We start from the raw sequence: 144,179 nt of genomic DNA, 5'->3' as shown, positions 1-144,179 counted from the left end.
CTTGAGAATTTAACAGTCTTCTTCCAAATTGCTCCATGTGCATGTACTACTCCAAAAGCATATTTTGAGTCAGTATAAATGTTCACAACTTTACCTTGGCCCAATTCCAGGGCACGAGTTAGGGCAATTAACTTTTGTGCAGAAGTGTTCATAGGCAAAGCTCCGGATTCTATTATCTCTTCGCTGGTAGTGATGGTGTATCCCGCATGTCGGTTACTGTTTAGCACATAGCTGCTTCTGTCTGTGAACCAGTTTTCCTCCTTTTCAATAGGGCTGTCCTTCAGATCTGGACTGCTTGCATATGTTGCTTCGATGGTTTCTAGGCAGTTGTGGTGTACTGGTTCTCCTGTATTTCCGCTGAGAAAAGAGGCTGGGTTGACAATATTAGTGACTACAATTTCCACATCATCCTGTTCTACTATCATAGTTTGATATCTCAAGAAACTTTGTGGAGAGAGCCAATGTCCACCTTTTGCCTCCAATACTGCCGATACTGTATGTGAAACCATAACAGTCATCTTTTGGCCTAGAGTAAACTTTCGGGCTTCCTGGATGTTTAATATCACTGCTGCAACCGCCCGCAGGCATCCAGGCCAACCTTTGGCAGTTGTATCTAACTGTTTAGAAAGATAAGCAACTGCCCATCGATATGGGCCTAGATTTTGTGCTAATATTCCTAGGGCAATACCCTGCTTCTCATAAGAGAAAAGAAGAAACGGCTTACATCTGGGAGCCCCAAAGCCGGAGCTGACATCAATGCCTTTTTCAGTGATTCAAAGGCTTGTTCAGTTTCCTTGTTCCATTCAAGATGTTTCTGCTCAGTGGCAGTTAGGGCATACAGTGGTTTAACGAGTAATCCATAGTTATAGATCCACAACCGGCACCACCCCGTCATTCCCAGAAAGGTTGTCAAATCTTTTACTGTCTGTGGTCTCTGAATCTGGCAAATTGCTTCTTTACAGGCTTGTCCCAAAGTTTGTTGTGTTCGCTGTCCCACACTAATTTCGTATCCCAAATAATTTACTTTGTGCTGTATTATCTGTGCTTTCTTCTTAGATACCTGATACCCCTTGGAGTCCCAAGAAATTTAGTAAACTCACCGTCCACATCATCCAACCTTCTTCTGTCTTGGTAGTGATTAGGATATCGTCCACATACTGCAACAATTTTCCCTCTTCGGACGGGGTTTCCCAGGATTCTAAGTCCTTTGCAAGTTGGTTGCCGAAAATAGTATGACTGTTCTTGAATCCTTGCGGCAACACTGTCCAAGTGAGCTGGGTCTTTCGACCACTCTTAAGATTTTCCCATTCAAACGCAAATAATATTTGGCTGGTCTCGTGGAGAGGGAGGCAAAAGAAAGTGTCTTTCAAGTCTAAGACAGTAAACCAAATCAATTCAGGTGTTAGTGTGGTTAGCAATGTATATGGGTTTGCCACTACTGGGTAAAGGTCTTCAGTTATTTTGTTTACTGCCCGTAAGTCTTGGACCACTTGATATGATCTGTCGGGCTTCTGGACAGGTAATATAGGGGTATTAAATTCAGACTCACACTCTTTTAATAATCCTAACTGCAAAAATGTCTCCTATTACTGGCCGGATTCCTTCTCTATCTTCTTTCTTTAGGGGATACTATTTAATTCTTACTGGTTTTCGGCCTTCTTTAATTTTTACTTCAATAGGTAAAGCATTTTTTGCTCTTCCAGGTGTATCAGTAGCCCATACCCCTGGGTACATTTGGTTTACAACTTCATCATTCATTTTTATTTCTAAGGAAGGACTGGTTAATGTTAGGCTTAATATTTGAATATATTGTTGATCTTTTACTTCTAAAGTAATTTTTCCCTTTTCAAATACAATTTTTGCTCCCAATTGTTCCAACAAATCTCTCCCCAAAAGCGCCTTCAGAGAGATAGGCATATATAAAAAATTATGGATGCCCCATTGCTTGCCCATTTTATGTTTTATTGGCTTACAAAAGTATGCCTTTTCACTTTGGCCAGTTGCCCCTTTTACCATAACATAATCATTTCCCAGAGGCATTAGAGCTTGATTCAGAACTGAGTATGTTGCCCCTGTGTCTACTAAAAATTCTACCTCTTGTTGTGTTTTCCCTAGCTTAAGTGGGATCCGCTAGGGTAGATTCCCCAGGTTTCCATCAGTCTTCTTTTATATGAGCTATTATTTTCTGCGACTGTCGGTTCCTGTTCCTCGGGTATTCTTTTTTCCAATGTCCAAACTTTTTACACAATGCACATAGATTTTTTCCTAATCGAGCTGATTGTTGCAGTCACTTTTTCTCCTCTCCTTGTACCACCGCTATTATTCTCCTCTGTCCCTGCCTGTTATTATCTTCCCGACTGCTGAAAACTCGCCAGGCCTCATCCAATAATATCTCCAAGTCCCTACTTTCTGTGGTTCGTAACTTCTGAAGTTTTCTTCTAATATCAGCTGTAGACTGATCCAAGAATAGTGAGACCAACTGTTGTATCCTCACCTCTGACCCTGGATCTAGTGGTGTGCTGTGACGCATTGTATCTCTCAGTCGATCTAAAAATTTGGATGGGGACTCAGTGGGACCCTGTTTAATAGCATACAACGCTGACTAGTTTATAGTTTTAGGGATAGCCCTTTCCATTCCTTTCAAAATCCATTCCTGATATTCTTGTAACATTGTAGGACAAGGCCTCAAGGACAAGAGTCCAAGTACTGATAGCCTGATGAATAGAGACTTGTTAGAACTTGTAGGGCACAAGCCCTGGGAGCAAAGGAACAAGCTAACTGCAGGCCCCTGAGCCGGCACAGTTGAGGAGGCAACCGGACGGACAGAGAAACAAGTAGCCAGATAAGGGAACGGATGGCGCCAATATGTAATCAAGAAAGCCGCGTAGAAAGAAACTCCCTAACCTTGGAATAGAAATTATTGCTAGGTCAAGATAAACTAGTAAGCTCCTATTGTTCTAATGGTGTGCCTTAAATATCAACCAATCAGTGTTTTTTACGCTTAAGATTTAACCAATCAGTGTGTAATATGTAGAAGGTAGAAACGTATATATTTGTAAGAAAATCACTAATAAATGGACAACTTGCTTGCATCAAGCGGCGTCCCGTCTCTTCATTCGCCGCATAACATCTCCATATGGACTGATTTTGGATCTTGGAGGGGAAAATATTCCTTAACATCTCCCCCCGTAATTTTATCATGGTCTTCAGCTAAGTTCCCTGGCGTTTTTAAAATCAGATGATTTTCGGTCTCTGTCATATATTCTAATAACAATTGTATGTCCTTCCAGTCAGGATTACGCTGTTTTATAATAAACTTGAAATGTTTAGTTACACTTATCAGGTCATTTCTATAATCTTTTGCTACCTTTTTCCACTCCCCCAGGTCTTTAGTGGAGAAAGGTACTTTGAGTATCACTGCCCCACTATCAGGCCCCACCGCCTCTCGGAGTGGCGCTTGGACCACAGCCAAGGTCGTCTTTTTCCCAGTGCGGGAAGATATGGGGCTGTCAGGGGGAGTGAGCGTTCCATCCGAGTCCACATCCTGCCCCTGTAGTCGAGGGGGAGGCTTAAATAGGTCAGTCAAATCTTGTTCTGATGCCTGGTGAATTTTACCTGTTTTAGTACACATTTGACCAATGCTGCAAGCTGAACAACACCGTTCAATTTGCCTTTAAACTCTTTGTTATTCTCTCACTTGAGTGTGAGTACCATGGGATCTTGTGGGGGTACCATTCCACAGTCCCTTTGCCACTCCGGATGGTTCTGGAGGGTGAAAAACATATCTGCATATGAGACCTCATCCCATTTTCCTTCTCTCCTTAGAAATAACATTAGTTGTAACAGAGTATTATAATCTATGGTCCCATTGAATGGCCACTTAGCATCACCTTCTAGTTTATATAGCAGCCACCATTGATTGCAATATTTGATAAGAACCTTTTTACTTTCTGTTCCTCCAGACCCAATGATATCTTTCCAATGAGGGGCTCTTTTTTAATATTCCTCCCCCTTGGTTATTTCCCATCTCTTATTAGTTTAGATCTTGGTTATTCCTTTTTGCAAATTGCTTTTTACACTTTTTTATAGTTCTTTCCCAGTTTTCTTCCCACACGTCCCAAATTTCTGGAACTAAATTTTTCTTTCCACACACTAGTTTCACTATTTATGTTTCTTGGTGATATCTCTCCTGATCATAAAAGTGTGATATTTGGGGAAAACACTTTGGACAATCAGGCTTTCGTCTACTAGATGTACAGTACCATCGCTTTCCACAAGATCTACGCCTTAGTAGGACCCAAGCAGGGTGCCAGTTTTCATATAATCTAATTACAAATCCACATATAAAGCAGGGGATTATCCCTATCTGTCCATTAATTCTTGAATTCTGAGGTGTTTCCCCAAGAGGCTGTTCCTAGCCCAAAGCCACTTGCTACCCTTCGGGTGTTATATATGCTCCTCTTAAATAAAACCGTTGTTTGTTTTCCCTTCTTATCCAATGTCCACTGTCATTCAAATATTCCCAAGACTCAAGCCCAAACCACTGAAGGAGTGACTCTCTATCCTCCTCCACTTTGGTATATTTCACCCCTCAGATATCACAATTATATCAATCCAATTACGAGTTCAATTCCTTCCAAATTGGACAACACTTAGGGTCCGATTCCTTAATCATCCAAAAAGTTACTACTAACACACATAAGCCAATAATTGTTATTAACAAATATAACTTGGTTTCCATGCACGCAATTGTATATTTTAGATTTCTTACCACCTTTCCTTATGTTTTTTTATGCCAATTTCCGCTTCGATCTAGTCGTTCTACTTGGCAGCTGCAAACAGAAATTATCCAAGCGCAACTGCAAGTAGGTCCCGCCTACCCTTCACCTGTCACTTATATACCAATCATTGACAGGTCCATCCTGGTTCTTAATAATAAGATGTGGTGGCAACCCTGGATTTGCTCGATCTACCCTCAAGATCGCTAGAGGCCACTCTACTGGTCAGCAAATCCTTTACCCAATTCTCAGAATACTTCTTTTGCACTTGTTTTGCGCTGCACGCCAGACATCTCTGTGCGATTTACCAGCCACCCCCACTAGCCACGCGTACAGCTTATAGGCTTCTATTTTAAAAACATACCATTTCATTCCGTGGCTTCAGGAGGTCTTTGTCTGCTCCCACAGTAATCGGCCAGCAGCAGAGGCTCCACCGAGGAAGTTACTCGGGGTGTGCCCAAGAGCGTCTGTTCCACAGCAAGTTCTGCGGTCGAGCAGAGAGTCCTCCTGGCTGGCTCGCCAAAACTGACATGCAGAAAACAGACTTCACAATGGTTAGATTGTAAAGTAGGTATATTTATTCAGCGCTGGGCGGCACGGGGGGTAGTCCCACCAAAATCATGCACGCCTTTTTAACATTTTCAGACCTATTTATACATGTTACATTTCTTTATCTAAAAACACACGTAATTTTGGATACATTGATTATATTCAATCTCCAGGCCACACCTCCACTGCAAAGCATTGATTAGAAGTAATCAGCAAACATGCTAAAACAGTAAACATATCTAAGTAACACCAAGCGACTTTTATGCGGACTCATCATGACATATAACTCTTAGCAACTTAGAAGCATTATATGTGCAGTTTTGATTAAGTATGTGCTTGTTTATCAGGCTAGGATGCCTTGGCTCAACTGTTCCACCTAATGTGCATGCCAAACTATTTTGTGGGTCCCATTTTATGTTACACAGCTATACATATTCATTACATTTCTTGGAATTATTTGCCTATGTAGGAGTCTTCCCTGGAGGGACCTTCATTAATATTATAATGTCCTTTTAAACCTGGGCAGTTAGGCCTCCAGGTGGTCATCCAGATGGTTTGACGGTCCTTGTCTCCTCTTCACTCCTTTTCATCCCATTGTTTGCTCCATGACTCTCCCACAAGTATTTGCACATATCCTCTAATTAGCACTCCTTCACAAACCACAGAACCATCTCGGCCTGCTTTTTCTGCTGCAGACCCTCTCTTATCACTTAACACATTCCTTGACAAAGATAAACAATTGTACATACAACAACTACAAAGCCTAAACAATAGCTGGCCACAAGTGTCACCGAAATCGGGAATCAAACCTCTTAACACCAATGGAGTATTAAGCAGGCACTCCTTTATTGCAGCGCTGGGTGCTCAGTGGCATCTCCACAAATCAAGCACACCTGTGTAGATTTTACTGTTACATTTATACACAAAATGAAAAGGTCGTACACTCCCAGTTACAATGATTGGTTAGTAATTTGCATATAATTGTAATAGTTGCTGTGTCATCCTTTTCTGTTACTATGATTGTGCAGAGGAAGGGTCTTCACCTGGGCAAGGGTCTTCTTGACCTGTGGGTGTGATTTTTAGTATTATAATGAAGGTAGTGATGTGCGGAATCAGACTCCACAATCTTAATTAGATTTTAAAGTGGGTATGTTTATTCAGCGCTGGGCAGCACGGGGGTGTGGGTGGGGGTGGGGGTGTGGGGGGGGTGGAGGGTAGTCCCACCAAAGCCGTGCACGCCTGGGGCAACAACTTGCCTCAATTTATACAATCAAAATTGCATATACATAAGATTTCCAAATACGCCTATACATATTCATAACCTAGCCCGCTTCATATTAAAATTAGTTCCAAGAAGTCATTTCCATAAGTCCCTCCCAACTGTGCTTGCATAGTGCCTCTTGGTGGTGGTCATGGGGATGAAGGCTTGGTAGTCTCCCTCGCTCTGAACTTTTTACCTTCTCTCTTTGTGCAGACTCAGTTGTTCCTTGGTCTTTTTCCAAACTATAGAGTTGGTTTTAGCTAGTTCTCATCACTCCTTCAGGAGGAACTGTAAATTCCTTGATTCAGTTAATTTACACAATAGTTAGTAAAACAAAGCATTATTTATCAACAACAATCTAGGTAATCGTTAAGCAATTAGATCTACTAAAATTTCTTTAACCTCTTCCCTCAGTAGTTCACTTCAGGACACCTTAAAATTAAGTTTTGTTGCCAAGTTGGATGGCTGAATATCGGCCTTGCCAAGTTGTCCAATAACTCATCCTATACACCATAGAACCTAGGTGCTCTGGTTATGGACTTGATATAGTGAAAAACCTAGAACTCTGCTGCAGACAGAAGCTACATAGATAACAGAAACATTAACACCCGAGAAAGAGTGAAGGGCGGGAACTTAGCACTTTGAGAAGGGACAATTAGTACCGATGTAAATGAGCTCAACAAGAATGTAAATAAGGAGCCTTCTGATGAGGACGTGCTAACTGCTCAAAGAAAATAAGCCAAGGTAAAATAATTGTGGTAGTAATAGATCAGCGACCTCCTACTCAAATGGCCCCCACCCCAAAGAAGGTGGATCCCCCCCTCTCCCCCCCCCCCGGAGATCATGCTGATATAGATTAAAAGCAGCCCAGTGGGCATGTATTAGCTGTATTGTTTAGAGTGGACAATAAGGAAGGACTAATCGTTAACTAGCAGATGTTTTAAGATTACAGAAACTAATTAACAAAGACTGCTAATGTGTGCAAAGATAAACAAGAACTTCAGGTAACTGCCCAAGAAGATGTAAAGTACATCTTGAAGAGGTGCCAGAGGGAGAAGATTCTGGATGTTTGGAAACCTTATGTATATGCATGACTTTGTATAATAAATATCCATCGGCTTGTTGAAACGGTGTGCAAGTTAGGAGGAACGATCCCCCTTGCACCCAGTACCACAATAAACATACCTGCTTTATAACTCTCCTCGAGTTGTAAGGTTCGGTTCCGCACGTCACTCTAGAGAATAAGGACTAAGGTTATTATGGTCTATAGCATAGGGACTTCAAGTAACAGTCTCGGATAACAAGCAGCACAGCAATTGAAACGTCATTGGTTAATCAGTGCTAACATAATTCTAACATGGAGGTTAACTCCTGAAAATCAAGATGCTCCTATAGCTATCTATTTCACAAACACAAAATATAGAAGGATTCAGTAAAACTTTAAGATAATCTGCAACATAAGGACACAGTCGACCTGCAACTAAAATATTGTTTTTTTATACACTAGAACAAAGGTTCATGAAGCAACTACAGCATTGTATCATCTTTCCACCTTTTTTTCTTGAGACTTTGGGCCCTTCAAACCCAAAGCCTCAATATTTACCTCCAATATATTCTTCTGTCGTTAGAACATAATCAGATAAAACAATTACAACACTGAGATATAACACATGATATAGATTAAAATCAGCCCAGTGGGCATGTATTAGCTTGATGTGTTTAGAGTGGGAAATAAGGAAGGACTAATCGTTAGTTAGCAGATGTTTTACACTTGAACAAAAGGTTAGATAATGGATGACATGTAAAGAACTCTAGTAGATAACAGAAACTATACAACAATAGGCTGCTAATGTATGCAAAGATAAGCAGAAACTTTAGGTAACTGCCCAAGAAGGTGAAAAGTACATTTTAAAGAGGCACCAGAGGGAGGAGATTATGATAATGAATTTTTGGAAACCTTATGTATATGCATGACTTTGTATAATAAAATATCTGTCGGCTTGTTGAAAAGGTGTGCAAGTTAGGAGGAGAGATTCTCCTTGCACCCGGCGCCTGCTTTATAACTCTCCTCGAGTTGTAGAGTTCGATTCTGCATGTCACACAAGCAAGGATACATACAGCTACTATAGCTATTACAAGTGCAAGCAATTGTTTCAACCAGTTCAAATTTGGTAACCAGGAGGTCAATCTATCAAAGATTTCTTTGAACCCAAGGGAGGTGTTGTCTTCTGTCACCTGATGCATTAATTTAGTTTGGTTTTGAATTTTATTCAGGTCTGTCTGTATTCTTCCTAATTGGTCAATATACACGCAACAGCTGGTGTTTAGCACTGCACAGTTTCCCCCTTGTGATGCTAAAAACATATCCAGTACCATTCTATTTTGAAGGACTTCAAAATTCAGAAAGACCTGACACTTCTATTTGCAGAGCCTTTATAACATCCATAGTGTGACCTTCTATTTTTTCAATCACAGCTGAAATGTTAACTATTGTTTTCTCTAATTTTCTAACTCCTAACCCTGGGATGAACCATCTAATGAAGCTGTGAAATGAGGTTGGTCTCTTAGCGATAGTGAAATGGTTAAGGCTCGGAACCCAAGGAAGATGTTGTAAGTACCTTAGATATTTAGTTGAACAAAAGAGGCTCCAGATGGTTGTAAGATAAGGGTTGGGTGTAAAGTAAGGGGGCACCCAGATAATCTCATGGTAGACAACTCAGTTTTGAGAACAGATACACAGGACAAGAGAATGGCAACAATAGCCTCAAAGGATATGATCTATTGATCCCATACTGAATTTGCCCAGAAGTAAAGGTTGATCAGTGGGTGAAGTGAAGAAGACTACAAGCCTTCATCTGAAGACCCCGGCGACCACCCAAAGACCACCAGAGAAGATGACTGCGCATGCGGACCAGACATTTGCATATGCTAATGAGTTCCAGGAAATCTCATGTAAATGTGAATGAGTTCTCAGAAATCTTATGAACATGTATAATTTCATGATATATAGTCTAAAAGTTTGCCAGATGGGGGGGGGGGGGGGGGGGGGGGGCACTTATGGTAGAGTTATCCCCAGTGCTACCCCAGCACTGCAATAAAGAATACCTTGCTTAATAACAGTCTGCTGTTATTGAGTTTAATTATATCGGACTCCTTACCCAGCTGCACCTAGCCTCCCACTTCGGCATGTTTAGAAAGCAAGGGGGTTTGGATGATGCCGATCTTTGTGTTTTGGCGACCCAGATGGGACCCTCTCTGCTTGGCTGCAGGACCCGGTGAGAACAGGACTCTCTCGGGTACCCCCAGAGATTTCTCCAGAGAGACTTCTTGCCTAAATCAGATCACTGCAGGAATAGAAAAGGACCATCTGATGAAGGTATTATTTTTCTTCTTTTTTTTTGGTTTTTTTTTTTTGTTTTGGGGGACCGGTCATTTGGGAGCTATCTGTGATCCGCAAGACAAGATCTTCCATTGGATAGCATATACCGAGTTGCCAAATTGTTATAAACGATAACAATTAAAACAATTTTATTTTGGGTTCAATCAATTTACGTTGAGAAACAATAAGCAAAAACAGCGCTGGGTGCGCGGAGAACTCAATTAGTTCCACCACACGCACACCTGAGTCCTAAAAGCAGCGTCTTTTATCCCCAGATCTTGACCAATCTCTTCTCGCCGGATGTTCGTCCTGCTCTTTCCCCATTGGGTCGTTAGGGTACACCTTCTCCTCCTATTGGTTCTCCTTTGGCGCGCTTTTTCAAATCTCAAGGTCTTTGTCTCCTTTGGCGGGCCTTCTCTGGCTGGTTCACTTTCCTTATCTCCTTCGGTGGGCTTTTCCAGGCAGCGATTGCCTCAGGGGAAGGGGAAGCCATCACATTGTCTTAAAGGACAACCACACGTGCCCACTCACCACAACTGTGATACAGGTCCCAGATTTACACAGGGTACAACAATTACACTTATCACAGTACATTCTATTTTTGACCTGAATCATGACTGCGTTTATCACACTAGCACCTTACTGGTATACATTTGGGTATACTTCAGTATTTGTTTGGGTATACTTCGGTATGCAATTGGAATTTTAGTATTTTTGGCTTTGGACATGTCCTTGGTATTCGGTTGATCTGTGGAATTTTGTGATTTGAATATTGATGACTTTGGCAAGACATGGAACATTTGGATTTGAAACCATGCATTTGGTAACTTTGTAATTTGTGTACCTTTGTTCACCCCCCTGAGGTTTTGGTTGTATAGAGGTTTTTAAGGGGGCAAATGAATGTTTAAAGGAACGTTTGGATTTGGAATTTGTTTATTGTAACTTGACTCGGTATCTAAATCTTTATGATTGTGTGATATATGATTGTGTGAGTGAGGCGTACAAATACGTACAAAGTGAGTGCGGAGTCCAGATCCACAGTTCTGTTATCCCGTGAGGGAAATGGCCAGAGAAGGATGAAGTGATTGATAAGCATGGGAACCTGAAAAGTATTCACTACATCCAGAAAATAATTGCAGACCTCTGTTCATTTTGGAATGCATGTGGTGTGATCAGAGGCTGTGGGTCAGGTTTTAGCTGTTGTGTTTATAATAATTGTCAGCTGTGTGTGTAAGTGTTTGAGTCTTAGTCCCTGTCCTTGTGTTGTATAAATTCCAGAATGGGAAACCAACAGAGTGAGGTTTTGAAAAAGAGTCCTTTGGGCTGTGTTCTGGCTCACTGGAAAGATATTGGGGGACCACCTGGAGGGAGTGTGAACCGTAAAACTCTGATAAAATATTGCAATTAGTGGTGGCCTTTATATAAGTTAGATGATGGAGAAAAATGGATTTTAAATGGAACTCTGAATTATAATATTCTGTTACAGCTTATGTTATTTCTGAGATAAGGTAAATGGGATGAAGTGGTTTATGCAGATATGTTCTTTACTCTGTAAAATCACCCAGAGTGGCAAAAGGAATGTGGAATTACTTTAGCACCCCAGGACCTCGTGGTCCTGGCGATAGAAAAAGAGAAAAATAAGAATGGGAAGTTAAAAAGATGTTGCTTGGCTTGTAGCATTGGGCAAAGATGTTTAAAGGTTGGTTTAGGCAATGTTGGATGTGGTGTTTAGTGAGTTAGAAAAGCAGATGGTTGTGAGAGCAGACAGAAATGATATCAGAAGAAAGTTACAGAAAGTGCAAGGAGTAGATGCAAAAGATTTAGAAAAATTGCTGGAGGTTGCGTGGCAAGTATCCCAAAACAGAGATAGTCAGAAAGAGAGCAATGGGCAAAATGATTGCTAATGCTACTGTGGCTGCTTTATGTACCATGGGAGGCCAGGTACTCTCTTGAAACCCATCAGAAAACAACACTAAATGGAGGGAGAGAGGCCGCGAGATGTGGTATAAATGCTCCACCTAAGAGAAATCAAACACACCTGATAGATCAGTGTGCTTATTGTAAGCAAATGGGGCACTGGAAAAAGGGTTGCCTGAGACTGGGCAAGTTGGTGATGGTTACTGATGTGGAAGCTGATTGATGGGAACCAGAGGGAATCTTCCCTAGCAGAGCCCTTGGTAAAAATTCAGCTAGGGAAGGAAGGGAAACCTGTAGAATTTCTAGTAGATACGGGTGCCACATTTTCAGTACTAAATCAGACCTTATTGCCCATTAGTGAACAAAATGTTAATATCACAGGAGCAACTGTACAAGTTGAGAAAGCTTTCTTTTGGAAATAATTAAAATTCAAAATTGGGAAGAGTATGGGGATTCATAAGTTTCTCTATCTGCCTGAGGCTCCAAGACCACTATTAAGAAGGGATTTATTAGAGCAATTGAATGATGAAATGCAGGAGCAAAATCACGGACTCAATGACATATCAATATGATCCTAGTTGAAGCCACTTTACTTAAGTTTCTGCAAACTTATATACAATTTTCATATTCATACAGACGTCACACCTTAATTCTATTGGTTACATACACTGTTCACACACTGCTATACAGATACTAATTGGTTAAAAGCATACAAGCGGTTAGTCCCATCATTAAAATTGTTGACATTCTTGCGGTCATCAGTTCCCAGCTCAGCTCCTGTTTTTCTGCCCGCTTAACTGCCAAAGATCCTGTTTTCTTTGTTCCAGGTGTCTTTCTCACACAACCTTGCGGCCTTGCTGAGCAGATAAAACTTTTAATCATATCAAGCTGCTAAAGCAAGAGTGACTTTTGGTAGGCCAGGTGTCCCTTTTCTTCCAAATACATTGCCACAATGAAATAAAGTTTAAAGATAGGGAAATTGAATTTAAAATACCAGAAAAGAACCACATTGAAAGTTTGACTCTTATTGAACCCCAAATTAGGGAAGAAGAATTTATATAAGATATAAAAGACCAAGTATACCCAGGAGTATGAGCCTCAGGAATACCTGAAAAAGCTAAAAATGCAGAATGGGTTGTTATTAAAATTAAAGGAGGGGCATGACCTGTTAGGGTAAAGCAATATCCCTTGAAATTGGAGGACAGGCAAAGAGTGAAAGGTATTACAGAAGAATTTATAAAATATGGACTATTGATGGAGTGCCCTTCAGAATATAACACTCCTATTCTGCCTATCAAAAAGCCTGATGGCAAAACGGCATATGGCATTAGTGTAGGATTTGTGGGTGTGGGAAAATCACCTTGGGGGGGGGGATTAGAGAAAACTAGGACCTAATAGAAGTGTAGTAATCCAGAAGGCTTTTTAGGGTAAAATAAAGCTATCACCTTCAGGATGGTTGGCATGCATGGAATCTACCATGGCTCCCTAAGCAACACATCCTGCCAGCTCAGTACCTGCTGATAGGAGTAATGGAAGGTGAAGAGGAGTGGAGACACCGTGGCCAGGCTCTGTTGTACTCCCTGCAGGAAGAGGAACTTGATGGTACCACACAGCTGATAAACCGCATACCAGTTGTCTCATGAAGAATCCATGAGGTGTCTGTGGCTGAGCCAACCACTGTGGTGAAATTACTTCCCTCAGATGAAATAATCCCATTGTAATACTAACGTACACCTCCATCCCAAAGTTACCTGCCTCCAAGGTACTACTACACCTCACTGGGCACATGATACCAGTTAGTAACAACAATATGTATGAATAGAGTCACTCAAGCTCCACCTAAATGTGATGGAAATGGACTAGTCCTGGACTGAAATAAATCCAGAGGGGGGGAATTGTTGTCTAAACTCCCAGATTAACCAATTTGGATTCAGTGTTCACAAAGTTAGGTCAAGATGACCCACTCTCTAAAGTTGTTATGAATGAAGGGACTTCTAATCAAGGTAGTCAGCCTTGGGAAGGATGAGAAACAAAGAACAGATAGTGAAAAGAACACCATTATCTAAGTTATGCAGAAAGAAGCCTTCAAGTGAGGGAAGTTCTGACTATGAGAGGAAACAGGCTGATAAGGTGTTGCAACCCCCATACATCAACAGAAAATTGGCTGAAAATAGGACAATGTTAATTGTGGTAGTGGGCAATCACGACCTTCAACTCAAATAGTCCCCCCAAAAGAGGGCAAAACCCTGCTTGAGGAGCATGCATAGTTAGTAGAGAACTTCAGTAGTGCTATCTGAGGATGTATACTAATTTGTATTAGAAGCAAGAAACTTGTATCCTGTGTATGATGACTGAATATGCAATGTACTATAAAGTATAAAAAGTGGATAGATGAGGGGAGAAGATAAGGAAGGCTTCATCATAACTTCTGGGATCAGTCGATGGGCTGAACCTGTCTTCTTTTCTAACCACATTCAAAAGGAAAGGAAGAAAGGAACACGTGGTGCACAATGCAACTGCTCACCACCTGCTCACCGATGCCCAGACAGTCCCCCAGAAATGATCTGCCTGCCCCAGCCAACCCCCCAGGTTTATATATCAAGCATGACGCCTCATGGCATACCATGAGGTATTCCATAGAATACCTCTTTGGCTAGTTCGGGTCCACTGACCTGACTGTCCCCCCTCCCAATTCCTTGTGCCCCTCCAGCCTTTTTCACTAACAAGGCCTGAGGAACTGAAAAGTCTCACATCAAAGCCAAAACACAGCACCATACTAGCTCCTAAGGAGATAATGAACTCCATCCCAGCTGAAACCAGGACAATGAAATAAGCAAAGGATGGCCAGGATGTATTTGGGCAGTGGTTGCTGTTTTTCTGATCATTCAGGAAGCTCGAAAATTTATTCTGGGTCAGAAGATGATTGTACACACTTCCACACTGTAACCTTAGTTTTGGAGCAGAAAGGGGGATACTGGCTCTTGCCATCAAGATTCTTGAAATACCAAGCAGTGTTAATGGAACAGGATGATATAGAAATTGTCACATCTACCCTTCTAAACCCTGCTTCCTTTTTGAGTGATAAACAGGAATTGGAGACATGGAGACAGGAATAGAGTACATGATTGCATAGAAACTATTGAGACTGTGTGTGCAAGCAGACCAGACTTGAAGGAGGAGCTGTTGGAGGAAGCTGACCACACATGGTATACTGATGGGAATAGTTTTGTAAAGAATGGAGTTCCAATGGAAGGATATGCTGTGACAACCACAGACCAGCGGGTGGAAGCAAAGTCTCTTCCTAAGGGCACACCTGCAAAACGAGCTGAAATAATTGCCCTGGTAAGAGCTTTGGAGCTTGCCAAAGGACTGCGAGTGAATATTTGGACAGATTCAAAGTATGCCTTTGGTATAGTCCATGCCCATGGAGCAATTTGAAAAAAATGAGGACTCTTAACTACTCAAGGGAAAGGTATGAAACATGCTGATATAATTTTGTGACTTTTAGATGCTGTACAACTTCCATCAGCAGTGGCGATTATGCACTGCAAAGGACAACAGAAAGGTAACACTGTCAGGGAAGCAGGAAATAAATTGGCTGATCATGAGGCAAGACAAGCTGTGGAACAAGGTGAGGTATTAAGTTTAATTGCAAACTTGTTGGACTGCCTAGTCAAATTGAAGATGACACTGCTCACTATTGGTGGGATTACTTCTCAGGATACTCGCCCTCTGAACAGAAAATTTTAGATATTTTAGTTTTGATTATTTATTTTGTTTTATTGGTGCGACAGGGAAAAGCTTTGGGCTGTCCCAAAAGAGTATCAACTAATACCAGAAGGTACCCTTGCTGTCGAGGTAATTCTGAAAAATCAATTTGCCAATAATCTCTTGGGGAATTTCCTGTTTCAATTATACCTGAGGGCAGGTGCCTTATATTCAGGGGATTATTTTTCAAACACATTGGACATTTTTCAGTAATTGACTTTACTATTTTAGTCATTCTTGCACTAATTACTTGAGGTCTTAGACTAGCTAGCATTGATTCTATTCCCCAATGAGTTTGCTGATGTTTTTCTTTTACTATTTGTATCATTAAATGCAGCAGAATTATTACTTGATGTTGTGCAGTTACAAGCCAACCATAATCATTTTCTTTTGCCTTTAAATAAGAAGCCAATTTAAGATCAGCCTGGCTATAACTTGGCCTAGTATTTGGGATTAAACCAGTTTCTCTGGAATCAATGCTAAGATACTTTGTTGTGCAACCTCTTTTGCTGTTTTATCTGCCAATTTGTTTCCTTGATGAATCAAGAAACCCCCCTTCTGGTGCACCTGGCAATGTAAGATGGCAACTTCTTCAGGCTTCATAACAGCTTCTAGCAATTTCAGTATCTCTTCTTTGTGTTTTATTGTGGAGCCTTGCGCAGACAGCAGGCCCCTCTCCTTCCAGATGGCTCCATGAGCATGCACTACGCTAAAGGCATACTTAGAGTCAGTCCATATATTTACTCTTTTTTCCTTCCACTAAGTCCAGTGCTCGTTGTAGAGCTATAAATTCTGCCTCCTGCGCTGAAGTATTTACTGGCAGGGCTTTGGCTTCTATCACAGTCATCATTGTCACCACTGTGTATCCAGCTTGATGTTTTCTATCCTGGGCAAAACTACTTCCATCAGTAAAAAAATCATAGTCAGGATTCTCCAGGGGCTCAACCCGCAAATACGGACGACTGGCATATACTTGTTCTATGGTTTCCAGACAGTCATGAATCAAAGGTTCATCTGATGTAGATGTCAGAAATAGGGCTGAGTTGGTGGAGCTAGTTGTCTTTAATTTGACGTCATCTTGTTCCACTAAGATGGTCTTGCACTAGTCTATACTTATTTGTCCCAGGCTACCTTCCGTTTCCTGAGTACATGAAGTTGTGGTAAAAAAAAAATTCCTAGGAAATAATACAGGTTCTGATTCCTCCATCGAGATACCCCTTTGCACTCCTTTAGGATGCATCCTGAAAAATTGGAACTATTTTGGTGGGGATCTCTTAACTAAGAGAAAATTACACAGATACTGTAATCAATTGTGGCTAAAGTATAAGCTGGACAACAGCGAGAAATGGCCAGAAAATGGGACTTTGAAATATAATACTATTGTTACTGAAAGATCAGTCGAAGGAACTTTCTAAGACTTGTTTTGAAGTTTAGAAAGCAGGCATTCTTTATTACAGTGCTGGGAGCACAGGGGATATCTCCTCCTAATGTGCTCACCTTGTCCTCAAATACATGTCCCTTATATTCTGTATAATCATACATAGGCATTAAATTCCCCCAAATGCCATACATATTCGATTGTCTTCCCAGGATTCGTTTACATTAGTCCCTCCTTCTTTTGCACATACGTAGTCTCTTCTGAATTGAGTTGAAAGGCTGCTTTTGTGACCACCGACCCAAATCCATTTCTAGATACTTCATGACCTGATCATCTTAGTCCTCTTATGATGTTTTCTTGGCAAAACCTGCTAGGTTTCCATGAGATTCAATTAGTTGTTCTCTTTCATCCCAGGTGTTCCTTTCAAATTGGATCATACATCTCATCCACATTGATGTGAGAAAATATAGTGAAAAAACTAAAACTGCTGCAGACAGGAGCTGTATAGAAAACAGAAACATCAACATGTGAGAAAGAGCCTCGCTGTCTTCGATAGAAGAAGGTCGGGAGCTCAGCCCACTCAGCACTTCAAGAAGGGACAGTTAGTACAGATGTAGATGAGCTCAACAAGAATGTAAATAAGGAGCCTTCTGACAAGGACATGCTAACTGCTAAAAGAAAACAAACTGCTGAAGAGATAAGACTCAAGGATAGGAGGGTAAAATAACTGTGGTAGTGGGAGATTGGGACCTCCTACTCAAATGGTCCCCCTGAAGAGGGTGGATCCCCCGCTCAGGGAGCATGCGTAGTGAATTTAAAATAAACTGTACCTTTAAATTGAGGCGAGAAAGCAACTAACCAATAATTAGTTAGTAGGTATAGACTTTGGGAGGAACTAACCAACTTCTCTGTATAAATATGTATAAATACATAAGTGTGCAAGTTAGGAGGCGCGATCCCCCTTGCACCCGGCACCACAATAAATATACCTGCTTTATAACTCTCCTTGAGTTGGAGAGTACGATTCCGCATGTCAATACAACACCTGGTCGCTTTGATCACTATCTTAACAATTACACTATTATAAGGACTTCTCGATTACAATCTGATAATTTTAATAATGTTGTACATATACTAAAATTATACATTAAACCTAAGGTTATACATTAAACCTCTGGCATCACTGGTATCACTATATTGCAGTTAATGCTTTTCTGTAGAAGAGCAGGTAAATGGGATGAAGTACCATATGCTGATTTGTTCTTTGCCTTGCATGATAATCATGAAATGAGGAAGAAATGTGCATTGTTAGACAGTGATCTGAATGGTATCTATGGATTGGTTGAAAGTGGATTAAAGAAGACTCAGAGGTGCTGTTTGGCTTGTGATATTGGGAAGGGGTGTATATTAAGGGAAATGAGGAGCTGGAGGATGTGCAATTGTTGGTAACACCGATCAGAGGAGAAGAGGCTGGTAGCAATTCTGATGAATAATCTCCTCAAATGGAAGAGAAATTTCTCTCCCATTTCAGGAGGAACTCAGGCTCAGCACCCAGTTATACGGGTACCACTCTGGCAGGCAGTGGGAGTTGAAGGTTTGTCAGTGTTTACGCATGTCCCGTTTAGCAGCTCAGACTTATTAAATTGGAAACAGTCAGTGGGATCATATAGAGATAATCCAGATAAAATATGTCAGTTAGGTTTTCTGGCAGGACTCGTGACCCCATGGGGGACCCACGCTGAAGCAGTTAATGAAGAACTGGAGCCCATGGGAAGGACCCACACTGGAGAAGTTCATGAAGGACTGTCTTCTGTGGGTGGAACCACACGCTGGAGCAGGGGAAGAGTGTGAGGAGTCCTCCCCCTGAAGAGAAAGAAGCAGCAGAGACATGTGATGAACTGAGTGCAACCCCCATTCCCCTGCATTGCTCAGGGGGAGGAAGTAGAGAATTTAGGAGTGAAGTTGAACCCAGGAAGAAGGAAGGGGTGGGGGGGAAGGTGTTTTTAAGTTTTGGGTTTATTTCCTATTATTCTACTGTGATTTCAATGGTAATAAGTTAAACTAATGTCCCCAAGTTGAGTCTTTTTTGCCTATGACAGTAATTAGCAAGTGATTTGCCTGTCCTTATACTGACCCATGAGCTTTTCACTATATTTTCTTTTCCCCCCCTGTCAAGTTGAGGAGAGTGATAGAGCAGCTTTGGTAGACACTTGGCATCCAGCCAAGGTCAATCCACCACAACATGTAAACAGATAAGCATAAACCTAGCATTACTTCACCATCTCCCAGAGTTAATCCACAAGCTTTTCCACTTGGACATAATATTTGCTTCTAATGGACCCTTAACAGTTTTTTGAGTTGAATCCTGTCACAGCACAAACAAACTAGTAGGCTGTAATAAGGCTTTTACCACTGGTCAGATTTTACTGTCTGTACTGTTTCACCTTCCTCCAGAGACAAGACCACACCACTCAGCCACCACTTCCTATCCTTAGGGCTATTTAACTACTTAGCAGGAACAAACTACAGCTGCACATTGTCCATGTCAATCAACCCACTGCCTTGGAGGCAAGGCCACAGCTGCATATTATCAATGCTGATCAACCCACTGCCTTCATTCCTCTACAGTATCCTTCACTATCCATTTCTAATTTTCTTGTATGCATTATTGCAATCATAGTATGCAAGTTACTGGTATTACTAAGACTATAAGGAAAGGGATTTCAGAACCCCAGAGCTAAGAGGCAAAACAAATCACAGGATATCCTTTAGTTTGGACCCAAATTGCACAAAACAAGCCTATTAAATTCTCAGTATCAGTTATCCTAGCCGTGAGGCACTGATAGTTGGGCTAAAACCTCCAGCTGACAGACTACTAAACTAGAGGACATGCTACACCATTCCTGCTCAGTCAATTCAGAACTTCCTCCCTTAAGTCAGAATTACTTCACGTGCACTGGAATCTTTCTGGAAAGCTATTAGTTAACTGGACTGACACACACCCCCCATCCCACCCCGGGGACACAGCAGTAAGCAAACTAATTTTACTTTAGGACCAGGAACCAAAGTCAGATATTGCAAATCAAGGCAAGCAATCAAAAGGAGACATAAGAAATAGCAGTTTTTCTGGATTAAATATGAAGAAACAAAAGCCCCTGAGAGCATAAAAATAATCCCCCTTTGCCATTCATATAAACACTTGCTCTCAACACTCAGAAGACCCAAAACAAAGCTTGAAGGCTGCATAGTAAAACTAAAACCACCAGGAATCCATGTAATGAGAAGAGCAGAGACTCGAGACAGGTTGAAAAGAGGCAAAGGTTATAAAATGAGTGGCGGTGTTGTGAAGAAATTTGTAACTACAGTTGGCAGCCAATGCGGCGAATGAAGAGACGGGACGCTGTTTGATGCAAACAAATGTCGATTTATTGTACAGAAGCACGAGTTTATATATACTTTCAGAAGCTGCGCGTTTTAAACAGATTGGTTCTTTAAGCTAAGCATTGCATACTAGGCAATCCCCGATTGGTGGTTAACTACCAGCAATTAACAGCAAGGTGTTACCTCTCCTTGGCGCCATAGGTCCCCCACTCCCCTATGCTCTCTCAGCATAACTCATCATGTTAATTGTTGTGTCTATTCACACTCCTTGTCCTCCCAGGTTTCGTGACCTACAAGCTCGAGCACATTCCCCTCAGCTAACTGATTGCCACGCATGGTCCTAATTTCCAGCCCGCTCCTGCATCTCCCCCTTCCTGTTGCACAAAAAGAACCTTTGAAACCGAACGAGTCATTAGTTTTCGTAAGCATTGTAAAAAACAAGGTATAAGTAATAGAACAAATTAAAAAAGCTACTAAGACATATATAATTGTCTTTACTAAACTTCTTAACCATCCCAAAATGCCCCAGCCACTAAACAGTTTATCTAACCAATTCCAAGAATCACTCTGGGATGGGAAACTTCATCCTTCAATTGTTGGATGCTAGCATGAATCGACTCTGAATGATCTGAAATGCTCATGCAACACATCCCTTCAAACTCCTCACAGCTGTGACCTTGTGCCAAAAGTAAAAAATCTATGTCCATGATCGACAGATTGGTCCATGTTCATAACAATATAACTGTAGAAATTGAGACGTTGTCCAATCTGGTCCACAGCAGCGGTGTTGAAGGGCAGATTCTTATTTCATTCTGTAGGGTTGGTGTCGGTGTCATCTGTCTGTGGTAAAGGTTCACGGAAAGGTCGTACATTCTTCGCTGGGATCCACCTGGGTCCCTTTTCTGTGGAGACACAAGCATAGCCTTTTCCCCATGTAACAAGAGGATACGGTCCCATAATTTTACCTGTTTCTGGATCTCAAACCAATACTGGGCTTTAACCTGTGCCTCGAAGGAGCCATTTGCAGCAAAATGTCGAACTATCAGTGGGTTGTTATCTATTAAAGAACAATTTAAAAAATTAAAAACATACAATGCTTTCTGTAAGCGTTCTTCAGGAATAGCCATTCCCATTCCCCCTTTTTGTTGTTGTAATAAACATTTTAGAGATTGATGAGACCGTTCAATGAGAGATTGACCGGTGGGGGAATGAGGAATGCCAGTAACATGAGTTATTCCCCATAGGGCAAAAAAGGTTTTTATAGTTGTTGAAATATAAGCTGGGCCATTATCTGTCTTTATTTTAGAGGGGATACCCAAAGTGGCAAAAGCACGCATTAAATATCTACGAACATCTCGTGCCTTTTCTCCTGTATGACAAGAGGCGAACAAGGCACCTGAGAACGTATCAATGGAGGAGTGGATATATTTAAGGTTACCAAATTCTGAATAACGTGTAACTTCTGTTTGCCATAGCTGCAAGCTTTGTAATCCTCTAGGATTAACTCCTGCAGCAATTGCTGGGAAAGAATGTTTTTGACAATCAGGACAGACAGCAATAATACTTGAAGCTTGTTGAGAAGTAAGGTCAAATTGTTGTTTAAGAGCTCCAGCATTTTGATGGAAAAAAGAGTGGCTTAGTTTAGCTTGTGCAATGCAGTCTGGCAATACTTGAACTGATAAAGTCAACAGATCAGCTCGCTGATTACCTTCTGTAAGAAAACCAGGTAGTGAGGTGGGAGACCTAATATGCATAACAAAATAAGGCGCAGATTGAGAGTCCAAAAGGAAAATAAGTTCCTGTAACAGGGTAAAAAGTTGTGAATGTGAAACATTCCGCAGCACAGAAGCTTCAGCTCGTGTAACAATACCTGCAACATAAGTGGAATCAGTAACAAGATTAAGCGGTACATTCCATTTTCGGAAAACGCAAACAACTGCATTCAGTTCTACTATTTGAGGTGAACCGGAGACTGTCTCTATGTCCGAGTCCCATCGTCTCCGTTGATCGTCCCACCATAGAAGAACAGATTTATGTGATTTGCCTGATCCATCTGTAAACACAGTAAGTGCCTGTAAGGGTTGTTCGCTTCTTTTGGGTTTTAACATCAGACGAAAGTCAATGTTAAACAGTTTGTGTGAAGGTGGATGGGAAGTTATTTGACCTGTATAGTCGACAAGTGCCCTAACAAAGGTGTCTGATTGCTGATAAAGCCATTGTAAGTATACTGTTGTTATTGGTAGACAAATACAGACAAAATCCTTCCCTGATAAGGTTAACAGGCGTGATCTAGCTTTAACAATCAGAGAGGCAAACATTTCATGTTGTGTCAAAATAGTTTTTGTAGACTGGTTAGGTAAAAAGATCCATTCAATAATTAACAAGGGGTCTGAGTTCTGAAGGTCCCATTGAAATATCAGGGCATGAGGCTGTCGAGCAGGGTTTAAAATAATCAAGTAAAAAGGTAGTTCAGGAGCCCATGGATGGGCTTGTCGAGAAGCGATAGCTGAGGCAACCTTTTGTAAAGATGTGTCTGCCTCAGGGTTAAGGTTACGTGGAGAACAAAGATTAGTGTCTCCTTTTAGTAGTTCAAACAGAGGATTCAGGTCCGTATTAGAAATTCCCAATAGTGGTCGAACCCAATTTATTGTTCCCAGTAATTTTTGTGCATCATGCAGGTTTCTTACATTGGTATTGATCTGCAAGGGTTGAGGAACAATAGTTTGTGCCCTTATTCGCCAGCCCAGATATTTCCAAGGGGGAAACTTTTGGATCTTTTCTGGTGCTATACAGAGACCTGCCGAATTCACAGCATCTGTGACAAGGGCTACAGCTTTCTCCATGACTTCGTGATGTTGTGCTGCCACCAAAAGATCATCCATATAATGATACAATAACACAGTAGGCATAGCATTTTGGACAGGACTAAGTATTTTCGCAACATACCATTGACACATTGTAGGACTATTTTTCACACCTTGTGGCAGTACAACCCGCTGGTATCTCTGCAACGGGGCTTGCATGTTGACGCTTGGAATTGAGAAAGCAAATTTTGGGGCATCATCTGGATGCAATGGGATACTGAAAAAACAATCTTTAAGATCTATGACAGTCAGATGCCAATGTCGAGGGATCATAGTGTTACCGAAATCTCGGAATGAAGAACTTATCGACACCAATGTGATGTAGATAAGCAGACACTTCTTTATTGACGGCCGGGTGCTGCAATCATACACTTTTTCACATTTCCACCATGGTACTATTTTATTTTCCTTTTCTCTCAATGAAGTTGCTTTATCATTGACTGAGGGTAATACTGCAAAAACTTTTCCATCCCAGGTGAAATACCAAGAAGTTCTGGCCATGTACCGGAATTGGGAAAATATGGACATAGACCATATAGAGTCCCATTGTTCTACTAATTGTGTACCTTGGCCAGTTTTGTTACACTTCCATTCCATGATACTTCTGCTCACATTGGTTTTAAGTTGTTCATCATAAGAACACCATCCTAACCGGGGATTTGGAACCCCAGGAAAAAGAACTCGAGCTATGGCACTAGGTCGGGATCCTGTTACAAAATCATAATTCAGTAGTTTTTTACAATCTGTTTCTTTACCTGGTGACTTCCACTGTTTTCTAATAACCTTTACTTGTTCATACCATTGAGTTACTGGCCTTTGTTCACAATAGGTGGTCTCATTTTTATATTCCAGATTGGTCAGATTCATGGTTAAAATTCCCCATGGAATAGATTCACCTACTGCCCTCGGTATTGGTAAGCAAGCAGTAAACTAGGTAACATTTTGCAAATTGGCAAACCTTTTAATCAATCCCAACATCAGATTTTCCTCAACCATTTGTTTGGGAATGTCAATTACTTGTTCTGTTTCTAGTTGTCTTTTGTTCCTATCCACCAAGTCAGCCCATGATCCTACCAACACTACCGACCAAAATAAAATACAAAAAAAACCCCAATCAAAACCTGATATAAAAAAATTAGACATGTTTCAGTGTCAGTTTTAAAGTCTCTGGGTCACGATTGACAATCTTCCATGGAGTAGGTGCTTTCTTCACTCGAGTATAATGTATCCAAGCATCTGATTCTGCTATCTTGATAGCTGTAAAAGTGGTTAACAGTACTTAAAAAGGTCCTTTCCAATGTTCCTGTAAAGGTTCGGAGGTCCAGGTTTTCACATAGACATAGTCTCCCGGTTGGAAATCATGCACTGAATTTTCCAGGGATAAAGGTCTATTCCAAATTACTGCACTCCGAATTGCAGCCAAAGTTTTCCTTAGAGAAAGCAAATAGTTATACACATCTTGTTTTCCTTTTACATGTATGTTTAGATTTGGTTCTGGAGACTCATATGGTTTTCCATATAATAATTCATAAGGACTGACTGAGGTTCCACTCTTTGGCTGTACCCTGATTCATAATAATGCCAATGAAAGTGCCTGAGGCCACTTTAGACTGGTTTCTTGACAAATTTTACTTATTTGTCGTTTCAAAGTTTGATTCATCCTTTCCACTTTCCCACCAGATTGTGGTCTCCAAGACGCATGTAAATCCCAATTAATACCCAATACTTTGCTAACACTTTGGGCTACTTCAGCAACAAAGTGTGGACCTCTGTCAGAAGAAATTCCAATAGGTACTCCAAATCTTGGAATTATTTCTTGTAATAACCACTTCACTAATTCTTTTGCTTGTGTGGTATGACAGGGAAGGTCTTCTGGCCATCCTGTAAAAGTATCAACCCCTACCAGGATGTACCGATACCCATTTTGTCTAGGTAACTCTAAAATATCTACTTGCCAATAATCTCCAGGTTCTGTACCAGATTTCAGTCTACCCATTTGAACCTTTTTCTTAATCACTGGATTGTTTTTCAAACATACTTCACATTTTGCAGTTACCATTTTAGCTATTCCCAACATTTTAACTGATACTACTTGTTTTCGTAAAGAAGTTACTAAGGCTTCTGCCCCCCAGTGACATTCCTGATGTCTTGTTTGAATTATCTCTCTCATCAGAAGAGGTGGAATTACTACTTGTCCATTAGGAGTTATCCACCACCCAGCTAGGTTTTTCTTAGCATTTAATAACTGACCCAATTTGTCATCTTCTTCTAAATATTTTGGTTTTTCCCTGGGAAGGGTTACTGTTTTAGAAGGAAGTATTTCCATCTGTAATGCTTGTTTCTTTGCTACCTTTCTTGCCATTTTATCAGCCAAATTATTTCCAGCTATTATTTTTGTATTCCCAATTTGATGTGCCTTACAGTGCATGATTGCTACTTGATCTGGCTTTTGAACTGCTTGCAATAATTGTATAATTTCCTTTTGATGTTTAATGTTAGATCCTTGAGAGGACAATAGCCCCCTTTCTTTCCACAAGGCCCCATGGACATGCACTACCCCAAAGGCATATTTTGAATCTGTCCAGATATTTACTTTCTTGTCTTTACTTAATTCCAGGGCTTGAATCAAGGCAATAAGTTCCGCTTTCTGGGCTGATGTGGTACTCACCAATGCTCCTGCTTCTATAACTGTAGTATCTGTTGTTACCACATATCCAGCGTATCGGACTCCTTGTTCCATAAATCTGCTTCCATCAGTAATACAATTCCCAGTCTGATCGCTCCAATGGTACATCCTTCAAGTCTTCACAACTGGAGTAAACATACTCGATGGTAGCCAAGCAGTCATGTTCCAGTTGTCCTTCTTCCTGTATGGAACTTAAAAACACTGCAGGGTTTACCAGGTTAGTTGTCTTTAGAATCACATCATCCTGTTCAGTCAATACCACCTGGTACTTCATCATTCGGCTTGGAGACAGCCAGTGTCCCCCCTTTTGTTCTAAAACAGTTATCACCATGTGTGGAACATAGACTGTTGTTGTTCTTCCCAAAGTCAATTTCCAAGCCTCTTGTATGAGCATCACTGTTGCTGCCACTGCTCGAAGGCAGTTTGGCCACCCTTTACTCACTGTGTCCAGTTGTTTGGAGAAGTATCCGACTGGTCCTTTCCAGCTTCCTATCTTCTGACTTAACACTCCCAGTGCAAGGTGTTGCCTTACATGAACAAACAACTGAAAATCTTTGGTTAAATCCAGAAGTCCCAAAGCAGGTGCGGACATTAAGGCACGTTTTAACTCTACAAAAGCCTTTTGCTGTTGTGGGCCCCATGCCAAGGGAGAATTCTTTTGGGCCTCATATAGCGGTTTAGCTATTAGTCCATAGTTCATAATCCAAAGGCGACACCACCCAGTCATTCCCAGAAATGCTCTGAGTTCATGAATATTTCTTGGCTCAGGTATACCACAAATAGCTTCTTTGCGATCTTTTCCCAACTGCCGTTGTCCTTTTGAAATCTCAAAGCCCAGATATATCACAGTCTGGCAGGCTATCTGGGCTTTCTTCCTGGACACTTTGTACCCATTTAGTCCCAGGAAATTCAAGAGGTCAATAGTCACCTGTATACAAGTAAATCTTTCTTCTGTAGCAATCAGTATGTCATCCACATATTGTAAAAGTAAATGTCCAGGTCTTGATTTATCCTGTTTCCAGATTTCAAGTTCCTTTGCTAACTGATTTCCAAAAATAGTTGGACTGTTTTTAAATCCTTGGGGTAATCTAGTCCATGTCAGTTGCATCCTTCGCCCGGTTTGAGGATTTTCCCATTCAAAAGCAAACAGTTTTCTACTTTCCTTTTCCAAAGGTATACAAAAGAAAGCATCTTTTAAATCAAGCACTGTAAACCACTGATAAGTCTCCCTTAACGCTGTTAACAGTGTATAAGGGTTTGCTACTACAGGATAAATATCCTTAACTATTTAATTTACTGTTCTCAAGTCTTGCACCAGCCTATATTCACCCGAGGGTTTTCTGACTGGTAAAACAGGAGTATTATAGTCAGATTCACATTCTTCCAAAATTTTGTACTCCAAAAATTTATCAATCAATTTCTTCAATTCCTGTCTCACTTCTGGTTTGATTGGATATTGTTTAATTTTCACTGTCCCTGCACCTTCTTTCAAATCTATTTTAATAGGCTCTGCTAGTTTCGATTTACCAGGAATATCTGTTTCCCATACAGTAGGGATCACTGCCAAATCCACCTCTGATGGAATTTCTTGTTCCTTTACTCTTTCTTGTATCATCAAGATTTCTCCCGTTTTTGACTCAGGTATTTTCAAGAAAAGTTCTCCTTCATCAAAAACAATTTGTGCATTTAATTTGGATAACAAATCTCTTCCTAAGAAGGGTATCGGACATTCTGGTACATACAAAAATTCATGTATAATTATCTTATTTTCAAATTTCAAATCTAGGGGTTGCAGGAATGGCCTGTTTTTGTTCCAGTTTTTCCTTTACAGGTATTTAATACCAAAAATGTCGCTCCTGTATCCACTCCCAATCTCACAGGTTGAGCAACATTTTTTTTTCCTTTCCTATTATCAGAAATTATAGCCATTGCCAAATTATCTCTAATAGTTAGCTTACATTCATCCTGCCAATCCTTTCTTTGTCTTAAGTAAAAAGAACAAATCCACATCTGGCATTTCACTCCATTTCCCTTCTCTTTTACAGTACAGCATTAACTGCAGAATAGTGTTATAATTCAGCGTCCCATTCATGGGCCACTTTTCCTGATCATCCAATATATACAAAGGCCACCAATTATTACAATACTCAAATTATTACAATACTCAATCATCTGGCTCTTTTGCAGATCATCCTGTAAATTTCCCCAATGTGCCAATAAACATCCCAACAAAGAATTTTTCGGGATTTTGTCATTTACAGCAAGATTACCCATGCTTTTACTTTTAAACAACAGAGTTAACTTAGATGCCATGGTATAATCACTCACAGTACAATACACAATTATCCAACTCTGTCACTCCGATCTGCGGATCCACACTCCACACTCGCTTTTGTGCTCAATTGCACGTCTCACCCTTGCAGCCACACTCACACTTTTCCACAATTATTACTTTAAACAAAGATATGAAACACAATATTATACACTTCTAATTTTCTTCTCAATACACAAACACAATAAACAATTCCGTATCAAAGAAAACCTTCTAACTTCTTGTTAGAGGCACTACCTTAGAGAACACTATAGCATATAGGCTTTCTTGTTTCCACTTTTGTCCAACCCTGCAATAGCTTTTGCTTATGTCTTACGGGCAGACTCTTAGTCCTACCCTGCGCAGCTTTCACCGCGTCTGACAGGCAGACTTACTCAGTGGGACTCGAACCCACTGGTGGGACTCTAACCCACTCCTTAACTTACTCAGTGGGACTCGAACCCACTGGTGGGACTCTAACCCACTTCTTACAATACACTTCTTATAGTGGGACTCTAACCCACTTGCTTTAGTGGGACTCCAACCCACTTCCTCCGGTGCACTTACTTTAGTGGACTCTAACCCACTTACTACAATTACAAAAAGAAGTGTCTTACCAAAATCCAGGGAACGTCGCGAAGAGCCTTATGGATCGGGGATCGATGGGTATCCCCGAGAAATCCTCGGTGCCGGCTGGAACCGATCAGGTCCCCGACTCCTCCGGTCTCCTTCAGCGAGGTCCCATCTGGGTCGCCAAAAACTGTTATCGAAATCTTGGAATGAAAAACTTATCGACACCAATGTGATGTAGATAAGCAGACACTTCTTTATTGACGGCCGGGTGCGTGAGTGAGTCCTCTCACGATCAACGCACACCAAGTCTCAAAATCAGACACCATATATAGAACTTATTCATACATATTCATTAAATATTCATGCATAATCATAATATTTCCCAAAAATCATTAACATATTCTCCTCCCATATCCGATTCTGAGCAGTGGAGCTTAGAAAAGTCCAGAAATGGGTCTGGGGTACGATTTGGGTAGGTGGTATATGAGTCGGTGGTCGCGATCTCCCCCTGCCGGAATTACCTTTTACTAAAGTTCACGGTTTCTTGGCAGGTAACTACAAGCTGTTCCAGTCGACTCTCCCCAGTTCCCATTAATCCTATATTCTGACATTTCAATACACTTTCTACATACAGAAGACTAGTTAACTACAAAGAAACCTTTCAAACCCTAAATTTTTTACCTAAGTTTTAACAATGATTCTAGCCCATTCATCTGGCCTCGGTACGAGACTATACAGAGGATCTCATAGCAGCTTTTACTATATAAGTTTCATTAAAATATATTTCTTATCCTTCTATATTTCTATTTTATAAAATGATTTTATAAAATCAAATAATCAATCAAATAAAGTCAATCAATCTTAACTTATTAGCAAATCTGTAACAATAGTGGGGGACGGGAGCCCGGGTTGGAGGGCTCCCATATCTTCCATAGCGTCATTAATTTTTCTGAGATCATGGAGCAAGCGCCACTTGCCAGTTTGTTTTTTAATAACAAAAACAGGTGAATTCCAGGGGCTAGTAGAGGGTACAATATGTCCTTTGGACAGTTGCTCTGAGACTAAATTTTGGAGTGCGCAAAGTTTCTCCAGAGGGAGGGGCCATTGATCCACCCAAATGGGAGCATCAGTTTTCCAGGTTATTTTTAGGGTGTCGTGCACTTCATTTGCCCCATCTAAAAATGGGTTCGGATAGACATTCCCCATTGTGCCAATACATCACGTCCCCACAAAACCATAGGGAGTGGTAACACAAAAGGTTTAACAGAAGCCACATGTCCCTCTGGTCCCCGAATTCGAATTAGTCCCAAACTTTGACGGCTGTTACCGGTCCCCCCAATCCCAGCCAGCATCTGAGAGACATCAGTCAGTGGCCATTGTGGAGGCCATTTAGCTTGAGAAATTACTGTGACGTCAGCTCCAGTGTCAATGATTCCATTTAGTGCTATTTGTTGGTCATGACAAATAAGGGTACACTGATACATAGGTCGCTGTAGAGAAATGGATTGTACCCACAAAATGTGGGGCAACCTTGTGGACCCAAAACCTCCTTTCCTCTGTGGAGGATGGTCAGCAATAAGGGAGCTTACCCTTGCTGGGATCAGAATCAATTGTGCTATTTGACTACCCTGAGGTGTCGTACAAGGCGGAAATGGAGTCCATGCCATAATTTTGGTTTTGTCAACACTGTCAGAGTCAACAACACCTGGCAAAACAAAGAGACCGGACAGTGTTGTGGAGGACCTGCCAATTAATAAAGCTTGTGTATCGGGGGGTAAGTGTCCTTTGACATCTGTTGGTAATAAATGAACCGAGGAATCGAGCAACGTTACTGTGTGGGAGGTTGCCAGGTCCAATCCGGCACTGCCTGAGGTTGCTGGACAGAGACTTGAGGCATCGGTACGTCTCTCCGAGGTTGTTGAAATGTCAGCTGTGGCACTTGTGTCTGCGCGCGTTGCTGCCCTGCGCTCCGCGGTCGGTTTCCCTGTATCAGTTGTCCCTGAAAGTCATACTTAGATTGACATTGATTAGCAAAGTGATGCCCTTTCTGACATTTCAGACAAACTACAGGGCCAGGGGATTGTTGTTTATTCCCTGCAACCCAATCAAGACAATTTCTCTTCAGATGACCAGGTTTACCACAACCATAGCAATTCCCCACACCACGCATCGCTGCGAAAGCAGCAGCCATAGCCTCAAACTTGTGGTCAACCGTACCGATTCAGTTACATGCTTCCACCATTTCCACCAGTGTGGGGTTTTGGTTAGGAAGAGACTTCAGTAGCCTTTTACAGTCAGTATTAGCATTTTCAACAGCTAGTTTTGACAACTATATTTCCTGAGCTACCGCATTATCTACTTGATGTTCCAGAGCCTGTTTTAGCCTGTCAATAAATTGCATATAAGTTTCCCGAGGCTCTTGAGTGATCGTAGTAAAAGCTTTTTGTGGCCTTTGTGAGTCAGGGACCTGGAAAAAAGCCTTTTTTGCCTCTTCCCTAGTTGCTTCGAGAGCCTCACGGGGGCAGTTTCGAGCTTGTGCTACCGGATCAGTATGTGCACCGGTGCCCATAAGATGTTCTATTGTTAATGCAGCTAATGCAGCATTATTATGATTAACATACGTGAGTAGGAGTGTTTGAAGTCCTCCTCTCCAATGTGACTCCCATAACGAGTACTGAGTCGGGGTTAGCAATAATCGTGCTAAAGATTTCAAATCATGAGGGGTCATGACATAAGTATCAAACACAGAAGATAACAAACTTGTAAAATAGGGAGAGGAAAGACCATGCTCCGTAACCGTGCGGTGCAGTTCCTTAACAACCGAAAAAGAAAGAGCCTCCCATCGTGCTCTCCCCGCCCGGCCCTGAGTGTACAAGACCGGAGCAACTATAGTTTTAGTCACTTCTAATTCCCCCTCCCTTAAGGCCTGTTTCTTTATATTTGCCCATACATCGTGTGGATCAGGAGGATACAAATCAGGTCCTTTTTCAGGGTCTATCGGTCCTGGGTCAAAGGGATCTTCTTCTGGCGGATACCCAGCTGCATTCACACCCAGGAATCTAGGGCACTGTGACTTAGAGGTCGGTAAAGAAGGAGCTATAGGACCTCGCGATTCCTCCTCCTCTCCTTCCTCTGTCTTTCCTTCCTGTGCCTTCATAGTTTCGAAAATGACTCCACGAAGAGAGCAGGCAGTGGGACTCAGTATTCCCTTTTGTCGCGTTATCCCACAGTTTCACCCCTGTGTCGTCCCAAAGTTCCCACGTAAAAATTGTAGATGCAGTCACGGCAGGCATATTTACTTGCACCCACTTGAGCATTGTTTTAAGGTCATGCCCAGAAATATTTTTCTTATGTTTGTTAAGGAGACCTTTCATAAGCTCATAAACATCTCTTTCTGGGGACGAAGCCTGATTCCCCATTACGGATTTCCCACAGCTCACCTCTCAACTCCGGAGGGATTTCAGGCTGGCCGGCTCCCGTTTCCTTTCAGCGGTTCATTCAAAGTTCTGTGGGATTCGCTGCAAGTCACTCAGTTAGGCTATTTGAGAGCCCTTCACGTCGGATCCTTAACCGGATCACGTCGGGGTCACCAATTTGCGGCGAATGAAGAGACAGGACGCTGTTTGATGCAAACAAATGTTGATTTATTGTACAGAAGCACGAGTTTATATATACTTTCAGAAGCTGTGCGTTTTAAACAGATTGGTTCTTTAAGCTAAGCATTGCATCCTAGGCAATCCCCGATTGGTGGTTAACTACCAGCAATTAACAGCAAGGTGTTACCTCTCCTTGGCCCATAGGTCCCCCACTCCCCTATGCTCTCTCAGCATGACTCATCATGTTAATTGTTGTGTCTATTCACACTCCTTGTCCTCCCAGGGTTCATGACCTACAAGCTCAGCACATTCCCCTCAGCTAACCGATTGCCACGCATGGTCCTAATTTCCAGTCCGCTCCTGCAAGCCAACACAGAAAACAAAACACAATATGCTGCCTTTAACTTCTAAGTCTGCATCTTATACAAGTAATTTTAATCAAAGGTCATGCTTGTCAGCTAAGTAAGTTCCTATGCAAACATGGCTCAAGTTGAACACTGCTGCCTTCAGAGAAGAAATACGTAAAAGTTTTCCCAACATTGTCTCTTCACCACTGGTAGCTCTAAGCTAAACTTTGAGTTTACTAGAGCTTTTATAGCCATGCCTTCTACTATCACCATTTGTGTGCAATTAAATGATCGCTCACAAACTATATGCCAACAATCACTGCTACAGAACAGTGTAGTAGTATACTAACTAGGTGTTTTCCCAGTTACTTTTACTTTAGGAGATATCATAAGGCATGTAATAACTACTGTGTATATATATACACACAGAGCTTAAATTTTTTTTCGGGAAGAACTTGAGTTCAGCACCCAGTGATACAGGTACCACTCCGGCAGGCAGTGGGAGCTGAAGGTTTGCCGGTGTTTGCACATGTCCCATTTAGCAGCTCAGACTTATTAGATTGTAAACAGTCATTGGGATCATATAGAGATAATCCAGATAAAATATGTCAGTTAAGGGAATCAGTTGTGTTGAATCATAATCCTATCTGGAGTGACATGCAAACACTGCTAAACACTCATTTTACTCCAGAAGAAAAGCAATTGATTTTGGAAAAAGCCAAACAAGAGAAACAGAGCCGAAATGCTAATGATGATCCTGCCAGATTTATGCCTAAAACTGATCCAGAATGGGACCCAAATTCTGGTGCTGGGAGGGGAATGATTAAACAGTATCAGCAACTGATTTTATATGGTATACAACTTGGGGTCCCAAAATCAAAGAATGTGTCAAAGTCATATGAAGTTAGATAAGGAAATGATGAGAATCCCTCAGCATTTTACGAGAGATTGTGTGAGGCAGTTAGAAAGTGGACTGATTTAGATCCTGAAGATGAAACTAATAGGAGAATGCTTAATATGTTGTTTATTGGACAATCGGCTTCAGATATAAGAAAAAAGTTACAGAAAATAGAAGGGGTAGGAGGAATGACTCTCTCTCAATCGATAGAAATAGCCTATAAAGTATATAATAATCAAGATGAAGTAGAGAAAAAAAGACAGACAAAAAGAAAGATTAAAAGTTCACAAAATGCAGGATAATTTTGTTAGCTGCCGTGATTGCTGAGAATTCACTGAGAGGCAATGGAAGAGGTTGAAGATGTTATCAAGAAAATATCCAGGGTAGAGGTAGAGGCCGGGGCTGGAATTCTGGATTGGTTTTAGAAAGTTCTATAGGGCCAAATCAATGTGCCTATTGTAAAGGAGAGGGACATTGGAAAAACAAACACCCCAAAAGAACAACCATTCCCCAAGGGGGAAAGACCCCTGAAGCTGATCTGATTATGCTGAGAGCTTCAGATTCAGACTGAAGGGGACGGGGGCACAATTCTCCCCATTCCTAACATTGTCAACATCTGCAACATCCTGGGCTAGTCTATACCTAGAAGCAAGAATTCCTGATAATCCTCTGATAAACAATCAGAGAAACACTATAAAAATGGATTGTAATGAGCCCTCCTATCCTCTTCTCTATACCAGAGATTACTGAACTGTGGAAACATCAATTAGGGCTAAAGTAAAGAGGCATGAAAATGGATAGATTTTAATCATGTTGGCTGTTGGCTGAAGCACATTTTAAACATGTAAAGTATTCCATTTCCTCTTTTTCGGTAAATATAAGATGTGCATAGCCCATAATTACATAGACAAGTTTTGATGACTGCTTTGTCTTTTACATAAAGGTTTTTCTCAGTTTTGTTCTTAAACAGTGTCACGGTTTAACCCTGGCCAGCAACCAAGTACCACGCAGCTGCTTGCTCACTCCCCCTCACCCAGAGGGATGGGGAGAAGAATTGGAAAGGAATATAAAGCTCAGGGGTTGAGATAAGAACAATTTCAAAGGTAAAGCAAAAGCTGTGCATGCAAGCAAAGCAAAGGAAAGAATTCATTCACCACTTCCCATGGGCAGGCAGGTGTTCAGCCATCCCCAGGAAAGCAGGGCTCCATCACCTGTAACGGTTACTCGGGAAGACAAACGCCATAATGCCGGATGTCCTCCCCTTCTTTCTTCTTCTCCCTGTTTATATACTGAGCATAACGTCATATGGTATGGAATACCTCTTTGGCTAGTTTGGGTCACCTGTCCTGGCTGTGTCCCCTCCCAATTTCCTGTGCCCCTCCAGCCCTCTTGCTGGCAGGGCCCAAGGAACTGAAAAGTCCTTGATTTAGTATAAACATTACCCAGAAACAACGAAAACCACCAGTGCGTTACCAACATTGTTCTCACATCATAGCCAAAACACAGCACTGTACTAGCTACTAAGAAGAAAGTCAGCTCAATCCCAGCTGAAACCAGGACAAACGGACTCTCCCATCAGCTGATTTTCTATGTGTATAGGCATAAATTAAAGAGATTAATCAGACATCCTTAGAGACACAAGAGATTTGACCTAGGCTTATTTCTGTGAATGTGTCTCATCATTCCTGTATTTCTGAATTTTACTGCAGTTATCCAGCTCTCGTTGTCACCGAAATCGTGAATAAAACCTCTTAGCACCAATGGAGTATTAAGAAGCAGGCACTCCTTTATTGCAGCGCTGGGTGCTCAGTGGCATCTCCACAAATCAAGCACACCTGTGGTAGATTTTACCATTACATTTATACACAAAATGAAAAGGTCGTACACTCCCAGTTACAATGATTGGTTATACATTTGCATATAATTATAATATCTGCTGTGTCACCTTCTTCTGTTACTATAATTGTGCAGGGGAAGGGTCTTCACCTGGGCAAGGGTCTTCTTGACCTGTGGGCGTGGTTTTTAGTATTATAATGAAGGTAGTTCACTTCAGGACACCTTAAAGGTAAGTTTTGTTGCCAAGTTGGACGGCTGGATATTGGCCTTACCAAGCTGTCCAATAACTCATCCTATACACAATAGAACCTAGGTGCCTGGTTATGGTCTAGAGAATAAGGACTAAGGTTATTATGGTCTATAGCATAGGGACGTCAAGTAACAGTCTCAGATAACAAGCAGCACAGCAATTCATATGTCATTGGTTGATAAGTGCTAACATAATTCTATCATGGAGATTAACTCCTTAAAATCAAAATGCTCTTATAACTAACTGTTACATAAACACAAAATATAGAAAGATTCAGTAAAATCTTAAGATAATCTGCAACATTTCCCCCCTTTGAAAGTTTTGAAAATCATTTCAAGACTTTCATCCCTATTTCTGAAATTTATCTATCAATATATTTTCACTTATCATGTGCTAGTGGGAGCCTTAGAATCACTTATTTTTCATCTTGTTGTCTGGTCACTGCATGGATTAGCATCCGATTAAAGGCAGTCTTGCTGTTTATTTGCTTCTTTAGACAATAATAAATCAGAAAAATTGTCAGAAAGATTATTAACAAAACTAATGCAGTGCTTATCAATGATTTAACCCATGAACTCAAATTCCATCCCAGTCCGCTGAAAATTTTATCTATCCATCTTTCTTGTATATCTTGTTGGAGTTTTTGGGTATCAGTTTTTATTTTCTTCAATAAATCTAAATCATATTCCACATCCTGTGTCACATTTGGGATATGTATACAGCAATGGTCCACTCTATCTTTTAGATATCTCCATGTTCTTTAACTAAGAGCATATATAATGCCATTTATTTTGTAAAGTCATCCTAAATGTTGCCTGTAACTGTATATTTAAATTTTTAAATCCTTTCCTAGTTGCTTTTGCCAATCTCTACCTGTCCTGTTAATTGATATATCCATTCTGTATTCCTGTATGTTGACAAAGGAGTTAGTAGTGATTCCAAAAAACAGCCTATCTTTATCCCAGTTGAAGGTTCTTTCTATTTATCTTCCTCTTCTGACCTTTTCACACGTTCTAATTTTAAATTTTCAAGTGTTCCTTGAAAGGGAGATTTTTCCAAATTGGACATAATGTTGGCATGCCTAATGTTATTTGGTTTACTTTTCTATCTAAAGGTAAGTGTGACGTACGGAATTAAACTCTATAACTCGAAAGTTATAAAGTAGGTATGTTTATTGCATATGCACGGGGGATCGCTCCACCACAGGCGTGCATGCCCAAAGTGACGAACTATCTCATATTTATACAATAAAACAATGAATCTTCAATTAACACCTATACATATTCATCACCTAAACCCGCCTACTCTAGCTTCGTATGTTAATTAGCTTATCAGTCCTTTGCACTTGCGCAAATTCTTCCAAGATTTGTGGGCAGGGGTCTTCGGGACGCGGGCGGTGGTCTTTGGGAGGAAGGCCGTATGTCTTCCTCATGGTGTACTTCTCACCCTTTGTCTGGAATGTGATGGTCTTGCAAGTTTGCAGTGTTCTTATCAGTCTGAGCTAACTTATATATCCTTGTCGACCATCTGTTTCTCATTCTTGTTCCTTATAGTCGCTCCCTCTGGATAACATTGGAATGTTTCTTATCCTTTATAAATAGGCCCCTTGTTAGAGAAAGAAAGACAGACTTCTTCTTCCATTAGTTATTTTCTTCAAACTATATGGTTATGTGATCTAATTACTATACCTACATTCTTTGGGTAAATATATAATTACACTTGATGTATTGTCCCTATTCCGTACAATTTCTTCATATCAAGTGGGTTCTCCAAGTCCCACCACTCATTGCCCAAACCAAGTGTCCTGGGCTTTGAATTGTAGCCATTCTACAACTAAATCTTTTTCCCTTGCAATAGTATATGCATCAGTTAATAGGAGGTCATTCTTAAGGCCTCTACATAGACATCCATATTTTAGGGTGGCTGCTAAAGGGGGAATCTCCTGGATCACCCAGTCTACCGTGTTACAGTTGCAGACCCTTTTACAATTACACCAGGGTACACAACTTTCCTTTTCTTGTAATGAACTTCCTTTATCATCCACTGACGGTCATATTGTAAAAGTCTACCCTTCCCAAGCAAAGCACCAAGAAGCATTTGCCATATATTGAAATTGGGATAGTATGGTCATAGACCAAACTGATTCCCAAATTATTTCTTTTCCTGGTAGAGTTTGATTATTCTTTTCACATTTTGTCTCTGATATCCATACACTGGTGTTTGTTGTAACCATCTTAGGGTAATAACACCATCCCTTATTATTTCCTAAACCTTCATATAAACCAGATTTTGCTGCAAATCGTCCTTTACATTCCCAAATGGTTGAATATACTGGTAATTCTTGCCCAACTTTAACCTTTTGTAATTCCCAAGTATCCCGAGGTTCCTGTTTACAAGTCGTTGTCCCATTCTTATATTCTAATTTAGTCAGATTCATAGTTAAAATTTCCCCATGGCATTTGCTCACCCACTGCCCTTGGTATCGGTAAACAAGCTGTAATTTGTGACACATTTTGTAAATTGGCAAACTCTTTGATTAACCCTAACAGTAAGTTTTCTTCCTGAGTTTTCCTTGGGAGATATATCAATTGTTCTGTTTCTGTTTGTCTTTTACTTCTAATTTTTCTCTCCCTAAGATCAGCATCTCCATATCCTTTTGACACTTCATGTTGTCCAATTTTTGTTTCAAACCAGGCTCCCACTAACAATAATTCCCAAATCAGTATTAATTCCACAAGCAGTACAAACTGATATCCAAAATAAGACGTATTTCAGGGTAAATTTTGAAGTTTCAGCATCCCTTTTAACAATCCTCCATGCTGGTGGAGCTTTCTTCACTCTAGTATAATGTACCCACGCATCCGGTTCAGCAATTTTGATGGTGGTGAATGTAGTTAGCAACACCTGAAAAGGTCCTTTCCAACGTTCCTGGAGAGGTTCAGAAGTCCAGGTCTTTATATAAACGTAATCTCCCGGTTGAAAATAGTGTACTAGGTTTTCTAAAGACAGTGGTCTGTTCCACACAATCACACTCTGAAGCGCAGTTAAAGTTTTTCCTAGAGAAAGCAGATAGTTATATACATATTGATTCCCTTTTAAATGCATGTTTACATTTGGCTCAGGAGATTCAAAAGGTTTTCCATATAATATCTCATAATGACTAACTAATGTCTCCCCTTTTGGTTGAACCCAAATCTGCAAAAGGGCCAATGGAAGAGCCTGCGGCCACTTTAAATTGGTTTCTTGAACAGATTGAGACACGGACTCCTGAACTTGACCAGAAGACACTTTATTAGTCCAAAAACCATGCTTATATATCCTTGTTTGCTGTTCACGCGCAACGTACTAAGATATCATTGGTTAATCAATACTGTTCACACACTTCTTGGCTACATGTAATTGGTTAATTACTAAGTTACAAACACACTGAACTTGTTGCATTTTTTTTTCTCTCTTCTTTCTTATCTCTGTGAGTCTCATGTTCTCAACCAGCTGCGGACATGGCATCGTGCATCCGCTCCAGCCTCGCTTCATATCCCATTTGTCTTCCAGGTGTTCAGCCAACCTTATCTTACTTTCTTTCTTCTTTAGCCTTCAAAGTCCTTCACAGGCATCGTGGCCTCCAGCACCTGCCATAAAGCTCTCTACAATTTCCCCTTCTTTATTTTTAACAGAAACAACATACAGGTTAAACTGCTTTTGAATCACAGATCTTATACAATTCAACATACAGCCCACTGTCTCCATTCCGTACAATTCTACAATTCCCCCTCTTTGGTTTTGTTTTGGTTTTTTTTTTTCCAAAAGGTTGCTTTAACATGTTATGGACTGTTCATTCTTTTTTTTTTTTTCTTTTTTTTTTTTCTCATCACTTAATTACCAATTTTAGCCTTATTTTATGTGTACATTTGTACATTTCAATCAGTTTCACAAAATGTAAAACTTTTGTTATCACCGCATTTCATACGGAGCTCAACGTATAGGTTTATGATTATTTATAAGAACATGCAATAAACTATGGAATTTTTATGAAAATATTCCATCAGAAACTTCTAATCAAATAAATGAGCATGAGAAATTGTGTTTAACTTGTAAATTCTATATATAAGGTGTTAAGAAACATTTTCTATCCTAAAAAAAAGATAAAACCTACTTAAAAGCTCTTGAAATCTTGCACTTGGGCGAGTGTTCCACTGTGCCTCCATTCTAAAGCATGGAAGTGGAAATTGTGTAGATCAAAGTTTTACTTGAAATAATTGTTCAACTGTTACTGCTGTTTTTCAAAGAACCTGAAAGTATACAATGAAAACTTATAACAAAACAAACAGCTGAATGGACACCTTTAGGTTGTTGCTAGAATTAAATGTAGAAGTTAACTATAAAACTTTCTCAAAATGTTCTGGTTGCTTTGTGTTGTTTGTTGGTTGTTTCGGTTGGTTTTTTTATAGATATACATATATATTTATAACTATACACAAACAGGGAAATAAAAAAGTTGCTAAAAAAACTCCCCAAAAGGTAATAGTATACAGTATTTACAGCGTAGTCACCCTTTTTTTTGGTTTTTTTCTTGTGCAACCAGAGACACTTTACTGTAACAGAGAAGCCCATATTTACATCTCTGAGCCCAGACACAAACCACAGCTGCATGCACAGCTTATCAACATGTTCACGTGTTGATTTATGTGGGTGTCATGGTCCCATCATAGCCTCCTACTACATTAGCATCTACCTAAAAACAACTATCGACATTCAAAGTGAAACAGTATCAACTTCTTTTGGATTAACATTATACAGAGGTAATCAATTATCCCAAATATCAAAACTTTCAGTAAGATTCTTCATTCCCCACATACATTCACTTTTTTGCAACAATGTCTGCAAGTCAGGAAGGGCACACCAAACAAGAACTGGTTCAGTAAGGAGGCCACACATTAGTTGTTGGTTTGACTGGCAGCAGCAGCGCTCCCACGGTCTGGCACGGTAAGCTCAGGCTGCACACAGTGAGCAGGTATCCATTGCAGACCTTCATCTGTAGAAACACAAGCATAACCTCTCCCCCAAGTTAACAATTCATGTGGTCCTGACCAATGCCTGGTAGGAGGGTCTTTCATGCGTACTAAGACACCTTCGTGCTTTTGCTGCTTGTCACCAATTGACACAAAGTGCCGCACAATGGGAGGCACCGCATGGTCGACAGAGATTTTCAAAAAGTTCAAAACATAGCATGCTTTCTCTAATCGTGCCTCTGGGGTCATTCCCTTCATTCCTTTTTTTTTTTTTTTTTTTTTTTTTTTAATACATATATATATATATATCTGCGACCAGAGACACTTTACCATAACAAAGAAGCCCATATTTACATCTCTGAGCCCGGACACAAACCGCAGCTGCATGCACCACCAGGCTCAGGGCAGAAACCATTCATGCAGTTACATAGCTATATATCACTACAAGCATGCAGACACCTATTTATCAATAGATAACCATGTTAATCTTTCCTACTCTCCTTCACAATACCTAGCTGTTCTCTCATCTCTTGTTAGGTCAAATATTCTCCATTTTCTTCTCCTATATCTCTCTTCAGACATTCTCTATCCTCCTCTTTTTTGCTTGTTAATTGCGACAAGGCAAAGGTTATGTGTAGCTGGGTGACCATGACCTGATTTATGTTATGATCAACTAAACACTGAATACAGGAAAAAAGGCATGGGAGATATAAGGCAAGAAACAATAAGGTGGTTAAAGTAATTATAATAAATCCTGTAATACTTTTTATCCATAGCCCAAAGTTTCCCAGCCGTGAGAAGAGACCAAAGGCATCCCGCCTTTGGCTCTGCTGCAGATCTTTGTTTAAGGCTTTTAAGTTTTGTATGCTTTTGTGGATTAATTCAGAGTGGTCACTCAGATTCATGTAACGCATCCTATCAAAGTCTTCACAGTCGTGTCCCTGTGCTAATAATAAAAATCAATAGCAACTAGTTCTGTAGCAAGATATGACGGACAGAATCAACATCTGTTAATAAGCCAGGAAAGAAAAAAAAAGAATAGTATTTGTAGTATTACTTTCTTTAGCAAATTAGCAGCCTAATTTACTAAGCAAGTTAAGAGCGTGTACTATTCTACTGAAGAGATTAGAGAAGGAAAAAAAAAATAATATGTGTTATGCTGCATTCCAGAACTCAGCCTGAGAGTTACAGTCTGCTGTGAGTTACAGTCTGCGTTATAATCATTTGACACATGTTGGGGTTGCGATTGTGAAAGTTGCCCGTTTACAATTTTCATTGGCATTATCATAGCTAGTTGTTTTAAAAGCAACCCTCGAGCTTCCTCATGCTCGACTTGTTGTTGCAAAATATTCTGAAGCCGATCAATAAAGTTAGTATATGACTCTCTAGGACCCTGCAAGACTGTAGCAAGACTCCCGCATCCTGACTGCCTTAATAGCCATCTCCTTTGCAAAAAGTTGTCCCTGGGATACCTTGCCCGAGTCACAGAATCGGCACAATTATTTTTTCCAGCCAACTGCTCATAGTTAACGGCAATTCCCCGATTAAGGTTTTCGATCAAGGCCACTACACATAGCTCACAAAAATCAAATAACCACATCATATACTGCATCAGAGTTAGTACCATACAAAGCAATAACTTCCAATCATGCAGTGTGAGTGTATAAGGCTCTGCCATCACTTCAAGGGACATAGCAAATGTACTATGAATCCTCCCTTCCCGCACTGCTTTGCTTAACTCTTTAACAGCCTCGTATTGTACAGGCTGCCACTCTGGAGGTTGATTTGTCTGACAAAATACTGAACATGCCATAGCAACTCCCAAATCCCCTCTCTTAAGCGTTTCCCACTTGCATTCCTGCCACCGATCCCTCAGACCCCCTTTCACCCTCCCCGAAAATACAAAATGCATTGGGGAGGGGAGGAAAAAGCTCTAGCTCTTTTTCCAGATCTATAGGACCTGGATCAAAAGGTTTATCAGTGTCAAAGGAATCATTGTCCGAGTTGTCCTGTTCCTGCGCTTGGTTCTGTTTTGTGAGGGTTGCTGCAATCAGTGACAGGAGCTTTGGGGGCAGAGGAGGTGTGGATGGAGTCGCCATCGTTGACGGTGTGTTGAGAAGAATTGCACTGTTGGTGGAATTTACAGCTTCCCCTGGTTTAGCACTCGCACTGTTGGTGGAATTTACAGCCTCCCCTGGTTTAGCACTATTAGTAGGATTAGTCCTCACTTGGCAGAAAGTAGTCAGAATTTGCCACCAAGGTCCTAAATGCATTCCCGACGCGGAGTTCCCCTCCGCAGCAGCATCATACAATCGTCTGCTGACCACTTGCCAGGCAGGAATTTGCAAAGTGCCATCAGGCGGAAAGTCCGGCACATTGTCACGGATCCATTCTAACAGAGTCACTAGCTGCGGACCCATCATCACATTCTCTAATAAAGTTTGTGATAAAGGAGCATATAGTCCATTTGGCATTACAGTTTTCCGTAGTTCCTTAATCATTTCCCAGTGAAATGACTGATATTGACCTGGGTGTCTATCTTGTAATATCACGGGAAACGTGTGCGCTCCCTCTTTCATACTTTCCAAGTGCACTCTCCTCCACTCTTCTTTAATTCGTCTCCTGATATAATTTTCATCATCGCTACTGCTTTCTTTGTTAGCACTCTGCCACACCACTCGCTTCTTCCTTACTTTTGACTGTTCCTTTTTTAACTGCAAATCCTCCAATCTTAAATTTAACAGATTTTCATCTTGTCCATCCTCATCTGAGTCCTCCGACTCTGCTTCTTCTAGTTCATCAGAAATATGCTCAGTTTCAGCCTCGCTCTCATTCGGCTCCATCTGCTGAGCAACATCTTGTTTTGTTGTTACACTGGCTTCCTGCCCTTTCTCAGTCTCCAAGCTGTTTTTCTGCACGCATCTCTTTCAAAGTCTCGAGCACTAATCTCCAAGTAGTCATAACTTGGGTAGCAGTTAAATCTCCTTGAGATGCCTTTTCCCAAATTTGCTCTCCTGCTGACTCCCACATTTTAACATCAAATATTTGCGTCGAGGTAGCTGGGGTGCCTTGGCTCTTTAACCAGGCTAGCAACAGTCTCAAATTACTTTTTTCAAATACAACTTCTCTTTTGTGCAAAATATGCTGAAACATCCTTAATATACTTTTTTCCTCTGCAGACATATGGGATCCCATTTTCTAAAGTTTCTAAAGTTTCTTAAAATTTCTAAAAATTATCAAAGTCTCTAAAGCTTCTTGGCTGCTCACCTGTCTCAATGCATACAGGTTTCTAAAGCTTCTTGGCTGCTCACCTGTCTCAATGCATACAGGTTTCTAAAGCTTCTTGGCTGCTTGCCTGTCTCAATGAGCACAGGTTTCTAAAGCGCCTTGACTGCTCGCCTGCCTCAATGAGCACAGGTTTCTAAAGCTTCTTGGCTGCTCGCCTGTCTCACTGAGTACAGGTTTCTAAAGCGTTTTAAAATTTCTTCAAATATTTTAAATCTCTAAAGTTTCTTGGCTGCTCACCTGTCTCGATGCGTACAGGTGTTATCCCTGGGGTTTAGGTTGCCCACCTGGTCCAGCCGGCAAGACGATTGTTCAGCCAAGACATTTCCTCCAGAACACAGCCCTCTTCCACAAGCTGCTGTTTTTATCAACTGGTTCTGTCCTTATTCTTCCAAGGCTTCAGAACTCCTCTGTAGGGGTCACCATTTGAGGAGATTGAGGCACGGACTCCTGAATTTGACCAGAAGACCCTTTATTAGTCCAAAACCCACGCTTATATATCCTCGTGTTTGGATCATGTGCAACATACAAAAATATCATTGGTTAATCAATACTGTTCATGCGCTTCTTAGCTACATGTAATTGGTTAATTACTAAGTTACAAACACACTGAACTTGTTGCATTTTTTTTCTCTCTTCTTTCTTATCTCTGTGAGTTTCATGTTCTCAGCCAGCTGCCGACGTGACATTGCACATCCGCTCCAGCCTTGCTTCATATCCCATTTGTCTTCTGGGCGTTCAGCCAACCTTATCTTACTTTCTTTCTTCTTTTAGCCTTCAAAGTCCTTCACAGGCATCGTGGCCTCCAGCACCTGCTATAAAGCTCTCTACAGTTTCTTGACATATTTTACTAATTTGCCTCTTCAATGTTTGATTCATTCTTTCTACTTTCCCACTAGATTGCAGCCTCCAAGGTGTATGTAAATCCCAAGTAATTCCCAACACCTTACTAATATTCTGTACTACTGCAATAAAATGTGGACCTCTGTCTGAGGAAATCCCAATAGGTACTCCGAATCTTGGAATGATTTCTTGTAACAACCATTTAATAACTTCTTTTGCTTGATTGGTCCAACAGGGAAAGGGTTCTGGCCCTCCTGAAAAAGTATCAACCCCTACCAGAATGTATCGATACCCATTTTGCCTGGGTAATTCTTAAAAATCTATTTGCCAATAATCCCCTGGTTCTATTCCTGATCTCATTGTTCCCATCTGTGCTTTTTTCTTCTATAATGGATTATTTTTTAAACAGATTTCACATCTTGCAATTGTTTTCTTTGCCATTTCTAGCATCTTTACTGATACAATTTGCCTTTTCAGGAAGGTGATTAATGTTTCCGCTCCCCAATGACATTCCCTATGTTTTGTCTGTATAATTTCTCTCATTAAAAGTAGTGGGATCACTATTTGCCCTGTTGTCACCAGCCATCCTGTTAAATTCTTTTTTGCATTTAGTAATTTTCCTAATTTTTCATCTTCCTCTGAATACTTAGTTTTTTCTCTGGGTAGAGTAATAGTTTTAGTAGGAATTAATGCCATTTGAAAGGCACCTTTCTTTGCTACCCTTTTAGCTACTCTATCTGCTAGTTTGTTTCCCAATATTTCTTTTGTATTTCCTGTCTGATGTGCTTTACAGTGCATGAGCACCACATTAGTTGGCTTCTGAACTGCTTGTATTAATTTCAGAATTTCTTCTTTATATTTAATACTTGTTCCCTGGGAAGATAGTAATCCTCTTTCTTTCCACAGAATTCCATGGACATGTACTACAGCGAAGGCATATATTGAATCAGTCCAAATATTTACTTTCTTTTCTTTGCTCAGTTCTAGTGCCCTTCTTAAGGCCATCAATTCTGCCTTTTGAGCTGAAGTTGTGCAAGGTAAAGAATTTGCTTATATGACAGAGTTTTCTGTTGTCACCGCATATCCTGTGTATCGAATTCCATTCTCCACAAAGCTGCTGCCATCTGTGTACAGCTCCCAGTCAGGAGCCTCCAATGGTGTATCCTTTAGGTCCTCTTGACTGGAGTACACATGTTCAATGGTCGCTAGACAGTCGTGTTCTAGTTGTTCTTCTTCCTGTACAAAACTCAAAAAGACTGCAGGATTGGTCAGGTTAGTTGTTTTCAGAATCGCATCATCCTGTTCTGTCAGGACTACTTGATATTTCATCATTCTGCTAGGGGACAGCCAGTGACCCACCTTTTGTTCTAAAACGGTGATTACCATATGTGGTACATATACTGTTATCATCCTTCCCAGGGTTAATTTTCGAGCTTCTTGTATCAACATTACTGTAGCAGCAACCGCTCGAAGGCAAGTAGACCACCCTTTACTTACAACGTCCAGCTGTTTGGAAAAATACCCAACTGGTCTTTTCCAACTTCCCATCTTCTGGGTTAGCACCCCAAGTGCAAGATGTTGTCTTTCATGAACAAACAACTGAAAGTCTTTGGTTAGGTCCAGCAGTCCTAATGCTGGTGCTGTCATCAAAGCCTGTTTAAATTCCCAAAAGGCCCTTTGTTGTTCTGGGCCCCACATAAACGGTACAATCTTTTGGGCTTCATATAATGGCTTTGCTAACAAACCAGAATTCATTATCCAAAGTTGACACCACCCCGCCATTCCTAGAAAAGCTCTCAATTCATGTACATTTTTAGGTTCAGGGATACCATATATTGCCTCCTTTCAGTCTTTTCCCAATCGTCGTTGTCCCTTTAGAAATCTCAAAGCCCAAGTATATTACAGTTTGGCTCGCTATCTGAGCCTTATCTCTAGATACTTTATATCCACTTAGTCCGAGAAAATTTAAAAGGTCTATTGTTACCTTCACACAAGTGGATCTTGTTTTTTAGCAATCAGGATGTCATCCACATATTGTAGAAGTAAATGTCCAGGCTTCAGTTCTGAATCATTTTGTTTTCACTGTTCAAGTTCCTTTGCTAACTACCAAAGATTGTCGGACTGTTTTTGAATCCTTGGGGTAACCTTGTCCATGTCAGTTGCATCTTCCATCCTGTCTGTGGATTCTCCCATTCGAAAGCAAACAGTTTTCGACTTTCCTTCTCCAAGGGTATGCAAAAGAAAGCATCTTTAAATCAAGCACTGTAAACCACCGATAATTTTCTCTTAATGCAGTTAAGAGTGTATATGGGTTTGCAACAACAGGATGTATATCTTTAACCAATTGGTTTATAGCTCTTAAATCCTGAACTAGTCTGTATTCACCTGAAGGATTCTTTACTGGCAAGATTGGAGTATTATATTCTGATTCACATTCCTCAAGAATCCTATATTTTAGAAACTTATCAATTAACTTCTTAATTCCTTGCCTCACTTCTAGCTTAATTGGGTATTGTTTAATTCTTATCGGGTTTGCCTGTTCCTTTAATTCTATTGTTACAGGCTGTGCTGCCTTAGACTTACCAGGTATGTCTGTGTTCCAGACTATTGGTATGACAGCCTCATCTACTTCTTGCGGTATCTGCGTTTCCTTCATCTTCTCTTCTATCATCAGTATTTCTCCTGTTTTTGATTCTGGGATTTTTAAGAAAACTTCTCCTTCCTCAAAAACTATCTGTGCGTTTAACTTAGATAGTAAATCCTGCCCTAACAAAGGTGTTGGAGGAAAATGCCAGATCAGTGCTACTGTAGGCTGTACACCTCAGCTTTGTCCCCTGTATAGCCCAAACCAGGACTGCAAGCGCAGTCAGCTGATAGATGCTAGACAATAAAAGTTTAATATTAATAAGATTATGCCTGACAGTTCAAAGGAGCTTTTTAGAACAGGAGACCCTGACCTTTAGAAGGCTGAAACGATGGAGATTGTCTATTGTGATTACTCAGAACTGGGACGTATGGAATCTGAAGCAATCATCCTTGAAAGAAGCAGCAAAACAGCAAAGTGATCAAGATACAGAACAACTTGTGAAGCCGACTGTCAGGATAGGAACTGATAGAAGATTTATTGTGGAATCAAGAGATTATGTAATGTTTAGGTAGATACTATAAATACGTGACTGAAAATCTTGTAAGCTTGTCACTCTGCGGAGGTGACCCAACGCTGCTGGACCGATTAAAACATGCAAACCTAGAGTAACCCATAAGAGTTCGAGTCTCTTCTTTTACAAAAGGTATCGGTCAATCTGGTATGCATAAAAATTAATGTGTAATTATTTTATTTCCAAATTTTAAATCCAAGGGCTGTAGGAATGGCCTGTTTTCCTCTTTCCCTGTTGCTCCAATTATTTTTGCAGTTTTATTTCCCAGTTTCCCTTTAAAAACTTTTAAGACAGAATACGTTGCTCCAGTATCAACCAGAAATTTAACTCCTTCATCTCCCAGCTTAATTGTAACCAGAAGTTCAGCTGGGCTGCCCTCCGGTCCTCTTCATTCATCTAAAGTCATCATTCTTACTGCTTCTTCTTAGTGTATCTTCAGTTGTAATTTTGGGCAGTTCTTTTTCCAATGTCCCTCCTCCTTACAATATGCACACTGATTAATTCCAAAGGTATTAAATTCTCTGTTTTCAAAATTCCTGAAATCCCCTCGTCCTCTAGCTCTTCCTCTTCCTCTCGTTACATTCCCCAGTAAGGCAGCTATCAGTTGGCTTTCTTTAATCTTTTCTTTCTTTTCCCTTCTCTGGTCTTCCTCCTTTTCCCGGTTATTGTAAACCTTCCATGCTGTTTCAAGCACCTTATTTAAATTCCTTGAATCCTCTCCCTCTAGTTTTTTTAAGTTTTCTCTTTATATCTGGTGCTGATTGCCCCATAAATATTAAAGCCAATTGTTGTTCTGCTTCTGACTCTAATTTCAAATCAGTAAACTTTCTGGCTGATTCTTTCAGTTTCTCTAAAAACACTGAGGGTGATTCATTTTTGTCTTGTTTTACCACATATAATTTAGACCAATTTAAAGCTCTTGGTATTGCATGCTTCACCCCATACAGCACCCACTTTTGGTACTGACTTAACCTCCTATGGCTCTCTGGCATATTCCGATCCCATTGAGGGTCTCCTGTGGGAAAATTCTGTTCCAGTGTTCCAGTAAGTAAATCGTTGGTATGTGCAGATTCTGTCTGTGCCCTTTCAGTTTTTAGCACCATCTGTTTTTCTGTACTGTCTAATAAATTATCTAATATAACTTGTATGTCATTCCAATCAGGATCCTATGTCTTAATAATTGTTTCTACAACCCTTCCTACCCTTTCTGGGTCCTCCCTATACGTTCATGCAGCTTGTTTCCATGCCATCAAATCCGTAACAGAAAATGGCATTTTCACATGCACTGGCCCCTGCTGCCTTATTCCCTGTCTTAAAGGAGCTATTAATTTGGATTATTGTCTAGTTCTTCAAGATCCTTGTGAATAAATTCCCGAAGGTCCTGACTTTGATGAATCTTCTGCCTCTCTTTCCCTTCAACCACTACTATCTGGTTCAGCTATCTTTAATTCTGGTTCTTCCCGATTTCTCCCTGGGAGGGCTACTTCAAGTTCCAATTCCATTTCATCCTCCCTCGGTACTGTACATCTAATACATCTCTTGCCAATGTCACAAGCAGAACAACAACTTTTACTTTTACTGCTCTCTGAGGTTAATGTCATTATTAGATCATCCCAACTGATCAATATACATTCCTTTTGCCAATCCGTTTGTTGCCTCAGATAAAAGAACAAATCCACATATGGTACCTCATTCCATTTCCCCTCTCTCCTGCAAAACAGCATCAATTGCAATATAGTATTATAACTTAGTGTTCCATTCGTTGGACACTTTTCCTGATCTTCTAAAACATACTATGGCCACCAATTATTACAATATTCTATCATTTGACGTTTTCGTAAATCTTCATGTAATTTACCTCAATGTGTTAACAAACATCCTAACGGTGAGGTTTTTGGTATCTTTTCATCCAATGTTAAATTCCCTACACATTTACTCTTAAATAATTTCATAAGTCTTGTTGCCATGTTACCAATTTTTTTTCTTATTTTTTTTTCTTTTAGTTATTACTTTATATAACGACCAAATCAAACACTTCGTCCTTCTCCAATCAAGCCCCTCGTGGGATGTTGGGACAGTGGATTGGGACTCCACACTCACTTCGTGCACTTCTTAATCACCCACTCACACACTCAACAGAACAGATAACATTCAAATTTTCCAAGTTTCAGCAGTTACCCACTTATAACTTAGATGTAAACTTTAAAATCAATATATGCGCATATTACAACCAAAAAAATGTCTAACCTAACAATAAGGCAGACAAAAATATCAATATATATTCATATATATTGTACAACCAAATGTGCACACAACCAAACAAAATGTCCAACCCAGCAATAGCTTTCGCTTATGACTTACGAGCAGACAAAACAAATGTCTGATCCGACAACAGCTTTTGCTTATGCTAAGCAGACCAACCAAATCGGGTACCTTTGAGCCCCAACCCTGCATGGCTATACAACTAAACAATATTTTTTTTAAGGAAGTGCCTTACCTTGTTCCAGGGAACGTTGCGAGGAGCTTTATGGGTTGAGGGCAATGGTTCTCCCCGAGAAATCCTCGGTGCCGGCTGGAGCTCAATCAGCACTTGATCCCCTCCAGTCTCACACGCAAGGTCCCATCTGGGTAGCCAAAACTGTCACTGAAAATCGGGAATCAAACCTCTTAACACCAATGTAGCATTAAGAAGCAGGCACTCCTTTATTGCAACGCTGAGTGCTCGGTGGCATCTCCACAAATCAAGCGCACCTGTGTAGTATTTACCGTTAAATTTATACACAAAATTACAAGGTCGTACACTCCCAGTTACAATGATTGGTTATAAATTTGCATATTATTGTAATAGTTGCTGTGTCATCCTTCTCTGTTACTAGGCTTGCGCAGGGGAAGGGTCTTCACCTGGGCAAGGGTCTTCTTGACCTGTGGGTGTGATTTTTAGTATTATAATGAAGGTAGTTCACTTCAGGACACCTTAAAGGTAAGTTTTGTTGCCAAGTTGGAAGGCTGGATATCGGCCTTACCAAGCTGTCCAATAACTCATCCTATACACAATAGAACCTAGGTGCTCTGGTTATGGTCTAGAGAATAAGGACTGAGGTTATTATGGTCTATAGCATAGGGACGTCAAGTAACAGTCTCGGATAACAAGCAGCACAACAATTCATATGTCATTGGTTGATAAGTGCTAACATAATTCTATCATGGAGATTAACTCCTTTGTGGATAACTGGCTAGCTGAAAAAGGTCTCATAGACATAGTCCAGCTGGCTGGACAAAAATGCACATCGCTCTCAGCTTATCTGAAGTAAAGCAAAATACACTGTCTTTGGCTGTCCTTGTTACACAATAACAGGAAGATTTCGGTGGGAAAAGAATGTTGCAGGTGGGAACAGATAACTACAGAAGAGAAACAAGGGGCGGGCTTGGTATTTAGGCAACTAACCAATAATGAGCTTAACTTTTGTAATATGTATGAGCTAATTATAACAAGGCATAAAAGGTGACTGTAAGAGACAATAAACGAAGTCTGCTGATCACTCATATTGAGTGACTGTGTCTTCCCTCCGTCGCGACAAATGGCGCCCGAACAGGGACCCTAGAGAGGGCTGAACCTGCGAGCCACGGTTCGGCGGAGATTCGGGTACCGGTGCTGAAAGCAGCGCAGGAGGCGGAAGGGCACAGTCCCCGCGCCCGGGAGCACCTACAGAGGGTCCCGCCGGCCACGCGTCGCCGAAGTCTCGCAAAGGCTGCAACAGCGCTGACGAAGGTATGGAGGGACAAGCGACGTACGATTCGCTCATATGCTTTTTAGAAAAGCTGAGCGTTCAGGACATAGATTGTAAAAAGGAATTCCTCGGGTTATTAGCGTATGGGATAGCGTCCGTGACCCCCGCGGCAACGGCGAGCGGCGGCGCGCGGCCCGGCAGGCCCCTTCCTGGCCGCGGTTTCTCTCCAAGGCGGCACCATCCCCCCCCCCCCTCCGATCGGCGCCATGGCGATGCAAGCGGCCAAGCGAGCTGACATCCGGCTGCCCCCAGAGGTCAGTCGGACCCTTTATATTCGGAACCTGCCGTATAAAATCACAGCGGAGGAAATGTATGATATGTTTGGGAAATACGGACCTAGTCGACAAATCAGAGTTGGAAACACTCCTGAAACAAGAGGAACAGCTTAAGCTTCTCAAGGAAAAATACGGAATTGATTACAAACCCACCAAAAAAAGTGCTTCAGATGTCCCCTACAAGAAATGGGTTTCTGCCTTGAACTAGCAAACATCTCTGTGTTTAACGAGAAGCCTTTTTGCCTTGATGGAGATAATTTATGCTGTATTCTGTATTTATGCTGTATTCTGAATGTGGAAATTGGTTGGGACTAGGAGGCTGGCTTAAAGGCATTTTGCAAACGGGATTATTATTTTTGATCATTATTGTAATAATAGTTTTTTGATCAAAACCAGCCAAAATTACTTGTAAGCATTAGGCATATCTGAAGAGAATGCCTTTATTTGAATCAGCAGTTAAGGTGTAGTTTAGTCTGATGCTGTGGTTTTATCTGCTTCTGGTGAATTTTTGAAGTGATGAAATCAGAGATACAAGGTATACTAAGAGTTATGAGGTAATAAGGTAATAATCTAAGTAAGGGTGCTGTCTTTTATATCTACAAGTGCAATATGCTTTTACGTAGCAGAGAGAAACTTTAACAATAATGTTGCTTGAGCGAGATGTGCATGTGACAACTTGGGAAAAGGGATATCACAACTGGAGTGCAACAGTGTTTCTACGTCTGGCAGAGTGAAATCTTTCAAGACCTGAGTTTAGACAGTCTAAAATAAATTGTTAGTATTCAGAAAACCCATCTTAGGCCTCTTTTGCTTACATAGTGTTATGAAAGTCAACTGCTATTGTAGAGAATTAATGATTTTTTAATACATATTAACAAATACTACTATTTTACCTTGAGGCAGTTGAGCGAGAAATACTCACGTGTAGCATTTGAGGGAATGTCAGCATAAATCGCACTTACAGTAAGACTGCATTTTTAATTACTGTACTCGTTAAGATTCGATGATGCCATAAGGCTAAGGCCTTTTATCACAGATTGGTTCTGAACTAAAAGGTGTGTGCACATGTAGATATGCACATTTGTGTTATTTTCCTTAATTGGCTACAAAATAATATAATTAGGTTGGGGACTAGATCTTGGGAATTTGTCTATTATACTTCTGTTTGTTAAGGAACGTGCATAACATACAGCACCCATGTAGGCTTGGCTTGTGGCACAGTTTCAAATTTAGGATAGACATTCAGACAGATAAGCAACGTACTCTTCTTGTGTGTATCACCTACAAGCCATTATGGCTTAGTGTGTAAATCTGTATGTAACTATTGAAAAATCCCCTTATGAATGTATATAGCTTAGAACTAATTTTTCCCCTTTGTTAATTCTTTGATATCAATGAGGTATTCTTCAGAAATGTATGGACTGGTTGGTTGCATAAAGGCAGTTGTTATTTGGACAGAAAATTGTTAATGGTCAGGGATTTTCCACTAAAATATTTGCAAATATTCCTAGTCAAACATCAGTTTGGTTTCTTTTTGGGTTTTGAGCTTGCATTAGTCCAGGTTCAGAACTTTAAAATTACCTTTGAATTTTTTAAACTTTGTTTATCACTGGAACAGAAAGAGCATCTATATTAAAGCTTCAAGCTAACTTTATTTTTCAAGTATTTCTGGAATTATACTTCTGAACTGAGATTTTATAAGTTGGCTGTGTATTTTCCTGTGTTAAAACGCTGTTATTGAAAATGGTCAACCAGGCCTATGTCGCCCAAAATAAAAACGGGGGAATTGTGGATAACTGGCTAGCTGAAAAAGGTCTCATAGACATAGTCCAGCTGGCTGGACAAAAATGCACATCGCTCTCAGCTTATCTGAAGTAAAGCAAAATACACTGTCTTTGGCTGTCCTTGTTACACAATAACAGGAAGATTTCGGTGGGAAAAGAATGTTGCAGGTGGGAACAGATAACTACAGAAGAGAAATAAGGGGCGGGCTTGGTATTTAGGCAACTAACCAATAATGAGCTTAACTTTTGTAATATGTATGAGCTATTTATAAGAAGGCATAAAAGGTGACTGTAAGAGACAATAAACGAAGTCTGCTGATCACTCATATTGAGTGACTGTGTCTTCCCACCGTCGCAACACTCCTTAAAATCAAAATGCTCTTATAACTGACTGTTACATAAACACAACATATAGAAAGATTCAGTAAAATCTTAAAATAATCTGCAACAATGTGTCTTGCAAATCATCCAAATAAAGAATGAGTTAGATTGGCAGAGCTAGCAGAAAAATGATAAGATAATGATTTAGAGCTATGATAACCAACCTGTAGGTCGGTAACTCCCGTCCAGAATTTAGCCACACTGCCAAAGAATAGTGTCCAAGTCAAACCTGTAAATGGCTTCAGAAGAAAACTTATTCTTGTAGGATTAAATATAATTAATTGTATTTAATATGCAGCCCTCAAATGTATCTTCTGAATCAGGGAGTCTTTATTCTTCTAGATTGCCAGAAATTGTTGGAATAAAAGAAAGGAAAGCTTACTTCATTGCCTATACTGTTTTCAATAGTCCGAGCATTCTCTTTCTAAGGTGTTCCATAGCCACCATTACAGGCAAGTGCCTGAGCTAACTCTGCCTGGCAATGCTTAATGTGCTATGCTGATTCTCCTTCATGCTCAGAGCATGGGATTAAATACTTTATAACCACAGGAAAACGTACTGATCCCACTATCCCAGAGAACACAATGACTTTGATCCTCCACTCCAATAACTTTCTTGCCAAATAATCCTAGACTCACACTGAGAATTTCCCTCCATTGCATTTGCCACTGGGTGTAGCCATATACTGATTATTGGAGGGGATGGAAGAGCAACCATATGCATCCAGATGGAATGACCTTAGATATTAAGAGAACAAGCAAGAGAAAATCTCTCTATTCATGGTAGAGCACACAGCTCTGCTTCAGCAGCAGGCTGCCTTGAATGCTTCCTCCAAAAAGCTCTATTCTGCATCAGACTTCAGCAGCAAACTCCTGTTTGTGTATAGAGAAATAAATAGCAATCTTTCTCTAGTCCTGGCCAATGAATCCCCCAAATATACTAATGAAAGAGAACTAATACTGTTGCTTCAGTGTTAGAAGGGAGTTTGTGACCAGGGTCTTCAGCTTACAGGTCACTTTGCCTATATATGTGTGAAAGAATGTGATCTTCCTTTAACTTCTCATAAGTATCAAGTTTATTTTGGTGATTGCCCCAATTACATGTATACCTCACATTTCCAATCATTCTATTATAATTTATCTATGTAAATTAATAGTGTAATTTGACCACACATTAATAAAGTTAATAATAATGTCAATTCGGTATCATGAACCAATAACCCTCATCTCAAATATTTTACAACCTAGGATAAATAGACTATTTAAAAAAAAATAAAATTTTAAGGAAAAATAGTATGGTTACTTTTCACCAAGTCTGCTTAAAATCTAGGTTTTCTATTTAATTTAAGGATGTGGCTGGTTCGCAGGACATCATTCAGAAGGAAGAGAGAGACAAACAGTTCTTCCAAATCCAGAAGCTTCACAATAAAAAAGAAAGTTAAAGAAGGGAAAGCTGGGGACAGGGAAACAAATAAAAGCAAAAAATACCATGGATAGATAGAATGATTATCAGAGTTGCCAATACTAGATTCAATGCATTGCTTATTGCGCATGCTTTTGTCTTTTGGGAGATAAATTAATAAACAGGGATACTGGAGAGTCTCTTCCATACCTTTGAGGTTTCCCAGTACTGCAGGTCCAATGGGTCATTGACTGACTGTCCTCATGACTCTGTTTTCCCACGTATGGTGCCAAGAAATTTTTGACTAAGGTTTTAAAAGCTTAACGAGGTATTTTACTTGGTTTTGCAGGTGCCATAATTTTCTGCTTTTTGGCAATTGCTGAGATAACACAAAAAGATAGTTTTCATTGAGATTCAGTCCTGAGCCAAACCTGAAATTCACATTATTTTATGCATCCAAAGTTCTGTGGGCTTCCCTGATCTGAGCCTTCTGGGTTTTTAGACTTGACACCATCACTGCCAGATTTATGGCACAAACACTGAAATTTGTGAGTCTTTGAACTCCTGGTCTGGAGACCCAGAGGCCACCACTGCTAAATATGTGGTGACTTCTGCTTGATGTGGCCTCTCCTGGGCGTAGTCAACTGGCTCGTACATACATGATTAATAGTAGGCCCGTCTGTTATTTCACTTGAAATTTAGAAAAAAGATGTGAATATCTATAGTGAGCAACAGGAGAGAGTTTGAGAAACAGGATGTTACAGACAGTTGGTGGAACATGGCCTTGGGAGAAGGGATAGATGCCATAAATATGTCAAGCTGGGACATAACAAGATAAACCCAAGGAGAAACAAATGGTTAATGAGAACTATGTGTGAACTATCTGAATTAGCATACTAAAAGATCCACCCTCGAGCAAAGAGAGCCCCCTACTAACAAAGCCCCCTCCCCACAGAACATGCCCTGTGAAATAAAAAGAATGCTGTACCTTTAAATGGAGAAAAGACTTGTAAGAACCAATGATAAAGTAAGTGTAACTTAACGCAATTGTAAACAATTGTTCAAAGTGTATAAATGTAAGGGACTAAAATAAGTTGACCTTGTAGAGAAACAAGGCTGAATTGGCAGAGCTGTTAGTGTACAGATAAGCGGCCAAATTTGGCAGTGAAACCGCAAGCATGTGAACAGCTCGCAATGAGCAACTGCTTTGCTACACGTAGACAAATTCCCAGGTGCTCTGCCGCACGTAGGCACATTCCAGGGCAGAACTTGGGTAGATAAGCGATTGTATATAACCAGCACTTATGTATGCAATAAACGATCTCACTTCTTCACTGACTTGGGGTCCGTGCCTTCATACGCCACATATAAAGCGTTTTACTGTGTTAAGAGGGGTGCTAGCTTTGTTGATTTACCACCTAGCACCCACCTCTGAGCAGACCTACAATAAACAAATACCTGGACTCGGTATGTGAATTGGCAGTGCGCACTGGGTAACAAACTCCATTTGTGAGACAACAGTTTCTGGTGACTCTGGTGGGACAGCCGTAGTGCCTTGCCCGGATTGACTGACCACTCCAGGCAAAGGGGCTCGGCCGGACAATTTCCAGTGCGCACGGACCTTTTGATCGGGGCCTCGTACTTCGTACAACCAGCCCCAGAGCCAGGACGACCAGCGACTTAATGGTGCAACACTTTTTAAAGGTATTTCTTGGGTGAAAGCGGGGTGATTGAGAACTGAAAAAGAAGCAGCAGGATTTTGGGTTTGGGCCCTGCATAAGAAACATCAAGACGATATGCAGCAGGAGCTGTTTCTACGCTTTAGTGACACGTGTCTTGGGTTTTGGTATTGCGTACACATTTTCACACTTGCTTTTTTTGGATATGTGTGTGAAAACTTGGGTTTGAGGTGTATGCATTTGTAATTATAGTGTATGAAACATTGGGTAAATTCTTTTGGATACCAAAATGGGTTCCTCTGCTTCTGTAGAAATTACCCTTTGCTCTCCCCTCAGATGCATCCTAAAGAATTGGAATAAGTTTGGAGAGGACCCTATGACAAAGGATAAACTGAAGCGATACTATAATAAATGGTGGCCACAATATGATTTAGATGATGGGGAAAATGGCCTGAAAATGGATCTTTGAAATATAATACTATACTACACTTGATGTTATTTTGTAGAAGACAGGAGAAGTAGGATGAAATTCCTTATGTTGATTTGTTCTTTGCTTTAAGAGATGATTGGGTTTGTAGGAGAAAATGCAACTTAATAGATTCAAAACATCAGAATGGAATATTTTCATTGTCTAAAGAAACCGAGAAAAAGAATGGAAAGTCTAAGTCTTGTGGTGCTAAATGTGACGGTGAGTGGGACAGAGAAGCTGAAGAAGACGTCCATATGTTGGTACCCTCCCCCGACTAGGAAAACAAGGAAGGTTAGAAAGTTAATTTAATGAAAAAGTTGTTTCCGATACTAGTCCAATTTCAAGTAGAACTAGAGGAAACACACCCCCCCACCCCCCCACCCCCGATATTACAGGCCCCTTTGAGAGAATCAGTGGGGCCTGAAGGGGAGGTAGTGTATGTACATGTTCCATTCACTACCTCAGACTTATTAAATTGGAAGCGAGAGATTGGATCATACCGTAGCAACCCTGATAGAATGTATAGCATGGTTAAAACAGTGATATTAAAACACAATCCTAATTGGGGAAACATTCAAGCTTTGTTGGAATATTTTTTTACATATGAGGAAAGGAAGGCAGTGTTGGAAAAGGCCCAAGAAGGAGTAATTAGAAAAATTGAGGGTTTGGACTTAAAAGTCACGGGAACTCCAAATCCTGATTAATTTCTCCCCAAGGAGGATCCGAAGTGGGACCCAAATAGAATCAGAGGATTAGATCAGTTGAAAATGTATCAAAGGTTGATTTTATATGGGATTCAGAATGGAGTAGAGAAACCTAAGAATCTTGCCAAATTGTATGAGGTGAAACAAGGAGAAAAGGAATCTCCCTCAGCCTTTTGTGAGAGACTGTGTGAAACGGTTCATAAGTGGACAGATTTGGACCCTGAAAGTGAGGGAAATGTAATGCTATTTAATATGCTCTTCGTTGGACAGTCTGCACCAGATATAAGAAAGAAACTTCAAAAAGTAGAAGGGGCAGACGGGATGGTGATTTCACAACTGATGTCTATTGCCTATAAGGTGTATAATAACGGACAAAATAGAAGGGATAAAAAGAATCAAGCTAAATTAACAGCTGCTCTAGCTAATGCTAATGGCCAAGGATGGGGAGAAGGAGTAAGTGCCCGAAGATGAGGAGGATTGAGAGGACAAAGTCGGGGACGAGGACGTGAATTGCCCCTCTAAAACGACCAATGTGCTTATTGCAGAAAAGAAGGACATTGGAAGAGAGAATGCCCACTGCTTATGAGTGGACAGAACAGGGGATCAGAAGGAGCTGTAGGACTTATGGCAGAAATAGGTTTAGATTGAAGGGGACCAGGGGACAATATTAAAATTTCCCCAGAGGATCCCCTGGTTCCAGTTCAGCTGGGGAACGAAACTATTGATTTCCTGGAGGATACAGGAAAGACATATTCCGTTATAACTAGTTGTAAAGGTCTTTTAAGTAATAGCTATATGCCGATTGTGGGGTCACGGGAAAGCAAGCTTTGAAACCATTTTTAAAAGCGATGGAATGCAAAATTGGAAGTAAAACTGTAGCTCATTAATTCCTCTATATGCCAGTATGTCCCTTACCCCTCTTAGGGCGAGATCTGTTGTGTAAATTAAGAGCACAGATAGCTTTCTCTGATAAGACAATACAGCTACACCTGCCAAAGGAAACAGCTTGGAAGGCTCAAATCTGTTTATTGACGGAGAAACAACGGAGAGATGCAAATACCCCGGAGGAAATCTTGGATGCTGTAATACCCACCGTATGGGCAACCAACAGACCTGGAAGAGCAAAGAATGCAGTACCAGTAAAGGCTGAATTAAAAGCCAGAGCCCAACCAGGAAGAAAAAAGCAATATCCTATTAAGTTAGAAGCTCATTTGGGTTTAGAACCACTAATAAATGGTTTTATTCAATATGGACTATTGAAGGAGTGACAATCTGAATATAATACCCTGATCTTGCCAGTTAAGAAACCCTGGACTCAAGAATACCAATTGGTGAAAGATTTGATGGAAAATAATCGAATCACAGTCAACGTACAGCCTGTGGTTCCAAACCCTTTATGCCTTGTTATCATCTTTACCTAATAACAATGTTGATTTTACAGTATTGGATTTGAAAGATGCCTTCTTTTGCGTACCCCTGGAGGAGGAGAGTCAAAAGCTTTTTGCATTTGAATGGGAAAACCCAACGACAGGACAAAAAGTTCAACTCTGCTGAACTGTGTTACCCTGGGGATTCAAGAATAGCCCTACTCTGTTTGGTAATGTATTGGCCAAAGAATCGGAAGATTGGCAAGGTAAGATTCTTTGATTACCTTGCTTCAATATGTAGACGATATTCTACTGGGAGCCATGAGGCAACAGGAATGTCAGGCAGCCACCATTAGCTTACTGAATTTCTTGGGACTTGCTGGGTACCAAGTATCACAGAAAAAAACACACAAATTGCTCAGCTTCCCATAGAATATCTGGGTTTTGAGATTTTGCAGGGCGGGAGAAGATTGGGAGCAATATAAAAAGAGGCGATATGCCGCATAGCCCCTCCAAAATCAAAGAAAGAATTAAGAGGATTTTTAGGAATGGCCGGGTTGTGTCGCCTGTGGATACCAAATTTCAGTCTAATTGCTAAACCGTTATATGCTGCTATCAAAGGGCCTGAAGAAATTCTTGAATGTTGTAAAAGCTTTGACACTATAAAATTGGAACTTATGAGGGCCCTGGGATTGCCAGACTTGAGTAAGCCATTCACTTTATACGTATATGAAAAACAACATGTGGCCTTCAGAGTTCTAACTCAAACCCTTGGAGACTGGAAAAGGCTGGTGGCATACTTCGCTAAGCAATTAGATGAAGTGAGCAAGGGATGGCCAGCATGCCTCAGAGCAGTGGCAGCAACGGTCTTCTTAATTACAGAAGCTCAAAAACTGACTTTGGGACAGTTGATGGTTTTGTGCCTCATGCTGTTTTGGCAGTATTGGAGCAGAAGGGCCATCACTGGTTGTCCCCAAACAGATTGATTCAATATCAGGCATCCTTGATCGAACAAGATGATATCACTTTGAAGGTGGGAACCTGAAGCTCAAGGGTGCAATGACTGCACTGACAGCCCTGAAGCCAACATCTGCCTCTCTGCACATGCAGGAAGATAGACTGGTCACACAGTTTGTGCCCATGAATGACTCCCCAGCCTGAGTGATGGGAAGTGGGACCTTCATCACCAGTGATGAGGAGGAGGTGGTGGTGGCAACACCAAGTCTCCAGAGAAACTGAGTAACTCCAGAAGAGGCTGGCAAAGAAAGGCCTGGGGCTGCTTCCCTTGCAGCCCCATGCTGCTTGCCCCTTCCCAGGCCAGCGATGTCCCAGCACTCATAGCCACCAGGGACAACCCAGGGGGGTCACTTCCCATAGGATCACCAAGGTCACCCTGGTGGGTCATATTCCATGGGGTCACCATGGTCACCTGAGAGACTCACATGCCATGGAAGTCACCATGGTCACACCCTAAATGGGTCACATCCCACACGGTCACCAGGGACACCCCAGCAACCACAGGGTCATTGGGGATGCCTGGGGCAGGGGAAACAGAAAGACAGACACCCTCCTACTAGCAGGAAGTGAACCTCACCAGTAGGGTGCAGACCAGCAGCCCCCAAGGAGTCCTTGCAGGGGTGGATAGGGCCTCATGGGGCAGCCTGCTTCAGGTGCCCCACAAAGGGGACTGATAGCTTCCTTCCCTGCCATGCTAAGTAGAACCCTACAGCCATCCTGGCGTGGAACATCCCATCAGTGCTAAGGGCACCCTGCTGGCTCCTCTAAGCACTCAGATGGCATCTTCAGAGCATCTCCCTCAGACACCTCTGCTAGTAGTACCAAGGTCCAGACAGGGAAAGTACTCATAACGCCTTAACAGCAACCCTGGTTCTTAACTAATTCATCAGGGTCCTGTTGATCTCAGGTTGCAAAACAGTGAGTGCAGCCATCCCCAGTCTCCCCCAGGGCTGCAGGACAGTAGGAAGAGACTGGTGCCTGTCTGGGGAGGTGTAGAAGAATGAAGGCGGTGGGTTGATTAGCACTGATAATATGCAGCTGTGGCCTTGCCTCAAAGGCATAGGTTGATTGACCTGGATGATGTGCAGCTGTAGCTCATTCCTGCTAAGTAGTTAAATAGCACTGAGGATGGTGGGAGAGGGGGTTAGATAGAGGAAGGAGGAATAGCCTGGATAGTAGAATGAGACTGATGGGAAAAGCCTTGTTGCAACCTATTAGTTTGTTTGTGCTACAACAGGGAGGGTTCTCTGCCACTTGACCTTTCCCTAGCCCTTTTGGAAGTCTGAAAACTGACTGGGACAATTGATGGGTTTGTGCCTTATGCTGTATTACTGCTTAGGCAGTATTGGAGTAGGAGGGTCATCACTGGTTGTTCTCAAACAGATTGATTCAACATCAAGCATCTTTGATTGAACAAGATGATGTCTCTTTTAAGGCGACTTCCATCCTGAAACCTGCAACCCTACTCCATGTTAATGAAAATCATGTATTGCAACATGATTGTCTATATGTCATAGAACAGGTGTACTCCAGCCAATCAGATCTGAAATATATACTCTTATGGTAGGGGTTCTCAAACTACGGCCCATGGGCTGGATATGGCCCCCCAGGATTTTCAATCTGTCCCCTGGTATTTACAGAACCTCCCTGTGTGCTGCCCCCCTCATGCTGGGTGTTGGTGGGGGGAAACCAAGCAGCTGCAGATGACCTCCTGCCACTTCATCTGTGCTCCGTCCCCCTGTTTAAAAAGTTTGAGGACCCCTGTCTTAGAGAATCTGAACTAGGAGTAATTCACTCATGGAAGCAGCTTTATGGACAATGCACAGCAAAAAGCAGGATATGCTTTGGTACCTGAATGAAAGAGCAGCTGTACCTCTGGACACCCCAGTACATATCTTCCAACCACAGATCTAGTTTATATCAGAACTTGGAAATAGGAGCCCCTGAAAGAATGCTGGAAAGTACCATATTTGATATGATTAATCACACCCACAGTGATCAAGGTAAAGTGAATGGACTTTTGGATTCACTATACTCGAGTGAAGAGTGGCCCTCTGGAAGAGTAGAAGTCAAGAGAGACTGGACCTTTGAAATGGAAATTAACACGGAGTTAATGAACTTGACCTGGATGAATTGGGGATCAGTAGTTTATTTAGATTGTATACAGGGAGGCATTTTATTATATTTTGTATTATTAGGAATAATAACATTGTTATATCTTTAGAAGTATACAGACTTCTCATAAATAGAAATGAATAAACTAAAAGGGTGACAGTCCTCTTTTACTTGATGTTGCCAACACTTAAAGGGAACCAGGACAGTCTTTTAAGTCCATGGGACCATAATGTCCATTTCAAACTAATTGGGGAGGGAGTTTTTCAAAAGTCCTGACCTATTCCAGAAGGAAAAGACTGGTATTGGCTTTGTGGGGAAAAGGTTAGAAAAAATTTACCAAAGACAGGAATACGTACATTAGGAGCGCTATTTCTGAGCATTACAGTAATGGAAAAATGAGATTCTAAAGCCTGGTTGAGAACCTATTTAGAGAGACATAAAAGAGGCTGGTATCCACTAATTGAGAGACCTACAGCTTTTGCTCTGTGGTTCCTTCTGTGGCTAGGAGTAAGTGAATTAGGAAAAGCTATTGTAAATATCTCTGCAAGTGTCACTGAAGCCAGGAATTATGAAACTCCTTAAAACCAATATAGCGTCCTTTATTGCAGCACTGGATGTATGGGGGATCGCTCCACCTAACGTGCATAGCTTCCTTCTCTTAGGTAGCTCTTTTTATGCAGTACATGTATAAATATTTAATAAATTTCCCGGGAAAAAACATACATATTCATGAGATTACCCAAAACTAATTATAATATTCTTCCTCCCCCTCGTGCATGCCCAATCATCCAGAGCCTCAGCCAATAACCAAGCACCACGAAGCCACTTGCTTGCTCCCCCCCGCCCAGAGGGCTGGGGATGAGAATCACAAAGGAATGTAAAACTCAAGGGTTGAGATAAGAACAATTTAATAAATTAAACAGAATAAAAAGGTAAGAATAATAATAACAACAGTTATAATGGAAAGGTGGAGGAAAGGATAAAATCCAAAGGAAAAGGGACAAAAGAAAACAAGTGATGCACAGTACAACTGCTCACCACCTGCTGACCGATGCCCAGCCAGTTTCCAAGCAACGATCCCCAGGCCGCAGTTAACCCTTCAAGTTTATATACCAAGCATGACATCCCATGGTATGGAATACCTCTTTGGCTGGTTCAGGTCAGCTGACATGTCTGTGTCCCTTCCCAGTCTCTTATGTCCCTCCAGCCCTCTGGCTGGCAAGGCCCAAGAAACTGAAAAGTCCTTGACTTCATATAAACATTACCCAGCAACAACTAAAAACACCAGTGCATTATCAAGGTTGTTCTCACATCATAGCCAAAACATAGCACTGCACCAGCTACTAAGAAGAAAGTTAGCTCCATGCCAGCCAAAACCAGGACAGGGGGTCTACAGTGGTCTCAACGGCCTGAAAATTTGCCCACTCCTCTATTCAGTTGGCTAGAGTTCTCCTTTGTAGTCCCCATATACGGTCTTAAATCAGGTCATCTCAGTCTCTTACTCTTTCTTGGCCTGGAATCACTGGCCTTGGGCCAGTTTTCCTTCATCTTCCAGGGCTACCTTTTTGTTAGAGCCTAAATTTATTGCTTATAAGCATACAAAGATTAGTTTCAAACGATCAAGGTATACTAACTGTTTGAACCTAGAATGCATGACTACTTCTTAAGATTAAATCTTAACCTTTCCGTAACACATGTATAGAAAAAATCAGGAATGAAACTGCTGATGCCACTGGGGCTTTACAACAGGAAGTTAGACAATTAGCTGACATTGCAATTTAAGATAGAATGGCTTTAGATATGCTTTTGGCTTCACAAGGGGGAGTGTGTACTGCACTAATACCGGTTGTTGTGTATATGTGGATCAAAGTGGACGCATTTCTACCGATTTGAATGAAATATGGAAACAAACTAAAATTTTACATGAAATTCAAAAGGATAATACCTCTTTAGGATGTGAAGAAACATCGAAATGGTTAACATCTTGGTTCCCTGATTTAACCACATAAATTAAAAACGCTGTTAAACACATGAATAATTGGACTGTTAGTGTCCGTATGCATTTATGTATTGATCCAATGTATCTGTAGATGTTCTTCAAAGTTGATAATGCAATCAGGAGATAAGGTGAGACTTATCTAAAGAAAAGCATTCTTAGGTAGTCTCAGAAGGGGGAATTGTAGTTGACTGGCTCACAGATATGTGGTTAATAGAAGGCCAGTTTATTTAACTTGAAATTTAGACAAAATATGTAAATACCTATAATGAAAAACAAGAAAGAATTTGAAAAACCTAGGATGTTAGAAATAGTTAATAAAACATGGTCTTATGAAGAAGGAATAAAACCCATAAATATGTCAAGCTGGGGCATAACAAGATAAACTCAAGGAGAAACCAAAGGGTTAATGAGACAAAAAAATTACTTAAACTATGTATGAACTATCCTAATTAGCATACTAAAAGATTCACCCTCGAGCACTGGGAGCCCCCTACTAACAAAGCCCCCTCCCCACATAACACTCCGTGGAGCTGCAGCCCCAGCAGCGTCTGGCCTCTGGTTGGGCTGCGGGCAGGGCCCTGCTGTCAGCCTCACAGGCCTCCCTCGATTGGTGCGAAGCGATGGATACGGTGACTAACCCCATGAAAGACATATTTTGGGTTGGTGGGGGTTTTGTGGTGTTGTTTTTGTTGTTGGTTGTTTTTGGTGTGGGTTTTTTTTTTTGCTACTGCCCCAGTCTAAGCGTGGGAGGTAGGAACGAGTAACAAAGGGACGAGTCTCCTTTAAACACTTCCCCCGCCTCGTTCCACGTGGTACAGGTCAAGGGCGGGGATTGTGTGATGCATCACTTCTGTTTGTCTCGTGGTATAGAGAAGCTGTGTGCGGAGTAGGATGTGAGTATTGGTATCTCTCTTCGTGTTTGGTGGGGGTTACTGCTGTTTTCTCCATCTCTCACCTCTGACTGTCGGGGGTTCGGTACCTTCCGGCCTGACACAGAAGTGCGCTGCGTAACTGTGTGGCGAGTCTTCACCTTTTCTTTGAGCATCTGTAGTCCCCTGCGGGAGGAACGCCCCGTTGTGGAGCGGGCCTGGGGCGGGAAGAGGAGCTGCTGCCATGTTGGGGGAGCAAAGAGGATTTCAATGAGGGAGAAAATGGCGGTGGGGAACCGCCCGGGTCGGCTCCATTCCCCCCCGGGATCTGACCCTGCCCGCTGATGACCCCCGATCCTTTTGTGTGTGTGTGTGGCTTTTTTTCCTCTCCTTCGCTGCCGGTAAACTGCTCCCCTCTTGCTGTCGCCCTGCCCTGAGAGGACCTGGGCGTCCTTGGCTCCCCCCTCCCCCATCGGGCCCTTGCTCCTTTTCACTAGGGGGTAACACAAACCGTAGAAAAGAGGAAGAGGGGAGGAAAAGGGCGGCTGGGATTCGCCTACCTGGTGTTTTTAGCTTGTATTCGCTTGTATTTCTCATCTTCTTTTCCATCGTCTTAGCTTGGCCCGTCTCGTTTCACCTTCGATTTCCCCAGTACTGCGGTGTCTCCTCAGGCTCTGCCTGCCAGCCTCTCCCAAGGGGCATGCACCACTTCCTATTTCTTTTTCCTCCAGTTTCCGCCCCCACCCTCCTCTATATTGTTACTCCCTAATATTGGTGTAGAGTGGCTTATGTGTGTTTTCCATACCCTGTTTCATTTTCAGCGCTACAGCTTCTATCGTTGTGCTCCGAACTATTACTACAGAGTTGGCCCTGCTTTGGAACCACATTGATCCATTAGCATTTTTCAGACTCCATTCTTTCTTTTGCACGTGGTTTCATTGCCAGTTTAAAAAACAATTATTCCTTTTCCTTTCCTGAGATGTACTGCTTTAATCTTTTATAAGCCTTTCCTAGATGTAGGGTTTTTAAATATAGTTTATTCCGATGATGCTTATTTTTATTCTGAAAGAACAAATGAGCTATTTATTTGTTACAAAGAGATTCTAGTAGCAGGCAAGATGTTCAACTGCTATATTTAACCACGTGTTTGCATACTAGTGAGATGTAGAAGCACACCTGGCAGCATGCATTCAAGGAAAGTTGAATGTCTGCTTGCCAGGCAAATTAAGAGACTCTAGTAGCTGATGTAGTAAAGCTGCAGTGGAAATATTAATTGCAGTACTGTAGTTCACTGCAACTAAGATGTTTTTAAAGACTTTTCTATTATTGATGGCAACTTTAGCTTCGTGTATGACGATTATGCAGCTGTTGCTTGCAAATTCAACTAGGTGAAATACCCATGTGAGAATATAGGTAATGCTGGGGCCTTAATTGTTTATATTTATGGATGTAATATTGAGAATTCAACTGGAGGACAGTATTATATTTTTTACATTATAGTTTCTATTATACTTGGGGGTATATGAAACTGGTGAAAATTTGTCCCTTTGTAGTAAACAGTTCAGAATCTAAACAACTATATTTAAAGCAGTTGCAACAAAAAGGGGAAGAGACATGAGGGAAGAGTGTTTGAGATCGCATCTGCAATGTGTATTAAAGCTTATATGAAAAGGCAGGAAAGTTCTTCAGGAGCATCTTGAATAAGATGAGCCTCTACAAACAGGTTTGGAGATGGCTTTCTAGCCGTAACGGGACATATTCATTGTATAGTGTTCTCATGTTATTTTTCTCTTCCTAGAATGCCTAAGTCAAAGGAACTTGTGTCTTCAAGCTCATCTGCTAGTGACTCAGATAGTGAAGTTGACAAAAAGGTGAACATTATATGCAGTTTATAACTACTGTATTAACTCTTATATTTCAGGCTGGTGCTAGAGGAATTAGATGAGCATTATGTCACAAAATCCATGTCATTCTGTATGATTTATTAGACACTTAAATCCCCAAACTGCCCTTCTAATCCCAAAACAACAACAAAATTCAACAACCCCCCCCCCCCCCCCCCCAAGATTAGGGTTTGGGGTGGATGCTTTTTGCTTTGCAGTAAACTTTTTCTTTATTTGTATTATGCTTGCTTCAGGATTTTTTTGTATGTAGCCACAAGCTTCCTGGAATTCTTTGCTGCTTTGTGGCAAGTGATACAAGGCTTCTGTATAAGCTGCCTCTGGTGGCAAGAATTTGGATTAATTTTGAGGACACTCCCCTGCTCCCCTTCATTTTGGTATCTGGATTACTTGCAAGTACAAAACAAAAACCTCTGCTTGCCCTGTCATCCACGTGCCACTTGCTTATCTTGTTCACATGTCTTGTTCTGTTTCAGATTCTTACGTTTACTGTAATATTATCTGATAGTTTCTCACTTAAAAGCTGAGCCAACTGGAATGTCTTAGAGTTGATAATTTTAACGTTGACTGTTTAAAATGCGTAAATTTAGTGTTACATATTTTTAATAGCTATTTAATTTATAAGTTTGTATAGATGTACCAGTAGTTACAAACAAAAATTGAATACATCAGTGAACTTACTTTTTCAGAAATGCTAGGGGGTAATGCAGACAATCAGGTCTTCTAGTGCAGGATGCAAAGAAACTTGGTCTGCTTCACTGAATTGGTTCAAATGTGATGTGGTTGCACTTAAATTATGTGTTTTGTCAAATCTTAATACAAGAGAAAATGGCCAGGTGGTTATTTTTTTGTTGTTGTTAGGGAAACATATTCCTAAAAAGACATAGTCTTAACAGTCTGCTTCAGTGGGCAGTAAGGTTGTTTGTTTGGTTTTGGGTTTTTTGGGTTTTTTTCTTTTTCTATGACAACCTCCTATATTTGTTGGAACTGTTTGTCTTTAAAAGAGGTTATCTACAATATGATTCTAGCAGGTGAAACTAATTTTTAGTATCTTTGTATTACTCCTTCCTTAGGGTGGGCATGATTACTATATAATCATTAGTAGAAATGTAACTTTGTAGCATCTGCTAGCAAAGTAATTGATTTACAGGTGATATTATCTGAATGCTTTAAAAACGCATTTAATTTATCATGCTATCGACAGAGATTGGACTCCAATTTAAAAAAAAACCCAAAACAACAAACAAACACAAAAAGCCAAGCTCCTGTTGGATTTTATTTCCATATCCTTTCTTCATTATGACTCTCTCACCTATTTTTTTTTCTTTTTTTAGAAGTGTTGTTGGCTGTCCTGCATTTTTCATTGCACTCAGTGGAAAGGAAGGTGAAACTTCCATCCGACTTTAAAGTTTTAATTAAAACTACTGAGCCACATTGATAATATTACTGCGTAAAAAGAATAGGCTTTTTGAAGTGTATTTTGATATAATTCTTTTTAAAGCCAAAATGTTATGGCAAACCTCACTGGGAACAGAAATAGGCTCATTTGAAGATATTTTTTTAAAAAAAAATTTAGTCTAAATATACAGTATTGGATTCCTGCCTTCACAGAAGGAAGGTGATAATGTGTATTGTGTAGTAGTAGTTTGTGACCTCTAACATAAACTTTTTTGGAATTTATAAAATGATTTGTGGTTCATGTATTTCTCTCTTTTTTTTTTTTTTTTTTTTTTTTTTTTAATTCTCGTTCCAAGGCAAAGCGGAAAAAGCAAGCAGCTCCAGAAAAGCCTGTAAAGAAACAAAAGACTGGTGAAAGTTCAAAAGGTGCAGCTTCTTCTAAGCAAAGCAATAACAGAGATGAGAATATGTTTCAGGTAAAATTGATGACTCTTAGAGCCTAGTTAAGGTAACAATTTACATCATATTCAGTATAAATTTTATGTGGCTATCTGAATATCTTGATAGCATAGTGCTTGGTTTCCTGAAGCCTTGGCCAAAGGGGATTATGATGCTAGCATGCAGATGAGATGCTCAGAAAAAGTGTTGTCAGGTTTCAGTAGAATAAAAGAATCTGAGTTGTGACAGTTTATCCTAACCCTCATGTCTTTGCCCATGGTAACTCTCTGGTTAGTCATTTTGTTTGTAAATACAGCACTTGCCATGAATATACTGTAAATATTACATCAGGATGGTCTCTACATGGAAATGTTTTTTTAATCAGGCCCCTTGAAAGAAAGGATCTTGGAAACCAAAGCATGGAATCTTCATTCCTGTTTAACTAGGTCAAGGGCAACTTGGCTTCTGTCTTACAAGATGTTCTCTTGGAATAAATTTTGCTTGTTCTTTTATGATGCAAATTTTTCTCGCTGAACATCCAAAAAAGATTGTTATTTTTTATGTTGTCCTTATTTTTAAGATGGGATGAATGTACATTTTTCAGTAGCAAGAAGCATTTATGAATTCAGGATATTGGAATTCCTGGGGTTAGCTGAGGCAGTAACAATGTCTGCTGAAAGCTGCGCAAGAATATGCGTAGCTCAGCATTACCTGTTTTAGGGGTGTGGATCATGACTTATTAAATATCTGTGACTAGCTGGCTTGAAAGGGGCAGGAGATAGGAAAGGAATTTAAATTCTTAGAGACTTGGATTCTTAAGTTTGAGAAGAGGGTATGGGAGAGATGCCTAATAAGATGGTCCCAACACAGAGTAAAGCATAAGAAATGTTTTTGGGTTGTAGCTGTGCAAAAAAATGAAGACCTGCTTAACTGATACATTAAAAATAACTGTCCTGTATTACAGTATCAATTTCTTCTTTCCCGTTCATGTATAGTTGGAGAGACAGCTTCAGTTTAAGACACTAGGTATCAATGCCTGGATTTCCCATTGAAGGAATAATATAATATTTTTAGTTCTGTTGGGGCATGCTTTGATTCATGCAGGGAAAATGAGATAGTATCTTCTACATCTAATGAGGTGAACTGCAGTTAGAACTCAAAAACAACATACAGGCTTTATGCTATGTTTGTAATAGGTTCAGAAATTCCAGCCTTAGGGAAAATGGTTAAAACTTTTAATGTTCTTCCAATGAAAGAAAGCAAGCTAAAAACCAACCACCCTCTCAAATAAAAGCAAAAGTATTTGTGTGCTCTGTTTTCTTTCAACCTTTTTGACTGAAGATAATAAAAAGTTACTAAAAACAGACAGCGGAGGGCTCATTAGTCTGATAAGAGCAGGATTCTTCCAGTGTTGAGTATAATACAGAAAAATGTTTCAATATCACCTTGACCTAAACAATCAGTGTTCCTTAGTTTCTGCCTGCCTTTTAGTTACTCAACAATAAGTCTTTTAGATTGCTCGTTGTGTTATGTGAAGCATTGTGGGTTTTTTTATGGTACATCAGCTTATGTGCGTTAACTAAAATGCAACTGTTTCAGTGTAGAAATAGCACTGTAGGTCTGAGGATACTTCCTTTCTTCCCACCCCACCCCCCACCCCCCCCAGGAGCATGCTAGAAGATCTAGTTGCATAATTTTTTGGGTATGGTTTTGTTTGATCTAGGACTATTGGTAATACTAGAAACTTTCCTTTCTGCTTCCCCATGGTAGTAAAATGATCTTTGTGCAAGTGACTTTGCAGTACAACCTTAAAGTGGCTTCAGTTGATGGAAATCAGGCTGTAAAGCATTCATAGTATAGTCAGAAGTTTTGTAGCATCCATGCTGTATGTGGAAGTAGCAGCAAATGATGTGAAACTTAGTGGTTTTCTGTTAATACACCTTTGGGCTGTGTTCTTAAAATATACAACTTCCCTTAGTATTGAGCTCATTGTGACTACTGCGTTCAGAAGATTTAGCACTTCCATAAAGATCTATGTGTTGCGACGGAGGGAAGACACAGTCACTCAATATGAGTGATCAGCAGACTTCGTTTATTGTCTCTTACAGTCACCTTTTATGCCTTCTTATAATTAGCTCATACATATTACAAAAGTTAAGCTCATTATTGGTTAGTTGCCTAAATACCAAGCCCGCCCCTAGTTTCTCTTCTGTAGTTATCTGTTCCCACCTGCAACATTCTTTTCCCACCGAAATCTTCCTGTTATTGTGTAACAAGGACAGCCAAAGACAGTGTATTTTGCTTTACTTCAGATAAGCTGAGAGCGATGTGCATTTTTGTCCAGCCAGCTGGACTATGTCTATGAGACCTTTTTCAGCTAGCCAGTTATCCACAATTCCCCCGTTTTTATTTTGGGCGACATAGGCCTGGTTGACCATTTTCAATAACAGCGTTTTAACACAGGAAAATACACAGCCAACTTATAAAATCTCAGTTCAGAAGTATAATTCCAGAAATACTTGAAAAATAAAGTTAGCTTGAAGCTTTAATATAGATGCTCTTTCTGTTCCAGTGATATACAAAGTTTAAAAAATTCAAAGGTAATTTTAAAGTTCTGAACCTGGACTAATGCAAGCTCAAAACCCAAAAAGAAACCAAACTGATGTTTGACTAGGAATATTTGCAAATATTTTAGTGGAAAATCCCTGACCATTAACAATTTTCTGTCCAAATAACAACTGCCCTTATGCAACCAACCAGTCCATACATTTTCTGAAGAATACCTCATTGATATCAAAGAATTAACAAAGGGGAAAAATTAGTTCTAAGCTATATACATTCATAAGGGGATTTTTCAATAGTTACATACAGATTTACACACTAAGCCATAATGGCTTGTAGGTGATACACACAAGAAGAGTACGTTGCTTATCTGTCTGAATGTCTATGCTAAATTTGACAACTGTGCCACAAGCCAAGCCTACATGGGTGCTGTGTGTTATGCACGTTCCTTAGCAAACAGAAGTATAATAGACAAATTCCCAAGATCTAGTCCCCAACCTAATTATATTATTTTGTAGCCAATTAAGGAAAATAACACAAATGTGCATATCTACATGTGCACACACCTTTTAGTTCAGAACCAATCTGTGATAAAAGGCCTTAGCCTTATGGCATCATCGAATCTTAACGAGTACAGTAATTAAAAATGCAGTCTTACTGTAAGTGCGATTTATGCTGACATTCCCTCAAATGCTACACGTGAGTATTTCTCGCTCAACTGCCTCAAGGTAAAATAGTAGTATTTGTTAATATGTATTAAAAATCATTAATTCTCTACAATAGCAGTTGACTTCCATAACACTGTGTAAGCAAAAGAGGCCTAAGATGGGTTTTCTGAATACTAACAATTTATTTTAGACTGTCTAAACTCAGGTCTTGAAAGATTTCACTCTGCCAGACGTAGAAACACTGTTGCACTCCAGTTGTGATATCCCTTTTCCCAAGTTGTCACATGCACATCTCGCTCAAGCAACATTATTGTCAAAGTTTCTCTCTGCTACATAAAAGCATGTTGCACTTGTAGATATAAAAGACAGCACCCTTACTTAGGTTATTACCTTATTACCTCATAACTCTTAGTATACCTTGTATCTCTGATTTCATCACTTCAAAAATTCACCAGAAGCAGATAAAACCACAGCATCAGACTAAACTACACCTTAACTGCTGATTCAAATAAAGGCATTCTCTTCAGATATGCCTAATGCTTACAAGTAATTTTGGCTGGTTTTGATCAAAAAACTATTATTACAATAATGATCAAAAATAATAATCCTGTTTGCAAAATGCCTTTAAGGCAGCCTCCTAGTCCCAACCAATTTCCACATTCAGAATACAGCATAAATACAGAATACAGAATTATCTCCATCAAGGCAAAAAGGCTTCTCGTTAAACACAGAGATGTTTGCTAGTTCAAGGCAGAAACCCATTTCTTGTAGGGGACATCTGAAGCACTTTTTTTGGTGGGTTTGTAATCAATTCCGTATTTTTCCTTGAGAAGCTTAAGCTGTTCCTCTTGTTTCAGGAGTGTTTCCAACTCTGATTTGTCGACTAGGTCCGTATTTCCCAAACATATCATACATTTCCTCCGCTGTGATTTTATACGGCAGGTTCCGAATATAAAGGGTCCGACTGACCTCTGGGGGCAGCCGGATGTCAGCTCGCTTGGCCGCTTGCATCGCCATGGCGCCGATCGGAGGGGGGGGGGGATGGTGCCGCCTTGGAGAGAAACCGCGGCCAGGAAGGGGCCTGCCGGGCCGCGCGCCGCCGCTCGCGTTGCCGCGGGGGTCACGGACGCTATCCCATACGCTAATAACCCGAGGAATTCCTTTTTACAATCTATGTCCTGAACGCTCAGCTTTTCTAAAAAGCATATGAGCGAATCGTACGTCGCTTGTCTCTCCGTATCTTCGTCAGCGCTGTTGCAGCCTTTGCGAGACTTCGGCGACGCGTGGCCGGCGGGACCCTCTGTAGGTGCTCCCGGGCGCGGGGACTGTGCCCTTCCGCCTCCTGCGCTGCTTTCAGGACCGGTACCCCGAATCTCCGTCGAACCGTGGCTCGCAGGTTCAGCCCTCTCTAGGGTCCCTGTTCGGGCGCCATTTGTCGCGACGGAGGGAAGACACAGTCACTCAATATGAGTGATCAGCAGACTTCGTTTATTGTCTCTTACAGTCACCTTTTATGCCTTCTTATAATTAGCTCATACATATTACAAAAGTTAAGCTCATTATTGGTTAGTTGCCTAAATACCAAGCCCGCCCCTAGTTTCTCTTCTGTAGTTATCTGTTCCCACCTGCAACATTCTTTTCCCACCGAAATCTTCCTGTTATTGTGTAACAAGGACAGCCAAAGACAGTGTATTTTGCTTTACTTCAGATAAGCTGAGAGCGATGTGCATTTTTGTCCAGCCAGCTGGACTATGTCTATGTGACCCTTTTCAGCTAGCCAGTTATCCACATCTATGTTTTATTATTTTTGTTTGAAAATAATGCTGGTGTTCAAGGTATTCTTGAAACTAACTATGAAGAATAGAATAATTCTAAGTTGGAGGGAATTCAGTATAAGAGACAGTGTATTTTATTTATTTACATGTCTTGGCTCTTTTAGGTTTTATAGGTAGCCTAGTATTCTTTATAATTTATTAAAGGATTTGGACACAGTTGGGGTGCAGGAATTTCTTACTCCCGTTTGTGATGTATTACTAGAGGCCCTAAGGACAAGCATTATTCATGTTAATGTGGAAGGGTTTAGTGTTGATACATTAGATTGCCGTCTGGCTTTCAGCCAATGTGAGTTCTGTATCATTTGATTTGGTTAGTTTGACAAATCTTGTCATCTACCTATGCCTGATTTGGCTAAGGTTTGTTTATGCTGTCAGAGTATGGTATTAATGACTATTCAGAGTGGAACCACATGATGTGATCAGGCATTTCAGAGAAACTATACTTGAAAAATAGTTTGCCGGTTGCTGTGTGTGTCCTGTGTCCCCTGTTGTGTTGTCATCCACCTTTTTTTTTTTTTTGTTTGGGTCGAATTTGCTTTTTTGACTTGTGAGAAAGAAGTTCTTCAGTTTCCCATTGTAATGTCTTTACTGATTATAGGCTCCTGAAAGCAGATAAATGTTTGTGATGCTCTGGAAGGTGATTGACTGTGAAATGCATCGCTGATCATCTAAGTTTCAGAATTAATTTGCTGTGTTGCAGATCTCAGCTGTCAACAGGACTCTATTCTAGGAGTTTGTATTAGCTTATTGTGCTTCTTCTAATGATATACATATAGTTATCAGCTAAGAAGGATGCTTTTTTTGCTGTTTCTACTTCCACATCGCGTATACAGTTTAATCAAGGCAAAATGGAAATCGGAGGAAAATTGGTGAGGATGATGGTTGCTGAAACTCATACAGGAAGTCAGTTGCATAGCTGTGAAAGAAACCTAGGTTCAGTTCAGTGCATCTTATTCTAAGAAATGGAAACCTAGAAATAATGTTTTTAATGTATTCTGATTTAATTCAATAGAATAGTATATTTAAGGAGCTGTGATATTTAATAAAAAGCATATGAACTTGTCTGTGAAGGTTGAACTGCAGTAACTAACCTGCTTTAAATTAATACAGCCCTTGGAACACTAATGTGGTTATGGAGATACAAAGGTGTCTTAGATCAGTGAAATTATTCTAGGACTATCAGCTGCTGCATGAACAAAAATTGTTTAGAAACAACTCGATGCCAGAATTGCAGATAACTGAACTTCAAGAAACGTAGATTTACTTAAGTAAATTGATGTTTTGGTTGAGGCTTTTAAACTGTACTTTAGAAGCCTATTTAAAGCTTTTAACAGTGGCCACTGTTCTGCATAGAGTTCAACTAAACATTCAAAATAAAATGTGAGCATTCAGCTGAAATTTAGACAGTGGTGTAAAACCTACCTTAATTTCAGCATTTTCATGTGGAACTGTTTACCTTTAAGGTAAACTTACTGACTAAATGATGTGTACTTTGTATTATTGCCCCTTGCCTTACCGTAATTGAATTAAGATGTGTAGTCTTTTATCTTTAATATTCAAATTGTGAACTCTTTTACTGTATTCACAGCAATAATCTGCTATGTTGTATCAGATTTTATTTCTTAGAGCAAATCTGGAATTACTTGTCAATGCACTAATATTCTTTGATAGACCTGAGGGAAAAAAAAAAGATGTTATGGAGTACTACTACTTGAAGCTGGTTTATAGGTGACCTTAAAAGTTACTGAAGCATTACAGGGTGAAACCAATAATTGTTTGTGTAGGCTATTTAGGATATCCTTTGCCAGCAGTGCTGATGGTACCATGCCTAAAGTCCAAATTTAGTCTGAAACAACTCAGCTACTGTGACATCATACCTTATTTTTGAATGTTAAATTTGTAGTACTGTAAAAGTATTTAATAAATCAGTCTGAAAATACTGTCTTATAAACTTGTTCATTTATAAAGAATGCTTTGAAGTAGGAAAACAACAGCTTCAGACTTATAGTATCTAAAGATGTCTCAATTGTTTTAAAAAAATTAGAGTTAATTTAGCATGATCTGCATAAGAAGAAAAATTACCTTAAGCAAACAGCATGCTTGTTTATATATATTTTGTGAAATAATAGCTTTTATGACTTAAGTCTGTAGAATATTTTAGTTGATTGGAGAGTAGTTCATGCTTTCTGGTCAGACTTAATGCTAGTAAGATGTTTGGCCCCCTGTTAAATTATGTAAAAGTGCAAGATGCATAAATTAAGGAAATTGAAAACTAAAACTAATGTTTTATCAGGAAGGAATATTCTATTTTAAAAATTGTTTACTTTATAATGTGTTCGTTCTTTATAAAGTGTATCCGGAAGGTTCATAGAGAATACTAAGAATTTCTTACATGAATTGTGTTTTTATTATTTAATTTCTGATTCTTAAATTCACATTATACTTTGAATTTATGTGAATTAATAGGGTTTTTTAACAAATTTGGAAAAACAGGGTAAAGCCTAAATATATAGTGTAATGTGTAGTTGTCAATGTGCCTGTTGTTTCTCCTCCCCTCCCCTTTGTTTTCCCTCCTTGTCTTAAGAAAAAAGAAGCCCTCATAATTCAGTTAAGCCACTGTGGTGTGAAACTACAAAATTCCAAAGTAATTTCATACTGTGCTATATGCTGGTAAACTTAAAGGATTTGGATGTCTGCCACCGCCGCGCCGCCCCCCCCCCCCCCCCCCCCCCCCCCCCCCATCTGATACAGTACAATAGTCTTAACCATGCTTGCAGTAAAGTGCCATGAGGACTTGGGAGCAGGCTTGAGACAGTTGGTGGTTTACTTTTGTTTCCACCTGTATTTACTGTGTTAAAAAAAAAGGGGGGGGGGGGAAGGGGGAAGGAGAAGGAGGAAGGGAAAAATCCCAAACAATCCCCTCTAGAAATTGTACTTATCTTATGTGAATATCTAATTTGATTTCTGTACATATGGAATGGACTAATTTGGATTTGAGGACAGTTCCCTCTTCCCTGTTTACTAACTGTTACTAACAAAGATGGTTATAGTAGAGGCAAAATTTTATTTCAAAACCCAGTAAATTAGTGGGTTTTGTAAGAGGTAAACTTGTTAAGAATATAGGTGTGTTTATTCTAGGAGAGCCACTTTTGCATTGAATGCTCAGCTGGTTTTAAGTTGTTCATCCATTTATATTGTCATTACTTATTTATCTACTGATTACTCTGGATTAAGCTCTTGATCTAGTTGTTTCTCTGGTGTCTAAAATAAGCTGTGGTGTGCAATGTCACATGTCCAAGTCTGATACTGCTGAGAAAAGTGAATACTGTAATATGTAAAATATCTAAAAAAATTTTTATATGTGTTTTAACAGATTGGCAAAATGAGGTATGTCAGTGTTCGTGACTTTAAAGGGAAAGTCTTAATTGATATTAGAGAATATTGGATGGATCAAGAAGGTGAAATGAAACCTGGCAGAAAAGGTATTGTTCTGCTTCATGTTCTTTTGTATTAAAACATCATCTGCAGTTTCCTGGAGAACTTTATGTATCAGATTTTTATACTTTGTTGCTACATGGTCTTTTTATAATAATAATTTTCCTTTTTCATAATTGATATTTTGACAAATGATTAGTTTTATCTGTAGATTATGAACAAAAGGCAAAGTAGTTTTGTTGGTCTGAGTCTGTTTTCCTAAATGGATCCCCCATGATTTATGGAAAACAAAGTATGAAATACAAGCAAATTTGGTATGGGACTTATATACATACTGTACATTTTCCCATTAACTTAACTCTATTTCTTGCTTTTATTATAGTTTGAATTCTTATTTCAAGTCAATGAAAATATTTAAGTAATTAATTTGTAGTAAGATGTTAATTTCTTTAAAACAATGATGATCTTCAATTTCTATCAAATTTTAGATTAAAATAATTAAAATGTTTAATGTGAATAATTTTGTAAAAAATATTTCAAGATTCTTAGTTCAGGTGAAAATGCCTCAAGTGGTCAAGTTCTGGTATTGTGCAACACAGCATAAGCCATTGTACCTTTTAATTGCTGCTCCCATACCTATTTTTTTAAGGCATGCCTTCACTAAACCATTTTCAGAACTTTGCCACCCGCAAGATAGGGATGTGAGAATAGTTGCAGTAGTAGTGCTTTCCTTAATGTCATGTTGCTTATGTTGGTAAAACTTACTTGTAATCAGTTTTCCTATTGCGCCAAGGAAAGAGGTAAGTGTTAAACTTCCTGTCATGGAGACTGAAGACATTTAATGTAGAACCAGCATGAGGTTTGTTACATTCTCCTAGTGTGTCCAGGAGCAAATAAATGTTTGGAAAGCTTTGAGAAACACTTTCAACAGCTCTTAAATAACCACTGAGAATGGGTTTGTATGAACAGGTACACTGGTGCTGTACAGAAAAATGTATTGGTTTGAAGTCATTAAAAGTTGAAGCAATCTTTTTTTAAGTAGCAGCAACACATCCAAACTGCTGTGTTTTGAGGTGGATATCAAAAGTATATGCAGTTTGAATGGTAAACTACAATGAAACCTGATGGGTATGCCAAGTGACAAAGATTACATGATGCTGATAGAAATGCTTATCAATGTGGCAAAAGGATCTGAATTTTATTAGGATAAAATGAATAATAATCTGATACAGTATGTGAATCTTATGTTCCATTGATGCACTTATAAGCCCCTTATCTAGCTATCCTAAAATAATTATGAACAGTTGAAATTGTGTCATAAAACATAGGAAAAAAAATGTCCAACAGTTTAGAATTGTTGTGTTGGATTGTTTCTGACAGCAGGTCTAAACTGCATGCAGTTTATCTGAGATGTTGTTCAGAGGCATCTTGATGTCATTTGGTCCCCTAATAATGGTTAGCACACCTGACTGACCTGTTTTCAAAAGAAACCTGCCCTCTAAAGAATAGTGGAAGACTGCTTAGAATAGCTCTATGCAGACTGTTCACTGCTCTGATAAGTGATGCTCTGATAAGGCAGTGATGATAGAAGAAAAAAAGGTCATGAGCCCCAAAAATGGAATTCAAAATTTCACCTGTTTTCAGGTCCTGCTCCACCTACAGGGCGAAAGCAATGAAGGAAGCCTGATCACTGAGGGGGGAGAGTGGGGGTAAATAGTAGAAGAGCCTTGCTGAAGAGAGTATGAGAGGTAGGCCTGTGAGTCTGTACTTGCATAGAGTTGGTATAGAGATTTTAGGGGAAGAATGATAAGACTAAAGCATGAAGGAAGCATACCTGGGCTTGAACTTGAGGAAGTACAAATTTAGAACTGAGGAGATGGGTTGTGGGGCACTGAATAATTATTGATTTGAATGTCACTAGAGGCTATAGTGAACTTGAAGTGAAAAAATAACTTCCATGTTGGTTTGAGTGCTAGGGAGTGAAATAGTCTCTCCAAAATGTTACTTTATACTATATGTTATTCAAAGTGCTTTAAGAAACAGGAGAGGGGAAAAAAAAACCCAGAATTATGGTACTTTAAAAGTGCATTGAAGTTCAGTCTGCAGAGGTATGGCTTTTAGGAGCCAACAGGAATAAGATTGATTTCCTACATTTGTTTTGTGCTGCCTTCTATCAAGGCCAGAGCTGTATTTCACTTCCTGTGTTTAGCCTAACGCTTGTGAATAAATTTGTTATACTGCACTTACTGAGAAAATAAGTTTAACTTGTCCAGAGATAAGCTAAGGTCTAAAGTTAAACTGAAGTGTTCCAAATGAGTAGTTTTAACTTTGTAATTGAGATGGTTGTTACACTTGAGATAGCTTAAATATTAATAGTTGTGACATAGACTTTGTGTATGAAACCAGCCTTGACAGTAATTATACAAGGTCCTGCGCTACAGTTCTCTTCCTAAGTATTTCTTTTTAATGCATTTCAGGTATTTCTTTAAATCCAGAACAGTGGAACCAGCTGAAGGAACAGATTTCTGATATTGATGATGCAGTAAGAAAACTGTAAATACAGAGCCATACAGAAACCTTTATCATTTTAGTTCTTTTAAGTGGTCTTTTTACATTGGCTTTTGTTTTCTAAAATATTGTTTTCCAAGCTATTGTATATTTGGATTGCAAAACTATTTCTAAGATGAATACTTTTTTTAATGTGCATTAAAAGTGTATTCTAAGTGAGGCTATTTGTGTATACTTTACTAAAAAGAAAGGTGTTGCTTTCACCTCATGGTATTAAATAAATACCTATGCTTTACTTATTATTTAGGGCCTTTTGAAGGTTTTTGCCAGTAACGCCATCAATAGCTTTAGTCTTTTTTTAGTTTCAGTTTAGTAACTGTAAATATGAATTTGTTTTCTGAGGCAATTTATTAAAATGTCTCCACTTAATTTTTTTTCTTTTATTTCATACTGTATTACCCTGGCAGATTTCTGCTTTAAGACTTGATACAAACAGTGAATACCTGGTCAAACACATTTTTGTAGGTAATCTTAAACACTATTTGCTAATTTACCATATTTATTCATATGTAAACAGTCCTGAGTATATAGACTTTTTGCATTACTTGCATGAAGTGTTATGCTAAACAGTAACACTTGAACACAAGCCACGTGCTATTTCTTCCCATTTTTCTATAATCTGCTTGACTTAGAAAATACAATTAGCCTTCATTCTTGGACCCTAGATTTTAGAATGTGATGCAAAAACTTTTATAGTAATAGACATATACTTCAGAGTAGAGTAATATTTAAAAGCTCCAAATGTGGTTATTAGGTACCTTTTTCAAGTTTTGCATTAAATTAATTTTTGAACACATACTGACTAGTTAGCTTATAGAAAAGAACAGTTAACCTGTCTTTGTAGGGCTTTTGTTCGTTAGAGAGTATTGTGTAAACAACAGTGCTTAAACTAGGCTGTAACACCTGTTAAACAGCCAAACAGGGTTAAAATTGCTTCAGCCAAAATATCTGTCTACCATGCTTCTGCACCGCCTACCCAAACCATTTAAGTTTGCTTGTCTTGTGTGGCTTACATGTCCACAACTCTTTTTATCTACAGAAAATACTTTGTGCTTACAATGGAGTGCTGGTACATAGTGGATCATGACTCTAGAGACCTTTGCTTCTTACCAGTGTACTACTCTGGTAAGACAAGCTTCTGTCCAGTGGAAGATCTATTAGACTAGATGCTGCCCTGGTTGAAGGGCTGTTTGGTAGGTGTCACAAACTATGGAATGAAGAAGGGAGAATATGATGATTGAATAGAACTTTGGAGAGATAAAGGGTTCACCAGTACAGAAGTTAACAATGAAAGATCGAAGTTAGCTGATACATAATAACTACAGTGAAGAAATGTATGTTAGCAGAATTGGAGAAGTTTATTTTCTGACTTAATATAGTTAATTGAAAAAAGATGAAACAACTTCATGAAAACTGACATTTCAAGACACTAGTGAATGTACAGCTTAATGGCTTGGCTGTAACTTTCCCATTTGATGTTAAATTTAATGTATTTTTTAAATTTTAAATAAAGGATTTACTATTTGTTTAATTTTGGAATATATTAATGTGATTGTTGCAGACATGCATGGAAGTCCTGTTCTGCTAAGTGCCATACAGATTGTTCCTGTGCTGCAGAGTTTATAATTAAATACAAATGGATATTGAAGGGTGACTTCATCAAATTAACTATATATTAATTTAAATGTTATGTCAGAATGCCTCCACCTGCTCTTTGACTTATCTATTGTTGGCATATTTCAAATAAAATTAAGATGTTTTTGTATAGCTCAGGAAATATGAGGTTTTAAGAACTCTGCTTGAAGGTGAATAAAAGGGTGAAGAGATCTTTTGTGGTAGGAGCTGCATTTTTGGGCACAACATTCTTTTTTGAGTGACTCTTAATAGCATGTAGAGATATTTGGACCAAATAGAATAAACATATCTGCTAAAATTTTCAGATGAGTGAATGAAATAAATTGCTTCAGATCACTATCAACAAATTCTAGGTGTTGATTTCAATTTGCAGTATGTATGTGGGGTTTTTTTTTTCCTTCTCCTTTAAATCTGAAAATTTGCAACCAGATTTCACCCATTTTACCTCAGCTTTCAAAGAGCTACTTTTAAAGTGCATGGTTATCACAATAAAGGGAACATTGTCCTCACTTAGATTACTGTGGTAGTAGGTCATTGGATGGCAGTTATGTATCAGAGTACAATATATTGTATTCAGGAAGGTGGAGAATTAAATTCATTCATTTTGGGGGAGTAAGTGGAAAAAAGTTTTAATGTAGTGATTAGTTATCTTGTGGAAACTGATGGTAGAGATGGTTAACATATCTTTGAACAAGAACTATTAGTTCCTCTTATAGATAACAGCCTTGCTGAATTTGTGATAATTACTTGAGAAAACTTAGCAGTTTCATTTTACTTAGCTTGTGTTTTTAAAAATATTTTCCGTCTGCCAGTTATTTCTGCCTGTAATAATGATAAAATATATATTTTACCTGAATCAGTCTTAATGTCTGCATGAATGTCCTACAAAAAAGGTAACTAATAAACTAGTCAGTTTCACAGATGAACTCAAAATGGGACATGTTTAATTTCGAGATAATTCATTGCACCTTGGGTGACTGATGTGCTGGTTACGTGATAAAAATGTGGCACATTAATGTTATTTTGAAATAAATAGTTGGTAGTGATTTGTCATGTAGTTGTCTATGGCTGTAGTCTTTCTAATTTGAAAAGAAAATTAACATTTTTTTTTTATAAAAAAAAATTTCTTGCGGACAAAATGGTAGTCAAGGTACATGTAGAAGCGTCCATGGAAGAAAACTGCATGTATGAAAAGACTGTGTAATGTGAGATAAACACTGCTCCCTTTCCCATTGAAGTGGCAAAAGAAAGATGAATTTGATTGTTGATATTTATGCTTGACGTATTAGCAATATGTTTTATAAAATAAACCTATTCTAGAGCTTAGGAGGAAAAATACATCAGTTAGAGCTGCCAAAGCACCATATGTGTGCTGAATCACTGTCATGTACAATGTTGCTCTTATGTAGAGATGTTCATATTGAAGTTAAGCATACAGTACTAAGTTTGATATTTCTGTTAAAGGAAATGCCCCAGTTATGTACTAATGTGATTTGTTAGCAAAAAAAATTATTATTGTAATTCTGGTAACTCAAATGTCATATTGTTAACCATGTGGAATGTTTCATGTTTTGTTCTGGTGGTATTTACTGCAGAGGCGCCACTGGAAATATGTGCCCTCCAACTGTAATTACCTTAATGTTCAAATAAAAAGTAGTTAAATGGCATATGTGTAATAACAGTTTGAGCACTTGGAAATAAATCAAGACTTCTGTTGACATAGTGTTGTTTTTAATAGAAATTTAGCTGCACTAAAACTTATTTTTTCTTAAATAGCCATTTTCATAATTTGTTTCTTGCAAGTGTTGTAATCTGTAAATTTGAAAATCATCTCTTATGGACTTATGGCCCATGTTTGTGGGTGGGTGGCTGCTTATGTTAGCCCAGAGGGATAGAAGTTTTTCATTATGATAGAAGAACAAGTGTCATGTGAATATGGAAGCAGCAGATACAAACACACTTTCAAACACCAAAGAGAAGTGCCTGATAAGTTGCTACTAAGAAAATGGCTGATTATCTTTTGAGTGGAGTTTCTTTTTGATCTGACAATAAATGTAACCATACATTCAATGTGTGAAAGCTTTTTTTTTTTTTTTTTTTATTTCTATCATTGGTCATAGTGTAGGCTTCTTTAGGAAGGATATTTGGATTTTGTATGCTTGCTGTGACTGATCTGTAGGGAGTGGATTAACTGATTGTAGCCTTGAACCAAACAGGTTTATCTTCAAGTAATTTTGATTAGTTTAGCAGTTTATAGCCACAGGATCAGAAATGACCTTGGCTCAAAGGGAAGATACACAGTTTGGATACAGGGTCAGTGTCCTACCTATTTTCCATTTGCTGCCATCCATTCTATTGGTAGGATTCACCTTTAACTGTAGCTCTGGTGACTACATATGGAAGAGCAATCTGACAGGCAATGTTTTTCCTGTTGTGAATCAAGCTTGTTATACTCAATATTGTTATGTAAAAATGTGAGGACACCTGCTGAAGAACTGAAATAAATGTTACTTGGTTCAGTGATGGTTTATCAAGGAAGCTTAAATTGTGCTGTCTTGTGAGCAGAGGTACGTGCCATTAGTCATGAGGATAACTTAAAGGCTGAGAACTTGGTGACACAGCTGTTGCCTTGGTATGGTGCTTCATTGAACAAAAATGTTTGTAACATCTGCTTAATTTGGCTTTCAATGTACTTTTTGCTTTGAATGAATCCATATGTTCATTATTGACAGGGTGGCAAATGAGGTAGGAACCGAGGTTGGGTTGAAGAGGCAAGTTTTTAAAAACATTATTGTCCTTTGGAAGGAGGTGGGCTCTATAATCCTAAAGGTGAATAGAGTTTGCTGTAAAACTGCAAAAGTTGGTGCAATGCAGACATGTTCTTGGAAATCTCCAGGTTTATTTCATAAGGCTAAATAAGAAGCACAATGTATGCCTCCTTGGCCAGCATGTCTAGAAGAGTACCATTAGATATTAGTTCACTCGGGCAGAAGTTAATAAGGTAAAAACTGCTGAAGTAAAGAAATTGTAAGATTTTCACATAACCCTGTTACTAGTGTTGTATAGAGAGTAGCTATCTAAAGAACTGTTTCACAACTTAAGAATTTCAGTGTTTTCTGCTTTCAGTAATAGGCTAATGTTTCAGAATAACTTTCAGGCTGTTGAAAATAAAGTCCATTTCATCTTAAGGATGAAAAGACCTAAGTTCCGTTCACTAAAATATCACACAATATATCGGAGGGAGAGACGAATATATTACATATATTAATATAAGCTTGAGATTGAGGCAACCATAACAATTAACTACTTGAAATTGAAACTTAAGTTGCATATCGCAATAAAATTTTGATGTCTGCTTGTGTTGATTTTATGTAATCTTAGAAGCTTTTTGCTAGCTATTTCAATGTGAAATGGCCTCATGGAGCTCTGCTGTTTCCTCTGCTTTCCATTTGTCATTCCTTACCTGAGACCTACAGCCCCCTTTGCATTTCCTCTATTATTTGTATTCTAAAGCATCTTTCCATCTTTTGGAACACATCTACCTCTTTTCCCCATTTCTGCAATAAAATTGTTCATGCATTGGTATTTTAATTTTGTGTTTTGCGGAAAACAAATTATTTTTTTTTTCTGTGGTCACTAAGGAATTTTGCAACTCATTTTTTTTAACATGCTCCACTTGCAGCTTTTGAAAATGCACTTGTGAAGTTCATGCTTGGATGCATTTCTTACTAGACTTTGTTAGATTCCTAGATTATCAAGCTGAGACTGCTCTGTAGTCTGAGCACCTGTTGAAAAGAGATAAAGTCTCTGTCAGGACTATAAAATTGCAAGCTTGTGATACACCTTGTGAAAAGATGAGGAGAGGGAAATGTGCAGCTAAAGAAATGAGTTATTTTCTGAACTTTTTCAGAACACGTTTTTTTCTGAAACTGAAGGCAAAAACTAAACCCAAAACTGTTAAAAAATGGTAAGTTTAAATTTGGAGCTGCTTCTATTCAAACATGAGTTCATCAAATGTGTGCTTTTTTTAATGCAATATTTTTGAAAAAGTTATAGCAATGAATTTTTTAAAAAAGCACTGCCTAGATAACACTGTTTAGCATCACAACATTTTTAAAACTAATTGAGTCTATAACAATAGTTTTTAAGTGTTTTTATTTGTGCTTTTGGTATTCTGAAGCATTCATCTTGACTGAGTAGGTATGCTGGTTTTGGCTGGGGTAGAGTTAATTTTCTTCACAGTAGCAAGCATGGGGCTCTGGTTTGGATTTGTGCTAAAACAGTGTTAACACAGGGATGTTTTTGTTCTTGCTGAGCAGTGCTTACACAGTCAAGGCCGCCTCTGCTTCTCGCCCCATCCCACCAGCAAGTAGGCTGGGGATGCGCAAGAAGTTGGGAAGGGGACACAGATGGGACAGCTGACCCCAACTGACCAAAGGGATATTCAATATCATATGATGTCATGCTTGGCCTATAAAGCTGGAGGAAGGAGGGGATGTTCAGATTTATGGCATTTGTCTTCCCAAATAAGTTACGCATGATGGAGCCCTGCTTTCCTGGAGATGGTTGAACAACTACCTGCCGATGGGAAGTAGTGAATGAATTCTTTGGTTTGCTTTGGTTGTGTGACTTCTGATTTGCCTGTTAAACTGTCTATCTCAACCCATGAGTTCTCACATTTACTCTTCCCATTCTCTCCCGCATCCAATTGAGGGGAGTGAGTGGCTGCATGGTGCTTAGTTGCCAGCTAGGGTTAAACCATGAGAGTAGGTAAATTTCCATGAAGCTTTGTGAGGTCTTTGGAGCCTTCCACAGATGGAGGTCACATCCTTGCCTGAAGAAAGAGACATGTTAACTTCTTGTATGGAAGTTCTTGGACCAAGAGGCTGTTGTGTGCTTTGGACAATGAATCATAGAATATGGGTTTGAGTTGAAAGGGACCTTAAAGATCATCTAGTTCCAGCCCCCCTTCCATGGGCAGGGGCACCTTCCACTAGCCCAGGTTGCTCAAAGCCCCATCCAACCTGGCCTTGAACACTTTCAGGGAGGGGGCATCCACAGCTTCTCTGGGCAACCTGTTCCAGTGTCTCACCACCCTCACAGTAACGAATTTCTTCCTTATATCTAATCTAAATCTACCCTCTTTTAGCTTAAAGCCATTCCCTCTTGTCCTGTCGCTACAGGCCCTACTAAAAAGTCTGTCCCCATCTTTCTTGTAGGCTCCCTTTAGGTACTGGAAGGCTCCTATAAGGTCTCCCCAGAGCCTTCTCTTCTCCAGGCTGAAGAACCCCAACTCTCTCAGCCTTTCCTCACAGGAGAGGTACTCCAGCCCTCTGATCATCTTTGTGGCTCTCCTCTGGACTTGCTCCACCAGGTCCATGTCTTCCTTATGTTGGGAGCTCCAGAGCTGAACGCAGTACTCCAGGCGAGGTCTCATGAGAATAGAATAGAAGGGGAGAATCACCTCCCTTGACCTGCTGGTCATGTTTCTTTTGATGCAGCCCAGGATTCAGTTGGCTTTCTGGGCTGCAAGCACACATTGTTGGGCCATGTTGAGCTTCTTGTCCACCAGCACCCCCAAGTCGTCCTCCTCAGGGCTGCTCTCAATCCATTCTCCACCCAGCTGTTATTGATACTGGGGTTGCCCTGACCCAGGTACAAGACCTTGCACTTGGCCTTGTTGAACTTCACTAGGTTTGCATGGGCCCACCTCTCAAGCTTGTCAAGGTCCCTCTGCATGGTATCCCTTCCATCCACTTGTCACCAATCTCCACTTGGCTATTGAGCCGTTGACGGCAATTCTTTGAGTGTGACTATCCAGCCAATTCCTTACCCACAGAGTGGTCCACCCATGTCTTTCCGGTTTAGAGACAAGGATGTTGTGCAGGACCATGTCGAAAGCTTTGCACAAGTCCCAGGTAGATGAGGTCAGTTGCTCTTCCCTCATCCGTCAGCACTGTAACCCCGTTGTAGAAGGCCACCAAATTTGTCAGGCATGACTTGCTCTTGGTGAAGCCACGTTGGCTGTCACCAGTCACCTCCTTGTTTTCCATGTGCCTTTGCATAGTTTCCAGGAGGATCTGCTCCATGGTCTTGCTGGGTACTGAGGTGAGACTGACTGTCCTGTAGGTTCCCGGGTCTTCCTTTTTTCCCTTTTTAAAAATGGGGGTTATGTTTACCCTTTTCCAATCCATGGGAACTTCACCGGACTGCCATGACTTCTCAAACATGATGGATAGAAGCTTAGCTTAGTTCCCTTGGCACCTGTGGATGCATCTCATCAGGTGCCCTGGACTTGTGCGCCTTCAGGTTCCTTAGATGGTCTCGAACCTGATCTTTTCCAACAGCGGGCAGTTCTTCATTCTCCCAGTCCCTGCCTTTGCCTTCTGTGACTTGGGCAGTGTGGCTGGAGTACTTCCTGGTGAAGACCGAGGCAAAGAAGTCATTGAGTACCTCAGCTTTCTCCATGTCCTGGGTAATCAGGTCTCCTGTTTCCTTCTGGAGAGGGACCACATTTTTCCTGGTCATCTTTTTATCATTGTCCTGGTTTCAGCTGGGATAGAGTTAATTTTCTTCTTAGTAGCTGGTGCAGTGCTGTGTTTGGGATTTGGTGTGAAAATAATGTTGATAACCTAATGATGTTTTTAGCTGTTGCTAGGTAATGTTTATGCTAAGTTAAGGACTTGGTAGTTTCTCAGGTCTTGCCAGCAAGAAGGCTGGAGAGGGGCTCAAGAACTGGCGGGGGATGCAGCCAGGGCAGTTGACCTGAACTGGCCAAAGGGATATTCCATAACATGGATTGTCATGCTCAGTATATAAACTGGGGGGAGTTGTCTAGGGCCTGCCAGTTGCTGCTCAGGGCCTGACTGGGCATTGGTCAGTGGGTGGTGAGCAACTGTATTGTGCATCACTTAAGGTTGTGGTTTTTTTCTTCCCCTTCCCTTTGGATTTTATTTCTCTCCCCTTCTTCCTCCTTTTCATTATAATTGTTATTATTGGGTTTATTTGAATTATTAATTTGTTCTTATCTCAACCCTCAGGTTTTACATTCCATTACGATTCTGGTCCCTGGGGGGGGGGGGGTGGGTGTGGGGAGTGTGTCTGTGTGTGTGTGTGTGTGTGTCTGTGTGTCTGTGTGTGTGTGTGTGTGTGTCTGTGTCTGTGTGTGTGTGTCTGTGTGTGTGTGTGTCTGTGTGTGTCTGTGTGTGTCTGTGTGTCTGTGTGTGTCTGTGTGTGTGTGAGAGTAAGTGTGTGTGTGTGTGTGAGTGTGAGTGTGTGTGAGTGAGTGAGTGAGTGAGTAGCTGCGTGGTACTTAGTTATCTGATGGGGTTAAACCACAACAGTCCTTTTTGTCAACCAAGGTGTGGCACGAAGAGTTGAGATAACAACAGTTCTGACTAGAGTGTGTTATAACAATTTCGGTTTAAGCATTCATTGTATTGGTTTAACAATCACTGGCCAAAGTGCTTTGCTCTCAAACTTGCTGCTCATGATCTCAGGGTTGTGTTATGTACTTTACTTGTAGTATGTGTTCCCTGTTGTTTTGTTTATTGTCCTTTGGGCCTGGACTGAAGTTATCATTGTGTTGTACTCTATGGTGCTGGTTTATGATATGATAGCGTCGCTGGTCGTGAAACTAACCTGGTGTCTGTACTCAGCATTGCCATCACCTGTGTTCCGGGTGGGGATTATTAATTATTGCATCCTTGGATTTTCCTTTTCAGAGAACCAACGTATGGCTGGGGCCTACACCTTCCCCTTCTCCTCAGGGCTAATTACTGAGGCATTTAAAACTTTTGGAAATTCTGAATATATTTTGGATGTTGGAAATAGCATAGTGCAGGTTCTGATCCTATTGCTAGGAATACTGAATGGGATTTTGAGTTTTAGGATCTGGTTGAGAAATTAGGAACTAACTGTGGCTACTCCAGCCCCTGTGGTTGGTGATGCAGAAGACCAACCTGTGTTGGTATCAGTTGCCCCTATAAAGAAGAAATGGACATGAAAACCAGCCCACTTAGTAAAGGAGGATGAGGCAGGGCCATCACAGGAACAGGAGGAAGAGGCAGAACAAGAGGTAACCACTCAATCCCTATCCCTGAATGAGCTGTGGGATATGCAGAAAGATTTTGCCCACCATCCAGGTAAGGACATTGTCACCTGGTTGCTTCAATGTTGGGACAATGTGGCTAATAGTTGGAAATTAAAGGTCAGGGAAGCCAAGCAGCTGGGATCACTTTCTAAAGAAGGGGGTACTGACAAGGCAATTGGAGAAGGGACGCAAGTCCTCAGCCTCTGGAGGCGACTCCCATCAAGTGTGAAGGAAATATTCAAGGAGGATATTACGTGTCGCCCTGGCAAACAGATTGCAATAGAGAGAAATATCCAGTATCTGAGGTAATTAGCCATGAAAGAGATGATTTATTATGACCAGAACAACACACAGTTACCCACGGATCTCAAAGTCCTATGCACACAACCCATGTGGGGGAAATTTGTACAGAGCATACCATCGTCATATGCCAACTCATTGGCAATAATGACCTAGAAAGACAATGTACTACCAACGGTGGATGAAGTGATTCACCATCTCCAGGACTATGAAGATAACATCTCTTCCTCCCTCATCTCAGCTGTGGAGAGGCTTGTCCAGTAACTTGATAAAGATATATCCTACTTCCTACCTGTACAGACCCACACCTCAGCTATTAACAGCAAGTGCCCTTCTGCTTGGGAGGGAGAATACAGGAGATACACACCACAGGGTACCCTGTGGTTTTACCTTTGGGACCATGGAGAGGACACGAGGAGGTAGAATGGAAAACCTACCTATCATGGTTTAACCCTAGCTGGTAATTAAGTACCATGCAGCCACTCGCTCACACCCCTGTCACCCAGAGGGATGGGGAGGAGAGTTGGAAAGGAATGTAAAACACGAGGGTTCAGATAAGAATAATTTAATAATTGAAATAGAATGAAAATGAAAGAACAATAATAACAATGATGACAATAACAGTTATAATGAAAAGGGCGAGGTAAAGAATAACATCCAGAGGGAAAGGAAGAAAGAAACACATGGTGCACAATGCAACTGCTCACCACCTGCCCACCAATGCCCAGCCAGTCCCTGAGCGATGATCTGCCTGTCCTGGCCAACCCTCCAGGTTTATATACCAAGCATGATGCCCCATGGTATGGAATACCTCTTTGGCTAGTTTGGGTCAACTGTCCTAGCTGTGTCCTCTCCCAATTCCTTGTGCCCCTCCAGCCTTCTAGCTGGCAAGGCCTGAGAAACTGAAAAGTCCATGACTTAGTATAAACATTACCCAGCAGCAACAAAAAACATCAGTGTGTTTTCTGCCTTGCAGAAATTATTATCTAGTGTGCATGACTGAACCTACAACCAAAATGCTTAGGTCCTTTTATAATGTATTAGGGGAAATCTAATGGGTTGAAAACCTCCAGCTACTGGGTTAATTAGGGTGAGCTCTTTCACTTCTATGAAACATAAGTCTTGTCATGGCTCCATGCAAAATGAAGTACAGAATTTGTTGGTGTGTAGGTGCAATGATGTAGCAGTCTGCTGTGCCCTTATCCTGTGAGATAATGTCAAAGGACATTGGTTCTTCCTGCATTATAAATACTCAACCAAAGTACTGAGAAAAAGGAAAAAGAAGCTGTGAGGTCTTTTATACTTCTTTAGGGTGTTGCAGTCATGGATGCTTTTCATCTTAAAATTATCAGCAATATTAAATCTCATCTCTCCTGTTTTCTCTAAAAGCCTCTTTGGAGGTCCCATATGTATTATGAGCTTTCTTGGTCCTCCACTGAAATGTAAAATGGATTAGATATTTCTTCCAGGTGTGTCTCAAGTGTTTGAGTTAAGTAGGTGTTAACAAAAATAACTCAAAGCATTTAACAGTCCAAATAATAAAACACTTCCCTTCTCTATTAATTAGGTTTTATTTATATTCTACAGTGGTCATAATCCCACCCGTTCTCCAGCCATCCATAGTCTTCCAGGAAAAAATCAGTAGATTTCCTCATGTGAATAACAGGAAGAACTCCCTCTTTCTTTTTTTTTTTTTTTTTTTTTTTTAAATAAGGTTTATTTTTATAAAGTTTCTGCTTTGTAATTCATCTTTATAACTGACCTTGAGTGGCGATTCCAGATGTAACTATACTAACTGTAATTTTTTCTTCTAACAGGGCCAATTTAACCTTCCATTTCTTTGCCATTAGTGAAGTGCCAGTAGATGGCTTTTCACATAGCCATGTGCCCAATAATAGCTAGTACCACTTTATTGTTATGGAGAGTCTTCAAGCCTTCCTTGATGTATTTTGCAAGGTCTGCTTCACTCCCTATAAGACCAGAAGGTATTTTGTGCTAAGTTTCCAAGAAACTAGAAGCAGGGAGCTTTTCATAGAAAATGCTTTTCTCTGCAATTTGCTTCACCTAGAATTACATCAGTCAAGATGTTCCTTATTTGGAACATATCGCAGAATATCTTTGTGCCGTCATTAATTGTGGATTCATCATCATAGGAATTGAATCCACTAGCTATCACTATAACCCATCATTGTCCTTTGAAGCCACTGTTGCCAGCAACACAGAATATTCATTCATACAGTGTTAAGATTTCCCAAGTGAAGCCCTTTAGTGCTCCCAGATATTGCAGTTTGTAGAGCTCATTGTAAAATAATAATATGGACACCAAGGTAAAGCATAACATACACTTACTATTGAAAAGTATCCATTTAATGCAGAAATAATAAAATTAACTTATGTAATCTTGCCATTATTTAAAATGAAATAAATCCTCCACTTTTTTCCTCCCTCTTGTGATTACAAAATTACCCCAAAAGTCAGTTTGCATCATATAAGATGACTGTGCTGAAAAGGACTGTTTTATTTGGTATGTGAATATATTCTTCTGAAGAGTATGTTAAATTGGCTTGCATGTACATATTTCACCACAACACTTTAACTACTCAATCTTGTTGAGAGTCTATACTTGCAAATTTTTCCCAATTATTAGACTCTCTATCTTTGTTAAGCATTGACTGTGTTAGCCATTCTCCCTCACTCTTCAGAATGAATAATTTTTTGTTAAATGTTTTTGCTGAGTTTGATTTTCATGGCAACCAAAGGACTGAATACACTGCCCACAGCCTTGCTGGTGTGAGTAGCATTTCCTTCACTTGGTTAAACCAGCCCAGTTTAGTCACAGACAAAAGCAGTGCTAGGCATCTTCATTTGTGCAGTTTGAGGAAAGATATGGAAAAGATTTGTCTTTCTGGCCGTGTCAGTGCACATTTTGCATCTTACACTCCTTGTACATGTCATACCAGGCTGTTTTGACTTTGTCAGCTGGGGATGTGAATGTGACATGTGTGATCAACAGCAAAGTGCCAATCCACCTTAAGTTCCCTTGTACAGCCTAGCATAACAAAAGAAAGACCTACTAGTTTCTACTCTGGGGTTAGGTAAGTTCATAAAATAGTGGCTACTGGTGTCCTTAGGTGATTTCTCTGGGTCCAGCTGTCCATTGTTTTAACAGCCCTGGCTGGAGCAGCAGCAAATAAAGCATCAGGTAATTTGTGGCACCTTTTTCAGTTGCCTGTCTTGTACATAATCCCCATGTCAGTAATCTGTGCTTTGAAATCATTCACATTAGCTTGAGATCTGAGATCTGAGGGAATGGTGTTGATGAGGCATGTTGGTGTTTCTGTGCATTTCCCACATGGTTTTCTTGGACCTCTAGGGGAAGTGTCTGAAGAGGAAGATGTTTTTTTCTCCTCAAAGCTGAGAACTGGTAGCTGAGTTAATTTTTCTTATGTGCAAAAGCATCAGGTTACGAATGTTCCCATTGGGAACTCTTCCTTCTTTCGGACTAATGCCCACTTTTGAATCCTGCTTCTGCAAATGAATTCCACTTGGCTTGTCACCTCTGACAGAAGTGCCCTCAGTTTGGTAAAATAAAACCTACATTTTGTGCTGCAGAGAACTAAGATTCCACAAGGGTCAGAGCTTTTCCTTTTTAACCATTACAAAAATTATCCAATCATCTAAATAACCTAGGGGAGGCTTTCAGGGAAAGGGGGTAAGATCTCTTTTTCTTGATGTATCAGGTATTTTCACCACTAAAGACTAGATACTGCAGTCCATGGATCTGGCAGATTCAAGATTGCTATTATAGAGGTTCCTAAGAAGGGTGTTTTTATGTAACTTCGCAGCTTGTCCTGTGAACATTTTTTCACATGCTTAGCTGGCCCTGCCACTATTTTTGTTCTTTGAGGTTAGGTTTCTAGGTATTAAACAATTTTTTTTCTCACAATTGCACATGTGCATTTTCCTCACAATGGCTCTGTGATGCTGTGAGAAAAATCATATCAGACAGGACTATATTTTGAGATACTGGTGTGCAAAAGTGTTTGAGTGTCCTTTCCAGTTAGCTTGCCAGCAGTTGTGAATCTCTGCTTCTTCGTTGCTCCACTGGACTGGTCATCCACATCGTGTCGTGCAGAAGCCATGCTAATTTACCCTATTTCATCTCCTTTAACCTCTAGATTTTCTGGGAAATGACCAAATACTCTGAGATATTATAATATATCCAGTAACTCAGCAAAGCTGTGTGAGCGAGGGAAAGTTCCATCTAGTTTTAGACCTAAATACAAGGAGGTAATAAAATCCATGCAGGTAAAAAACCAAAATAAACTAATTTTGTCCATCTCTTCCCAAATGAAGTGTACTCTCTAAATTAATTTATTCTAATTAACTTTTTTTACAGTCCTTATTAGTGACATAGAAAAATACAAGTGGTGCTATGTGAAAGAAATGAAGTTACTGCTGTACAGCTCTTTGCAGACAACACAATTGACAAAGGAATTTCAGAAGCAAAGCAAATCTTCACAAAGAAAATTCTAAAATTAGCATGGTGAGATGCAGTGGTTGGGTCTTATTTTCACTGTGAGCTCAACTGTGTTATTCTGAATTCCTGACTCTTGAAACTGACATCACAGTTCTCCCTAGAACAATTGCTCTGGCTCCATCACAAATTAAGGTATTAGGGCAGGAATTAGTAAGTGAAAACACAAATGTCAGAGTAAACGTTCATAATAGTTTCTTCTATAGTTTAAAATCTGCAACTAGAAGACTATTCTAAGCAATCAAGGGACATACTTTTGCAAACTGTATCTACTGAAGAAAAGCACTAAAGCTAAACTAATTTTCAGGGTCTCATTTTTACCTTGATTCTACTGTCACAATTCAGATCATGATGGGACACAAACTCTCAGTTATGCAACAACAGCACTAGGTGATTTGTCTAATATTTGTGTCTGTTGGTCATAGGTGAACTAGTCATTGTCAAAATATGCTCTCTGGAGAAAATTTTGTTATATAAGCTTTGTACTACTGGGAACTGGCAACACAGTGTTTGTGAGAATAAAAACAGAGAGGTAGGTACAAGATTCTGCTAGGATCTGTGATTTCACTGGTAGCTGGATGTGAAGCATCTGTTTTAAAAACTAAGATGTAGGATTTTAATTGATCGTTTGACTTGGAATCTCAATGGAGAGACTAGTGTGGGCTCCAGATCCAATTTAGGTTGAAGTGTTTTGCATGAGTTTATGGTGTTGATGCAGAAGGCTCGGACACAACTTATACGACCAATGTGATCAAGTTAGTGCCACTTTATTAGGGGATACACAGCAATTTATACAGTAGCACAAAGCACACACATTGCTTCTAGATTGCTAATAGGCTAAAGCTGCTTGTCTATTCACTCTCCTGCACTCTATGATTGGTCACGGCGTGGTATCCATGCTCCTCGCCTACACTCTGTTTCAACATTCTATTTTCTTATTTTTCAGTCCAACTCCTTTATCTCTTTCCCACGTACAGTTCCTTAATAGTCCAACTTTCTTATCTCTCTTCCAGTACACAGTTTCTTTGTCTCCCTTGGCCTTGCATATGTCCTTCACAACAGCTGCAGCTTGTTACACCTTTGGCCTGCTCGGTCTTCTATTACAACAAAGTTACTTGGTCTGGATTGCTCATAATATGTCCGTTGTCTTCCAGCGATTCCACAAATCCCCCTTTTTGTTTTTGAGTGATCCAGACCCCTTTTATTATTCTGTTCATAATTCTCATAAAGCAATTCCACACACAGTCCAATATCATTAAAAAGATTACAATGGCAATTAATACCATTATCCCGTGCAGAAACGAATCTTTAAACCATCCAGTAATTCCTAAACTCTATAGCCAGTCCGTTAACCCGTTCTCAATCTTTATAGCCTGTACATTTTTTCTCAACTCTGCAAGCTGCTTATGAATAGAGTTTGAGTGATCAGTCAAATTCATACAACACTTTCCTTAGCGCTATTCACTATAGGCTACTCTCTACTGTTCATGCTGTTTCCTTATCTTCTAGAGGTGAGATCACATTCCTCCTTTGTTTCTGTTTCATCCTAGTTTCTACTCATACTCCCTTAAAGTTATTTAACTCTTTGCTGCAGTATCTCAGCTGCACATCATCAAAGCAAGGCCAAAACTGCACATTATCAATGTCAAAACAACCAGCTGTCTATGTTCCGTACAATTCTACAATTCCCCCCTTTTTGTTTTTGAAGAGTTAGTACCAGGTTTGTCATGTTCTGCAGGGCCCTTGCAAACATGACGGCAACCAAGGCAATAGCAAACAAACAATACTGCCAATGGAGTGAACGGATGCCCAAAAGGCTGACATTTTCTCAGATTTTAGTAACATGTTGCTGCAATGGGGCGCCTAAAATCCATGCAGCACATAACATCAAAATCCTCACAGCCATGTCCTTGAGCCAACAACAAAAAGCCAATAGTTGCTCTGTTTTGTATGTAATGGTGGCAAATTTGACTCACATTCATAACTGCCTAACAAACAAGGTGATTTAACTTTTTAATGCTTTTCCTGCTGTTACTTCGGATAAGAGAAGAACCACTGCAATACATTCCCATTAGTTCCATAAATCAGCTACATCATTACATGCTTCATCCAAAGTTATATTGCGTTTAAGCGCATTATGCTTATCAACATGTTCACGTGTTGATTTATGTGGGTGTCATGGTCCCATCATAGCCTCCTACTACATTAGCATCTACCTAAAAACAACTATCGACATTCAAAGTGAAACAGTATCAACTTCTTTTGGATTAACATTATACAGAGGTAATCGATTATCCCAAATATCAAAACTTTCAGTAAGATTCTTCATTCCCCACATACATTCACTTTTTTGCAACAATGTCTGCAAGTCAGGAAGGGCACACCAAACAAGAACTGGTTCAGTAAGGAGGCCACACATTAGTTGTTGGTTTGACTGGCAGCAGCAGCGCTCCCACGGTCTGGCACGGTAAGCTCAGGCTGCACACAGTGAGCAGGTATCCATTGCAGACCTTCATCTGTAGAAACACAAGCATAACCTCTCCCCCAAGTTAACAATTCATGTGGTCCTGACCAATGCCTGGTAGGAGGGTCTTTCATGCGTACTAAGACACCTTCGTGCTTTTGCTGCTTGTCACCAATTGACACAAAGTGCCGCACAATGGGAGGCACTGCATGGTCGACAGAGATTTTCAAAAAGTTCAAAACATAGCATGCTTTCTCTAATCGTGCCTCTGGGGTCATTCCCTTCATTCCTTTTTTTTTTTTTTTTTTTTTTTTTTAATATATATATATATATATATCTGCGACCAGAGACACTTTACCATAACAAAGAAGCCCATATTTACATCTCTGAGCCCGGACACAAACCGCAGCTGCATGCACCACCAGGCTCAGGGCAGAAACCATTCATGCAGTTACATAGCTATATATCACTACAAGCATGCAGACACCTATTTATCAATAGATAACCATGTTAATCTTTCCTACTCTCCTTCACAATACCTAGCTGTTCTCTCATCTCTTGTTAGGTCAAATATTCTCCATTTTCTTCTATATCTCTCTTCAGACATTCTCTATCCTCTGTGGTGACACAAGTCGAGGCGGACTGAAAAGAAACACTATGTCTGCGTGGCTGGGTTCGGACAAAATGGCCTTTATTGTTTATACAAACTATTTATATATCTTAGACAATACAGGTGTCAGACCCTGATAGGTTTTTGTATCCTTCTTCTTGCTTGCTGTTTTCTGTTGCTGTGGGTGCCCGTATGCTGCAGTTCTAAGTTCCGATTCTTCACATCCTGTTTACATACCTGACAATTTGTGGCTGTCTTAAAGGTACACGACTAAGTCTTTGAAGTCAACTAACTTGTCTGCAGACCCGCTGCAGACCCCAACAACTCCCCCTTTTTGTTTTTGAACAGCTAGTACCAGGTTTGTCATGTTCTGCAGGGCCCTTGCAAACATGACGGCAACCAAGGCAATAGCAAACAAACAATACTGCCAATGGAGTGAATTGATGCCCAAAAGGCTGACATTTTCTCAGATTTTGGTAACATGTTGCTGCAATGGGGCGCCTAAAATCCATGCAGCACATAACACCAAAATCCTCACAGCCATGTTCTTGAGCCAACAACAAAAAGCCAATAGTTGCTCTGTTGTGTATGTAATGGTGGCAAATTTGACTCACATTCTTAACTGCCTAACAAACAAGGTATTGACATTCAAAGTGCAAACAATATTGACTTCTTTTGGGTTAACATTATAGAGAGGTAATCAATTATCCCAAATATCAAAACTTTCAGTAAGATTCTTCATTCCCCACATACATTCACTTTTTTGCAACAATGTCTGCAAGTCAGTTTCAAGGAAGGGCACACCAAACAAGGACTGGTTCAGTAAGGAGGCCACACATTAGTTGTTGGGTTGACTGGCGGCAGCAGTGCTCCCACGATCCGGCACACTAAGCTCAGGCCGCACACAGCGAGCAGGTATTCATTGCAGACCTTCATCTGTAGAAACACAAGCATAACCTCTCCCCCAAGTTAACAATTCATGCGGTCCTGACCAATGCCTGGTATGAGGGTCTTTCATGCGTACTAAGACACCTTCATGCTTTTGCTGCTTGTCACCAATTGACATAAAATGTTGCACAATGGGAGGCACTGCATGGTTGGCAGAGATTTTCAGAAAGTTCAAAACATAACATGCTTTCTCCAATCGTGCCTCTGAAGTCATTCCCTTCATTCCCCACCCCCCCCCCCTTTTTTTTTAAGTTAGTGCCACTTTATTAATAGACTCACACCAATTTATATCCCCAGCTAAAAATACACACGCTACGCAGACTTTGTTACTTAAAAGGTGATAGGTTAAAACTACTCGTTCACATGCTTCCATCTCATCCTAGTTTCTACTCATGCTCCCTTAAAGCTATTTAACTCTTTGCTGCAGGATCTCAGCTGCACATCGCTCAAAGCAAGGCCCAAACTGCACATTATCAATGCCAAAACAACCAGCTGTCTCTGTTCCGTACAATTCTACAATTCCTTTTTTTTTTTTTTAACAGCAAAATACATTTCAACCGCTGTAATACAGTAGATTATAGACAGTTTTTCCGCGTGACAGAACACAGTCACCCTTTACTGCGAAACAGTTTTTTGCAAGTCCTGTACTACTTTCCAAGCAAATGGTGTGTGAACGTGAGGATTACCAGCAGCCACATCTCCCAATATAATAGGATATGCGTGCGGTGCATCGGTGGAAGTAGTAGGAAGATCAAGGAGTGGTCCGCCTATCAGTTTTGCTAAATCCCAGTTCCCAGTCTCTTAATCTCTTGCAACCTGCCAACATTGCCGAGGGTCGCGCATCATTACTGTACCACTGGAAACTGGATTTTTACCACCTCCAACTTCTTCATTGCCTGTGACTGATAACGTTGTCGTAGCTGGACCCGAATCCGGGTTTTCGGCATTTCCATCCTGCGCAGGCAGGGCCGGAGCCGAGGGGGCAGGCGGGACGGGCAGTGCCGAAGGGGGAAGGTGTGTGGGGTGGCACAAATGTGGGGGGGAGTCAGGGGGGCTGGGATCGGTCCACCGAGGTTTCTGCTTGTCGTCTTCAGAAACGGAATCGGTATCGAGTATAAGTCGATGCAGTTGGAGAGATTTAGGGGATTCGGGGCATTGGGGAGTGGTGTCTGGTAAGGGGCACAGACTCTCCCCCTCCCCCACCCCCTCATCCTCTTGTCTGTATTCTGGAGGGGGATACAGGGGAGGTTTGAACGATGTACCCTCATTCGCATTTTGCTGACTTTTTAAGCTCCCACTCGTGTCTTGCAGACTCTGCAAGTCTCCACTCACATTTTGCTGATTTAGCAAGCCCCCATTCGCATTTTGCTGATTTTTCAAGCCCCTATTCGCATTTTGCTGATTTTGCAAGCCCCCATTTGCGTCTTGCGGAGTCTTGAAGCCCCCTACAACATGTCTAAGCAGTCCCCAGGTAAGCAAAAACCGTGATGCCTCTTTGTCCCCTTTTTCCAGAGCTTCTGACAGTGTTAATCCTAAATTGTCCCAGATCAACATACTAAGAGCAGTTGCGGGGGACACTTCCACTGCATGTGTTTTGGCCCACAATAACATATTTTTTAACCGAAGCCCATCTAAAATAATTCCACGCTTCTCTAATACTAATTTCCACATTGATAGCACCATGGTATGTTCTTTAGAAAATTTACTCCCCATGTTGTCCCTGGTGGCTCACCTTACCAGTGTCACGTTCTCCTGGGATCTTGCAGCCGCTGCGCTACTCCGCTTCACCAGGCTCCGCCTCCCCAGCAATCCGCTGATCAGTCTCAGGATCACTCCTGACACCCCTTACCGGGGTCACATCGGCACAGTCTCAGGATCTCTTTTTGATACCCTTTCCTGGGATCATATAGGCACGTCGGGGTCACCAAATGTGGGATGCAAGTCGAGGCGGATTGAAAAGAAACACTATGTCTGTGTGGCTGGGTTCAGACAAAATGGCCTTTATTGTTTATACAAACTATTTATATATCTTAGACAGCACAGGTGTTAGACCCTAATAGGTTTTTGTGTCCTTCTTCTTGCTTGCTATTTGCTGTTGCTGTAGGTGCCCGTATGCTGCGGTTCTAAGTTCCGATTCTTCACATCCTGTTTACATACCTGACAATTTGTGGCTGTCTTAAAGGTACACGGCTAAGTCTTTGAAGTCAACTAACTTGTCTGCAGACCCACTGCAGACCCCAACACTCCTCTTTTTTTTTGTTACTTGCAACGAGGCAAAGGTTGTGTGTAGTTGGGTGACCATGATCTGATTTATGTTACAATCAACTAAACGCTGAATACAGGAAAAAAGGCATGGGAGATATAAGGCAAGAAACAATAAGGTGGTTAAAGTAATTATAACAAATCCTGTAATACTTTTTATCCACGGCTCAAAGTTTCCCAGCCGTGAGAAGAGACCAAAGGCATCCCACCCCTGGCTCTGCTGCAGATCTTTGTTTAAGGCTTTTAAGTTTTGTATGCTTTTGTGAAGTAATTCAGAGTGGTCACTCAGAATCACGTAACACATCCTATCAAAGTCTTCACAGTCGTGTCCCTGTGCTAATAATAAAAATCAATAGCAACTAGGTTCTGTAGCAAGATATGACAGACAGAATCAACATCTGTTAATAAGCCAGGAAAGAAAAAAAAAGAATAGTATTTGTAGTATTACTTTCTTTAGCAAACTAGCAGCCTAATTTACTAAGCAAGTTAAGAGCGTGTACTATTCTACTGAAGAGATTAGAGAAGGAAAAAAAAAAAAAATATGTGTTATGCTGCATTCCAGAACTCAGCCTGAGAGTTACAGTCTGCTGTGAGTTATAGTCTGCGTTATAATCATTTGACACATGTTGGGGTTGCGATTGTGAAAGTTGCCCGTTTTCAATTTTCATTGGCATTATCATAGCTAGTGTTTTTAAAAGCAACCCTCAAGCTTCCTCATGCTCGACTTGTTGTTGCAAAATATTCTGAAGCCGATCAATAAAGTTAGTATATGACTCTCTAGGACCCTGCAAGACTGTAGCAAGACTCCCGCATCCTGACTGCCTTAATAGCCATCTCCTTTGCAAAAAGTTGTCCCTGGGATACCTTGCCTGAGTCACAGAATCGGCACAATTATTTTCTCCAGCCAACTGCTCATAGTTAACGGCAATTCCCTGATTAAGGTTTTCGATCAAGGCCACTACACATAGCTCACAAAAATCAAATAACCACATCATATACTGCATCAGAGTTAGTACCATACAAAGCAATGACTTCCAATCTCTCAGTGTGAGTGTAAAGGCTCTGCCATCACTTCAAGAAGGGACATAGCAAATGTACTATGAATCCTCCCTTCCCGCACTGCTTTGCTTAACTCTTTAACAGCCTCATATTGTACAGGCTGCCACTCTGGAGGTTGATTTGTCTGACAAAATAGTGAACATGCCATAGCGACTGCCAAATCCCCTCTCTTAAGCGCTTCCCACTTGCATTCCTGCCCACCGATCCCTCAGACCTTTCACCCTCCCTGAAAATACAGTCAATGCATCAGGGGAGGCAGGGGGAACAACGTTTAGCTCCTTTTCCAGATCTATAGGACCTGGATTAAAAGGTTTCTCAGTCTCAATGGAATCATTGTCCAAGTTGTCCTGTTCCTGCGCTTGGTCCTGTGTTGTGAGGGTTGCTGCAATCAGAGACAGGAGCTTTGGGGACAGAGGAGGTGTGGATGTGTGGTGACGCAAGTTGAGGCAGACTGAAAAGAAACACTATGTCTGCGTGGCTGGGTTCGGACAAAATGGCCCCTTTATTGTTTATACAAACTATTTATGTATCTTAGACAGCGCAGGTGTTAGACCCTGATAGGTTTTTGTGTCCTTCTTCTTGTTTGCTATTTGCTGTTGCTGTAGGTGCCGTATGCTGCGGTTCTAAGTTCCGATTCTTCACATCCTGTTTACATACCTGACAATTTGTGGCTGTCTTAAAGGTACACGACTAAGTCTTTGAAGTCAACTAACTTGTCTGCAGACCCGCTGCAGACCCCAACATGGATGGAATCGCCATCGTTGACGGTGTGTTGAAAAGAGTCGCGCTGTCGGTGGAATTTACAGCCTCCTCTGATTTAGCACTGTTAGTAGAATTATTCCACACTTGACGAGGAGTAGTTAGAATTTGCCACCAAAGTGCTAAATGCATTCCTGACACAGAGTCCCATTCCACGGCAGCATCATACAATTTTCTGCTGACCACTTTCATTTCTTTCAGTCTCTAAAATCAACTTCCACATTGTGGAGAATTTTACATTCTCTTTGGAGCCTGAACTAATGTCCTCCAACAGTGCCACGCCGATCTTATCCCAAGTCATTAACTCAAAAGCCGCGCTCACTGAGGTGATCAGTCCTCGCTGCCAAGCCCATGACAGCAACTTCTTCAGGCTTCCCTCATCATAAGATAACCCTCTCTTAGAGAGGATATGTTGGAGGAGCTTAACCACTGCCGCTTCTTCTTTGCTTGGCGTGGACCCCATCTCCTCCCCGACCGCTCACCTGATCAGGACGTGATTCTGACAGTTGCGCTCGAGCGTCTTCCAGGCACCGGGGCAGTGCCTGCTACAGCCAGCTTCTTCCACCCCCTCTGAGCCACCTCTTTGCTCCTGGAAGCATGGACAAGAGGGTCCCTGTTCGGGCGCCACTTGTTGACGCAGAAGGCTCGGACACAACTTATACGACCAATGTGATCAAGTTAGTGCCACTTTATTAGGGGATACACAGCAATTTATACAGTAGCACAAAGCACACACATTGCTTCTAGATTGCTAATAGGCTAAAGCTGCTTGTCTATTCACTCTCCTGCACTCTATGATTGGTCACGGCGTGGTATCCATGCTCCTCGCCTACACTCTGTTTCAACATTCTATTTTCTTATTTTTCAGTCCAACTCCTTTATCTCTTTCCCACGTACAGTTCCTTAATAGTCCAACTTTCTTATCTCTCTTCCAGTACACAGTTTCTTTGTCTCCCTTGGCCTTGCATATGTCCTTCACAACAGCTGCAGCTTGTTACACCTTTGGCCTGCTCGGTCTTCTATTACAACAAAGTTACTTGGTCTGGATTGCTCATAATATGTCTGTTGTCTTCCAGCCATTCCACATTATGGGATTGAGGTTTCCACCTTGGCAGATGGAAATGGTCTTTGGAGAAGACTTGTCACATTGCTGGACTTGTCTCAATAGTCTCCTGATCTCTTCCTGTACTTTTTATTTTACTTTATATGAAGACAGAGAATCCTATAATTTCATTAACATCCTATCTTATATCATGATACATATATGGAAAGGTGAGAATGGTCATGGTGGATCCAGAAAAAAGATTATCTTCTGATACTTAAAATAACAGAGAGATACTATGAATATGGAAAGAAAATTTTCCCAAGTTCCAACTTGTAACATCAAATCAATATTTGAACCCATCTGTAAATGTTAAATCTACTGCATGGTTTTAAATGGGGGAATCATGACTATGTTGTGTAGGAAGACACTGCAGGAAAGGACCATGAAGTCCAATTCCCTAGCTATGATAAAGACAGAAAACAGCATGTAATCAAACCCTATATGGAAGCTAATTAAGCTTTTTGCCTGATTCTTTCTTCTGAAAAGCTCTTTTAAAGAGGAACGTTTAGATTTAGTCATTCACTACTGGTTCTTACCAGCTGGTTCTTTTGGTATGTCACGGTATAAATACTGCAAAAATTGTCTTTCAGTTTAAATACCTTTTCTCTACCACTGATGTCTATCCATCTGTGTGTTTGTAAAGAGCAATACTATCTCCTTGCAGACTTAGCAAAAAAACCTCTTTCAGTTTCCCATGTTTCCTTTTGGATCCTATTGTTAGCTCTTCACTGAAGCTCTTCTGGCTCTGTTCATCTGTATCAGACATGAGGGATAAGAAGGGCACACAGATGTTTTCTGCTGTGTCTTGGCATTAAACATGCCTGGTTCTTTCTTCAAAGGCTCTCATGTGAAATAGCCTGGGATACCCTCTTGTATCAATAAAACGTGTTTCTTTTTCTCCAGTTATTGTTATCCTCTGCATGATAATAAAATAGTCCCTGACAATGTGTAAGGTGGTATAAAGGCTAGATTTGTACTGCAAGATATTTAAAATGTAGTGTGACAGCAAAAGTCAAGATGAATGTTAAACTCAGCTTGCAGCTCACTTTAATAAATAGATTTAGAAGCTGACTTTGTTAGGATCACAGCAATTTCCTCTTTATCACGTTCAGACCAATTTAAATTAATTTAGCTGAATAGGCACACAGAACATAGCACCATTAGCAAAGAAGAAGTAAAAGAGAGAAAGACTAACCAGTAGTCAGCTATCAGTAAAACTGGATGCATGAATTACTTAAAACTGTCTCCTTCTACTCTTCCCTGTAGTCATACATATAAATAAGCACATACCATGCAGCTGTGCTTTTTTCAGTCCTCAGAGCAGAGGTAAATTTTGCAGAGGAAAGTGTTTCTGCATTCCAGGCAGCATGGAAGAAAGGACAGAGAGGTCAGTGGGTAAATTGCTGCAAAAGTAGAAAGTGGCACTTATGCAAGCTTATTATGAAAAAAACAACCACAAACCAAAACCGCACTGGGATTCCTGCAGTACTTTTTTAAACTTCAGAATTTCAAACATTTTATGCACCTTTAAGTAAAATATGATCCAGTGATAAAGTACAATAGTGAATTGCTGTGTTTTTCAGCCTGCTTTCAATGTTTTCTTTACCTTTGCACATAAATGGCTACTGAGAGTTAGAACTACACATTACTACCCACCTTCTAGGTTGGTATTGATTAAAAACTTAAGAAAGGGATCTTTGCCAAATCATTTCCTTTACTGGCTCATCCCCAGTGAGGTGTCTGCAAAACATTCCAATTACATTTTAGACACAGAGTCCATGTTCTGATATGGATGTGACAATCTATGGTTCATAATGATGGCATGAATGCATATTACTGGATGAAAGGAACATTTTTTGTGGACACTCAGAATGCCACTGAATATCAGAAATCTAGTCTGTCCTCTGAATAAAGTTCAATGTCTTTGCATATTTCAAGCTCCAGTGAAAAAAATGGATACTTTGTCTCAGTTTTCTGGCTTACTCCTGAAATACTAGTGAACTTAGTTCTGAATCCCACCATCCCACTGATAGCAAAAATCTCAGTAAATTCAGTAAGAAATTGGACTTTATACATTTTGTCTCCATTATGCTGAAATGTTTTAAGTATTGCCTACTCTCATGATTGGAACATTGACTTGATATTTCACTTATTTCTATAGCCAGATGTAAAAGAAAATGGACACCACAATTAATTCAGAGGTTTATCAGTCATTCAGAAGAGTTATTTATTTTTGTCATTTTGTGCACCACATGTATCAGCTTCCCTAGTAGTAAAGCAGGTTGGGGATGAAACTGGTTCTAAAGCAGGAGTCCTCAAACTTTTTAAACAGGGGGCTGGCGCGCGGATTAAGTGGCAGGAAGTCATCTGCAGCTGCTTGGTTTCCCCCCCAACCCCCGGCGGGGTGTGTGTGGGTGTGTGTGTGTCTGTAAATACCAGGGGGCCAGATTGAGGACCCTGGGGGGCCGTATCCAGCCCGCGGGCCGTAGTTTGAGGACCCCTGTTCTAAAGCAAGCAGCCTCCCATTTCTCTTCTCTGTGATGGACATGAACCTGGAAGGCCACCACATGAGAATGAGGGTCCTAGATGCCAACCACAAGGTCCAGAGGTGAGGTCCAAGATCCATTTCCATCTCCTTCCACCTTTGTTTGGTTGCCAAAATCAGTACATGAGGTAAACAAGCCTTTTAGTCTAGCCACATTCCTAACTGCCAGTTCTGCCACAACTCAAGAGCTGCTATAAATCAAGAACCTCTGCCCCTGTACCAGAATGAGTGTATGTTGGATGCTGTGAGAGACCATATCTCAAACTGACTGTCTCAAAGCTTGTTAGCTGAGCTCCTGCAAGACTTAACTCCAGTTGTGAACAGATAAGGAGCCAACAGCTTCCTGATATCAGTTTTTGGCCAGGGTCAAGGAAAGGCCACACTGCTGTGAGGACTATGCCTAGACATGGACTCCTACTGACACAGTAATCACATGTGCCCCATGGAGGAATGCGGTACGTGCCATTATCTGGGAAATGACTCCCCTGAACACCCTATAAAAGACTGTGCCACCAAACAATAAGTGGCAATCCAGAGACCCCCACCACTGACATGAATGGAGACTACGGACCAACGGGACACTGCTGGATCCATGGTGGTGAGTATCTCTTGCAACTCTATCCCAACTGCTTGCTAGATTTCCTTCTTTCCTATCTTTCCCTCTCTTTCCTATCGCTATTTTCTCACCACAACATGTGAATGTTTTGTTTATATAAGCACACAATAAACTTCCTTAATTAGCAGCATTTGACCTTGTTTGTGTCTTAATCTCACTCTGGGTATAACAACAAATCTTCCCAGCTTGAGTCTTCCAGGACCGGAACAGATGCAAATCATTGTGAGGATATGGCTATTTATCACTGTTCCACAGATGGTATTTTCAGTTTGGGCTGAGCTCTATCAATCCCAGCAATGCTAGTTTTTGAATATTATGCAAAAACTTCCATGTAGAAACAAGGTATAATTTCCTTGTAGCTGTAGGTATCAATTTAAAACCTTGAAGACTTCATTGACCTTCTGCTGCATGTGAGTCTCTACTGAAAAAGGGATGACTTACTAGGTGGAGTTGGCAGTCAGGTATTTTCTGTACTATTTACTAGCTATTTGAAGACTGTACTTTTGGCTAACTCCTGTGAAAACTTCTACCTGCACATGTCTGTTGGATGAGTGACCATAAGGGATCTTCTGGAATTGTGACTTTGTAAGTGCTTTTTTTGAGTTTTCTATGATGTGAGCTCTGAGGAGCTCTGATGATTTTGAGAGGTCCCTTCCGATCTCAACAACTCTGTGAAATACTTTTTGTAAGTTGCAGCTACAACCAGAGCAGTCAGTCATTGCCCTCTGTCTTCTCAGTTTCTACAGCTCTCCTGGACAGCCTTATCAGTTAACTGATGTCAGGTTCTTTCCATCTGGGAAAAACAGGCTACCTAGAGCTTTGATTAAAGGAGTCATTGGATACAGTATCTGTAGAGAAGAGTTTCAGGAACTAGGTCTGCCCAATTTCTAGTCTCAGAACTGATGGAAAAAATCATGACATGGATAAAGAAGAGCATGGGCACTCCCTGTAAAAGCTAAATTCATAAAGAAGTCTTCCCTTGAAAGCATTCCCATTTGTGCAGTCATCGGGCAGTTCTTTAAGGCAGTTGGATGGCAGTTGTACTTTATTTTGTTTTTCTCCCCAGTTAAAAAAAAATAATCATTTGGTGTTACATGTGCTCCTAGGGTCTCCCTCTCCAGGGTCATGGTAGTAATAATACTGGCTTTAGGAAAGGAGGAAATTTACTTTCCTCTTCCTGGCTGATTTTTTTTATTATTATCAGGGTTATGTACAGAAAGAAGTCTGTGGAGAAGGCATGGGGAGATGATGCCTTCAGTGATTTGGATTTGGGATAAACAAACACAGACACATGGTGACAGGCATATCAATCTGAGAACAGGTTCTGTCAGCTGTAAAGACTGATTTCAGAGGATTATTAGCTGAAAATTGAAACTGTGCAGTAGGAAACTAATGGCATCACAGTAAATCTTTGGTTTCCTTGGGGGACCTTTTGAGAGTTCTGGTCTCATATCCATCCATGTTCAAGTGACCAGTTCAGTGAACAGGTTCTTGCAAAGTCTGATGATATTGTTTCTACTTGGCTTTCCATCCTTGCTGTTTCTCCCACAATGACATAGAAATATTGAGTATTGGCAGGGATAGCTTTTATACCTGACTAATTCACAACTGGAATTTTATATTTTACTGCTCAAAGGGGAGTGCAAACTTTTAGCAAACTCAACTGGGGAATTTGCTTTGCAGTGAACCATCTCCTACCCTGAACTGCAATGAAAATACCACTTTGGCTGATAGAGAAGAAACTCATTTGCAGTTTTGTTCCTTCCTGTGTGTTTTATTTTGCAATGTAGATGTAATCCAGCCCCTAGTTAAATACACATGCAAACATACAATTATTTGGGGTATGAAAAAACTTTTGTTAAACAAAACAAAGTGCTTCTTGGTTCATTTAAAAATAATCATGGTGCTTGATTTACATATGCTTTGGAACATCCTCAGAATATCTGTTCCAAATCTAGGATTCCAGCTACTGCATCTGAGACAGTCAGGTTAAAAACTGTAATACCAGAAGTATAAATTCTAAAGCTTTTCAAATTCCTGGGATTCCAAAAACTTGCATACTTTTATAACTTAGCTTTTGCATGGTCAGGCCCTGAATGCCTTCCTTGCCCACTGACTTGAAAGAGATGAATGCCCTTACTATATTAGCAGAACAGAGAGCTGAAGGAATTCAGAGCAACCCTGGAGAACCATTACAAATTAAGTCATTAATTTGCTTCACCTCTGGAGATTAAAATAATTTTTTTCAGTTAGAGTCCTTCCTACTACAGCTACCATTTCAAAACTACACTATTACAAGGCATGGCCACCTCTTTGTTCTATTGTTTTTAAGTCAGTGTAGAAAAGGGGTATGCACTTACTAGCTTTCTAAAACAGGTATTTGAGTGCAAAGCCATGATACAAGTTACCCTTGACCTGGCTGTAGATTGAAACAGGATGATTAAAGAGTTGATTGTGCCCTATAAAGCCCCATGACCACTGTATTCCCCAGTGTCCATTCAGGTTTGCCAACTTTCAAGGTGCCCAATGCTAATGTGGCTAGAAAAGGAAGGTTGAAGGATGTGTGAAGTTTCAGGATCTCAGCGGAATATCAAAACTGTCAGTTTTGTTGCATTTTTAAATTCTTCCTTTGAGTTAAAGTTTAAACATGCTGCATATACTAATTTTTTTATACACCATGTATTAATGCTATATATATAATGAATGAATTGGAAAGCTGATGAAATGTGTCAAGGAGAACTGAAGCCTCTGAAGTACTGGCACATTACTGACACTGGCAAATACTGTTACTGGCAAATAAAGTAGTTTCACTGGAAATATACCTTTCACATACACCTTCCACACTTTTGTCTGACCTTTTCTATATGACCCTGCCTATATGACTTTTTCTAATTATATTTGTTCGTGCTATCCTGTAATTGTTACTATCACCTTTGTGTAGATCATTTCCTGTAGGGGTTTGTAAAGCTGCTCCCAGTCCAAATCTAAACACCCCAAAACTGATAGAGTAGAAGTATTCATAGAACAAATGAACTGTTTGCTCTCTCAGACGAACAGTGGCTTCTCTTGTTTTTACATGGTACTTGACAGCATTGTGACAATTCTTGAAAAATCATTATCTTAATGATTAATCAGGCTAACATGGAAAAAACTCAACTCACTATTATATCTTTAACAGTTCAAGGGAAGCGATCTTCCCTGTTACTGTTGGAAGAAAATGAAAATAACTAGTTAAAGGTTAATGAGATAAATAACTTGCTTTTGATCAGTCCTTTCTTACACAGTATCATGAAATAGCAGAACTTCTTGCTTAACTCAGTAAGATTTAGCATATTTGTTTAAAAAAATTCAAATGGAGCTGATTTTAAGGCAACTTAAACTGATATGTATTAGGAAAAGTGCCAGAACTGAGAGCTAAATTGAATAAAACCTGATGGGAATCAGAAAATTATCTAAAATCTTAGTATTTCGAAAGGAAGCAGAAAGATGGTCCTAAAAATTGAAGTTTGTCAATAATGCCCCAGCCTTTGCCACTGAATCTTCATCCTTCATCTTTTAGGCCTTGTCAGTTCTTCGTTTCTCAGCTAATACTGCTGAAAACCAGTTACTGTCAGTCCTGAAGATGGCTGGATTACATTTTTAAAACATCTCAAAAGGTCTTTCTTTTTATTAACTCAAAAGACATGTATATGAATGGTTTTGTATATGAATTCAATATTTTGTATGAAAATGTAGGTGCTCTCTCTATTTTAACCACAATATAAATCAGCACAGAAAACAATGTAGGTTTTGGCATCTGTATCATGTTAGTTTTGAATGATGAATACATACCAAGTTTAGGAATTACAAAAGCTGCTTGTGTGGTATGTTACAGTTTTTCCAGTGTATCTACAAGTACTTGAGCTGTCCACGTCCTAAATTCTCTGTTATGCTCCTTGGCATAGCCCATTGGGATTTCCCACTAAGCACAAGGAATCTTCCCTTGAGATTCATCTGCCCAGGAGTGTACCACAAAATGATAAAAATGGACAGCTATAGGGAACAATGAGACATCATCTTATCCAGAACTGTTCTGAAACAGAATCAGATATCCTTGCATGTACTTGACAGATATATTTTTCTGAACTGTTCTCCAAGTTATCCAAGAGATACCACAGAATACTGAAGTAGCCTATTCCAGTTTTTCAACACCTTTTGATTAGAATATTTTCCTTAATATCCAACCAAAAAGTTTTCTGTACTTACAGTAAGATTTCTTCTTGATCTTTCTTCTGTTTGCATGAGAAACAGTTTTTCATTATTATATTTACAGTCTTTTATATATCAGAGGGCTACAATCATGCCTTTCTTGGTCTTCTTTCTTCTAAAGAAAACAAAATCCTCAACTTCCTTTGTAACTTTTTTTTTTTAACACTCTATACTATTCTGGATTCTCCCAGGTAATCTACATCTTTTCAAAAAAGTATTTTTTAAAACTGGATGCAGAATACAATCACAGGCCTCTCAGTCCCGTTAAAGAAGGTAGATCAGCCATCATTCAGCTGTGTTGCTTTGGATGTACTGCTTTCTGTATTTAGTTTAGTTTATCTTATGTTCCCTTAGATGTGTTTCTCCCTATCCTTGGTTCAGACCTATTTTAGTTTAATACTGAGTACAACTGTAAAATGCTGTCTAGTTTTACTGATTAGTTAAATATAAGAGCTTCTCTTGTGTAGAAATACTTCTTAAAGATCAAATTAATCACACTACTGATGTAGTCTAGCTAGATAATTTCTAATAAAGGTAGGATATGATATATAAAAGCAAGTGAAAACGTTCTCCATTCATTTTGTAACACTTCTCACATAGGTTCTCCCATTTACTTGAGCGTGGGTTTTTTTCTTTGGATCAAATTCAGGTATCTTTGGAAGGCTGACATGACATTTTTAACAGTCATTACACGTGTTAAAAAGGGTTCATAGCTGATAAGAAACTGAGAAATTTGTTAAGGATTTTTGGCACAATCCTATTAGAGCACACACAAAAAAAATCACTTAATCCAGTATCTTACCTCCAGCACTATCCATGTGCAAAATCTTGAGAAGAATCTACAAGAAAACCATGATATAAAGAATTATGGTACAATACGCCCAAAGGGAAATTGCTTATTCATTGAAGAATGAGGTCCCAAATTTTGGGTGGTCTATAACAGACCCCCACGAGGGTATCTGCTTTGTTTGCTCTCACTCTGATTCTTACCGATAAACACTCAATCCTATTGTCACCATGTCGTGGTTTAACCCTGGCTGGTAATTAAGTACCACGCAGCTGCTCACTCAGAGGGATGGGGAGGAGAGTTGGAAAGGAATGTAAAACTCGAGGGTTGAGATAAGAACAATTTAATAATTGAAATAGAATGAAAATGAAAGAACAATAATAACAACAATTACAATAACAATTATAATGAAAAGGGGGAGGTAAAGAATAACATCCAGAGGGAAAGGAAGAAAGAAACACATGGTGCACAATGCAACTGCTCACCACCTGCTCACCGATGCTCAGACAATCCCCCAGAAATGATCTGCCTGCCCCAGCCAACCCCCCAGGTTTATATACCAAGCATGATGCTCCATGGTATGGAATACCTCTTTGGCTAGTTTGAGTCAACTGATCTGGCTGTGTCCCCTCCCAATTCCTTGTGCCCCTCCAGCCTTTTTCACTAACACGACCCAAGGAACTGAAAAGTCTCACATCAAAGCCAAAACACAGCACCATACTAGCTCCTAAGGAGATAATGAACTCCATCCCAGCTGAAACCAGGACATACCATCATTCAGCTCTAGGCAGTCAAAACACTCCCTGACATACAGAGCTACCCTGCAGCGAATGAAGAGACGGGACGCAGCTTGATGCAAGCAAGTTGTCCATTTATTAGTGATTTTCTTACAATTATATACGTTTCTATCTTCTACATATTACACACTGATTGGTTAAATCTTAAGCATAAAAAACACTGATTGGTTGACATTTAAGGCACACCGTTAAAACAATAGAAACTGATTAATTTACCTTGTCATAGCAACAATTTCTATTCTAAGATTAGGGGGGTTCTTCCTACGTGACTTTCTTAATTAATAAAATTCCTTATCGGCACTATCCATTCCCTTATCTGGCTACTTGTTCCTCTTTATCCATCTGGTTGCCATCTCAACTGCAACGGCTCAAGAGTCTGCAGTTAGCTTGCTCCTTTGTTCCCAGGCCTTGTGCCCTACAAGTTCTAACATGTCTCTATTCATCAGGCTAACAGTACTTGGACTCTTGTCCTTGAGGCCTTGTCCTGCACTACCCCACTGCCTCTCCTTCCTTGCCTATCCCTTCTGAAGAGTTTATAGCCATCCATTGCAGCACTCCATTCATGCGAGCTATCCCACCATGTTTCCGTGATGGTGACTATGTCATAGTCTTCCTGCTGCACAATGGCTTCCAGCTCCTCCTGCTTGTTGCCCATGCTTCAGGCATTGGCATACACTTCAGCTGTGCTATTGATCTCACCTCCAACACTACCATGCCTCCCCCGGGCTCATCTCTAGTGAGCCTGGTTTTATTCCCTCCCCCCTTTATTAGTTTAATAAACTAAACTAATTTCCACAAGTCAAGTCTGTTTTGCCCATGATGGCAATTGCTGAGTGATCTCCCTGCCCTTATCTCAACCCATGACTTTTTTGCTATATTTTCTCTCCCCTGTTCAGTTGACCAGGGGTAGTGATAGAGCAGCTTGGTGGGCACCTGATTTCTAGCTAGGGTCAAACCACCACAATTTATTGAAGTGTAGCTTTTGCATTTTTCAGTGTTCCTTCAGGTAGGGACATTTAAACTGAAAGTTCACATCAACAGGATGCTCAAAATTTGTACACACCTATTTATCAACAAAATCTGTATATGTAAGTCATGTTTCCTCGTGCCAGTATGCACATATTGAAACTTAGATCTGTCCAAGGTACATATTTAAATTTGACTTCCCCTTATAAGCCATATTACTTGTACTTACAAATGTTTACACAAAAGCTGTAAAAGTAAATTTGAAGTGGATTACATCCACTTATAGCCTCAGAAGAAAATTTTTCCCTAATGTATGCCTGATTCATGTAACAGGTTTCAATAATTCTTCCTGTTTGGCTTAGGAAGATAAAGCATGAGTTAATGGGTGGAACATAAAAAGTAAATCATAGATCTTCCATTCTGCTCCTTATTGTCTCACAAAATTTCTTTGTTGATCTGAGGCAAATAATTTCAAAAGGTGTTATACTCTTAAAATTGAACTTTATAAATAAAGCTTTTACAATTCAATTTTCATAAAAAGGGGTCAAGTCTGAGAAATGTTAGGGAACATTTGTCAGTGTAGTTTTCACTTAACTATATTGCTCCTAACAAACCACCTCATGAACTCTGTCCTGACAGCTTTGTCTTAGTTCCCCACTCGTTCTCTCCCCACATATTCCCACAACTCTAGCTTAATATTTCAACTGATTTTATGTTAAAATTTGAAATTTTCCTTTTCTTAGGCTGTGGCCTTTTTGCACTAACCACTAGCTGTTCAATGTTCTGCAGATCTAATCTGCAGCTCTTGGTGCCATTGAACAGGAGTATGTAGTGACCAAGCAGCTCTCTAAACAGAATGTTCATTAGCTGATAACAAGCAAAGATCTATTTCCCCTAGAATCTTTCCAGCCCTTACAGGGGAATGAGGCATGCCTAGTTTATTCATACATTTCCAGCAGCCTTCCCTATTTAAGGTAATGCTCATCTTGCATTTAAGCTTGGTTTTGAGCCCCTGGCTTTTGTCCTAGTGACTGAACTTACCCCTCCCAGCTGTGACTATAGTTCAGCATAGGTCTCAGCTGAGATGTGGTAACTGACAGTACCTAGAGTTTAACCAAACAGTTCTGCTTTCCTTCCCCACCATGCCCTCTCCACTCCTAGGAGGAAGCCTCTGGTATCTGATGAATGATAGGAATAGCTAACAGATACATGTGCTCAGGTGCAGCTCCTTATCTGCCTTTTGGTTTGCACAGAAGAGTTTTGTAGGGCAGCCAGATCCATCCCTGATCATTTGGCCTCCCACATCTCTTGTATTTCGGTTGGGGAGGAAGGCAGTCTGTAGCATACATTTAAGTGCTTACCAGTTTGAATTAAGGCATATTTTGACTCAACCCCAGTCTTTCACCTTGGCTTAACAGATGGAAAATAAACTTTTCACCCTTCATTCTTCCTCTACATGAATTTTCAAATCCTTTCACTTTTCAGGAGTCCTTTAATCTGGATTTGCAGGTATTGACTTTTCTTAACTGAAAGTGGGGGACGTGGAGACAAAATCATAAAAACTTAGTAGTTTTAGTATTATTAAACTCTTAATTATTAGCTGATATCTGACTATCAGGAGCCTTTCTTCTCCTTGTCTGCATTAGCCCCAGACAGCTGAGTAACTGACACATTCCTCAATGTTAGGAAAGTACGGCAACTTGATATTCATCATAGCCTCAGATTTCTGTTTATCATTACTCTACACTAGACCCTTAACAAATAAAAAGGAAAACAACCTGTGTTTACAGAGGCAATATGGTCTCCATTTTTGAAAGAGGTTAGATTTCCCACTTAGATGCTTAAACAAACAGGTTGCTCAATGTGATGAGCAGCCACGGAAAAAATACTCATAGATGTTATAGCATAAGCCTAAAACAATTAGATATTGAACACAAAGTTCTTTGGAAGATGAAGCCCTAAAATCCCAGTTTAGCTCTATTTAAAGGATTAGCTCCATTCAGCATGTCTGAAACCCTATGCATACTACATAGAAAACTTAACTGAGGTACAGGTAAAAGCTATGAACTCCTGAAACTATTAATATAGTTGTTTATGTCCTGCTGTGGGCAGAGTGGCTGAACCATCACTTAGGTTTCACAAGCCAACTGATAACACAACCTTCCCATGCCAGTTATGAGGCTGAAGGTATGTCAGTGTAGAATCACTGAGGTTACTTCTCCCCTTTGTTATTCCCCTTTTTGACCCTCCTAAATTCAAAATTGGTTTAGAGCTAACAGGACTTACAATTGTGTAAACAAAGGACATTATATTAGCTTGCATAGCAGGTATGCTTGTTTATTCTGTCCAAGGAAGAGCTAGTAATAGCATTTTTATGACATCAGAGGTGAAGGAAGCCATTCCAACTAATTATTGTTTATAATGAAGTATAGGCAACTGATCTGTGTAATTGTTCTAAGAAGTCACAGTTTGCACAGTATGTTTAAACAACGTATGACTATTAAGGGCAACTTTGAGGATGGATTTTTAATTTATCAGTGTGAGTACTTTCCAGAGTTTATCAGAAGCAAGGCCCACAACAGTGAGGATACAGAAAATTTTCAGGCTTGTATGTACTTAGAGTCCAGCTGAGTTTGTAGGAGCAATGACGAACCCAGTCTAATGCCCAGTAATTTATGAACTGCATAAGAAAGAGTTAATGGCAGGCATTGCCGATTAAGATATCAGATTTCCACTCATATATACCTGTTTTCTAAAACTTTGTGCAAGAGACATTAGAACCTAAATAATATTTCTGATATGTTCTTTTGATTTTGTTCTACTTTATTCTCACGTGAGTATTTGCAATTTCTAATCAGTGATTTGATGAAACTATAATACATTGTAAGTATACAAACACTGAAAGCATAACTCTATGGCTAAAGGGGGAGTTAAATGTGGGGATTAAATGAAATAACAATGTTTCATGTGAAGAATGCTAAATGTCTGTCCAAAATCCACCATTTTTGTAAGTGAAGATTAAATTTTACAGGAATTCGGGAGCAGATTAAAATTAATTTAACCAGCCTTCTAAGAAACTGTATTTCTAAATTTCATTTTGTTTACTTAAATATTTTTACTAAGCCTTCATACTTTACATTAAACCTTACTGAGAACTTTAGCAGAAACTGGGCTATAAAGAAGGCAAATTAATAACAGCTCATTCCATTAAAATCGCAACTGTTTTCACCACATGTATTTGGTCAAACAATCACTGCATTTTTTCTCTAGCTTGCCTTCTGTTTATATATATGAATTGTTGAATTTTACATGTGTGCTGGGTAGTTAGTAGATAAGTCAATTCATGTTTAACTGGTAGTTGTGTTCATCATGTTACTAAACACAAGACTGCAACTTTATATAGGCTGGGGAAACATCAGGGCTATGGTGTGGAAAGGATGTCTGTTAGCTCTCTACTGCCTTGCATGCCATCTGTTTTGCAGACACAGTGCTACACTACTGTAATGCTGCTTTGCTATCCAATAATTAAAAACTAGATGTGCCTTTCACCTTCTGTACCCTATAAACTTCTCCTGCCTCCCTGCCCCATTACCCCGAGTCTAAGCCCAAACTACCTCCAGGTGATCCATTTTCTCCTCAGTGACTGCAGATCAGGAGCTGAACTCAACTCTCCTTAAGGCCTCCAGCCTTTCAACAATGCCCTTTGCTGGGAACACTACTACCATTTGCAGCTTCCTCTATATCCATTCAGCTCCTACAGCATGGGAAAGGTAAACAGTGAGGCCATGGTCATTTTATCATGCCAGCAAGCCACTGCCCTGGTCAACTGCTGACTATACTAGGGCTGTCCCTGGCCCAATTTAAATCCTTGCAAACCATCCTCGAAAATCAAGAGCTTTTCATCAATGAGAGGATTTTCCATGAGAAATTGACAATAAAAAGTAACCAACTGTATTTGCTAAAAAGGCGCCAACTCACTGAACTCGGTCCTTTTGCTTTAATGCTCATGTGAATTTGAGTCAGATCATGACAATCTGACTATCCTGTGTTATCCAGGATGTCAGGGTTGAGGCCTTTCTGGCTTTAATATCTATGAATCTACAATTCAACTCAACGTTTGTTATAATTAAATATCACACGTGTGGATTTGGCTTAATCTCAGGGAACATTTCTAGATAATATAGAAGTTTGATGTGTATGTGAGCTTCATCCCATATATATGAAACTGCAGATCAGCCGAGGTCATAGACACAATGCAGAGACTAGCAAACACTTCAGTCTGTCCTGCCTTATACTCTGCATGAGTCCTGGATTCTCCTGCTGCATATCCCAAAGGTGAACTCAACATGATCACTTCTAAGCAAATTTCATGCTGCAGATTTCCACTCATGTCAACCACCTACATGTCTTATTTCAAAATACTTGTGTGAAATTATCTGTTTTGTATAGATGCAAACTGAAACTGAAAGAAATGTTCATATGAAAATTTGTACCAAAATACCAAGATTTACTTAATCTAAAGCAGAGCATGATCCTATTCTCAAAAGTCAGCATATTGACCTTGACATTCAGATCATATATGAGAGTGGATGTCACCCTGTGCATAGAAATGTTTTCCTCATTGCTAATGATGGACAACGTATGCTTTTTCACTTCCTTTTCTGCCACACATCTAGACACATACATTTGTCAGCCTGAGAAGTTGTGTTTTAATCAAAGGATAAGTGGGGTTTTTTTGGGTATTGTCACACTTTCATTGTGTGGTAAATGTCCATGACAGGGGTTGTTGCCTTTTTATTGCAAGACAAATCAGTGATGTAGAATCTGTGTATGTGTTGGTGTAACTCATTTTATCTCTGTAAGTGTTCTTGCCCTTGAACACAATGCCATGCACATATTAACCTAAACATGACTGAACAGCTTTTAGAAAAAAATTTTACTTTTACAAAATGGACCTCATTTGGATATAGTAAATTAAAGACTACATGCATTTGCTGCTTGTCACATCTCCTCCCAGAAAATTTACATCAAACATCAACAACATAACATTTTTCCAAAGTATATTTGTATATTTAAAAATAGAGAAACAGAATCTTAACATGATTAACTAAACCTTACCTCCTACTCTAACTGTATCAAGGTAGGTGTAGAACTACTCTATTTTTCATAGGAGTGTCTGAGGTATAAAAAGGCTAAGAAATATTTCTTCTTTCCATGCTAATGAGGAACCTGTATCTCTTCTGTGCATCAAACAGAAATGCTGGCCTAGCCAACTAGAAAAATCAATTATTTACAGTGCTATATGCAAATATCTAGAATTGAATTTTTCATACCTGATTAGTGAGCTTAATTGCATTCATTTTTGAAAGCCTATGAACCTGAGCCCCAGTTTATATGGTATTTATACATAGAAATTAGATAAATAGCTTCATACTTAATGCCAAGAAAAATTTTTGTATGGCTCATGGATCTTTTACAGTAGGAACTTTATTTAAGTATCTGTGAGCATGCCTGCATCAGACTATTTGTTCACATTTACTGTTTCTGCACTACTTGATGTATTTTTCTTTGTGAATTTACATGCCAGTTGATGTGACTTTTCCTGTCTGCATTCAAAAAGGTTCCAGTTTGTGTTTTTCTGACTAATGTTTGCATATATGTATCTGCAATTCACAGCAGTCCTCCAGTGTTTTACCATTCTCTACTAACTTCCTGCTTATTTAACAATGTGCATCCCAATGATTCTTCTACTTTTCCATGCCTGGGGTGCTGTTTCAGCATCCAGGATTGTGGAGGACAAAGCTCACCGGTCTAGTTAGCAAAGCCCTTGATACTGACAGAGCTCCTCCTTGAAACCCAGGATTTCTTGTTGACACAAGAAGATGTTGAGTACATCTATGTAGAAATCTGTGGAGGACAAATGAATCTTGAGCCTCTGAACAACCAAAGGGATGTTCTGTTTCAGTGCAGAAGATATACAGTATGGCAGAACTGTACAGCAACAAACCACATAAGGAGGCATTTCTTGTCCAGTAAAATTTTGGAGGAGTTCACCTGTTACCGAAATCTCGGAATGAAGAACTTATTGACACCAATGTGATGCAGATAAGCAGACACTTCTTTATTGACGGCCGGGTGCGTGAGCAAGTCCTCTCACGATCAACGCACACCACGTCTCAAAATTAGACACCATATATAGAACTTATTCATACATATTCATTAAGTATTCATGCATAACCATGATATTTCCCGAAAGTCATTAACACATTCTCCTCCTATATCAGATTCTGCGCAGTAGAGCTTAGAAAGGTCTAGAAATGGGTCTGGGGTACAATTTGGGTAGGTGGTATACGAGTCGGTGGTCGTGATCTCCCCCTGCCGGAATTACCTTTTACTAAAGTTCATGGTTTCTTGGCAGGTAACTACAAGCTGTTCCAGTCGACTCTCCCCAGTTTCCATTCATCTCATATTCTGACATTTCAATACACCTTCTATATACAGAAGACTGGTCAAATACAAAGAAACCTTTCAAACCCTAAAGTTATTACTTAAGTTTTAACAATGGTTCTAGCCCATTCTTCTAGCCGTGATACGGGATATACAGAGGATCTCATAGCAGCTTTTACTGTGCAACTATAAGTTTCATTAAAATATATTTCTTATCCTTCTATATTTCTATTTGATTTTATAAAATTATTTTATAGAATAATCAATCAAATAAAGTCAATCTTAACTTATTAGCAAATCCATAACACACCTGGTTCAGTATTGTTGAATATCTCTCCAATCTGCATTATCTTGTGAACAATCTCTTCTAATAATGTTAAACACAAAAATGTAACATCCAACATTGTAAGGGCTGCCTGCAGACATGCAGGTGCAATTACTGACCTGCTCCTATCCAATCCACTCTCCCCTTTCCTCAAACTCAAAGCCTGTGGCTACTTCATTGTTTGACTTCTAACCATGTCCCACTGCACAGTGTAAAGCCAGATGCTGGTGTCCACTAGTCCAGACTATGACTTCACACAACCAGTATCAGTATGTGTTACAGCACTCTCAAAACTAGCTGGCTGACTACATTAAGATCTTTTACCATCTCATACCAACATACCCTTCATGCCAGTCCCTCTGCTGCCTTCTTCTAGGCTCTCCTCATCCAGGGCTAGCTAGCAGGCTGACTCTCTCTCTCTTCATTGACTGCCCAACCTCTTCACAGAACCAGCCACAGCTGCACCTTATCTACATCAGCCAACCCACTGCCCCTGAAGCCAGTCCACAGCTGTATATTATCAATATTAATTAACCCAGCTTCATTCCTCTACAATTCCCCCCCCTTTTTTTTTTCTTTTTAATATTTCATACCTTATGTTTTTAACAATCATCACAACCTTTTTACAAATAAACTTTTCAAACAGTCTGGAAAACTTGACCCTGAACTCTTTTTTTCTTCTTAACATTTCATGCCTTATGTATTTAATAATCATCACAACTTTTTCACAAATAAAGTTTTCATACAGTCCAGACAATTTGTCCCTGAACTCATACACATATCCCTTCTTCCATTTTATCTTGGGCTTTTCAGCTTCTGGGAGCTGATCGCCTTTCTTCTCATCTGCTTTCTTAACATCTAAGATTTTGTTTTCTTCAGAGTGGGGTTCTGATGAACTTATAGTACCTTGTCCTTTCACCTCTTGGGACACACTGGACAGTAACCTGAATGAGCTTTCAACAGCAGCAGATCTAGAATACAGCACTAGTACATTACTCCGTCTTCCAACAAGCTTCTCAACATCCTTGTGGTTGTTCATTTCTTCTTTGACTGGAGACACCTTCAAGGAGCACATAAACACCGGCAAGAATACCACCAGGCTGAGCAGCAGCAGCAGCAACGGCGGAAGCCACTTGCAGCACTGCGCTGCTCCCGTGCCTTCCCCCAGCACAGCCATCACCGCTGTCTAGCCGGACCCGCTCTGGACCTGCCACCGCTGCCGGCTGCTGCCACATCTGGCCATGTACTCTGCCGCTATCGCCCGTTACCCTCAGTCTCTTAACTCCACGGCAGTCAGGCTTTTTTCTCTTTAATCCCAATGGCTCACCTTTACTGGTGTCTGATCCAGATCCCCAGGCTCTTCCCACCTATCTCAATGTGATCTGGATCACAGGCCATCCCCTCCTGTCTCTGCTTCGTTGGGCGCCGCTGTCACTGCTCAAAACTTCAAACATCCCCTGGCACAGCCATCACCGCTGTTGCCGCTCATTACACCCAGTCTCATAATCTGAAGGACCTCACAGGGGGCACCAATTGTCACAGCACTCTCAAAACTAGTCGGCTGCATCAAGGTCTTTTACCATCTCATACCAGTGCAATGATCCAGTCATGTATGTGAGTCATTGAGAATACTGCCTGCTCAGAGGTGAAATTTTCTATGCAGCACCTTCCTCTCTATCCCCAGCACCTTTCAGGGCAGACAGAGCTGCTGGTGATGGAACATGACCTTCTGCTTGAAAGTGAGGTTTTGAGCACACTGCTGAACTCATTGAGAGAGACTGGTAGAAAGCTAGACCCTCCCCAGATTTTTTATCTTTTTCAGTGGTTATAAAGATTACATGTTAGGTGATGGTAAGTGGATTTTGTTTGTTTGATAAGAATGTTTTTTTAACAACTGATTTGATTTTTGTAAGACAAAGTACCCCAGGCTGAGAGCACAATGAATGGCTCATAAAAGCATTTGCTTTCATGCACATCAGCAAAATACAGTGTATACAGTGGTCTCTCCTATCAAAGCAATATATTTAAGATACACCATTCTGTGAAAAGTAATTCTCTTTTCCATTAAGCATAATTCCCATGCTTAAAAGATTTGATGAAAAAAGTCTATTTTCACATTCCATGTAGGAACACAAATCCTCTCTGAATTTGTTGACCTTGCCAGTTGTCATCTGGGGAGGAACACCTCTTGTTCTTTGCCTCCATGAGAAAAACTTTCCTTTGTTCTCATAAAGTAGAATTCACTAAAACTAGAGTGAGCGAGCGAGCAAGCATGCACAAGGGAGGTAATGCTCAAAGTCATCCACTTAAGCACTCTCCTGTTCAGTCCCTTAAATGCACACTCTACTGTCAACATGTAGCTTCTCAGGATAAACTAATACACCTTACTGTGCAGGACTCTTGCTTAAAGGCTTTCAGGGGCAAGGGGAACAGCAGGTATGCTTTTTTTCCCCCAAACAATAGCAATGATCTAAACACTGTGAGCATCCCCCGTGGTTTTTGGATCAATGTCCTAGATTTTTCTACACATACGTGAGTTTGTGACTGGTGTTGGAGAAGCTGCCATGCTAAGCAACCAGGCCATCAAAAAAAGAGAGAGAAACATCTCTTTAACCACATTTCTTTAGAACATTTCATCCTGGTGCAGCAGGCAAAGTGTGGGTGCATGGGTGCCATTAATACATTAGTATCACATGGGAACAAACAGGTAAAGCCACCAAGAATCTCCTATGCCTTCTATGTTTTATGATCCATGCTGCTGCACTGCTGCTATAGCCATAAGACTGGCATGGCAGAGATCCTAAGAACGGAGATCTTCATAGTACTTATATTTTTGTAGTCTTCGCTAAGCATGATAGATCTGCAGCACAGTGCTTTCCCAGCATGTCCTGCCTTTTCCCTGTGCTCAGAAAAATAAATTATTTCAGAAATAGGTCATTCCTGTTTAGGATTCTTGTCTTCTTCCTGGTGCCATCACCTCATTTGAGCTGCTAAATGACCCATCAAAATGGTGTGTGCTTTCTATAGCTAGATCCATTCAGTGTGATCTCAGTCTTTTTTGTACTAGAGACTCCTAGAGGCATGAGACAGAAGAGTTGCCTTCATTCTAGCTGACAGCAACTTGAAAATGCTTTGGTACGCCAAAAAGAGATGAACCAGTGGAAATGTGTAGTTTGACCACAAGTCTTGCAATTCTGGCTGATTCCAGCTGGCTCTGCTATGTAATCACAGCACACCACAAGAGAGGATCCAGAACACAGACAGCTAGCTCACCATCTGGAAGCACCACCATAGGATTCCTGCTCAGAATGCTGTGCTTACTTTGAAATAGACCCCTGCTGTCTCTATACCATTGTTGTAGAAATTAAGTATGAAACAGCTGGCCATGTGGACACAGTTATTGCAGAATATAATTTCTGCAGTAGGATAGGAAAAAAGGTCACTGAAAATGTCCATGTGAAATGAGTTCTCCATATGCACATGACTTTGTCAGCTTGTAACATCTGTTTTGGAGGTGGAGCTCAATTGCTTTCATTGTGGTCTCTTGCCTCACTAGTAAATGTCAGCAGCAATGTCAAGAAAAAATCATGCACTGGTTACAGGGATAATAATGGAAGATAATGATAATATGTTAAACTTTTTAATGAGTGTGCATTCAAATGTCATTACAGAGAACTGTTGCTCAGGACAAACTAGTTCTTCATGTCTGAGCTCCCCAAGACATGTTTAAGAAATTAAAGTTAGCCAGCTTGTCAAGATAAAGTGAGTTATAAAATAAAACATTTTTTCCATTGGACATTTTCAAGTAGTTTAGAGAAGAGCTTGTTTCAACTCTGTGCTCTAAAGGAAAAGTCAAAGTACAGTAGGAAGGAGAAAATGCTGAACTCCTTAGAAGAGTGACTTAACCCCAAAGAATGCCTAAGTATGAGGAAACTGAAGCAGGCAAATATATACAGATGGCTTATTGTTTGTCTGGATCTGAATAACACTTATGCTAACCGAAGTAAAGCTTAATAGATTTGGATCTTTTTCAAGGCCTGTGTCTGTCTGCTTCCACCATCATGCGTCCCTGAAGCCATGAACTATAAGTCAGACTGCCCATGAAAGGAAACTGTGAAGGGTTATGCCAAGACCCTTGAGAGTCTGTGGCTGCTATACTAATCACAGTGTCTAAACTCAAGGACCACAGGTTTTCAGTTATCAGAAACGGGTGATTAGGCACCAAAATCAGAGAAAGGAACAGAATGATCATTTTACTGTTCTCAGCGATCTCAGATTTGCATTACCTGAGATAGAGAGCTTCTGGTTGCACAATAAGGTAATAGCTTTCAATCAGTACTCAGTAAATCTCTGCCTGAAGAGAAGGAGCTGGATCTAGAGTTGATTTAGATCAGTACTCCTACAAACAGACAGGCTTGCCTAATTGCTATAGAATGCATTTCAAATACTCATTAATGAACACAGCAGATTTAAGAAACAGCTATACATTGAAGTTTGTGCACCATAAGTGGTGCCTGGATGATTTGCATGTACTCCCATTAGATATAAAAGTAACTATTTCTCCAGCCTGTTTTTTAGTCCAGTTTCTTAACCATCTATAATGTCTTTCTGACAGTTCATCTGACACTCCACTAATAGCTTTTGAATGTGTTGGTTGATTTCAAGCACATTTCATAAAGGGGTTCCTCTTCATTTCCTGAAAATCAATTGATTAGTGCCACCACCAAGGTTGCAGGGCAATACCTGTTTGGATTAGAACACATTACAGCAGGCATGAATTTCTGCATAAGCAGGCATTAGAGAAGGTGGGAAAGAGAGGAAGTACTGGGGAAAATGAATGAGATGCTTTAAGGTAAATATGAGAGCAGTGATTTTGTGAAAGGGTCAGAGAGTCAGGGTTATTAAAAGGGTAGCATAGCGTATTGCATAATGTAACTGGCATTCATTAGTTCTGCTCATGAAACAATTCTTAAAAGCTGAAAGCAACATAGACATGTTTAGATTAACTTCTATATTTTCTGCTGATTGTAAATGTTCTATGTTGCACTTTATACAAAGCAAGCCTCCTGGACAACTTAAGCTTTTTCAATTAGAGCAATATACCATCTCTCTCTATTAGAACTGTGGGAATATGTCCAGCAGACAGGAAATAATATTGATGCTAACAAAAATAACAGCTGTAAATTTGATCTAAGTTTGATCGTTATCTCAAAGTCTTCAAGCACCATGTTGGGTGCCAAAAAGGACTGTCATGGTTTAACCCCAGCTGGCAACTAAGCACCACACAGCTGCTTGCTCAATCACCTCACAGTGGGCTGGGGGAGAGAATCGGAAGAATAAAAGTGAGAAAACTCATGGGTTGAGATAAAGACAGTTTAATAGATAAAGTAAAAGCCACGTGTACAAGCAAAGCTAAATAAGGAATTAATTCACTACTTCCCCTCAGCAAGTAGGTGTTCAACCATCTCCAGGAAAGCAGGGCTCCATCATGCATAACGGTTACTTTGGAAGACAAACACCATCGCTCTGAATATCCCCTCCTTCTTTCTTCTTCCCCCAGCTTTATATGCTGAGCATGACGTCATATGGTATGGAATATCCCTTTGGTCAGTTGGGCTCAGCTGTCCCAGCTGTGTCCCCTCCCAGCTTCCTGTGCACTCCCAGCCTATTCACTGGTGGGGTGGAGTGAGAAGCAGAAAAGGCCTTGACTCTCTGTAAGCACTGCTCAGCAATAACTAAAACATCCCTGTGTTATCAACACAGGTTTCAGCACAAATCCAAACCAGAGCCCCATGCTTACTACTATGAAGAAAATTAACTCTACCCCAGCCAAAACCAGCACAAATGGTTAGCGCTTCAGCTTGATTAAGGGTAGCACAGTCAGCATCAACTTTCTGTTTCATAGTCTGCTGTCCTGACTATCATTCTCCTTCTACTCATGTGGAAGTGAGAAGTATTTTAAAATTGTAAAATTATGTGAGAAACAAACACCTCCAAAATTCCTCCTGGAATGGCTAGACAGATTTCTTATGACACAAGGTGCTGGCAAAATCAAGATACGTTGCTTCATGTCCACATACTCTTGTGAAAGCTCTAAATCTGGCTTAAAAACAAGTATTTTTTATCTGAGAAAAGCATCCTTTATCAGTCAGGCTTTGCATCTTTCTTTGTATTCTGCTCTGGCTCTCTTAATGAAATTGCAGGAGGGGTTCTCACCATACTGAGTAGGAGGAGAAGGAAACTGCAGGAGATTTTGCAGGTCATAGAGATATTCCAGCAATGCATATCAAGTCAGCAGTAGTCCTACAGTATTCCAATCACCAAATACAACTCTTTGGAGATGTGCTGAGTCACAAACGAGTTGGAGCAGTAGGAAGCTGACAGTGATCTGCCCTGGGACAGAGTTACAGTTGTGGTCATTGCCAGGCTCATACTGTAGCTGTTAACAGTGTTGAAGTATCTCTCTCAGGAGAGTTCTAAAAGGTATATATAACCTGCAATTTTTATTTTGTTGTTCTTTGTGTTAGGTGTACTATGTACCATGCAACCTTCACCTAGACCCATTGTGTTTTAGCATAGGAAAAAAGTTCAGAGAGACAATTTTTTAATTGTGTCATGTCACGGCCCACTTTCAAAACTTGACTATGTAATAGGCTCTAATTTGCCTTTCAAAAGTACCCAAGGCACAGGAATATCTGACAGAAATATTCTGGAAATCCATTATAGAAAATGCTATTTTTTCACAGACACAATTCCATTAATTCAAATAAGAATCCAACATTAATATAGGCATTATGGTTTGTTTTTATACATGAACCCTTTACTTCAGGACACAAAATAATCACAAATACAGATTGGGAAAAAATTCTCCTCTGGAAAGGCTTTAGCTGATGAGATTTTCCTCATCTTTCTTTAAACTATCTGATCACTGCAGAACACAGGGTAAATGCTATGAATTAAAAAGATCCCTCAAAAAATCTGATCTCTTTTTCATTATTATTATTCCTCTGAGTAATGCATATATTTCTCACCAGAGATGATAAAAATAATCATGTCCCTCATCAGGAAGTCAGCCTCCATGGTTTCCTTTCCCAGCTATAGCTATAGAATTTCTTTGATATTAAACCAACATCCACATCCAGGCTTAAAAATGAAACCTTGTTTCAAGTCAATTGAGTGACCTTATTGACTTCATAGTAATTATTCTTACTGCCTTATACAAGGGAAGAAGTGAAACCTCAGACAAATTAACCTTCCTTAGTTTTGTCTTTGATGCTGAATGCCAGTGGTCAGACAGTTTGGCTGGCATGTTTTCCTCAGTTTTAAAAATGCAAAATATCACCTTCTTTAGAAGTCCCCCTCCTCATCTGAAGATTTCCTCAAACTGTTGCAGATTATCTTAAGGTTTACTGAATCTTTCTATATTTTGTGTTTGTGAAACAGCTATAGGAGCATCTTGATTTTAAGGAGTTAACCTCCATGTTAGAATTATGTTAGCACTTATTAACCAATGACATATGAGTTGCTGTGCTGCTTGTTATCCGAGACTGTGTTACTTGAAGTCCCTATTCTGTAGACCAGAGGTCCTCAAACTACAGCCCGTGGGCCAGATACAGCCCCCCAGGGTCCTCAATCCGGCCCCCGGTATTTACAGACACACACACCCCCCCGCCGGGGTTTGGGGGGGAAACCAAGCAGCTGCAGATAACTTCCTGCCACTTCATCCACGCGCCAGCCCCCTGTTTAAAAAGTTTGAGGACCCCTGCTATAGACCATAATAACCTTACTCTCTAGACCATAACCAGAGTACCTAGGTTCTATTGTGTATAGGATGAGTTATTGGACAGCTTGGCAAGGCTGATATCCAGCCTTCCAACTTGGCAACAAAACTTACCTTTAAGGTGTCCTGAAGTGAACTACCTTCATTATAATACTAAAAACCACGCCCACAGGTCAAGAAGACCCTTGCCCAGGTGAAGACCCTTCCCCTGTACAAACGTAGTAACAGAAGAGGATGACACAGCAGATATTATAATTATATGCAAATTTCTAACCAATCATTGTAACTGGGAGTGTATGACCTTGTAATTTTTGTGTATAAATGTAATGGTGAAATTTACACAGGTGTGCTTGATCTGTGGAGATGACACCAAGCACCCAGTGCTGCAATAAAGGAGTGCCTGCTTCTTAATACTACATTGGTGTTAAGAGGTTTGATTCCCGATTTTGGTGACAAAACTAGCTGGTAGAGTAAATTTTCAATGTTTTAAATCACTGTTACTGCAAAAGTGAGAAAGAAAAGCAGGTATTTGAAAATGCCTTTTAAACAATGTTATAATGGATCTGTTCTCATAAGTGAATGAATTAGGATATAGAACTGGTCTGAAAAATTCCTTATGGGTTTATAAGTTGCAGCAAGTCTCTAGGCAGTTTGATTCTGAGCTATAAACCTGCTAAAGTACACAGACCTATGCAATGTAGACAATGTTTGGGAGCTGATAACTTTCCACAACAAAGACACCTCTGATACTGAAAACTAGACCTCTCTTTTTCTGTTTCCTGTGTTAAATCACACTTAGCGTAGGCTTAAATGTAAGGTAATAATGATAATGTTAGGAAGAAGGAAAATTCCAGGTAGTAGTAGAAAAACAAAAATAAGTGTAGTAGTTCTCAATTTAACAAACTTAAGATGGCTTCTTCATTGTTTCCTTTGATTTGCAAACTCCTGTATAAAATATTTAATGTTCATTAGTGTTTTGCAAAAATATTTATCCTTCCCTTTCCTTGTCCTTTTCCTGTTTATTTCAATGCCAAATGAAAAATGATGACTCCAACTTACACTACCATTCAAAATTGTTATTGTGGAATGGGCCTAGGACAGCACACTTGATCATCCACTCGGTGCATGGATTTATATTGGCTAGCTTCAGGCCAACAGAAATGATAAATGTTGAACCCAGCTTTGATTCCTTCCATCAGTATAGACCTTCAGCTGTTCCCCTCTCCTGCTCCCTCTCATACCCTCCCCATATTTAGTGATCCATATGCATGAAATCTCTGAACCCCAAATATCTTTCAGACCCCTCCACCCCTCTGTCAAATGTAGTTGAAATTAGCCAGCTGATTCAAAACTTGCCACTAATGGACAAACTATTGGAGTGCATAAGTCCATTCCTTTAGTAAACCAGGCAAGCACAGGGGAAGGCATTATGGGACCCTTAATTACAGAAACCCTTCCTTCAAGTTTTACCTTGCTACAAAACTCTTGGTTTAAAAATTGAGTGTTTTTCAGTAAAAAATGGTGAAGGTAATTTTACTTAATACATTTCCCTTGCCTTTAAGTAATTTCTTTGTTGCATGCTTGAAAACAGCTATTCAAAAGAAAAAGGGCTATTTTCCTTGCAGAAAATACTGTTTTTTCGAAGAGGGTCCCCCGTGGAGAGTCGGCCAAGTCATGACAATCACACCAATATGGCTACATGCCGTGCTCACTTTATTAAACAAACAGGTCATATTTATAACTTAAACCGACCGCTCACCCGACTTTACACACAGGTGATTAGATAAAAGTCTCTGGTCACGTGGGCGTCCGTGTCACTGATTGGTGAGCATGCTGCAGGTGTCTTATCAGAGTGTGCCGATGAGAGTGTGTTGATTTCGCGGTTCCCAGGACTTGCTCTGCACCTGGCTTCTTGTTTGTGCATAGCTTGTTTTCCTTCTCCCACTGCTTGTTCCCAGGACAATTTAAAGTTGCTCTGCAGCTTCAACTAACAGGCCTGGGTTGCCCAACCCAGACAATGGTAACATATGTCCTTGGTCCTTTAAAAATCCCTCTACATTTTTTTAAAAAGACTGACAGAAAAGAATTTTTTTAGTTCAAGATGTAACAGTCATTCAAAGGTTTTGAAGTAAAGAGTATATGAGCAGGGCTCAACAGTCTTTGCTCTTTCACAGTGCTGATGAACATTTTTAAACCAACCTCACATATAAAGCAAATCAAGCAAGAATGGCAACAAATAGAAAATATATCAGGAAGTTTCATAACTTGGAATTAGCATTGAAAAGTCTTTTACTCTTGAATGTATTTCGCTTTGATAGTATTACATAAAATGTTTGTGAGAAATCTTGCACGTGTGTCTTAAGGGCTAAATTCAGTGGTAGGAGAGCGGAAATAATTTTACCAAATTTATACTGGCAGATCATGACTTGAACAATTTCTAAAGCTTGTCCTTCATTCTAGAAGCTGCTTTTTTCCTTTTCTGAATACTTCAAACCCTAAAGAGGGTTTTGAAAAGAGGGATAGTCAGAGAAGAGAAGAGAAAAAAGCCCTTGTTTCCATTAAAAACTGTTGCTTCTCAACTATTAATTTTCTCTCCAATGGAAGCATGTTTTTTATGGCATACAAAGCACTTATTCCTGACTCTCTGAAAATAGCACATAGATATACAACCCAGCTCTGTTTCCTCTATATAGTTAATGCATGCTTTTAGTATTTCCAACATAGATATGGCATGATCTAAAAGAAGACAATGTGTTTGTTGCACATGAGAATGCATTGATACAATTTGGCTAGTTTTATTAAGTTGAAGTTAATGCAGTATTTAGTTAGTATAACATTACCTCCTTGATTTTTAAACTGTAACCACAATAGGGAGCAATTTGCTCCATCAGCAGAACAAGATGGATAGTTTGCAAAACTGCCCAGCTTCCTGCCTCCCACCTAGGATGCTAATCTTATTGGGAAATGTGAATTAATCCAGTTAGCCCTGCAACCACAAGAGAGCCTAAGCAACATGTGAAACACAGAGCACTGGAGCAGTGTAAATGTAATGTAAATATGTCAGCATTTAAACTTACCATGGCTGCAGACCTGAGAGGTGATGTTTTGATTGAAAACCCTGCTTCAGATTGCGTTTTGAATAGAGGTGTTAGTCAAGCAATGACTTCAAGTTTGTTACATTCACAGGGCTGGTGGGGCTTCTGGAATTCTGGGAGATACTTATGTCAATTCACAGCATGCAAAAAGAAATGGATTAGGCTCATTCTTGACTTCCTAATGAAAGGAACATATGTGTTTCTATACTAATATTAAATTTGGTTAAAAGTTATTTCTTTGGTTTGTTGGGTTCCCCCCCCCAGTATTTCAAGCTTTCCTATACAGTTTTCTTGCTGTTTTCAGTGTTTTCCCCATATGTGCATTTGTAAAACTACTAGTGAGAAGAAACTGGCTACCAAAAAAAAAAAAAGGACACAATAATCAGATTTTTATGGTAGTAATTAAGGGCTACTGAACAAGATTTGGGCATTGACTTTGTTTAAAATACTTCTGTTTTCCAAGTTATTAGTGACTTTGGATGCATTGTTTATACGTAGGTCTGCTTGAGCCAATCTAAAGTAGTTCTGATTTTCTCAGAGCAAGGCTTTGCCACTGGAAAAGTCAAATTACATCAGAGTATCTCAAATTAGGCATCCCCTGAACTGAGAGATTTAAAACCATCAGTCCTTTTTCAAAGCCTTGACTACTGCATCTGGAAGCATCTTAACCCAACCAGCCTATTCTGATGCAAGTAAGTTATGAGGACTGCCCCATAGTCAGGTTCAATATGTAGCCAAATCAACAACAGAAATGCAAGGGCTGTATCATATACCTGATCTGTCATGGGACATATTGACTTATATAGGGTTTCAGTCAAAGAACTTACTCTACAAGGAAAACTGGGCTGGCATTCAGTCAAAACATTAAAACATTCTTTGAGAGGCAGCACTACTCTTTGTCAGTACCATGTGGTGTAAGATTATTTTACCTTTGTGATGCCTTATGTAAGGTGTAGTTATAATCAGCATCCAAAGATTTTTCTTCTGTGATGTATCTCTCTATGTTGCCTAAACACAGGACTGTAGGTCTAAAGATAGCCCAGTCAGCTTCAAATTTTACAGCCCTGTAGGAATAGGAAGAATTGTATTGGCATCACGGGATACATATGGGTGTGTCTTTCCCTCCTACCTCTACAATGGTACTATCCTGTTAACATTATTCTGCCTAGTTAGGTACGCTATATTCTGGCAGAACACAGCCTCCTAATTATGTTAATTAGAGAAAGGTAATTTCTCCCCCAGTAGCAGTCTCTGCAGCAGTAAGGAGGTAAAAATGACACTAAGAGCAGGTCAGTCACAAAGGAGCAGAATGCAGCACCCCTCAGCACAGCCTGGTGGCCCCAAAGGAAAGGCCCCTGGGCCAGATATTCATTGCCTCTGGCTGCCAGCTTCGCTGAGGATTTTTCTCTAGGTATGGATAATCCGAGTGGACTCTTTAAAACAAGACAACAACAATTTTTAAAATAGCTTTAAAGAAAGAGAAAGCGAGCACTTAGGAAAACTGGCAAGCAGAGAGAAGGAAGGTTAGGTATGGGATAAAGGGACTAGAAAGGATGACAGAGGAAATAAAGGGAAAAAAAGACAAAGTGAAAACAAGTGATGAAAGGTGGGACTATAGAAAGGACTGACAATATAAAGGGTGAAAGAAAACATGATTTCTTATGCAGATGTTCACAATTAGGAAAGGTTATTTCTCTTTCATTTTTATTTCCTTGGCAGAGAAGGGGAAGCTATAGGGAGGAAGAAATTAAGTATTGGTGCTGGTGCTGATGGAAACTTTTGTTTCAGCTGCAGCTCAGGCAGGTGAGGGCTTACAGAGCAGCGGTATCTGTGTTGGAGGCAGAAGCCTTTAATATTTGTATTAATTTTTCAGGCCCTGACTAAGGAAAGCAATGTTAATGAGGCTTTAACATACTTGCCACTGACACGTGTCCTGGTTTCAGCTGGAATAGAGTTAATTTTTTTATTAGTAGTTGCTGCAGTGCTGTGTTTTGGATTTGGTGCGAGAACAATGTTGATAACATACTGATGTTTTTGGTTGTTGCAGGGTAATGTTTATACTAAATCAAGGCCTTTTTAGTTTCTCAGGCCCTGCCAGCAAGAAGGCAAGAATTTGGGAGGGTACATGGCTGGGACAGCTGGCCCAAACTGGCTGGGAGGATATTCCATACCATTGAACATCATGCTGAGTATATAAGTTGGGGGAAGAAGGAAGAAGGTGGGGACATTTGGAGTTACAGTGCTTGTCTTCCCTGAGTAACCATTATGTGTGATGGAGCCCTGCTTTCCTGGAGATGGCTGAACACCTGCCTGCCCATGGAAAGTAGCGAATGGATTCCTTGTTTTGCTTTGCTTGTGCGTGCAGCTTTCGCTTTACTCTTTAAATTGTTCTTATCTCAACCCACGAGTTTTCTCACTTTTACCCTTCCAATTCTCTCCCCCATCCCACCGTGGGGGGAGTGAGCGAGCAGCTGTGTGGTGCTTAGTTGCCAGTGAGGGTTAAACCACAACATATGGCATGCATCTATAAATATTTGAGGATCACTTAACCACTCTTTCTTTGCTTAAGCCTCAGTTCCCGTTGAAAACTGAACTGGAATGACTTTGGCTTGTCTCAGTTAAATTAATCCCCCAACCCTTTTTCTATACCTCCTGTCCTGTCTACATCTTCTGAATCATGCTCTTGGTCTGTGTCCAGGCTGATTTCAACTCTGGCATTGAACTGCAGCTTGTCACTAAAGGCATCCTGGAATGTACATAAAAGGGATTTGGGGGTAGAAATGATGAGCAGTTAAATCACCTCATTCTCCCTCTAGTCAGTGCAAGATTGTTCATTCAGCACACTCCCAAGGGCTTAGGGTTTTAATGCTTTGAGCAAGAGAATTCCACCCCTACCCTCTTTGGGAGGGGTTCCTGAGGGCTAATAGATCACACTCTTATGCAATTTTTCCTGATACATAGCCTACATTTTCCTTTGATGTCTTTACTCTGTTATTCCTATTTATAACTGGTGCTGGGTGAACCCCAGGTGGTTCTGAGGTTTATTTCTGGTGAAGGCAGCATGCAAAAAGGCATAACTAGTCCATATTCCTTAAACCTTTTGGTGTCTTTCTGACAGACTCCATTATTTCTTCCCTAAAACTGCCCAGGACTCAGTAGAAAGCTTAATTTCTCTATCTCGGGGAGGTAGGAGGGTGGCCAGTCCTCTACTCTGGTAAATCTCTTCTGAGAACAGACTAAATCCCTGATCTCCTCTATCTATAATATGCCTTTTTCTAGTCATTACCCAGTAGCCTAATTCCCTCAGTTCAATTTCCTGTACTCATCAGGCTGTTGCCATGCTTTTTGTTCTCCCTGAAATAGCTGAAGGAGTTTATAAATATCTTTTCATTGGACCTGTTTCTTTGATGCCCAAACCTGAAAGGTACTTCTTAAGTATTTTTTCATAAGAAAAAAAGGTTCTTCTTAAACTGTTATTTCAGTCGTTATCCCATGAAACACTGCAGTAATCAAATGGGATCAAGTGGGATACCTTCCCTTGTTCTGAAGAAATCTTGCATGAAAAGATTCAGTCAAGGACTGTGAATTCTTCCTTTAGACCCTCCATGCTGCACATGGAGACAAATACTGCAGAGGATTCCTAGCACACTCCATACTTTAAGGCTGACCAAACAATAGTTCAACAAAATTGTTATTGGTAATCCTTTTCAGCAGTGACATATTATACACGTGTGCAAGTTCAGTGACAATGCTGTCAGGACTTTCTCACTATCTGAAATTCTACATCATGTCAGTTTTGTCCTTCAGATATCAGAGCCATTAGTCCACTTCTTGATTCAGGCATCTAATTTGGCTGGGACACGTAAGTCACAGTCAGAGGGACTGTTCCTACTACTTTCCTTTTAATCAGTAATAGTTACAAGGGCTGTAACAAGCCCCAGATCAAATCTTTCTTCTGTTTGGTTTGAAGAGAGGATTTAAATCCAGAAATCTATGTTCCTGTCAGAATGGCTCCTGAACTATAGTGTATAGGCTGTCTTCTCACTCTTTCTCTTTGAAGGCTAAATAAAAATAAACAAACAAAAACCTCTGTGCTGCTGCAGCAAGAGAAATAAGAAGTGTCGTGGTTTAACCCCAGCCGGCAATGAAGTACCATGCAGCCACTCACTCACTCCCCCCGCCATGGGATGGGGAGAAGAATCGGGGAAAAAAGGTAAAACTCAAGGGTTGAAATAAGAACAGTTTAATAATTGAAATAAAATAAAATTAATAACATTAATAATAATAATGAAAAAGAGATGAGGAGAGGAATAAAATCCAAAGGGAAGGGAGAAAACAAGTGATGCACAATACAGTTGCTTACCACCTGCTGACCGATGCCCAGCCAGTCCCTGAGCAGTAATCAGCAGGCCTCAGTCAACTCCCCCCAGTTTATATACTCAGCATGATGTTCTATGGTATGGAATATCCCTTTGGCTAGTTCAGGTCAACTGCCCTGGTTGTGTCCCCTCCCAATTTCTTGTGCCCCTCCAGCCTTCTCACTGGCAAGGCCTGAGAAACTGAAAAGTCATTGACTTAGTATAAACATTACCCAGCAACAACCAAAACCATCATTGTGTTATCAACATTATTCTCATACTAAATCCAAAATACAGCATTGTACCAGCTACTGAGAAGGAAAAATAACTATCCCAGTCAAAACCAGTTCAGAGAAATCCCTTCTGTAGTCTGGCAGTCTAGGCATACATTTACATTATGAGAAAATTATTTTTAAATGCCTTTACTGAGACATTTTCATTTTTTATACAACAGTAAATGAGATCAGCAAGACACTGGTTCACAAATAGCATTCATGTTTAGATTATTCTCTTAGGAGGCATAAAAACTGCAGTTCTATCCCTGATCCAAATCCAGGACACTGGCTTTCCCCCAGTCATGCCACTACTACTTTAACACTAAGCAAGACATAAGAGGAAGAGGCACAAGCACAGCTTCTTCTGTATGTTTTGTATGGTTTAAGCGTGCTATTAGCTTGCTACACCCCAGAAGGGAGACAAAATGAGAAATAACCAGTTGTGAAGCTTGCTGGTTCATAGACAGCATGGTAATATTTGGTCTTTGGTGGTTGTTCACATAGTGGGTGCTAGGAATAGAGCAGGCTGGGGAAATTGTCTGCTTTGGTACTGTAGAAATATAGGAGGGAGAAGAAGAGGGCTTCCACAGGCATGTGCATCCTATGTTCCCTTATGTCTTGGACAAATATAGATCCAGGGCTACAGTTTTCACCATCAGCTAGTTTCTAAACTATATATATGTACCTAAAATTGGAAAGCAGGGGTTTATAGTGTAAACTGAATGGCAGTGTCAAGAAGCAATGGACAGTGATAATAAACTACTGCACAGCTGGAACAAACAGCTGGACAGAGTAATTACTTATAGAAAGACAAATTTTCCAAGAGTAGCATACATACACAGGGACACCCTTTTGGCATTACAGACTGCAAATTAAGATTATTCCTAGGAGGCAACAAAAGAGGTTCTGTCAGTTGTACAATTACTTTTTATTGGCAGCGCTCTTTCAAGTCAAGAAAATATTGGCTGAGGTTCAAGACCAAAATTTGGCTCAACAGCCACCATAATTTTTCAGAAAAGTGATGAATATTCCTCAAGAAATAGTTTCCTAAGACAACTGCAAAAATGCATCCAGCTAGGTTACAGGATATGTAGAATTATATCCAGAAGTTCCTACCAGTGAAGATCAATTGCTATAAGTAACTTCACCAAAAGAATTTTTTTCCTGTCAGACTGGCCAATACTCTCTGACAACACAATACCCTATACATTTGGATGAATTGTTTCATAAATATTGATGTATGTATACATGTACACAGTTCATCACACATATCTCCACACATGCCTCCCTGGGGCCCGAGTTAAAGATGTGATGAGTGTCATGGTTTAACCCCAGTTGGCAACCAAGAACCACACAGCCACTTGCTCACTTCCTCTCACCTAGAGGGATGGGGAGGAGAATCAGAAAGGAATGTAAAACTCAAGGGTTCAGATAAGAACAATTTAATAGGTAAAGCAAAAGCCATGCACACAAGCAAAGCAAAGCAAGGAATTCATTCACCACTTCCCATGGGCAGGCAGGTGTTCGGCCATCCCCAGGAAAGCAGGGCTCTATCATGCATAACAGTTACTTGGGAAAACAAGTCCCCCCCCTTCTTTCTTCTTCCCCCAGTTTATATACCCAGCATGATGTCATATGGTATGGAATACATCTTTGTCTAGTTTGGGTCACCTGTCCTGGCTCTGTTCCCTCCCAATTTCCAGTGACCCTCCAGACCTCTTGCTGGCAGGGCCCAAGGAACTGAAAAGTCCTTGATTTAGGATAAACATTACCCAGCAACAACTAAAAGCATCAGTGTCCTATCAACATTTTCACACCATAACCAAAACACAGCACTGTACTAACTACTAAGAAGAAAATTAACTCTATCCCAGCTGAAACCAGGACAGTATCCACCCCTTATTCCATACCATTTACGTCATGCCACACTTTCCAATACAACCTCATTAACCACCATCACCCTTCCCATCCTTTGATAGACATCATTCCCCTAGTCTATGCACCATCCCTGTAAAAATGTCCAAAAATGTCCACAAAATGTCCATTGAGTTCACTTAGTCCATGAACGCAATCTCTTATGGTGGTCTTCCTACCCTGGTATCACCCTTGGACTATTATCCATTATTGCTCTTTCATGTAGGCAGTGATGAAGTTGCAATAAGAAGTCCTAGAGTGATCGAGAGAGTCTTCAGGGCCTTGGGACAACCGGTTAAGGGATTAGGAACACAAGTAGTGTTCTCCTCTGTCCTTCCAGTTGCAGGGAATGGTGAGGGTAAAACCAAGAAGACCCAGCTGTTCTACACCTGGATCCATGACTGGTGTCACTGACAGAATTTTGGGTTTTTTGATCACAGGTCAATCTGAAAAACACCAGGCCTGCTAGTGACAGACAGGATGCACCTTTGTTATGGTTTAACCCCAACCGATAACTAAGTACCACACATCCACTCGCTCACTCCCCCTTCACCCAGAGAGATGGGAAGGAGAATCAGAAAGGAACGTAGAACTCAATGGTTGAGATAAGAAGAAATTAATAGTTGAAATAAAATAAAACCAATAATAATTATTATAATAGCTATAATGAAAAGGAGGAAGAAGAGGAGAAGAATGAAATCCAAAGGAATGGGAGAAAAGAAAGCAAGTAATACACAATACAGTTGGTCAACATCTGCTGACTGATACCCTGCCAATCCCCAAACAATGATCAGCAAGCCCCAACCAACCACCCCCACCTCACCAGTTTATATACTGAGCATGATGTCTTGTGGTATGGAATACCTCTTTAGCAAGTTCAAGTCAGCTGTATCTCCTTCCAGTTTCTTGTGCTACTCCAGCCCTCTTGCTGGCAAGACCTGAGAAACTGAAAAGTCCTTGACTTAGTGTAGAGAAATGAAGGCAGTGGGTTGATTAGCATTGATAATATGCAGCTGTGGCCTTGCCTGGACGGCAGTGCATAGATTGACATGGATGATGTGCAGCTGTAGCTCATTCCTGCTAAGTAGTTAAATAGCACTGAGGATAGTGAGAGAAGAGGGTAGGACTGAGAATAGGCAGTGTGGGCTGGCTATGCTCAAAAGTGCAGCTGGGGCCAAGAGTTAATTGAAATGAATTGTATCGTTGTGGGTGTTCATCCTGTGGTGTCAAATCCATATATGCTTTTAACCACCATACCTGAGACAAATGTTTATTTTACAGTTCTGGATTTGAAAGATGCTCTTGTCTGCATACCTGTTGATGAGTATGAGTCAGACCCTCTTCACCTTTGGATGGAAGAACCTGACCGCTGGAAGAAAAGCGTAGCTGTGCTGGACTGTGGTCCAACAAGGTTTCAATGACAGCCTCTGTCTGTTTGGTAATTTATTGGCAAAAGACCTGGAGCCATGGCAAGGTAAATACCTCAATATTACTTTGCCTCAATATGTAGAGGACATATTGATTGGAGCTAATAGTAGAAAGTGTTGTTTGGAACCAATGGTTAGTTTATTAAACCTCCTGGGACTTGCAGGTTACTGAGCTTCAAAAAGGAAGGCACAAATAGCTTAAGTAAAAGTTTAATGTGTGGTGTTTGAAGTTTTAAGGGAAGAGAGAACTTGGAACTGAGCAAAAAGATGCTATTTGTTGAATAGCAGTACCAAAAGCAGAGAGTAAGCTATGAGAATTTTTTAGGAATGGCAGGATAGCACAGAATGTGGATACCAAAATTTGGACTAATGGCTAAGCCTTTATGTGAAGCCATAAAAGGTCCCAGAGAACTGTTAGTGGACTCCAGAACGTCAGAAAGGTTTTGATGAAGTAATAAGGAAGTTGAGGGAAGTTCAAGCTTTGGTCTTACCTAACATGAATAAGCCTTTTCAGCTCTATGTTCATGGAAGTCAGCAGGTGGCATTGGGAGTGTTAATTCATCTGCTTGGTAATTGGAAGTGGCCAGTCACTTCCTTTTCTAAACAATTAAATGAAGTAAGGTCTGGCCTACTTGCCTATGAGCAGTAGCTGCTACAGTATTGCTAAATGAAAATCCATTTTAGGATAACCAATGACTGTCCTAGTGTCCCATGCAGTAATAGCTGTTCTAGAATAGAAAGGATATTGCTGGATTTCTCCTAGTCAACTAGTGAGATACCAAGCAGTGTTGCTGGAACAAGGTGACACTGATCTTAAAACAGTAACCTCCCTGAACCCTGCCATGCTATTGCCCCTGCTAGAACAAGAACCTCTACAACATGATTAAGTACTATGAAGCAAGTTTTTGCTAGTAGACCAGACTTGAAAAATGGACCACTGGAGAGCCTGGAGATGGAATGGTTCACAGATGGGAGTAGCTTTGTATACAACAGAGAACTGCAGGATATGTAGTGGTGACTCAAATTCAAGATTTTGAAGCTAACCCGTGTCCTGTTTCAGCTGGGGTAGAGTTAGTTTTCTTCTTAGTAGCTGGTGCAGTGATGTGTTTTGGATTTGGTTTTGGTGTGAGAACAATGTTGATGGGCCACAGATGTTTTTGGTTGTTGCTACGTAATGTTTATACTAGGTCAAGGACTACTTGGTTGCTTGGGCCCAGCCAGTGAGAGGTCTGGAGGAGCATGGGAAACTGGGAGGGGACACAGCCAGGACAGCTGACCTGAACTAGCCAAAGGGATATTCCATACCATATGATGTCATGCTGAGTATATAAACTTGTAAAGGAATGAAGGCAGTGGGTTGATTAGCATTGATAATATGCAGCTGTGGCCTTGCCTAGATGGCAGTGGGTTGATTCCCATGGATGATGGGCAGCTGTAGCTTGTTCCTGCTAAGTGGTTAAATAGCACTGGGGATGGTGGGAGAGAATGTCGGATGGAGGAGCAGCAGTGTGGTCTGATCTTTAGAGGAAGGAGTAGAATCTGACTGATGGTAAAAGCCTTGTTGCAGCCTACCAGTTCCTGTGCTGCAGCAATTGGTGCCCCATGTGAGGCTAAGTTGGTCTCAGACTACAACTGGTGCCTAATGTAGCTGAGACAAGTGGGAGAGCCTGCAATCCATAACAGATGCAGTGAGGTGAGCTGTTGACAACTAATTGATGTGGGTGTATTGCAATATTTGTTGTCCATCTTAACTCAAATAGCAACTTTTGGTGCCCAAAGTAGATGAGGACTAATTGATATGGGTGCAGAAGAAGAAAAGTCTGTTAACAATGCTTATAGATGTATTTGAAAAAAGTATAAAGTATAACAAGAGGGCAATAAGAACTTTGCTAGGATGGTGCAAAGTAAATGATGTGCTAGTTATGACAAAAAATGTCTCTAGCATTCAGACATGGCAAAATGCTGGAAAACTACTTTTTGAGGTTGTCTTGAGGGGGAATAAAACTGTAACAACATCACAAACATGGTGATTAGTCTTAGACTTACTAGAACAATTAAAAGTGGACAAGGAGACAAATTCTATATTTGCAATGCTTATGGATCTAGTTGAAAACAGAGGTGTAAAGTATGATAAAACAGCAATAAGAATGCTACTGTTGTGGTGTAAAAGTATGATTTGCCAATTTACAGTGCAAAAGGTTTTCAGCATTCAGGCATGGCAAAGTGTTGGAAAGGTACTTTTTGGGGCTGCCTTGAGGGGAGACAAAATTGCCACAGCCTTGTTAGTGTTGATTGAAGTGGACAGACAAACCCTATATTAACAATGCTAGTAGACATATTTTCAAATAGAGGCCTAAAGTATGATGAGATGGCAATAAGAACTCTGGGGGGGTGTAAAAGGAATGATTTACCAGTTACAGTGAAAAATGTCTCCAGCATTCAGATATGGCTAAGTGCTGGAACATTACTTTTTGGGGCGGGGACAAAATTGCTACAGTGTCATTGACAACATGGAGATTGGTCTTAGTTTTGCTAGAACAATTAGAAGCAGACAGGGAGACAAAGGCTGAAGTTGAAATAGCCACATCCCTGGTTGCAGAGATGATGCCCAATAAGTTAACTTTGGAGCCATTGGATTCTCTGCCATAGCCTGATTCATGTAGTTGGGGCTGACAGGAGGAGCAGAGTGGTGTTGGGTTGAGTGGGCAGTCAGTTCCCTTCCAGGCAGCAGGGGGATCTGGTCATTGTCCTGTTGCCTGACTGTGTTCCTGAGCCAGCTCTGATAGGTTTATCAGAGGAGACCTCAGGTCATGTTCAACAACCAGCCCAAATTACAACATTGGGACCAGATCCTGCCAAATTCTGGGAAAAGATGTGGGAGCAAGCCCTTGTGGAAGGGGCTATCTATGCTGCAACCACCATGGGGGAGCAGGGTTTTAGCCTGCCCAGTGCTTTGAAGGGATGGTAATACTCCTCCTGAGTGGGAACCTTTCAACTGGGGGGTGATAAAAGTTAAGAACAACCTGTATACAGTATGGAATAGGCTCACTCTATGCTCAATCATTGTTAATAGTCTTTTCACAGCAGTGTTTACTACTCATGATTGCTGTTCAGTTACACAGATTATATGCAAATGTTAATGTTTTAATTGGAGGTGTTTGACAAGTGAACAATCATCAATGGATTTAGAATACCCCTGGGATGATCCATGTTTTGGGGCAACTGTTCCCTAGTTGATGGGTGAGGCTCTGGTTAACTCTCCTCAGTTAGAAGCTCTCTTACATCCTTTAGTCCTGCAGCAGGGAAAAGAATTGGCTCTCCAAGCTTTATTGCAGGTCCCAGGTCATGGTGCTCAACAATAAAACAAGGCCCAAATGAGGGGTACATGTTGTTCCTAGATAGGCTGAGATGCGTTGGATAAGTAAATACAGAATGGGGCAGCCAAGGAAGCATTGTTACTTCAACTAGCTAAGGACAAGGCAAATGAGGATTGTAGAAAGGTGATTTCAGGCATGGTCAATTGTAATTCCACTTCAATAGAATTAATCGTTGTGTGTGGAAGGTAGGAACTGCTGACTTCCAAATGGAGTGTCTGGTGAAGACCTTTGCTGATGCAGTCAGGGTTGTCTGCTGTTACACGTGTGGTCAAGAAGGTCATCTAAAGGAGGACTGTCCAAAGAGATCGAGGCTGGGAAGGGCTGATAGCTCTGGTTTGGTATACTGTTGATGTAAATAACCAGGGTATTTTGCAAAATACTGTAAATCTAAATATAACACTCAAGGGCAGTTACTTGCAGGTGGCAACAGAAAGCAGGGAAATGGGGGGAGGAATGCAGGGAGGAACTGCATGATGATACAAATGAATCCTCCACAATTCCAGGCTTATGCAGCCAACTCAAAGCCTGAACTTCAGGGAACACTGGATTGGATGTTACCACAGTAACTGCCATCACACTAGAGGATGATAAAGTACATTGGGTCCCACAGCATTCAGTGGGGCCTTTTGGCAATAAAGTGAGCATGCTGTTGCTTGGATGTTCTAGTGCAGGGGTCCTCAAACTACGGCCCATGGGCTGGACATGGCCCCCCAGGGTCCTCAATCTGGCCC

The 144,179-nt window shown here is 40.3% G+C and overlaps 2 protein-coding genes and 1 long non-coding RNA gene across 6 annotated transcripts; 2 read left to right on the top strand and 1 right to left on the bottom strand.

Annotated features, from left to right (window-relative positions):
• Window positions 1-41,121: 41,121 nt before the first annotated feature.
• Window positions 41,122-67,707, bottom strand: LOC129783157 (uncharacterized). Its single transcript, XM_055793007.1, has 2 exons — window positions 66,476-67,707; window positions 41,122-50,711 (listed from the first exon to the last, which is right to left on the bottom strand). Exon 2 carries the CDS (start codon window positions 43,622-43,624, stop codon window positions 42,617-42,619), a length of 1,008 nt encoding a protein of 335 aa, XP_055648982.1. The 5' UTR covers window positions 43,625-50,711; window positions 66,476-67,707; the 3' UTR covers window positions 41,122-42,616.
• Window positions 65,856-84,073, top strand: LOC129783167 (activated RNA polymerase II transcriptional coactivator p15). Of its 4 annotated transcripts, XR_008745139.1 has the most exons (6): window positions 65,964-66,285; window positions 67,714-67,786; window positions 69,571-69,690; window positions 78,091-78,199; window positions 79,797-79,900; window positions 80,630-84,073. XR_008745139.1 is itself a non-coding variant. In XM_055793027.1 (5 exons), exons 2-5 carry the CDS (start codon window positions 67,715-67,717, stop codon window positions 80,707-80,709), a joined length of 381 nt encoding a protein of 126 aa, XP_055649002.1. In that variant the 5' UTR covers window positions 65,856-65,939; window position 67,714; the 3' UTR covers window positions 80,710-84,073. The 4 variants fall into 4 exon arrangements, 3 of the variants coding, with proteins under 3 accessions (XP_055649002.1, XP_055649001.1, XP_055649000.1); XM_055793027.1 differs by lacking the exons at window positions 65,964-66,285; window positions 79,797-79,900 and adding an exon at window positions 65,856-65,939; XM_055793026.1 differs by lacking the exon at window positions 79,797-79,900 and having other exon boundaries at window positions 65,970-66,279.
• Window positions 84,074-107,550: 23,477 nt separating this feature from the next.
• On the top strand, window positions 107,551-129,418 carry LOC129783173 (uncharacterized). The gene is made up of 2 exons (XR_008745147.1): window positions 107,551-107,634; window positions 129,175-129,418. It is a non-coding gene; the product is annotated as an uncharacterized LOC129783173 (long non-coding RNA).
• The last annotated feature ends 14,761 nt before the right edge of the window (window positions 129,419-144,179 follow it).

Source organism: Falco peregrinus, chromosome W (assembly GCF_023634155.1).
Source record: "Falco peregrinus isolate bFalPer1 chromosome W, bFalPer1.pri, whole genome shotgun sequence".
Lineage (NCBI taxonomy): Eukaryota > Metazoa > Chordata > Aves > Falconiformes > Falconidae > Falco > Falco peregrinus.
This window is presented reverse-complemented; position numbering and strand designations above follow the sequence as displayed.

What these genes read in the sequence shown, in the direction of transcription:
- LOC129783157 (XM_055793007.1), bottom strand. Translation starts at nt 43,624, where the DNA reads ATGGAGCCGAATGAGAGCGAGGCTGAAACTGAGCATATTTCTGATGAA.
- LOC129783167 (XM_055793025.1), top strand. Translation starts at nt 66,260, where the DNA reads ATGACCCCCGATCCTTTTGTGTGTGT. An exon ending in CCCGATCCTTTTGTGTGTGT is followed by an intron (nt 66,286 to 67,713) that starts GTGTGGCTTTTT and finishes TTCTCTTCCTAG; the next exon opens with AATGCCTAAGTCAAAGGAAC. An exon ending in GAGATGAGAATATGTTTCAG is followed by an intron (nt 69,691 to 78,090) that starts GTAAAATTGATG and finishes GTGTTTTAACAG; the next exon opens with ATTGGCAAAATGAGGTATGT.